We start from the raw sequence: 144,179 nt of genomic DNA on the forward strand, positions 1-144,179 counted from the left end.
TTCATTCTGTCTGCCCTCTGAAGGAGAAGGATAAGAAGCTTGTGGAAGCTTCCTGATGGGAGAGACTGACTGAGGGGGAAACTGGGTCTTGTTATGATGCACTGGGCCATGTTCAGGAAATCTTTAATCCAATTTTCTGTTGGTGGGTGGGGCTGTGTTCCCTCCCTGTTGTTTGACCTGAGGCCAAACTATGGTGCAGGTAATGAAGAAAATGGCACCTCCTTCAAAAGGTCCCATGCATGCACTGCTGCACTCAGTGCCCCCGACCCTGCAGCAGGTCACCACCAACCCATGCCTGCACCAGAGACTCCTGGACACTCACAGGCAAGTCTGGTCAGTCTCTTGGGGAGTCACTGCTCCTTTCTCCTGGGTCCTGGTGCACACAAGTTTTTGTTTGTGCCCTCCAAGGGTTCGTTTCCCCAGTCCTGTGTAAGTTCTGGTGGCTCTCTGGTGGGGTTAATGGCAACCTCGTCCAAGAGGGCTTATGCCACACCCAGGTCTGCTGCACCCAGAGCCTCTACCCCTGCGGCAGGCCACGGCTGACCCATACCTCCGCAGGAGACACTCAAACACAGATCTGGCTCAGTCTCTGTTGGGTCTCTGTGTCCTGGTGCACACAAAGTTCGTTTGAGCCCTCCAAGCATCTCTGGCGGGTATGGGGTTTGATTCCAAATGTGATTTCACCCCTCCTACCATCTTGCTGGTGATTCTCCTTTGCCCTTGGACATGAGGTATCTTATTTTGGTGGGATCCAACATTCTCCTGTCAACGGTTTTTCAGCAGCAAGTTGTAATTTTGGAGTTCTCGCAGGAGAAGATGAGTGCACAGCCTTCTACCCTGCCATCTCTCTCTGCCACACTACAAACCCCTTAGAACACTATATTGTTGTGCCACAGCTACAGAAAGTTGGACAATAGCATCCACATTAACAATATATAACCACTCAGCCCGGCCTCCCAGTTCTGCCGCACATCCAGGCATGTCCACCACGTGCTCCATGCCTAACAAGGACATTTTCATTCATTCTTTGCTAACTAACCAAATGCAAGTGATCTAGGAAAATAAATATTTATTTTCTAAGGGTTAAATAATACTATCGGAAAATTCTTCTCACTCAGATGACTGCAAAGTAGAAAGTTTACTGGAGAAATCCAGTCATACATCTGGTAAAATGTTTTTGGATGCTGGTAGAAAATGGATAATCAGGTGATACAATTCAGCATTCCAGAGACTTCTCTGATAGCCCAGTGGTTAAGAATCTGACTTGTAATGGAGGGCATATGGGTTTGATCCCTGACTGGGGAAATAACATCCCACACACCACGGAGCAACTAAGTCCAAGTGCTGCATCCACTGACCCAACTGCTTGGAGCCTGTGGGCCACAGCTAGAGACTCGGGCGACCCAGGGAAAGACCCCACGTGGAGCAACTAAGACCTGAGGCAGCCACATAAATAAATACTTTTCAAAATTCACCATTCCAGCACCACAGGAGTTTAATAACAAGACAAAGGCTTTAAGTGGTATCTAAGACTAGAGACCTCATCAAGAAAATTAGAGATATCAAGGGAATATTTCATGAAAAGATGGACTTGGTAAAGGACAGAAATGGTATGGACCTAACAGAGCAAAAGATATTAAGAAGAGGTGGCAAGAATACACAGAAGAACTGTACAAAAAAGAGCTTCACAACCCAGATAATCACAATGGTGTGATCGCTCAACTAGAGCCAGACATCCTAGAATGTGAAGTCAAGTGGGCCTTAGAAAGCATCACTACAAACAAAGCTAGTGGAAGTAATGCAATTCCAGTTGAGCTATTTCAAATCCTGTAAGATGATGCTGTGAAAGTGCTGCACTCAATATGCCAGCAAACTTGGAAAACTCAGCAGTGGCCACAGGACTAGAAAAGGTCAGTTTTCAATTCCAATCCCAAAGAAAGGCAATGCCAAAGAATGCTCAAACTACCGCACAGTTGCACTCACCTCACACGCTAGAAAAGTAATGCTCAAAATTCTCCAAGCCAGACTTCAGCAATACATGGACCGTGAACTTCCAGATGTTCAAGCTGGTTTTTAGAAGAGGCAGAGGAACCAGAGATCAAATTGCCAACATCCGATGGATCATAGAAAAAGCAAGAGAGTTCCAGAAAAAAATCTATTTCTGCTTTATTGACTATGCCAAAGCCTTTGACTGTGTGGATCACAATCTGCTAAGTCTGCTAAGTCACTTCAGTCGTGTCCGACTCTGTGCGACCCCATAGATGGCAGCCCACCAGGCTGCCCCGTCCCTGGGATTCTCCAGGCAAGAGTACCGGAGTGGGTTGCCATTTCCTTCTCCAATGCATGAAAGTGAAAAGTGAAAGTGAAGTCGCTCAGTCATGTCCAACTCTTCGTGACCCCATGGACTGCAGCCTACCAGGCTCCTCTGCCCATCGGATTTTCCAGGCAAAAGTATTGGAGTGGGGTGCCATTACCTTCTCCAGTGGATCACAATAAACTGTGGAAAATTCTGAAAAAGATGGGAATACCAGACTACCTGACCTGCCTCTTGAGAAACCTATATGCAAGTCAAGAAGCAGCAGTTAGAACAGGACATGGAACAACAGACTGGTTCCAAATAGGAAAAGGAGTACATCAAGGCTGTATATTGTCATCCTGCTTATTTAACTTATATGCAGAGTACATCATGAGAAACATTGGACTGGAAGAAGCACAAGCTGGAATCAAGATTGCTGGGAGAAATATCAATAACCTCAGATATAGAGATGACACCACCCTTATAGCAGAAAGTGAAGAGGAACTAAAAAGCCTCTTGATGAAAGTGAAAGAGGAGAGTGAAAAAGTTGGCTTAAAGCTCGACATTCAGAAAACAAAGATCATGGCATCCGGTCCCATCACTTCATGGGAAATAGATGGGGAAACAGTGGAAACAGTGTCAGACTTTATTTTGGGGGGCTACAAAATCACTCCAGATGGTGATTGCAGCCATGAAATTAAAAGACGCTTACTCCTTGGAAGGAAAGTTATGACCAACCTAGATAGCATATTCAAAAGCAGAGACATTACTTTGCCAACAAAGGTCCGTCTAGTCAAGGCTATGGTTTTTCCAGTGGTCATGTATGGATGTGAGAGTTGGACTGTGAAGAAGCTGAGTGCTGAAGAATTGATGCTTTTGAACTGTGGTGTTGGAGAAGACTCTTGAGAGTCCCTTGGACTGCAAGGAATCCAACCAGTTCCTCCTAAAGGAGATCAGTCCTGGGTATTCATTGGAAGGAATGATGCTAAAGCTGAAACTCCAGTACTTTGGCCACCTCATGCGAAGAGTTGACTCATTGGAAAAGACTCTGATGCTGGGAGGGATTGGGGGCAGGAGGAGAAGGGGACGACAGAGGATGAGATGGCTTGATGGCATCACTGACTTGTTGGACATGAGTTTGGGTAAACCCTGGGAGTTGGTGATGGACAGGGAGGCCTGGCGTGCTGCGATTTATGGGGTCACAACGATTCAGACACGACTGAGCAACTGAACTGAACTGAAGATGGTTGAATGGCATCATTGATGCGGTGGACATGAACTTGGGCAAAGTTTGGCAGATGCTGAGGAGCAGGGAAGCCTGGCATGCTGCAGTCCAATGGGAGGTGAAGAGCTGGAGACAACTGGGCAACTGAAGAATATCAAGGCATTCTTTTATGCACATTAAACAGGATTCCAGGAGCACATCTCCCCCGACCCACACCACATCATAATCGTGACTTATAGAGGAATATTCCTGCAGACAAGGAGAACACTCAGCTCATACCTGTTCCTTGATCCCGATCCTACCATATCCAGGCAATACCTCCCTCTTATTACCACTTTAGAAAGCCATGTATTTTAAGAAGTTTCTTAAAATAGATCTTTCCATTCTTAAGCTCCAAATTCAGTTTCAATTATGGAATCAAATGTAAATGACCAGCAATTGAGAAAACTAAAAAATTAAAAACCAAAAAAACCCTCCTTGAAACAATAAAAAAATGCTCAATTCCCTGAAAGCCTTTTCCCTGCCACTGTAATCAAAATAATGATTATTATGAAATATAAATTTTCAGGAAAGAGAAGCATTTTTTTTTTCAATTTTTATAATAGTTTTCTAGGTTGGATCCTTCTGAATTCATGTGAACAGAGGGATGGTCGGCTGCTTTTTATTCCTCCCCTTGGTGCTTTGCAAATACTAAAACTGATGGCCAGGATGTTGGTAAGGGGAAAATATTGAAATAACACAAAAAGTAATGTCTGAACTCAGATTTATTCTATCCACTATACTAAAATACTTGGGTAAAACTCACTGTGGCAAAGTATCGATATTACATGATAACATCCACAATAAAAATGATATTTTCTGTTGATGTTGCTGTACAGAAGAGCATAGAAAACACCAAAACTGTGTGGAAAACACCTGCTTCTTCCCAGCTTTTCCTTTTGGCTGAGACCAAATGGATTCCCAGAGAAATGCTATAAGCCCTCCAGAGGCACCAGACACGGAGCTCTTCCATTCTGATTTATGGCTTGTCCAGAAGACCCTTTGGTTGTGCAGAGGACGAATATTAGCTATATGTCAGTCATACTTTACTTGTGAGAGAATTTGGTCACTTATAGCATGTTAATAGAAAGCACACTTAAAAAACATTCAATCAAAAACAACTTGTCAAATACAGAAGACTAGAAAACACAGTGACCCTGCAAAGAGAAGTACTCACTCGGGAAAGAGCTCGCTTTACCCAAACAGTACTCTATGCAGACCACGAGGAAGGGAATCCTAGGACAGAAACACAAAGAGCCTGGATCTCAGAAAGAGGAAGTCAAAAAATATTCTTAACAGCATTTATCTTTCATGGAATAAGAGAAGGGAAGAGAGTAGATGCCAGAGGAGGCAATGTGGTCACTTCTTTTTTTTTTTTTTACCCCGGGTGGGACATGAATGTGGTCACTTCTTGCCTTTTCTGAGCTGAAACCCCAACAACACTTAACATTCAGATGACTTGCCTGCTTTTTACAGCTCTTTTCTCTTAAAAAATTTTTATTTGGGGAAATATTTAAGACATAGAAAAGGAAACAGCAAATAAGTACCTGTGCACCCACCTTTAGTTTAAGAAATAAAATAACACTTTGTTCTTGCTGTTGTTCAGTCACTAAGTCGTGTCTGACTCTTTGTGACTCCATGGAGCATGCCAGGCTTCCCTGTCCTTCACTATCTCCTGGAGTTTGCCCAAGTTCATGTCCACTGAGTTGGTGGTTGATGCTATGCAACCACCTCATCTCAAAAAACACTAATCCAGTATATTTAATGCCCTGGGTTTACTCATTACAAATATATCCCCATGGCTGCAATCACCATCTGCAGTGATTTTGGAGCCCAGAAAAATAAAGTCTGACACTGTTTCCACTGTTTCCCCATCTATTTCCCATGAAGTGATGGGACCAGATGCCATGATCTTTGTTTTCTGAATGTTGAGCTTTAAGCCAACTTTTTCACTCTCCTCTTTCACTTTCATCAAGAGGTTTTTTAGTTCCTCTTCACTTTCTGCCATAAGGGTGGTGTCATCTGCACATCTGAGGTTATTGATATTTCTCCCAGCAATCTTGATTCCAGCTTGTGCTTCTTCCAGCCCAGTGTTTCTCATGATGTACTCTGCATATAAGTTAAATAAACAGGGTGACAATATACAGCCTTGACGTACTCCTTTTCTTATTTGGAACCAGTCTGTTGTTCCATGTCCAGTTCTAACTGTTGCTTCCTGACCTGCATATAGGTTTCTCAAGAGGCAGGTCAGGTGGTCTGGTATTCCCATCTCTTTCAGTATTTTCCGCAGTTTATTATGATCCACACAAGCAAAGGCTTTGGCATAGTCAGTAAAGCAGAAATAGATATTTTTCTGGAACTCTCTTGCTTTTTCCATGATCCAGCAAATGTTGGCAATTTGATCTCTGGTTCCTCTGCCTTTTCTAAAACCAGCTTGAACATCTGGAAGTTCATGGTTCATGTATTACTGAAGTCTGGCTTGGAGAATTTTGAGCATTACTTTACTAGCATGTGAGATGAGTGCAATTGTGCGGTAGTTTGAGCATTCTTTGGCATTGCCTTTCTTTGGGATTGGAATGAAAACTGACCTTTTCCAGTCCTGTGGCCACTGCTGAGTTTTCCAAATGTGCTGGCATATTGAGTGCAGCACTTTCACAGCATCATCTTTCAGGATTTGAAATAGCTCAACTGGAATTCCATCACCTCCACTAGCTTTGTTCCTAATGATGCTTTCCAAGGCCCACTTGACTTCACATTCCAGGATGTCTGGCTCCTAAGTGAGTGATGGGTTTGTCTTTTCCAATCATTTTTGATAGTTTTATTCTGTGTATATGTAACCTTTAACAATTCTTGAATTGTGTTATATGTTTTCAACTTTTATATACTTTTTTAAATTTGCTAACCATTATATATGTTTTAACTTTTTAGCATTTACATAGCTTTATGTATTTAACTTTTACATAATCTTCAATTTTCTAAAGTATCACTATGTTTATACGGTTCTTTCATCAATATACTTGGCTCTAGTTTATTAATCTTCAGTGCTGCATAGTAGTCCTTTGTATGAATACACCACCATGAGTTTACCTGCTTTTCTGTTGATGACTTAGGCTTGCTATTACAAACACTTTTACAAAACATATTTTGCTGTGAGCATCTCTGTCTCCTGGACAAGTTGCCATGGGGTATATTCCTGTGGGTTGTTGAGTTATAAGGCAAGTGATCTGCAACTTTATTAAACATTGTAAAACTGATCTCCAGTGCAGCTCCCCCGATTTACATTCCCCCTGCTTGTGTGGGACCTGCCACTGCTTTACATCCTTGTCATGACATGGTATTGTCAGGTTTTCAAAATTTCTGTCAATGTGATAGGTGTGAACTTACAATCATCTTCTCAAGTGATTATTAGTTATTTCTGTTTCCTCATCAGTGAGGTTCCACGTCACCATGTTTTTTTATGTGTTACCTTTTTATTGTATTGCTTGTCCTTTTCATAGTGATGAGAATGAGTTCTTCTGTATACACTGCATACTAACTCTCTGCTGATTGTACAGGCTGCAGGTATCTTTTTCACTCTTATTGTGATGTCTTTTGATGAACAAAATTTTCATTGTAGTATATGCCATTCATATTTTTTATAATTTGTACTTTACCAGTTTTATTTATTTCATGACAGAAGTCTTAAAGATATTCTTCTTCATTTTCTTCTAAATTTTTTCAGTTTTTTATCTTCATAGTCAAATTTTTAATATATCTTAACTCAATTTCTTTATGAAATAGTATGGCATAGTGATTAAGAGTGTAGAATCTGAAGCTAGACTGCTTGGGCTCACATCTCAGCTCTATCATTTTTTAGCCAGTCACTTAAGCTTTATGCGCCCTAGTTTCTTAATCTGTAAAATGGGTATAAAAAGAACAGTGTCTATTGATAGATAAGTGTGAAGTTGTGACAAGGATAAGCAAAAAACTCTTAGAACCATATGTACTAAATGTGTTTAAGTGATTACTGTTATTACATGAAGTAGGGACCTAATTTTATTTTTGTATGTAGATAGCCAAATTTTCCACTCATTTATATTATTTAGTCCCTGTCTCTCTCACTTTCTAACAATGCCATTTCTGTCACACATCAGCTTTCATACATTATGAGCATTTTTCTAGCTTCTTTATTCTTCCATTGGTCTATTTGTCTATCCTCTAGAAAAATTTCCAGTCTACTTTTTAAATTCCCTTAGTCTAGAAGTCTCTAGTGGAGGTGATGGAATTCCAGTTGATCTATTTCAAATCCTGAAAGATGATGCTGTGAAAGTGCTACACTCAATATGCCAGCACATTTGGAAAACTCAGCAGTGGCCACAGGACTGGAAAAGGTCAGTTTTCATTCCAATCCCAAAGAAAGGCAATGCCAAAGAATGCTCAAACTACCACACAATTGCATTCATCTCACATGCTAATAAAGTAATGCTCAAAATTCTCCAAGCCAGGCTTCAGCAATACATGAACCATGAACTTCCAGATGTTCAAGCTGGTTTTAGAAAAGGCAGAGGAACCAGAGATCAAATTGCCAACATTTACTGGATCATGGAAAAAGCAAGAGAGTTCCAGAAAAACATCTACTTCTGCTTTATTGACTATGCCAAAGCCTTTGACTGTGTGGATCACAATAAACTGTGGAAAATTCTGAAAGAGATGGGAATACCAGACCACCTGACCTGCCTCTTGAGAAACCTATATGCAGGTCAGGAAGCAACAGTTAGAACTGGTCATGGAACAACAGACTGGTTCCAAATAGGAAAAGGTGTATGTCAAGGCTGTATATTGTCATCCTGCTTATTTAACTTCTATGCAGATTACATCATGAGAAATGCTGGGCTGGATGAAGCACAAGCTGGAATCAAGATTGCTGGGAGAAATATCAATAACCTCAGATATGCAGATGACACAACCCTTATGGCAGAAAGTGAAGACTAAAGAGCCTCTTGATGAAAGTGAAAGAGGAGAGTGAAAAAGTTGGCTTAAAGCTCAACATTCAGAAAACGAAGATCATGGCATCCGGTCCCATCACTTCATGGGAAATAGATGGGGAAACAGTGGAAACAGTGTCAGACTTTATTTTTCTGGGCTCCAAAATCACTGCAGATGGTAATTGCAGCCATGAAATTAAAAGACACTTACTCCTTGGAAGGAAAGTTATAACCAACCTAGATAGCATATTCAAAAGCAGAGACATTACTTTGCCGACAAAGGTCCGTCTAGTCAAGGCTATGGTTTTTCCTTTGGTCAAGTATGGATGTGAGAGTTGGACTGTGAAGAAAGCTGAGTGCTGAAGAATTGATGCTTTTGAACTGTGGTGTTGGAGAAGACTCTTGAGAGTCCCTTAGACTGCAAGGAGGTCCAACCAGTCCATTCTAAAGGAGATCAGCCCTGGGATTTCTTTGGAAGGAATGATGCTAAAGCTGAAACTCCAGTACTTTGGCCACCTCATGCAAAGAGATGACTCATTGGAAAAGACTCTGATGCTGGGAAGGATTGGTGGCAGGAGGAGAAGGGGACGACAGAGGATAAGATGGCTGGATGGCATCACTGACTCGATGGACGTGAGTCTGAGTGAACTCCGGGAGCTGGTGATGGACAGGGAGACCTGGCGTGCTGCGATTCATGGGGTTGCAAAGAGTCAGAAATGACTGAGTGACTGAACTGAGCTGAGAAGTCTCTAAAGTTGTTACTCTGGCCTCTTCTTCTTTTATCTACAATCCCACCTCAACAACATTATTTTTTTTCTTTTTTAAATTCATTTACTTTTTAACTGAAGGATAATTGCTTTACAGAGTTGTTGTTTTCTATCAAAATGCAACGTGAGTCAGGCACAGATGTACATATGCCCCCTCCCTCTTGAGCCTTCCTCCCATCTCCCAGCCATCCCACCTCTCTAGGTTGATACAGAGCCCCTGTTTGAGTTCCCTGAGACATATAGCAAATTCCCATTGGTTGTCTATTTTACATATGGTAATATAAGTCTCCATGTCACTCTTTCCATACATCTCACCCTCTCCTCCCCTCTCCCCTTGTCCATAAGTCTGAACAACATTATTTGTAGTTGTTTGATAAATAACTGAAGGACAAGGGCACTCTTTGTTCCCTGGGGCTGCCAAAACAATATACCACAAACTGGGGAACTTAAACTAGTTGTCTGTCATTTATAGAAGCTGGAAATTTAAAATCAAGATGTTGGCAGAGTCATGGTCCCTCAGGGGCCTATAAAGAAATCCTCCCTTTTCTTTCCCTAGCTTCGCATGCTTTGCTGACAATTTTTGGTGTCCCTTGGGTTACAGATTCATTGCCAAATCCTGTCTTCATGTGGCATTTTTCCTGTGTCCCTGTTTTTACATGGAGTTCTTTTTGTAAGGACATCAATCATATTGGATTAAAGATCCCACCTACACCTGTGGGGCCTCATCTTAACTAATTATGTCTGCAACAACTCTTATTTTCAAACCAGGTAACATTCTGAGGGACTGGGAGTTGGGACTTTCTTTTGTGTGGGGGTAGCATTCAACCCATAACAAGAGCACAGCCCAAAATGCTGTTTGAATTCAATCACATCTTTCAATCCTCACCTGAACACTGCAATCCACCTGCTGAGAATTCTTGCCTTTCTCTTTCAGTTACAGTGGTTCAATCCTCCTAGACCCAGTTGTCCTAACTCAGACAAATTTTAAACCAAATAACTGCAAACTTCAAAGAACGATCTATATCAGGAGTTAGCAAAGAATGAAGATTTTAGAATCTTACCCCCAGAGATCCTGATTTAGTGGTTCGAGTTGATCAATGCCAATGCAGATAGTCAAGGGACCACACTTTGGGAAGCACTAAGCCAGACAATAGTGTCATAAGGCACGTTTCTATGGAAGCAGCAATCTGTGGCATAGCCCACCTCATTACTCAACATGCAGGCAGCTGCTTATCAAGCCAAAGGTCTTGGAAAAGGCTGTCTGCAGAGAACTTGAGTTTTCTTGATAAGTTCTCTGGAAAGTTAGATTAATACCACTTCAGAGTTTAAATCCCACTCTTAGAGGATCACAGAATTGAACTGGTTTCATTTTTTAATTAGTAATTCAATTGTGTCTTCAATTTTCACAGGCTGCAAATTCCCTCAAGGTCTAAAGTAGGACACTGCAGGAATCTATTCTACATTAATAAAGCTTGGACCAGAGGTTGCTTTTTTATCCAGAAAAATAAAATTAAAAGACAACAGCTGGTATTTGTTAAAATCCCACTACTTGCCAGCATTTTTCTGGCCACTACTGATACAGCGTTGAACAAAATAGACATAATCCCTGTTATTGCAGAGCTTTTATTCTCATTAATGGGAGATGATTGAGAAGCAAGAAAAATTAGTAAAATTAGTGAAAACTCCAGGATGATAGACATTTTCGACTGTTTCATTTAATACTGCATTCCAAGTGCCTAGAATGGTCGTTGGCACATAGTTGCAGGTCAACAAATGTATGTGTGGGTGCATGCTAAATTGCTTCATTTGTGTTCAACACTTTGCAATCTGATGGATCCTGGCCCACCAGACTCCTCTGACTGTGGGATTCTCCAGGAAACAATACTGGAGTGGGTTACCATGCCTTCCTCCTGGGGATCTTCCTGACTCAGGGATTGAACCCACATCTCTAATGTCTCCTGCACTGGCAGAGGGTTCTTTACCACTAGCACCACCTGCATATGTTGACTACCAAATAGTGATGAGTGCAATGGCAAAATAAGGTAGGAATATGGAATAAAGTGCGGGAGGGGATACAATTTTAAATGAGAGAATCAAGAAAAGGTTCATAGAGAAAAGGGTCTTTGGAGTAAAGATCTGAAGGAAGTGAGGATGCAAGCCATGCATGTACCTGAGAAAGAAAGGGGCCAGAACTCAGCCTGTGCAAGGGCCCTGAGGCGGGAGCAAACTTGGTATATTCAAGGAATAGGGTGGAGACAAGGAAAGGAGGGAGAGAGAGGTAGGATCGTGGAAAGATAAGGGCATTATGGATGGACAGATTGGGAAGAGCCAAATGTACCCCTGTAATGAGCTTAGCATTTTCTCTGAGAAGGGAAAACACCAAGGGTTTAAGCAATGGAGTCATAGAAACTACTCATATTCAACAAGTGTATATTCAGCTGCTGTGTTTTGAATACACTGAAGTGCATAAGCAGGAAGTCATCACAAAAACCCACAAAAAATTAGAGTGTCTTGGAACAGAATGGTAGTAGTAGTACAATAAGAAGAAATAGAATTCTAGGTGTATTTTGAAGACTTGGGCAACAGGATTTGCTGAGGGATGAAATTTCAGGTGTGAGAAAAAGAGAGTAGTTGAAGATGTAGCCGGGCAAATGGGCGACAAAGGGAGACAGAAAGGTTCTGTATATTGATTGTGGCAGTTGTTTCATGATATATTCTTCAGTTGAAATTCATTGAATTGTGCAGTTTAAATGGACAGTCTAATGGGCATAAATTATATTTCAAATTAAAAATTTTTTAAAGAGGATAAAGCTAGGGGTTTTATCTTAAGTGACCAAAATAATGGAGTTGCAATTTACATAAATGAGAAGGACAAAAAGAGAAGGCTATTTTGTTGATGGGGAAATAGCAGGAGCTGAAACTCACGTTGAGCTTGAAATACCTATAAGATATGGAAGCAGAGATGTTAAACAGACAGTCAGATATAAAAATCTGGGGTTCAGGAAATAAGCCAGGCTGGAAATATACATATGGAAATTATAACACATAGATAAAGCCATAAGGCTGTATAAAATTATTACAAGATTGAATATAGATAGAAAATAGATGAGAGCTAAGGACCAATCCCTGAGATGCTCCAGCATTAAGAGATGGTGAAGATGACGAGGAACAGCAAAGATCCTGAGAAGGAGGAGCAGTGATTAAGGAGGACAAGAAGTGGAGTCTGGTACCCAAGAAGGCTAGTGAAGGAAGGTTTCAGAGAGAAAGGAATAATCCTGTGGCAAACACTGCTGATGAAACAGGCTAAATGAAGACTGAGAACTGCTCATTCATGTAGGCAACCTGGAGGTCATTACTAATGGGCTGATAGTGAAGAAAGAGAAAAGAGAAATTAGAGTTAGCCCATATAGTTAATCCATTCATGACGTTTTACTGCAAGAAATGGGAGTGAGTGGTAAGTGAAGGAGAAAGTGCAGTCAAGGGAGAGTTTCCTTAAGATGAGAAAAATTATAGCATGTTTTCTCACTGATGGGAATGACCCAGTAGAGAAAGAAATGTCATTGCCTTAAAGGAGCTAGGGGGAAATTGTTAGAGCATTGTTTCTGAGTAAGTAAGAGACAATGGAATTGAGAGCATCGGCAGAAGTGGTGGCTTGTGTCAGGAGCCCAGAGAGCTCTTTAGTTATAGAAACAAGGAGGAGACTGAAGCACAATAAAGCGAGGTGAGGCCAGGGGAGCTGCTGCTACGTCTTCTCTGATTTGTTCTATTTTCTCAATGAAAGAAGCAGCAATATAATCATTGACAGTGAATGTGAGCGAGAGGGATTACCAGGTGGCTCAGTGGTAAAGAATTTGCCTGCCAGTGCAGGAGACACAGGTTCGATCCCTGGATCAGGAAGATCCCCAGGAGAAGGAAATAGCAACCCACTCCAATATTCTTGCCTGGGAAATCCCTTGGACAGAGGAGCCTGATGGGCTACAGTCCATGGGGTCACAAAGAGTTGGACATGACTTAGCGACTAAGCACACACACACATGAGTGAGAAACTGTTGGAGACTTGACAAGAGAGATCAAACTACGCCAATAGCCAGCTAGTAGGAGAAGGCAATGGCACCTCACTCCAGTCCTCTTGCCTGGAAAATCCCATGGGCAGAGGAGCCTGGTAGGCTGCAGTCCATGAAGTCGCTAAGAGTCAGACACGACTGAGCAACTTCACTTTCACTTTTCACTTTCATGCATTGGAGAAGGAAATGGCAACCCACTCCAGTGTTTTTGCCTGGAGAATCCCAGGGATGGGGGAGCTTGATGGGCTGCTGTCTATGGGATCGCACAGAGTCAGACATGACTGAAGCGACTTAGCAGCAGCAGCAGCAGCAGAGGGACTGGCAAACCCCAGCCCCTTGGCCCACCTCTTTTTATATGGCCTGTGAGTTAAGAATGGCTTTTACATTTTTTCAAAGTAAATGTAAAGGTAACTATAGCCTTTTAGTGAGAACAGGTGCTTGAAGAGCTCAGGATATTTACTCTCAGCTCACAAAGTCTGTAATATCTACTAATGGGCTTTTAGGAAAAAACTGACTGTCCCTTGATGTAGGAGAATGAGAGAGTGAGTGGGTTGAGACTGTACAGCAAGACATGCCAGACGACAGGAAGGCGCTGGGTGGGAGCTTGATAGAATGTCAACACATGGAATCCTCACACAGGCACTGCAAGTGAAATATTAATAACCCAATTTTAGAGATACGCTAATTGGCTTTCAGGGAAGTTCAGTAACTTTCTCAAGGTCACACAAATAGTAAGTGTTGGGATAATGACTTAATTAGCAAATATACAGCTACCTCAAATTCCTGTTTCCTTTCCACTCTGCCATGTCGCATTACAGAAGACTGTGGTCTCTTTCCCTTTACCTAGATTTCTTGCATCTGCAATGGCAAATTGATGCATAAAGGAAGCAGCACGTGCAGCCAATGAGCCACTTCTTAAGCTGGACAGATGTAGGGGTAGACCTCTCCCTGCTCTTGGCTTTGTGACCTTGAACAAACTATGTAGCATGTCCAAGTCTCTGATTTTCTCATCTGTAAAATCGGATTAGTAATAATTGCACCATTTGAAGTTGTTGATCAGTTCAGTTCAGTTCAGTCACTCAGGCATGTCCAACTCTTTGTGACCCCATGGACTGCAGCACACCAGGCTTCCCTGTCCATCACCAACTCCCCAAGGTTATTCAAACTCATGTCCATCGAGTCACTGATGCCATCCAACCATCTAATCCTCTATCTTTCCCTTCTCCTCCCACCTTCAATTTTCCCCAGCATCAGGGTCTTTTCCAATGAATCAGTTCTTCGCATCAGGTGGCCAAAGCATTGCAGTTTCAGCTTCAGCATCAGGCCCTTCAATGAATATTCAGGACCGATTTCCTTTAGGATGGGCTGGCTGGATCTCCTTGCAGTCCAAGGGACTCTCTAAAGTCTACTCCAACACCACAGTTCTAAAGCATCAATTCTTTGGCCCTCAGCTTTCTTTTTTTTTTTTTTAATTATTATTTTTTTTAATTTTATTTTATTTTAAACTTTACATAATTGTATTAGTTTTGCCAAATATCAAAATGAATCCACTTATAGTCCTACTCTCACATCCATACATGACCACTGGAAAAACCACAGCCTTGACTAGACGGACCTCTGTTAGCAAAGTAATATCTCTGCTAGTCAGCCATGTTTTACCTGTAAAAATGATGGTTTCATATATTTCAAACTATTACCTACCATCCAAGGATACTGTGTGGGTTAAAATTGTTTTTGTTGTCGCTTAGTTGCTTAGTCATGTCTGATTCTTTGTGACCCCGTGGACTGTAGCCAGCCAGCCTCCTCTGTCCATGAAATTTCCTAGGCAAGAATACTGGAATGGAAGAATGCCATTTCTTTCTCCAGGGGATCTTCCCAACCCAGGGATCAAACTTGTGCCTCCTGTGTCTCTTGCATTGGCAGGCAGATTCTTCATCACTGAGCCACCTGGGAAGCCACTGGATTTACGTTAATATACGTCTAGCACAAAAGCGACTTAGCGCAGCAGCACAAATAAAATGCCAGCATTTAAAGAGCAGCTCTTCTATGGACAATAATAACAGGAGCATCCTTACACCTAAAAAAGTATTTATTTGGAGAGAAGGAGCTGCAAAATGACTCCAACTATGTTCACCTGGCCCAGAGGCACAGGGGGAAATGAAGGGAGGAAGTCTGCAGGAATCCTAGTTGTGGTCAGTCAGCCTCAAATCACACTAACCCTAAGTCTAAAACCATCTTGATAACATTTGGCTTGGAGGAGCCCTGCAGGCCACTTCATGACCACCTCCTAATACTTGGATGACTCATGGGGTAGTCAGCCATTTGACTGAGACATCTCACTCTGCTGGGCCACAGGGCATAGAAATAGGTATAGTGAGTGGAAGTTACATGGAGACAGTTACAAGACATTGAGCTAAAACATTCTGGTACTTAGAATTATTAAGCATGGAATGAGCTGCAGTGGGAGGTAGAGAGTTCAAGGGGAGACCAGGAAAGCATTAGATCATCTATTGCTAAAGGAACCACATAATGGGCATGTTCATCCCATAATAAACTAAAAGATCTTCAATCTTTGAGATTCTTTCCAACTCTAAAATAGTATTAGTTAATAGCCCATGACTTCTTGCTCCTTGGAAGAAAAGCTATGACAAACCTAGATGTCACTTTGTCAACAAAGGCCCATATACTCAAAGTTATGGTTTTCCAGTAGTCGTGTACATATGTGAGAGCTGGACCATAAAGAAGGCCGAGCCCCAGAGATGCTTTTGAACCGTGGTGCTGGAGAAGACTCTTGAGAGTCCCTTGGACTGTAAGGAGATCCAACCAGTCAATCCTAAAGGAAATCAACCCTGAATACTCTTTGGGAGGACTGATGCTGAAGCTGAAGCTCCAAAACTTTGGCCACCTGATGTGAAGAACTGACTCATCAGAAAAGACCCTGATGCTGGGAAAGATTTAAGGCAGGAGGAGAAGGGGATGACAGAGGATGAGATGGCTGGATGGCATCACTGACTCGATGGACATGAGTTTGAGCAACTTCTGGGAGATAGTAAAGGACAGGAAAGACTGGCGTGCTGCAGCCCATGGGGTCTCATGACTTAGTGACTGAACAACAACAGTGGCCCTGACTTTGGGCTAGTAATGCTGTAAAGCGAGAACAGCTAGTTAAGTATAACAACCCCACATCCAAGGAGCCATGGCTGTGTGGGCGCAGGAGGGCCTAGAGGAGCTATCCCATGATGAAGGTCAGGAAGGGTGGCAGTGAGGAGATACCCCTCATGCAAGGTAAGGAGCAATGGCTGAGCTTTGCTGGAGCAGCCGTGAAGAGATACCCCACGACCAAGGTAAGAGAAACCCAAGTAAGATGGTAGGTGTTACAAGAGGAGGGCATCAGAGGGCAGACACACTGAAACCATACTCACAGAAAACTAGTCAATCTAATCACACTAGGACCACAGCCTTGTCAAACTCAATGAAACTAAGCCATGCCTGTGGGGCAACCCAAGGTGGGCGGGTCATGGTGGAGAGATCTGACAGAATGTGGTCCACTGGAGAAGGGAATGGCAAACCACTTCAGTATTCTTGCCTTGAGAACCCCATGAACAGTATGAAAAGGCAAAATGATAGGATACTGAAAGAGGAACCCCCCAGGTCAGTAGGTGCCCAATATGCTACTGGAGATCAATGGAGAAATAACTCCAGAAAGAATGAAGGGATGGAGCCAAAGCAAAAACAATACCCAGCTGTGGATGTGACTGGTGATAGAAGCAAGGTCCGATGCTGTAAAGAGCAATATTGCATAGGAACCTGGAACATCAGGTCCATGAATCAAGGCAAATTGGAAGTGGTCAAACAAGAGATGGCAAGAGTGAATGTCAACATTCTAGGAATCAGTGAATTGAAATGGACTGGAATGGGTGAATTTAACTCAGATGACCATTATATCTACTACTGCAGGCAGGAATCCCTCAGAAGAAATGGAGTAGCCATCATGGTCAACAAAAGAGTCTGAAATGCAGTACCTGGATGCAATCTCAAAAAGGACAGAATGATCTCTGTTCGTTTCCAAGGCAAACTATTCAATATCACAGTAATCCAAGTCTATGCCCCAACCAGTAACACTGAAGAAGCTGAAGTTGAATGGTTCTATGAAGACCTACAAGACCTTTTAGAACTAACACCCAAAAAAGATGTCCTTTTCATTATAGGGGACTGGAATGCAAAAGTAGGAAGTCAAGAAACACCTGGAGTAACAGGCAAATTTGGTCTTGGAATACAGAATGAAGCAGGGCAAAGACTAATAGAGTTTTGCCAAGAAAATGCACTGGTCATAACAAACACCCTCTTCCAACAACACAAGAGAAGACTCTTTACATGGACATCACCAGATGGTCAACACCGAAATCAGATTGATTATATTCTTTGCAGCCAAAGATGGAGAAGCTCTATACAGTCAACAAAAACAAGACCAGGAGCTGACTGTGGCTCAGACCATGAACTCCTTATTGCCAAATTCAGACTTAAATTGAAGAAAGTAGGGAAAACCACTAGACCATTCAGGTATGACCTAAATCAAATCCTTTATGATTATACAGTGGAAGTGAGAAATAGATTTAAGGAACTAGATCTGATAGATAGAGTGCCTGATGAACTATGGAATGAGGTTCGTGACATTGTACAGGAAACAGGGATCAAGACCATCCCCATGAAAAAGAAATGCAAAAAAGCAAAATGGCTGTCTGGGGAGGCCTTACAAATAGCTGTGAAAAGAAAAGAAGCGAAAAGCAAAGGAGAAAAGGAAAGATATAAACATCTGATTGCAGAGTTCCAAAGAATAGCAAGAAGAGATAAGAAAGCCTTCCTCAGCGATCAATGCAAAGAAATAGAGGAAAACAACGGAATGGGAAAGACTAGAGATCTCTTCAAGAAAATCAGAGATACCAAAGGAACATTTCATGCAAAGATGGGCTCGATAAAGGACAGAAATGGGATGGACCTAACAGAAGCAGAAGATATCAAGAAGAGATGGCAAGAATACACAGAAGAACTGTACAAAAAAGATCTTCATGACCCAGATAATCACGATGGTGTGATCACTGACCTAGAGCCAGACATCCTGGAATGTGAAGTCAAGTGGGCCTTAGAAAGCATCTCTATGAACAAAGCTAGTGGAGGTGATAGAATTCCAGTTGAGCTATTCCAAATCCTGAAAGATGATGCTGTGAAAGTGCTACACTCAATATGCCAGCAAATTTGGAAAACTCAGCAGTGGCCACAGGACTGGAAAAGGTCAGTTTTCATTCCAATCCCAAAGAAAGACAATGCCAAGGAATGCTAAACTACTGCACAATTGCACTCATCTCACATGCTAGTAAAGTAATGCTCAAAATTCTCCAAGCCAGGCTTCAGCAATATGTGAACCGTGAACTTCCTGATGTTCAAGCTGGTTTTAGAAAAGGCAGAGGAACCAGAGATCAAATTGCCAACATCCGCTGGATCATGGAAAAAGCAAGAGAGTTCCAGAAAAACATCTATTCTGCTTTATTGACTATGCCAAAGCCTTTGACTGTGTGGATCACAAGAAACTGTAGAAAATTCTGAAAGAGATGGCAATACCAGACCACCTGACACACAGGAAGCAACAGTTAGAACTAGACATGGAACAACAGACTGATTCCAAATAGGAAAAGGAGTATGTCAAGGCTGTATATTGTCACCCTGTTTATTTAACTTATATGCAGAGTACATCATGAGAAATGCTGGACTGGAAGAAGCACAAGCTGAAATCAAGATTGCCAGGAGAAATATCAATAACCTCAGATATGCATATGACACCACCGTTATGGCAGAAAGTGAAGAGGAACTAAAAAGCCTCTTGATGAAAGTGAAAGAGGAGAGTGAAAAAGTTGGCTTAAAGCTCAACATTCAGAAAATGAAGATCATGGCATCCGGTCCCATCACTTCATGGGAAATAGATGGGGAAACAGTGGAAACAGTGTTAGACTTTATTTTTCTGGGCTCCAAAATCACTGCAGATGGTGACTGCAGCCATGAAATTAAAAGACACTTACTCCTTGGAAGGAAAGTTACGACCAACCTAGAAAGCATATTCAAAAGCAAAGACATTACTTTGCCAACAAAGGTTCATCTAGTCAGGCTATGGTTTTTCCTGTGGTCATGTATGGATGTGAAAGCTGGACTGTGAAGAAGGCTGAGCACCGAAGAATTGATGCTTTTGAACTGTGGTGTTGGAGAAGACTCTTAAGAGTCCCTTGGACTGCAAGGAGATCCAACCAGTCCATTTTTGAAGGAGATCAGCCCTGGGATTTCTTTGGAAGGAATGATGCTAAAGCTGAAACTCCAGTACTTTGGCCACCTCATGTGAAGACTTGACTCATTGGAAAAGACTCTGATGCTGGGAGGGATTAGGGGCAAGAGGAGAAGGGGACGACAGAGGATGAGATGGCTGGATGGCATCACTGACTCAATGGACGTGAGTCTGAGTGAACTCCAGGAGTTGGTGATGGACAGGGAGGCCTGGCGTGCTGCGATTCATGGGGTCGCACAGAGTCAGACACGACTGAGCGACTGATCTGATCTGATCTGATAGTACCTAACGGGGCTTCCCCAGTGGCTCATCGGTAAAGAATCTACCTGCAGTGCAGGAGACCTAGTTCAATCCCTGGGTTGAGAAGTTCCCCTAGAGGAGGGCATGGCAACCCACTCCAGTAATCTTTCCTGGAGAATCCCATGAACAGAGGAGCCTGGTGGGCTACAGTCCATAGAGTCACAGAATCAGACAGGACTGGAGCAACTGAGCATGCAGCACGCATAATGCCCAATACAGAGCAAGCATCTAAGCAATGTTTGACCCTTTCCTCGTGATTCCTCTGTTCCTGAATGCAGGAAGTCTTACGAGGCTGTCTTATCATTCAGCAGTTGTATTCTCTCTCTCCTTTATTTCATTCTGTTTGATTTATCATCTATCTGCTAATTAAGAAACAGACGAAGGAAGAGCTGATTTTAAAGCAACAAGTTTAAGCTCAAATTTTAATCCAAATCCATTGTCATGAAACTGTTATCATATCACAGTCAGTATTTTATATTTAAACTGGCTTTTCCAAGAATAGATCACTGGGATTTATATCACTGTTAGGGAAAGAAATTGTTTTCTGAGAATAGATTGAAAATAAGCAATTGTCATTTGAAAGATATTTAGATCACTCACAGATAGATGGAACAGAATTGCTACCTACTTTAGTCTGATTGATCAGAAAAGCCATCCATGTCAAAGACAATATTTAAGCTGATTTCCAATAGACAAGTCACATGAGTCAACAGTGGAGAGAAAAGAACAGAAGGAGCAGCATGTGTGAACATCTTGAAGTAGGAAAGATTTGGGTGTGTTTGAAAAAGAGTGACTCTGGTGTAGTGATGGCGTAGTGCAACCTAAGTTTGGAGAGATCAGCAGAGACAGATCAGGTAGAGCCACAGGGCCAAGAAGACTTGCAAGGAGGTCGGATTTGTTACAAATAAAATAAAAAGCCACCAGAAGCTTTATGTTCTGGAAGATGATTACTTTTGCCTGTGATGTGGAAATGGATTATAGAGGAGCAAATGTGGAATCAGAGAGACCATCAAGGAGATATCAACATAGTCTATGAAGGATGGGCTGTGACCAAGAATCAAAAAGAGGGAGAAAAGAGAGAGTCTAGACAGGTTGCAGAGTAGAGTCAGTTGAAGTTGCCAGGGCTTTGGATAGGGTTATGGGAAAAGGAAATCAGGACTGATTCACATTTCTGGATTGAGTATGTGCATGCTCAGTCACTTCAGTCATGTCTGACACTTTATGACCCTGTGGACTATAGTCTGCCAGGCTCCTCAGTCCATGGGATTCTCCAGGCAAGAATACTGGAGTGGGTTGCCATGTTCTCCTCCAGGGGATCTTCCCGACACAGGGATTGAACCTGGGCCTCCTGCATTACATGCAGATTCTTTACCATTGAACCACCAGGGAAGCCCCTGGATTAACTAAAGGATAATTGTGCCGTTTATTGGTATAGAACAGACGGAGGGAGGGGTTCACTTATAGAAAAGAAATGAGAAGTTCTATCTTAGATGTATTCATTGGAAGGACTAATGTTGAAACTGAAGCTCCAATACTTTGGCCACCTGACTCAAAGAGCCGACACAATTGGAAAGACCCTGGTGCTCAGAAAGATTGAAGGCAAAAGGAGAAGGGAGAGGCAGAGGATGAGATGGTTAGATTGCATCACTGACTCAATGGACATGAATGTGAGCAAAGTCCAAGAAATATTGAAGGACAGAGGAACCTGACATGCTTTGGTCCATGGGGTCACAGAGCCAGACACAACTTAGCGACGGAACAGCAACAATCTTAGGTGTATATGATTCGAAGTGTCTGTAAGACATACAGAGCCATCAGGTAAGCAGCGTTGCATACGGTGCTCAGAAAAAAAGAAATCATCTAGGTTGGAGATATAAACTTTGGAGTCTTGAGTCATAATGATTTTTAAAGACAGAGAATTAATAGGATCACTCAGGGAGAAAGAGTAAAAGAGGATCCACAGCTTAAACCAGAGGAATGCCAATACTTCAGGGAGGAATAGGAGCCAGCTGAGAAGAAAACTGACTGAGGAAGCCAGTGCATTTGGAAAACTAGAAAACAATAGTGCAATGAGAGCCAAGAGAAGAGAGTGTTTCAAGAAGCAAATGGCCAGCCCCATCACATACCCAAGGGGTGGATAAGAGGACAGAGAAGGAGACATTGCAATCGGCTGTGTGAGGATTGTCAGTGATGCTGAGACAAGAAATTTCAGTACAGTGGTGAGGCAGTGTAGGAGCCATATTGGAATATATTAAAGAAAAGTTCAGGAGGTGGAATCAATACAGTTAACAATCCTTCAGAATTTGGGTTATACAGAATAATGGAAAATGAGTGAAATCAATCTTCAAGGAGCTATGGAACCAAGGTTTGTTTGTTTCTAAGATAAAGATGGAAAATTAGATTATGGTTACAAAACTGATCTGGTAAAGGAACTTCCCTGGTGGGTCCAGTGGCTAAGACTCCATGCTCCCAGTGCAGGGGACCTGGGTCCAGTCCCTGGTCAGGGAACTAAATCCCACATGCTGCAGCTGAAACTTCACATGCCTCCACTAAAAGCTCACATGTCACAGCTAAGACGCAGTGCAGCCAAAGAAATACATATATTTTTTTTTTCCTAAACCTGATCTGGGAAAGATGGAAAATTTCATAAAAGTGGGAAACCAAAGTGAAATGTTTTAGAAGTCAAAGAGCACTGGATCCAGACGATAAAGGCAAGACCTGTAACTGGCCCAGATGAACAAAGTGCCCCCATCATGAAGGGAGGGAAAAGGTGAAGTTAGCGACTCCAGCACTCTTGCCTGGAAAATCCCATGGACGGAGGAGCCTGGTGGGCTGCAGTCCGTGGGGTCACGAAGAGTCAGACACGACTGAGTGACTTCACTTTCACTTTTCATTTTCATGCATTGGAGAAGGAAATGGGGACCCACTCCAGTGTTCTTGCCTGGAGAATCTCAGGGACGGGGGAGCCTGGTGGGCTGCTGCCTGTGGGGCCACACAGAGTCGGACACGACTGAAGCGACTTAGCAGCAGCAGCAGCGCCTTATGAGGGCTGTTGTTGTTAGTCATCAGTCGTGTCTGACTCTTTGCAACCCATGGACTGCAGCACACCAGACTTCCTTGTCCTTCACCATCTCCTGGAGTTTGCTCAAACTCATGCCCATTGAGTAAGTGATGCCATCCAACCATCTCATCCTCTGTCGTCCCCTTCTCCTGTCCTCAGTCTTTCCCAGCATCAGAGTCTTTTCCAATGAGTCAGCTCTTCTCATCAGGTGACCAAAATATTGGAGCTTCAGCTTCAGCATCAGTCCTTCCGATGAATATTCAGGGTTGATTTCCCTTAGGATTGACTGGTTTGATCTCCTTGCAGTCCAAGAGACTCTCAAGAGTCTTGTCCAGCACGCTAATTCGAAAGCATCAGTTCTTTGGTGCTCAGCCTTTTTTTATGGTCCAACTCTCTCATCTATACATGACTACTGGACCACAGAGAATAATCAAACAAATACAGAATGCAGGAAATCGACAGGAAAAATGACTCATCTCTTCAACAAATTAATGGCTTGTTTAAAAACAAAGAGGTGGGAGAGGTGGAAACTGTTAAACAATAATAAAAGCATAAAAGATAAATCAACCAAACTCTATTAAAAAAAAAAAAAACTTGTTTGAGTCCTGATGGAACAAATAGGACAATTAACAAATTTTGAGACAATTGAAAAACTTTCAGCATGTATTGGAATAATATTTCAAATAATAATTTTGTTAGATGTGATAATACTATTGTGGGTATGTTGTTTTAAAGTCTTTATGTGTTAGAAATGAGATGCGTGTATGCATGCTGCCTCTTCAGCTGTGTCCAACTCTTCGAGACCCCCCTACCAACTGTAGCCCAACAGTCTCCTCTGTCCATGGGATTCTCTAGGCAAGAATACTGGAGTGGGTTGCCAAGTCCTCCTCCAGGGGATCTTCCTGACCCAGGAATCAAACCTATGTGTCTTATGTGTCTTGCATTGGCAGGCAGGTTCTTTACCACTAGCGCCACCCGAGAAGCCCCAGAAATGAGGTATTTACTAGTAAAGTTACTGCGGCCCAAGAGTGCAGAATGGTTAAACACAGTTGGCAAAATAATGATAATTATTGCATCTGGGTGATAGCACCATCAAAGTTTATTATACTCTTCTCTCTAATTCCGGATACGCTTGCAATTTTCCATAATAAAATACTTTAAACAAAGTTGAAATGGAAAAGACAATGTGCCGTTAAAATCTGAGCCTTGAGACCTGAAGCTTATAAAGTCCTTTCAGAATCTGAAATCACTTGCAATTTTATAGTACGCAAGAATGATCCAAATACCAATGTGTACTGTTATTCTGCTGAACTGACATTCACCTGTTTGCAGTGTCTTTATAAGAATCCATCATAGCTGGAGACATCCAGTAATCTGCGAAGAGCTCCTTGTCTTTAGCATTTGGCAGACAATAAACAGGTTACAAGTCTCGCTAAATCATCCATCCACTTCCGTCTTTAAGCAGGTGAATGACTATGATGGTGGGATTCAACTTCACAGCCAATTACCCCATCTGACTCAGATTTCTTGAGACAAAACAGGAGAATAAGGAAACATAAATAGTGGCTGTGTGCAGCCAGATGTACAAATATTTATCTAGCTACTCCACCACTGCAGAGAGTTTTAATGATGTAGTCTGACAGCATAAATGGCAGACACCAATATTGTATGTGTGTCTGAGATATGACAATGTAGCAGCCCCTCTGGGGTGCTTACACCATTTAGGAGTTTCATTCCAATGAAATCCAAATGCGAGAAGCATCCAGCTGTGCGGAATACATCAGGCTTTCTCTTCCTCTTTTCCCCTCTCCCGAACACCTTTGGGACCTGGACTCATTCCAAAAGCCCTGCAGTTTCCTCACAATGATCTATGTCCCCACGTGGCCCTGGTTAAACTGTACCTCTGTATCACCACCACCGCCATTTCCATCACCACTCACACACACACACACACACACACACACACACACACACACATACACACACACACAGGAATTCCTCTTTCTAGCACAGGATACAGTAGAAATAGATCTCAACGTGTGGTGCTGAGATTTGCAGCATCACCTGGAAACTCCTGAAATTTGCAAAATTCTTGGACTCCCCCTACCCCAGACCTAGGGAACCAGAAGCTCTGGGCTGGGGGCTAACACCCCAAGTTTTAATAAATCCTCCAGGTGCTTTCTAGGCACGGTGAAGCTTGGGGAAAGTAGAGAAGGGTCATGCCCGTAAAATGAAGGGTAAGCTGGGAGGTTAACACTGAAAGTCTTTTTAATCCTTAAAAATCTCAGGCTGGGAATTCCCTGGTGGGACAGTGGATAAGACTCCACCTGCCAATTCAGGGTATATGGGTTCGGTCCTTGGTCCTGGAAGATTCCACATGCCCTGGGGGCAACTAAGCACGAGGGTGCCTAGAGATCATGCTGTGAGATGAGAAGAAGCCACTGCAATGAGAAGCCCATGCACGGCAGTGACACCCCACTCACTGCAACTTTAGAAAGCCAGAGGACCGCAGTGAAGACTCAGCGCAGCCACAGATAAGTAAATAAATAAATCTAGGGCAGAGTGGGAGAAGGCAATGGCACCCCACTCCAGTACTCTTGCCCGGAGAATCCCATGGATGGAGGAGCCTGGTAGGCTGCAGTCTATGGGGTCGCTAACAGTCGGGCATGACTGAGCAACTTCACTTTCACTTTTCACTTTCATGCATTGGAGAAGGAAATGGCAACCCACTCCAGTGTTCTTGCCTGGAGAATCCCAGGGACGGGAGAGCCTGGTGGGCTGCCGTCTATGGGGTCGCACAGAGTCGGACACGACTGAGGTGACTTAGCAGTAGCAGCAGCAGCAGGGCAGAGTGAGTACAAGACATTCTCATTTTACACAAGAACAAAAATGAATAATTAAGAAATCAAAAGACACATGGTCAATGTGAATTCATTAGAGAAATCACAGAGGTGGGTGAAAACAGGCCAGATAATCCAAAACCAGTGTTAACAAAATAAGTGCTAAATGACTGTTATTGTTTCAGCGTATCTTCCAAACTGAGGTTAGCGTAACAGCAGTTTGTGTTGAATCCATTTGTCAACAAGTGCTAATTGAACACCTGTGATGTCCTTTTCTTCAAAGCACAACCACCAATAGAGACACCCAGAAAGAGAGTCTTTGTGGAATTCCCTGAAGGATGTAGGAATTACATCATAATATGAGTAATGTGTATAAGAGACATTAGAGTAAACTTTAAAGGGATTATTAGAAAGTGAGAAAATTATTGGGGTATTCTCTTCTCTGTCTCTGTCTAGTATATAGAAGAAAGAAAAAAATCTATTATTTTAAAAGGAACAAATATAATGGAAACAGTGTCCAAAGACATCTACTCCACATCTCAGTTCAATGTGAAGTTTTCCTCCTTCTGACTTATTTCACTCTATATATATTGACAAATATATACGGAATCTAGAAAAATGGTACAGATAAGCCTGTTTGCAGGGCAGACATAGACACAGACAGAGAACAGATGGGTGAACACAGTGGGGGAAAGGGAGGGTGGGATGAATTGGGAGATAGGATTGACATATATATACCACCATGTGTGAAATAGCCAGTGGGAACCTGATATACAGCACAGAGTGTTCCGTTCAGTGTTCTGTGATGACCTAGATGGGTGGGATTGGGGTGCGGGGGTTAGGAGGAAATCCCAAGCGGGAACAGGACATATGTATACCGGATACACTTCGTTGTACAGTAGAAACTAACACAACATCATAAAGCAATAATACTCCAATAAAACACTTGTTGTTTAGTTGCTGAGTCATGTTGGACTCTTCTCGACAGCATGGACTACATATAGCCCACCAGGCCCCTCAGTCCAAGAGATTTCCCAGGCAAGAATACTGAAGTGGGTTGCCATTCCCTTCTCCAGGGGATCTTCCAGATTGAACCTGGGTCCTCTGCATTGGAGGCAGATTCTTTACCATCGGAGCCACTAGGGAAGCCCAAAAAACTTTTAATTTTTTTTTTTTTAATGTGAAGTAAATTGTTGCTAAATTCGAACTCAAAACCAGTATGTCTCTTACTGAACTTTGTGTTTATTGGATCCTGCCAAGAAGCCAGTTCATGAAATCCACTTTTTTGGAAAATCTCCAGGGAGAGAATTTCTGAAATGAGGATTCTGAAGTACAAGTATGTGGGTTATGTCTCTAATTTCCCAGAATACATGTGATTTCTCATAATTAAAATGCCCAGGGTTTTTCTTTGATTTTTATTAGGTTATAAAACTGGTGGGGTAATTATTCATGTTAAAAAGAATTATTTTCAGTTTTAAGCTATCACCGTATTCCAAACTCTTTTCCATTTCTCTTCATGGTGGTGAGGCTGTATTTATAAATGTAGAATAAAGTCACCCAGATGATAATATTTCAAATACTCCCTGCCTTCTTTTTAATTAATAAACCCAAAAGCCATCTTTTGCAGAAATGACTGCCTTAAGCTTCAAAAAAGTTTTCAGCTTAAAAGTAGCAAAGTTCAACATTTTATAGTCGGCTGTTTTATTGCAAATTTATGTGGTAGTAGGAAAAATCAGAAAATTGAATCAGGAGATTCAAAAGATGTTAAAGTATGGCAGAAACCAGAACAATATTGTAAAGCAATTATCCTCCAATTAAAATAAATGTAAATATAAATTTTAAAAAAATGCTAAAGGGGTCATTTTCCTCCCTCCATACCACCCTCCTTAAACTTTTACATAATGCAAAAAAAAAAAATCTTATTTTTCCTTTCTAAAATAATTTGCCTAAATTTTACTGAAGGCTTTTATTATCATTATGACATCTAAAGAGTTAGAATTGAATGTATTTCTGTGGAAATAGACAAAGACCAATCAAATGAGAATAATGAAGGGCTATTTATTCAGAACTTGGATAAGAAGTGAGTCGGCCACTGTCCCTGGCATCTTGGCAAAGATGCAAAGGCAGGCAGGGAAGTAGAAAACTTGATGGATCAAAACAGAGAGGCTTCAGGTGTGCTCTGAGAGGAGGCTGTGGGCTCAGGAAAGCTGGAGGAGGGCTAAATCATAGCAGGGCGTCTTCTGTGAGCGGTTAAGGCTACATATTTGGCTTTTTCTGGTTGACCCTCAGTTGGAAGCGGGACAAAAAATTGGGAAGCTATTTTTAATCAAGTTCTGGGCATTTGGGGTCGACTGTTACAAAAATTACTGTGTAGCCAATGCTCCCTAGATTGTTATTAGAAATAGTAGTCTGACCTCTAACAAGTCAGCAGTCTGACATATGACAGGCTGGCTTCCTGGACAGTTTATTGTCAGTAAAGGGGCTGGTTTCCTGGGCAAGTTTGTTGTAGGTTGTGGGTCAGAGTTCTATTTTTATATAGGGCCTGGCCATTGTCTGCTTCTATGTTTAGTTTCTCCTTTCCAAGTCAATTATAATTTAATGAGTAGCTGCAATACTGATGTAGCTCAGGTTCAGAATAGGACACCTACCTCTGTGGAAATTTTGGCCCAGCAATCAGAGGAGGTGTCGTACAATTCCCATGTGTATGAGGACCTATCCAAGTGATAATAATTTGGGATCTTTGGAGAGACAAATCGAAGTGAACCACCCCGGGACAAAGATGGGGCCACAAAGAAAGGTTTGAAAAAATGTCTGGCACAGGCAGATGGTTTCCAGAAAGCAGAGGTAAGACAAATCAGAAAAGCCAGTAAGCTCTAAGACATGAGACAAGATCAGTTCAGTTCAGTTGCTCAGTCGTGTCCAACTCCTTACTGCAGCACGCCAAGCCTCCCTGTCCATCACCAACTCCCGAGGTTTACTCAAACTCATGTTCACTGGGTCGGTGATGCCATCCAACCATCTCATCCTGTCATCCCCTTTTCCTCCTGCCTTCAATCTTCCCCAGCATCAGGGTCTTTTCCAGTGAGTCAGTTCTTCACATCAGGTGGCCTAAGTATTGGAGTTTCAGCCTCAGCATCAGTCCTTCCAATGAATATGCATGACTGGTTTCCTTTAGGATGGACTGGTTGGATCTCCTTGCAGTCCAAGGGACTCTCAAGAGTCTTCTCCAACACCACAGTTCAAAAGCATCAATTCTTTGGGCCTCAGCTTTCTTCATAATCCAGTTCCACATCCATACATGACTACTGGAAAAACCATAGCTTTGACTAGATGGACCTTTGTTGGCAAAGTAACATCTCTGCTTTTTAATATGCTGTCTAGGTTGGTCATAACTTTTCTTCCAAGGAGCAAGTGTCTTTTAATTTCATGGCTGGAAATGTGAGAGGACATGCATCCTAAAGGCTCAGAAACAGAGTCCAAAACCACTCTGCATACCTAACAAAACTCATCCATTGGCAACATGGCCCAGAGTCCTGCCCATCTGGGACGCCTGTCCAATCTGATATTCAGCCTGTGTACACTGGTTTGACCTAGCAATTAGTCAGTTCCCCATTCCATCATGGTGCCAAGACAACTGGTCATTAAGTATGCATTTTAATATTACCCCCACTTCAAAGTGACAGCCAGAATGTAGCCTCAACCAATGGTTACCAAGAATAAACTATTTGGATGTAGTTTTGTAAATATACTGTTTCCTTTCAATCTTGTTCTTTAGTCGCTAAGGCATGTCCAACTCTGCAACCACATGGACAGCAGCATGCCATGCTTCCTTGTCCTTCACTATGTCCCAGAGTTTGCTCAGACTCATGTCCTTTCAATCTAGATGTTGTGTAAATTGTCTCAAGCTTGATCTGAGCTCAGAAGGTATGAGAAGCTAAAAGAAGGAATCAAAGAAAAGTACCCTGATAAGAAGAGGGTACACTTTCCTTATTGAGTGAGGGCCATAGGAAACCTTGAAGTTTGAAATCACACACTCATGTCACCAGGGCAGGTTGAAGGACAACTCCTTGGGATCTGTGGCCATGGAAGGGATTATGTCAATGCTGCAACTGAGGTCATTGCAGAAGCTTCCGAAATGGAAGCCCAGGGACATCCTTGGTGGTCCAGTGGTTAAGACTCCATGTTACCACTGCAGGGGGCACAAGTTCAATCCTTTGTTGGGGAATTAAGATCCTGCATGGAAAAAAAAAGAAAGATGGGAGGCCAAGTCAGAGCAGAGAATGAAGAGGATAAAGAAGAGCATTAATTCTGAGAGTTTCAGCAAGAGAATTGCCAGTCCCCCCTGGATCCCATGGACGGAGGAGCCTGGTAGGCTACAGTCCATGGGGTCACAAAGAGTTAGACATGACTGAGCGACTTCACTTCACTTCATTGATAATGTGCCTCCGTCAGGAAGTCACGGTGACGGACACTGCAGGGGTATTTCTGAGTGTGTGTTCAGAGCAGAGACACTGTCTTCCCACCTCATATGTTAATTTGCCCCTGCATCCTCCCAGGTTAGCATCCACCTTAGGTTAAAAAAAAAAAGAGGGGTGGACATTTAACAAACATTTTTTACCATTTGAATGTTTCATAATAGTTAAGTCCATTGCTATGGCAGTAAATGAACAGATGCTATTTGGGGGAAAATATCCAAAATTCACACATGACATGCCACAAGGATGGTAAACTAGTTACTAAAATAGCCAAATAATGTAAAGGTAGTTTTTAAAATACCTTTTTTTTCAGGTCAATATTTGAAATCCCACAAATTCTATGATTCCTGAAAATAAAACTGTACTGAGTATAATTATGATGTTATTTTTTTCTAGTTACTTCTATTTAATGGATATGCATTACAGACCAAAATAGATTTGCTTATTCTGGGAAAGGGGAATTCCTCCCCTTCTTTTGTGCATTTTTAGTTTCTGCCGTTTAATTTCGAGAAGGATCTGCTGGGGGGGTGGGGTGGGGAGCAGGTTTCCCTAGTAGCTCAGCTGGTAAAAAATCCACCTGCTATGCAGGAAACCCTGATTCAATTCCTGGGTTGGGAAGATCCACTGGAGAAGGGATAGGCTACCCACTCCGGTATTCTTGGGCTTCCCTGGTGGTTCAGATGGTAAAGAATGTGCCTACAATGCGGGAGACCTGAGTTCAATCCTTGGGTTGGGAAGACCCCCTGGAGGAGGGCATGGCAACCCACTCCAGTATTCTTGCCTAGAGAATCTTCATGGACGGAGGAGCCTGGCAGGCTGCAGTCCATGGGGTTGCAAAGAGTCAGACACCAGTGAGCGACTAAGCACAGTATATCTGCTCGGGGACAGTGTTGCAGCTGCTATGTGAACCAGGTCCAATCCCAAGTCCACAAGCCTTTCCAATCAGAACAGCTTTTCTCTCAAGAAAAGACACCATCTCTTGGCAATATGTTCGGGGATGTTTATAGACATTTCAAAATTTCAGTTTCAGAGCCTTGCAACTTAACTCTTTTTTTTTAAAGGCCCAATTTACTTATTTCTTCCTTTTAATTAACTTTTATTGGAGTGTAGTTTCTTTACAATGCTGTGTTAGTTTCAGGCATACAGCAAAGTGAGTCGCTTTTACGTATACATATATCCACTCTTCTTCAGATTTCCTTCCCATTTAGATCCCCACAGATCATGGGGTAAGGTTCCCGGTGCTAAACAGTAAGTTCTCGTTAGCTATTTGTTTTATGCCCAGTATCAATGGTGTATATGTGTCAATCCCAGTCTCCCAAGTGATCCCATACCCCTCTTCCCCCACCTCGGTGTCCATAAGTTTCCTCCCTACATCTTTGTCTCTACTTCTGCTTTGTCAGTAAGTTCATCTATACCACCTTTCTGGATTTCACACATAAGGGATATTATATGATATTTGTTTTTCTCTTTCTAATTTAGTTCACTCTGTATGAGTGTCTCTAGGTCCATGCCTCTGCAAATGGCACTATTTCATTCGTTTTTATGGCTGAGTCATATTCCACTGTAAAAAAATATATATATGAAATGCTTTACAAATTTGCATGTCATCCTTGTGCAGGGGTCATGCTAATCTTCTCTGTATCCTTCCAATTTTAGTATTTGTTGTTGTTGTTTTAGTCGCTAAGTCATGTCCAACTGTTTCAAGACCCCACATACTATATACCACCCCAGGCTCCTCTGTGGGCTTTCCAGGCAAGAATACTGAAGTGGGTTGCCATTTCCTTCTCCAGGGCATTTTCCTGACCCAGGGATCGAACCTGTGTCTCCTGCATTGCAGGTAGATTCTTTACTGCTGAGCCACCTGGGAAGCCCTAATTTTAGTGCAAGTGCTGCCAAAGTGAACAACCAACTTAACTCTTTAAAATATGAATAGAGTAGATGATACAGATCCCTCATCTCGCACACAGTGGGGTGCTGATGATAGTAATTCTGTTGTCTCAGAATCGTTGACTGAGACCTGGAGCAGAAGGCAGAGACACACCAGGGACCTCCCACTCTAAAGACAGCTGCCAACAGCTGGAGGCGTGAGCCCCTGCAGAACATTTTAATAGACCGGAGTCAACAAGCTGTACTGATCTCAACCATTCCCCTGCCCTAAGCAAGCACAAGACCACGAAGAGGAGAGGGAGGAGAGACTGCCTGTCATGAGTCATCAGTGAAAAGGTGAGAGCCTCAGTACTTTCCATGGAGGAATAAAAAAGGGGAATACTCACAGATATTGGGGTGTCAGAAACAAGAGGGGGTGGGCATCTTGATCCCCAGGGGACACAGGCCGATGGGGCAGTCATGCTGAGCTGCTCAATCTCAGAGCCTCTCTGAGCAGGGGAGAGGAGGACTCAGAGGGCAGAGAGAGAGAGACTAGAAGTGGGAAAACCAGCCCTCCTGCTACCTGGCGTTTCCAGGAAACCTGAGTCTGCAGTGACTCATGGTTGACTGCAGAAGATAGCTGGGCTAAAGCCATGCTTACTGTACTCCAAACAAGAGGTCCATGCACAGGGTGGGTGTCCCCAGTGATGGAAAAAGAATGGCAGGGTGTATCACTGGTAGTGAAAGCTGCAGTGGGATTCAAAGAACTTGAGCTAGTTAGTCTCCCTTGGTAGGAAACTTGATGGAAACAAGAGATGGAGCTCTGGGTTCATATTAAGAGGTACGTAAAGAACTCACACGTGCACCCCAAGAAGGAAGCAGCATGGGATGTCCACCCTCAGGGGGTATCTGTACTTGGTCCATCTCAACCTAAGAAGGAATAGCCAATGGAATTATCTGGAGGTCCAGTGGTTAGGACTCCATGCTTCCACTGCAGGGGACATGGGTTTGATGCTCGGTCAGGGAACTAAGATCCCACATGCCGTGGCGCAGCCATAGATAAATAAACACATGTTTAAAACAGGAAGCAATAGCCAAGGGATGGCCAATGCACACCGGGAATGACAGATCCATCCCTTTCCATCTCCCCTCTGTAATCAAGAAGAAAAGTGCCCCAAGAAATGAGAGATAAGGAGTAAAAAAGCAGGCCAAGCCTTCTTCTTCCTCTAAGACCCCTTGGAAAAGCATGGCCAGGGTCAGGAGGAGGAGAGGAGACAGATGGATCTAAAATAGATATTTTAAACTTGACCCGCCATTTTAAAATATTCATAAGTAAATAAAAAATGCATGGAACTCTGTATGAGGCAGCATTTTCCTCCTCAAATGAATAAACATTTGCAGGTAGTAAATTGCAAGAAGAGCTCTCCAGCCGAGAGGGATGTAGCCCTGAGGTCAGGGAATCACAATGATGAAGCAGGAGCATGGCAGAAGTGACCCCTGCACAGGATTTCAATTCCAGGCCACTGTTTTCTTAGACTTCAGGAGAACTAAAGGTAAGCAGCAAAGTTTAAAGTATTTCATCAAAACTTCAATGAAAGATTTGAAATATGTGAGCAACTGGGTCATAAAAACAAAAAAAAAAAAGAGAGGAACTGATCCCCAGCAGGCTCGCCATCACCTCTGGGATTTTGCAGAGGTGAGGAGATCACTTTAGAAGGTACCCTGAGGCCAGGCTCCCCGACTAGAAGGGCAAGAAGTAGGTACTTGCTTTGGCTTAGAAAAGGCTGGGGAGAAAAAAAGCAGCCTGAAGAATAGATAAAGAAGACTTTGCAAAAGCAGAGAAAACTCCCTACCCTAGTGAATACACTAGAGCAGTGACTTTCACACTCCTAGTACCAAAATCCATGATAAGAATAACACACAGTGTGACCAGGACCCTGGCCACCTGGACATGCATCACTAAGATTCGTGAAACAGGATTTACTCGCTATGTGCAATGAAGGGACTCTGGTCTTTTACATTCTGTTCTCTTTTTTTTAAATGCTGGTCACAGCTCATATAAATTGATTTCCAGATCCTAGTAGCCTACCAGTGGCAGTATGAACAACTCTCATTAGGGCCAGATGACTCTTAAGAGGGAATTTGGGTCACACACCATGGACACCGTTTGTTTCTTCTCTCCCAAATATGATTCCCATGTCCACAGCCCCCTCTAATGTCATCAGATTGGAATCATGTATTCCTTTTAAAAATGCTTATTTTTAATTATTTGGCTGTGCCAGGTCTTAGCTGTGGCATGGGGCACGTGGGATCTAATTCCCTGACCAGGGATCGAACCTGGGCCCCCTGCACTGGGAGCATGGAGTGGTAACTGCTGAAACACCAGGAAAATCCCTGGAATCACTTACTCCTGATAACCTGCTTTCCAGATGAGTTCAAGGTTACATCTCTCTACTGGTTCTCTTATCTAACTATCTTCCATGCCTTTCTAGCTCTCCCCCTTGTAGACATGGATTAGACTACCCAAAATTGAAAGTGAAAATGAAAGTCACTCAGTCGTGTCCAACTCTTTGCAACCCCATGAACTATACAGTCCATGGAATTCTCTAGGCCAGAATACTGGAGTGGGTAGCCTTTCCCTTCTCCAGGAGATGTTCCATAGCCAGCGTTCAAACCCAGGTCTCTCACACTGCAGGCGGATTCTTTATGAGCTGAGCCACAAGGGAAGCCCACCCAATATTATCTCCACTAATTAAACACTTTCCAATCCCTTGGTGGGTTAGTCACTACATCGTGTCCGACTCTTTGCTATCCCATGGACTGTAGCCCACCAGGCTCCTCTGACCATGGGATTTTTTTCTGGCAAGAATACTGGAGTAGGTTGCCATTTCCTTTTCCAGGGTATCTTCCCGACCCACAAATCGAACCCAGGTCCCCTGCATTGAAGGTGGATTCCTGCACTGCAGGTGGTTTCTTTACCGACAGAGCTACAAGGGAAGCCAATCCCTTAAATATCCAGTATGTACAAGTCATCCACAGGACCTTCTTCATAAGCATGTCTGAATAATAACAGTAACAAGTAACATTTATAGATGCCAGGGTGTGTCAACCACTGTCCTCAGCTTTATCAATCTATATCTCTGTACTGGTCATCTTTGTAGTCATCCCATAAATAAGGAAAGACAGACCCGGGAAGGATAAGTAAGGACACATAGCTGTTAAGTATATACTTTGAATACAAGGGATCTTGGAAAATTAGCAGGTCATAGAAAAGCATGACACAAAGAATAAGTTTGATCTTCTGATGGGGGGAAGAGGGTCATGAGACAAGGAACATCAGTGGGTCTTATGCAGAGCCTCTTCCAGGTTTTACGCTCATGGCTCATGGCATAGAATAACCCTTCTGTACCAAAGGGTTCCAACCAAGAGACTTCTTGCTCTCTCAAAAAGACACACATTTGTTTCAGTTTCAGTCAAAATTTCTACTTTGTAAAGTCAAATCTTGCAATAATTTTATCCCCACAAAACAGAGAAGCGAGATACACATCCTGATAGCATTTGGATGTGTTAACCATCTTTTCCTACCATTTTCACTTGTTTGAAGAATTGTAGATCCTGCGTTACTTGGAATATTGCCTAGAAAAGTCTTTCTCAAGGGAAAGTTCCTCAGAGTGACTGTGCTCATAGGTCCTCAGTTTTCTAGTTCAATGTGACAGCAGAATCTAGGGGCATACAAATCATGTTTAACAACGCTAGATCCTTCACTTAGGATGATATTCCTTTCCACTCCTCCAGGGGGCACCATTTACATAGAATTCAATACAAATGGCACCCGCGGGGATTAGGCAGAGTGGTACTCCTGAAAAATCGTTCTGCTTGAAACCTCTTCAGATATCAGACACCTGGAAAAATAAAATAAATTAATCAAATGAGTTAATTGAATTAATGTTCATAAGGTTGCTCGCTTCCCTTGTAGCTCAGTCGGTAAAGAATCTGCCTGCAATGCAGAAGACCCAGGTTCGATTCCTGGGTCTGGAAGATCCCGTGGAGAAGGAAATGGCAAACCACTCTAGTATTCTTGCCTGGAAAAACCCATGGACAGAGGAGCCTGGTAGGCTACAGTCCATGAGTCCGCAAGAGTCAGACATGACTTAGTGACTAAAGAACCACCAAGGTTGCTTAGTGTCCAGAGAATAGGTAGGAAAGGTAGAAACAGATCATTTCATCACTTATTCCTTTCAGAGGGAAACTGTCTGTTCTGTTATTAATAATTAATGCCTCTCTTCCAACTGTTAGGTAGTTAGAATAGGGGAAAAAAGTCCAGAATGGTGGTGGCTAAAAGACAAAGAAGGGAAAAGCCCGCCAAAATAGAACAAAGGAAGGTCTGAGGACCAGAGTGAGGACCTCAGGTAGAACAAACAGCATTTCTGACTGGCCCAGTTTACACAGGGCAGGCCCAGGGGGAGAAAAAGACACATAAAAAGAGGAGCCAAAATTGGGCCGGGGGTTTCCCTTCTCTTCACATCTTTTAGGTCAGCCCACTTTCACACCTCCAGGATGTGTTTTCCTTTGCTTTCCAAATAAACTGAGCTGGAACATGGAGCTGTAACACTGGTCCATCCGAGGGCTGTAACACTGGTCCGTCCATCGCTTTGAATTTTTGTTGCAACAAGACAGAACCGATGAAATTACAAATTCCCCCATATTCTCTCTAGAATGTGTTAGTTTCCCTATTGGTCAGGACTTATTCTCAACCATTCTTTCTAAGGTGATTTTGCAGGTATCTGATTTCATTCCCATTATGCTGATTGTCACATAAAATTCTCTGAGTTCTCTGAGTTCCTGAATGTAGTGCCGGTTCTCATAGTATGGTCCCTGGGTGTCAGCAGCAGCACCACTTGGGAACTTGTCAGAAGTGCAAATACTTGGGCCCTAACCCAGACATCAGTGTGTTTTCTAGTCTTACAGATGATTCTGACGCATGCTAAACTTTGAGAACTATTGCCTTAACATATAATTTCCAATTCCACTGACACCAGAAACACCCATGAGGTTTTTTAAACTACATTGCTGTTGTCATTCAGTCACTAAGTCAGGTCTGACTCTTTGCAACCCCAAGGACTGCAGCACGCCCCTGTCCTTTACCATCTCCTGAAGTCAGCTCAAACTCATGTCCATTGAGTTGGTGATGCCATCCAACCATCTCATCCTCTGTTGTCCCCTTCTCCTCCTGCCCTCAATCTTTCCCAGCATCAGGGTCTTTTCCAGTGAGTCAGCTCTTTGCATCAGGTGGCCAAAGTATTGGAGCTTCAGTTTCAGCATCAGTCCCCCAAGTGAATATTCAGGGTTGATTTCCTTTAGAATTGACTGGTTTGATCTCCTTGAGTCTAAGAGATTCTTTCAGACACCACAATTCGAAAACATCAGTTCCTCAGTGCTCGACCTTCTTTATAGTCCAACTCTCATATCCATGCATGACTACTGGAAAAACCATAGCTTTGACTATACAGGCCTTTGTCAGCAAAGTGATGTCTCTGCTTTTTGTTACACTGTCTATAGGTGCCCTGGATTCTCTCCGGGCCACTGGGAGAGTAAAAATAACTTTGGAATCAAAAAGATCTGGGTGGAAATTTTAGTTTTATCACTCACCAGTGTGTTCCTGGATAAGGCTGCATTTTCTCACCTCTGAAGTGATGATAGTAGGACCTGCCTCCTAGGAATGTGTTGGAGGTAAAATGTAGCAAATGCCTCATACAGAGATTGACAGTGAATCCTCTTCCTTGGCCTCCATCACAGCTGGAATCTCATTTGCCCAGCCTGTGAGGGTGCAGGTCTCATCTTACTCAGAATCACAAAACAAGAGTTGCCAGAAGCTGTTTCCAAAGTTTCACAAAATAGCCTAACATTTTCACAGCAGTTATTGGGGGTTTTGCCATGAATCAGTGGGAACAATACGGCCCTGAGATCCCACGAGCTATTTCAAACTCTAGATTGATGAGTACAGGAGTTCCTAGGAAGTGATATTTACCAACTGAGAGCATTATAATTGTTAAAGTAGCTGTTATGAACCAGATCATATTCCTGCTGACAACAGGGAGGCAAAGAATTTCAATGGTTGCCTAGAAAATTGAGTAAAAGTTCCCCAAGTCACCTGCCACACACAGGTTTGTTTTTCCTTAATTATCTGGGTAATTGCTTTGCGTACTCTATCTGCCTTTACCAAGAGACACCTGGGCAGAAGAGTGAGCAGTTTGAGTGTTTACGGGGCTGCCTGCTGAGTGCAGCTTCAGGCTGCCCATCTTGGTGTGGTGACTTCTCCATTGTCAGTGGGACACGCCTATCAACTCCTCCCGCCCCCCGCACCAGAACTAATGAGGCCTTTCTAATTAATCTGGGTCCCTGCTCTGGCAGAATTACATGGTTTGTCCTTTTTTTAATGTACATGAAATTATCTGCCTAAAATCAAATCATTTCATTGGAAAACATAATACTCAGATCAATTTGATAATATACATACAAATTTGCGAAGGAGTCAAGACAGAAACAATCAGGTCTCATCAAGGCAGCAGTCGTTTTCTTAAATGTCATTTTTTACAAATCTGTACAAATCAAACCAACACTCATCAAACACTGTCTCTGAATGAGAGTACAGAGCTCACTAGATAGTTATCACTGGATTTCCTGAATGTAAGATAAAAGGTAAACATTAGAAGCCAAAGTTGAGATTGGAGCTGGTGAGAGAGTTAGCAAATACACCACTTATGGTGAAGAAAAGACATTTTTCAGAGGCACCAAAACATCCTTCTTGGCCTGAACATGGTAGGCCAAGTGAAGCACAAGTCAAAGTTTCACTCAAAGACACAGGACTTGAATTGCAGATGCCGAGTGACACAGATCAGCTGTCCCTCCCGGATGACACAGGAGGTTTAGTCTTGCTTATGCTACTTCTCTGTGTTTGTGAAAAGGCCCATTGTATGAGTCAGGATAGGCCAGGCTATGCTGCCGTAACAAATAACCCCAAGTCTCAATAAGTTATTGCTACAAATGTTTACCTATTGCCTGCTTTGTTGGTCAGGATTTTCCAGAAAAACAGAACAAATTGTAGATAGATAATGAGAAATTGGCTCATGCGATTATGGAGTCTAAGACATCCCCAAAATCTGCAACCTGGAGACCTAGGAAAACTGGTTGTGTAGTTCAGTCCCAGTCCGAAAGCTTGAGAACCAGGGGAGCTCATGGTAGAAATCCCAGCTCAAGCACAGAAGATAAAATGAGATGTCCCAGCTCAAGAGCTGAAACAGAGAAAATCAAGAATTCTTCCTCCTCTGGTTCTGTTCATGCTCTCAACAGGTTGGATCATACCCACCTACACGGAGGAGGTAAATTTACTGAGTCCCATCATTCGAATGCTAATATCATGTGGAAACCCTCTCACAGGCACATCTGGGAAAAATGTTTAGTTGATATCTGGGCACCCTGTGATCCACTCAAGCTGACATGTAAAATTAACCATCACACCAATGTAACATGTCAAACAAAAGTTGGCTGTGGCTTTGACCCACTCACCTTCACTCAGTGAACCTCAGTAAGGAGGACGAGCAACATTCCAGGACCAGTTGGGACAGACTGAGGGAAGGGAGACATGGGAGAAATATGCACTGATTCTTAGTGCTTCTGCCTGGAAGTGATGCATGATCCTTGCGCACATACCTCACTGGCTGCAGCAAGTCAAATGCGCTCTCCTGAGTTCAGCATGGTGGGAAAGTAAAATCCTTCCACAGCAAAAGATGGAGGGGAAAATGAGGTATTAGGCAAACAGAAAAAGATGTTTCTCACTCTAACATACTAACGGAATTCTGATGGGGTCCCCAAATAAATGCTCCTTCTAGACCATACTCCATAGACTTCCCCTCAGTGCCCCACTGCACTTCTTACCACTACTCCATGCAAGCCAGGCTTCTGCTGTACTCGAGGAGAGTTGCAAGCCCCTCCTTCAGTCCCTAAAAGTGCAGCAAATGCCTGGATGAGCATTTAAGACAATTTATTGAAGGCTTGATTATATTCTTTGCAGCCAAATATGGAGAAGCTCTATACAGTCAGCAAAAACAAGACCAGGAGCTGACTGTGGCTCAGACCATGAACTCCTTATTGCCAAATTCAGACCTAAATTGAAGAAAGTAGGGAAAACCACTAAATCATTCAGGTATGACCTAAATCAAATCCCTTATGATTATACAGTGGAAGTGAGAAATAAATTCAAGGAATCTGATAGATAGAGTGCCTGATGAACTATGGATGGAGGTTTGTGACATTGTACAGGAGACAGGGATGAAGACCATCCCCATGGAAAAGAAATGCAAAAAAAGCAAAATGGCTGTCTGGGGAGGCCTTACAAATAGCTGTGAAAAGAAGAGGAGTGAAAAGCAAAGGAGAAAAGGAAAGATATAAGCATCTGAATGCAGAGTTCCAAAGAATAGCAAGAAGAGATAAGAAAGCCTTCCTCAGCGATCAATGCAAAGAAATAGAGGAAAACAACAGAATGGGAAGAACTAGAGATCTCTTCAAGAAATTAGAGATACCAAGGGAACATTTCATGCAAAGATGGGCTCAATAAAGGACAGAAATGGGATGGACCTAACAGAAGCAGAAGATATTAAGAATAGGTGGCAAGAAGAACTGTACAAAAAAGATCCTCATGACCAAGATAATCACGATGGTGTGATCACTGACCTAGAGCCAGATATCCTGGAATGTGAAGTCAAGTGGGCCTTAGAACCCTCTTACACTATTGGTGGGAATGCAAACTAGTACAGCCACTATGGAGAACAGTGTGGAGATTGCTTAAAAAACTGGAAATAGAACTGCCTTATGATCCAGCAATCCCACTGCTGGGCATACACACTGAGGAAACCAGAAGGGAACAAGACACGTGTACCCCAATGTTCATCACAGCACTGTTTATAATAGCCAGGACATGGAAGCAACCTAGATGCCCATCAGCAGATGAATGGATAAGAAAGCTGTGGTACATATACACAATGGAGTATTACTCAGCCATTAAAAAGAATACATTTGAATCAGTTCTAATGAGGTGGATGAAACTGGAACCTATTATAGAGAGTGAAGTAAGCCAGAAAGAAAAACACCAATACAGTATACTAACACATATATATGGAATTTAGAAAGATGGTAACAATAACCCTGTGTACGAGACAGCAAAAGAGACACTGATGTATAGATCAGTCTTATGGACTCTGTGGGAGAGGGAGAGGGTGGGGAGATTTGGGAGAATGGCATTGAAACATGTATAATATCATGTATGAAACGAGTTGGCAGTCCAGGTTCGATGCACGATACTGGATGCTTGGGGCTGGTGCACTGGGACGACCCAGAGGGAGGGTATGTGGAGGGAGGAGGGAGGAGGGTTCAGGGTGGGGAGCATGGGTATACCTGTGGTGGATTCATTTTGATGTTTGGCAAAACTAATACAATATTGTAAAGTTTAAAAATAAAATTAAAAAAAGAAAAAAAAGAAAATCAAAATAGTCAGTCAAAAAAAAAAAAACAAAAAAAGAAAGCACCACTATGAACAAAGCTAGTGGAGGTGATGGAATTCCAGTGGAGCTATTTCAAATCCTGAAAGATGATGCTGTGAAAGTGCTGCACTCAATATGCCAGCAAATTTGGAAAACTCAGCAGTGGCCACAGGACTGGAAAAGGTCAGTTTTCATTCCAATCCCAAAGAAAGGCAATGCCAAAGAATGCTCAAACTACTGCACAGTTGCACTCATCTCACACGCTAGTAAAGTAATGCTCAAAATTCTCTAAGCCACGCTTCAGCAATATGTGAACTATGAACTTCCAGATGTTCAAGCTGGTTTTAGAAAAGGCAGAGGAACCAGAAATCAAATTGCCAACATCCGCTGGATCATGGAAAAAGCAAGAGAGTTCCAGAAAAACATCTATTTCTGCTTTCTTAACTATGCCAAAGCCTTTGACTGTGTGGATCACAATAAACTGTGAAAAATTCTGAAAGAGGTGGGAATACCAGACCACCTGACCTGCCTCGAGAAACCTATATTCAGGTCAGGAAGCAACAGTTAGAACTGGACATGGAACAGCAGACTGGTTCCAAATAGGAAAAGGAGTATGTCAAGGCTGTATATTATCACTCTGCTTATTTAACTTATATGCAGAGTACATCATGAGAAACGCTGGACTGGAAGAAGCACAAGCTGGAATCAAGATTGCTGGGAGAAATATCAGTAACCTCAGATATGCATATGACACCACCCTTATAGCAGAAAGTGAAGAGGAACTAAAATGCCTCTTGATGAAAGTGAAAGAGGAGAGTGAAAAAGTTGGCTTAAAGCTCAACATTCAGAAAATTAAGATCACGGCATCTGGTCCTATCACTTCATGAGAAATAGATGGGGAAACAGTATCAGACTTTATTTTTCTGGGCTTCAAAATCACTGCAGATGGTGATTCCAGCCATGAAATTAAAAGACACTTACTCCTTGGAAGGAAAGTTATAACCAACCTAGATAGCATATTCAAAAGCAGAGACATTACTTTGCCAACAAAGGTCCGTCTAGTCAAGGCTATGGTTTTTCCAGCAGTTATGTATGGATGTGAGAGTTGGACTGTGAAGAAAGCTGAGCACTGAAGAATTGATGCTTTTGAACTGTGGTGCTGGAGAAGACTCTTGAGAGTCCCTTGGACTGCAAGGAGATCCAACCAGTCCATGCTAAAGGAAATCAGTCCTGGGTGTTCTTTGGAAGGACTGATGCTAAAGCTGAAACTCCAATACTTTGGCCACCTCTTGTGAAGAGTTGACTCATTGGAAAAGACTCTGATGCTGGGAGGGATTGGGGGCAGGAGGAGAAGGGGACGACAGAGGATGAGATGGCTGGATGGCATCACTGACTCGATGGACATGAGTTTGGGTGTACTCCAGGAGTTGGTGATGGACAGGGAGGCCTGGCGTGCTGCGATTCATGGGGTCGCAAAGAGTCAGACATGACTGAGCGACTGAACTGAACTGAAAGATAACAAGGACATTATAAAGGAGAAAAACGAAAGAAAACAATAATCCTGGATAGGAAATATACACTGGTCCTTGAATTGAGTCCCTCAGCCATATGCCCTCCACTAGTTTTCCTTCTCTGTGGGCTCCCCAAGCCCACCTGTCACCTTGAGCTCTCAGTCCCCAGGGAATAGTCCTGACCCCGCTTTTTCTCACTGAAAGACATCATTCATCATATCCTCACTCAAACCCCACCATAACCCCACAGAGATTCGATTCTGCTCACAAAATTCAGCTCTGATGATTTTATTCAGAGTTGTTTAGCATCTACAGTTTCAATTTGTTGATTCTAAGATAGAATTTTGACTTTTGCATGAACAATGAGCCCATAGAAGAGTAATTTTACTCAAAGATGATGAGTATCTTCTACCTGGGTAAGAGGAAATTACAGCTAGATTCATAATACAATTTGTGTCCATTGTACTCCAAAAGATAATGACACTGTGTGTGTGTGTGTGTTGTGCTTATTGTGGACATAGATATGCATGTGTAAAGCGAGTACTTCTTTTACATTTTAAAGTCGCTCAGTCGTGTCCAACTCTTTGAGACCCCATGGACTATACAGTCCGTGGAATTCTCCAGGCCAGAATACTGGAGTGGGTAGCCATTCCCTTCTCCAGGGGATGTCCCCAACCCAGAGATCAAACCCAGGTCTTCCGCATTGCAGGGGGATTCTTTACCAACTGAGCCACCAGGGAAGCCAAAAATCTCACACTCGTAATTTGTTTCCTCCTGCCGCTTAACAGAGAGATAAAAAATGTCTGACAGTTGCAGCCTATTTCCTCTGTTTGGACGCCCCTAGCTTTCCTGCCTGTTACCCTCTCATTCTCCCCTTTTCTTTTAGGAGAATTATGTTGCCTAGGGAAAGGGGCATTGTTCTCATTCTGTAACTGCTTCTGAGCTGAGAAGGGGCATCTTCCCTAAACTGGTGATGCAACATGTTCTCATAACCCTCATATTGAGGATCTCTGATCCAGGGGCCCCAAGTAGTAGTTCGAGGAAGCTGCTGAAGTCGCAAGAGTGTGAGCAACCATTTGTAACTTAAAAGCCTTCATGCAGCTAGAAACAAATCCAGTTACACAGTTACAGATGCAGGGAGCAAACAGCAAAAGCAGAACAATCAGCAAAGTTAGAAGTCACATTATGTCCACAGTTAAGGTACAGAGTGTTGCACCAGTCCATTTTAGGATTGTTAGATGTCATCAGATTAAGAAGAGGCATCACATATGATTGTTGTTGTCGAAGGTATTCACAGACTTGGAGGAAGTCCTTTCCTTGAAGTGGAGACGCCCACCATAGGGAAGCCCTCCGATGAAAAGGGAAGCACTCTGCAGACCCAGCAGTTAGACTGATTGTGGAAGGCAGCATAGGAATGAGCCCAGGACAGGAAGGCATTGTCTTGAGGATCAAACGGCAGACTCAAGACTTTTGGAGTCAGCAGAAGCAGGCTCACATAGATTATCAGGCCTGTCCAGATCAAATTCAAAGGAAGTTGTGATGCTCATTGTCCTCGTAGGAGTCCACATGGTATGAAGAAGCACTGTGGGGAGAGCCAACCTGTCTTGGGTCCTTTGGATGCCCCGCAGTCTGCAACCCTCCACTCGGTGCTCTGATGTCAATGGGGTGCCAGAGACCCACAGGCAGGGTCTTTCCCAGCCCCCATGCATTAGCTCCAGAGTACTTCCTGGGTGTTCATATATACATAGTTTGAATATTCATGTAAATAATATTTTATGTTTTGCATTTTCACTTAGGTCATAAACATGTTTCAATATTTTATATAATTCTCTTAATTAACATGGTTAAAAACTACACAATATTCCATCCTGATACAATATAATATTCCATCTATACAATATTCCATCTTGAAAAACTGACATAATTTAATAAAGCATTCTCTTAATTTAGATAGTTTGCTTTAGTTTGCTTTATTTAGTATTATGAATGAGCTTGTCATAAACTGCTTCATGCTTATGAATGTTTGCTTCTGTGAGATTATTTTACTGAGGTAAATTTCCAGGCATAAATTCAATATTTCACATAACTGCCTTAATTAACATGGTTAAAAACTATAACATTCCTGACTTAATAATATAAATATTATTACTTTGTCCTAGTTTTATATGCCTTCCTCAATTTACATTGATTATGAATAATTTTACTGCAGTATTAGATAATATCTTTATTTGAAACTTGTGTTAGCTCAGTTTAATTTGATCAACTAATAAACTCAATGAAATACACATAGTTTACTTCTAATATGAAGAAATTTAAAAAAAAAAGAAGAAGAAGAAATGTTAACCCCTCCAGAATTAGCCTATAAATATTTGCACTGGGATAAAGGAAGCTTCTTTTTATATAAAGGCCTTCTGATATACACAAATTATATGTGTATGATAACCTTTTGATTGCAAGTAACAGAAATCAAACTTACACGAATTTATGCAAGAATCAGAAACCAACACAATACTGTAAAGCAATTATCCTCCAATTAAAAATAAATTTTAAAATTAAAAAAAAGAATTAGAATATTATTAAAACTCTCTTCCATCTCCTTCTGTCTAGACCTTGCTTCATCTTCTCCTACTGGAGACAGATGTCTGCACCTGGAGCCATTCCCAACAGTTCTACTCCCAAAGAGAAAACGAGCTGTTTGTTGCATATTGAAAGACTGCTTCCAATTCTTCATCCCTCAATGCAGCCACATATTAGCCACGACCTGATTGCAGGCAGTATATCTGTCTGCCCTGGCTTTGGGCTGGTGCACGTGACTTGCTTTGGCCAATAACAAATGGGTGGAGATGACAGCGTGCCACTTCTGAGATGACATCTCTGATACTTTGTATGTTCTTGCTTGCTCTTTTGTGGAACATTCCCCACTAGTCTGCTGGAAGTTAAAGAGACACATGCAACAGATGTGGAAACCTGAAATGTGAACTAGAGATACCCCAGCTGCATGTACTTTTATTTTTTGAGTTATATTTTAAATATTACAGTAATCCATTTTTTTTAAACTAACATAAAAAGTGAGCTAATTACTAGTTAATACAGTAAATAATAAATACCTGTAGACCACCAGGCTCCTCTATCCATGGAATTTTCAAGGCAACAATACTGGAGTGGACTGCCATTTCCTTCCCCAGGGGATCTCCCTGACCAAGGGATTGAACCTGAATCTCTCGAGTCTCCTGCATTGACAAAAGGGTTCTTTACCAGCTGAGCCACCAGGGGAAGCCCCAAATAATAAAACTATATGTAATTGGAATCTCCATTATGGCCAGCAATTCTAAAGAAAGAAAAAGGAAAAGAAGAAACAAAATGCAATACTTACCAAAAGTCAGAAACAGCAATGTTTCTTTAGATTAAAAAAAAATCTTAAAATGTGTATTTGGTAATAAACATATTGTAAAATCCAAGTGAAAAAGAAGTAGTCTTTTAAAACATCATTTACCATAACTGAGGAAAAATAGGAACTGTTTTCACAGGGAAGTAAAGAGTATTGTCTCTCAAGTCACAGGTTAAAAGGCTGCCTTTAACGTCTTTTTGTTGCCATCTGGCCACCAGCATCAGCTCCCAGCAAAGGTTCAGAGTAAACTATTTGGTGCCAAATGCAGGTGACCAACTGAGCGGCTGAACACACATAACTGTGCAGGTGAGCTAACCTAGTGGAAGAAGATGCAGAAGGAACCAGCTAGAAAAGCGAGGCAAAGGAGACAGAAATAGTACCAGGATTAAACAGAACAAGGGCTGAGATTCACGGCCAGAGAGAGCACAGAGGAGAGCTGCACACGCACCCTGGTTCCCAGGGCCCAGGAGCGACCACAGCGGCGATCTTCGGTGAGCAAGGCAGACCACAGCAGAGCAGAGAACCCTGGAACACCAGACAGCTGTTTCTGAAGAAATCCAACCAAAAGCGAAGCAGGATCAACAAGAGCAGGATCCAGAGGAATGAAGTTCGCAGGAGGGGAGGCAATGCCAGCTTCTGTCTAGGGAAATTACACACAGGGCTTGACACCCAAGCATCTAAGAGAACCAAGCCGAAACAGGCTGGGTAAGCAGCCTCGCCTCCTTGCGAAGGGCATTCCGGGGAGTGATCGCTTTCAGTTATGAAGCAGACAAAAATTATTTCCAAATGCCATTATTTCCAAAGATAGTTCTATTGATATGCTTCCCCATGCCTCTCCCGAGATCCATGATGAACTGCAAACGGCCTGCAGAAATAGAGTACAGAGTAGAAATAGCTGGGATGGGCAAGAGCAAAGCAGAGACTGAAAACTGGGCACCCTTCAGGACTGTTCCACTAAAGACTTTAAAGATCATGTAACATCTTTATCAAATGACATAGTCATTTGAACTGGAGGAAAAAAATCTGTAACTGGGAGGAGTGGTTCTTTTCATACAGGAAGGTTTTTCCTGTAGTTGATTAACTTCAACGCTGGGCAGTAGAAAATAGGTTAATATGGGGAGAGTTAAAAGGTAAACTTTCCTCTCTCGAATCATTTTCAGACATTTGAGAATGTATACCTTTTTTCTTAACTTCCTCTTGGAAGGGTTTAAGGATGATAAGAGACTGAAAGGGGAATTTGTATTAGAAAAGGAGGAGATTTATGACAGAAAGCACCTCTCTTTTCTTGGTTGGGCTCAAAATACCTTGAAATAACTTTGTAGTTCCCATAAACCTGTCCATGCCGTCTTTAATCCAAAGAGAGACCAGTTAGGTGTCACCTGAGAAGCTTCCATGGTAAAAGAATCCACCTGCAGGGGATGAAGTTTCAATCTTAGGGTCTTGAAGATCCTCTGGAGGAGGAAATGTCAACCCACTCCAGTATTCTTACCTAGAAAATCCCACGGACAGAGGGGCCTAGTGGGATACTGTCCACAGGATCTCAAAGAGTCAGACATGACTTAGCGACTGACAATTTCACTTCACTTTAACATCTCTATAGGGCGTCCCTGGTGGCTCAGAGGTAAAGAATCTGCCTACAGATGCAGGAGACAAGATGTAGGCTCAATCCCATCAAGAAGATCCCCTGGAGAAGGAAATGGCAACCTACTCCAGTATTCTTGCCTGGGGAATCCTATGGACAGAAGCACCTGGTGGGATACTGTCCGTGGGGTCACGAAGAGTCAGACATAACTTAGCGATTAAACAACAATAACATCTTTACAACTATGGACATATGTTGATCCAACTTTTGATATCTGCAGCAGGAAATCAGGCTAAATGCGAAAGGTCTCCTCCCTTGTCTTTTATCTTTTTAAGTATTTATGAGCACTTGCCAAGAATTAACCAGAACAATGGTTGTATCAGTCAGGGTTCTCCAGAGAAAGAGAGATAGACTAAAAGAATAAGTGTGTGTGTGCACATGTACATCCACACACACTGGGACCCGTTCCTACAGATAGGGTGGGATCCATGTCACCCACAGCACCTGGTCTGTGAGTGGGAGAGGGGATGCTTCTGGGGGAGGGGGGTGCTTCTGCGCTGGCTGGAGACAGGTACCTTACAGGCTAGAGAGACAACCAGTAGAAGACCACCCCTGCCAGATGGCAAGAAAGTGTCAGGGCCTTTTCCCCATGAATTCATTTTCCTCCTGTAAAGTAGGGAGCTCACATAATTACAGGGAGAAGAAATTAAAATAATTTGAAAACCATTCATCCCATCTACAAAATACTCAGTCTCATCTATACAGTTATTTATGGTTTTCGAAAGTACTTTGTGGGTCAGTACTTTGACTTGCATAACAGCAGCTCTAGGGGGCCACCTGGAGCTCTAGAGGCTTCCCAGATGGCTCAGTGGTAAAGAATCTGCCTGCCAAAGCAGGAGACATGGGGGAGGCAGGTTCCATCCCCAGGCCCCAGACAAGGGGCCTGGTGGGCTACAGTTCATGGGGTCGCCAAAGAGTCAGACACGACTTAGCAACTAAACAACAACGGGGGCACCATCTAGTGGGTAATAGGACCCCCGCTGGACACCTGACGTGAACCAGGCTTCTGTGCCACCGCTCAGGGTGTGTCCCTCTTGTGCTTACTGAACAGGAAACTCCCAGCCTACATGTCTGCTGGGAGGGAGATTCTCGGAGGTTCCATGAGAGGGTGCTCAGAGGCTGAGTGAGAGCAGAGGAGGAGGTGCAGAAAGAGAAGAAGAGGTTCAAGGCAAGAAAAGGAAAGCTCAGAACAAAGTGCCCACTGCCAACAGCACGAGTGGAATTCGTTTTCCCAACTGGGTGACGAACAAACAGAAATGGATTGTCTCGCATATCTAGAAGCTAAAAGTCCATGATCAAGGTGATGGCAGGGTTAGTTCCTTCTGAGGAGTGTGAGGAAGAGTCCACCCTTTCTAGCTTCTGCTTGCAGGCAATCTTTGGTGCTCCTTGGCTTGTAGGCACATCAGTCATCTCTGTCTTCATCTTTACATGGCGCTCTCCCTGCATGTGAGTCTGTCTCCTCCAGAGGTCCTCGTTGCGTAAGCACATCAGTCATGCTGGATTAGGATGCATTCTGCACTGCTGTGTGCTTGTGTGCCTGGTCGTAGCCAATCTTTACGACCCCAGAGACTGTAGCCCACCAGGCTTCTCTGTCCATAGGATTATCCAGTCAAGAAGACTGCACTGGGTTACCATTTCCTCCTCCAGGGGATCTCCTCGACTCAGGGATCAAACTTGTGTCTCCTGTGTCTCCTGCATTGCAGGCAGGTTCTTTACCAAGCAGCCATTGAGGAGGTTCAGTTCAGATCAGTTCAGCTCAGTCGTTCAGTTGTGTCTGACTCTTTGCAACCCCATGAACCACAGCACACCAGGCCTCCCTGTCCATCACCAACTCCCGGAGTTTACCCAAACTCATGTCCATTGAGTCGGTGATGCCATCCAACCATCTCACCCTCTGTCATTCCCTTCTCCTTCTACCTTCAATCTTTCCCAGCATCAGGGTCTTTTCCAATGAATCAGCTCTTCGCATCAGGTGGCCAAAGTATTGGAGTTTCAGTTTCAGCATCAGTCCTTCCAATGAACACTCAGGACTGATCTCCTTTAGGATGGACTGGTAGGATCTCCTTGCAGTCCAAGAGACTCTCAAGAGTCTTCTCCAACACCACAGTTCAAAAGCATCAGTTCTTTGGCACTCAGCTTTCTTTATAGTACAACTCACATACATACATGACCACTGGAAAAACCATAGCCTTGACTAGATGGACCTTTGCTCAGATGCATCCTAAAGGCTTCATTTTAACTTGATTACTTCTGTAAAGACTTCAGCTCCAAATCAGGTCACTTTTTGAGGTACTGGGGTTTAGGTCTTCAACATCTGAATTTTTGAGGAAACATGTTTCAATCCGTAACAGATACTAGGTGTTTAGAGCTGAGCCCACCGACCACAGGTGAATATTGAGCATTTGAAATGTGGCTAGATGGAACAGAGATGAGCTGTGAATGTAAAAAAGACACAAGAGTTCAAATACGCAGAGTGAAAAAAAAAAAATGTAGGATACCTCCATAATCTTTATACTGATTACCTGCTAAATACTTTTGACATATTGGGTTAAATACACTATAACACAGAATGAAGATTAATTTCCTCTCTTTATTTTTACATTTTTCAATCTATGCGGCATCAAGAAAATTTAAAATTGCACATGCACTTTGCACGTGTGGCTTGCCTTAGATTTCTATTGCACAGCACTATTCTAGAACCTGAAATTCACCAGGTCCCTGACACCTGGACACTTAGTGAGAAGATATTCTGAGTTTCTCATACAGTTCTCTGACAATGAAGGCAAAATTAAGCATTTGATTCACTTAAAATGTGACATGAAGTAGATGGTAAACATTAAACATTATACCTGTGCAACCTACTCTAAATGTGAAATAAGGCTTTGTCTAATCTAAGTGACAAAGGCTGTATATTGTCACCCTGCTTATTTAACTTATATGCAGAGTTGCTATTGCTAAGTTGCTTCAGTCGTGTCCGACTCTGTGCGACCCCATAGACGGCAGCCCACCAGGCTCCCCTGTCCCTGGGATTCTCCAGGCAAGAACACTGGAGTGGGTTGCCATTTCCTTCTCCAATGCATGAAAGTGAAAAGTGAAAGTGAAGTCGCTCAGTCGTGTCCAACCCTCAGCGACCCCATGGACTGCAGCCTTCCAGGCTCCTCCATCCATGGGATTTTCCAGGCAAGAGTACTGGAGTGGGGTGCCATTGCCTTCTCCGTATATGCAGAGTACATCATGCAAAATGCCAGGTTGGATGAAGCATAAGCTGGAATTAAGAATGCTGGGAAAAACAGCAATAACCTCAGATATGCAGATAGCACCACCCTTATGGCGAAGAAAAGCTAAGAAAGGGAAGAGGAACTAAAGAGCCTTTTGATGAAAGTGAAAGAGGAGAGTAAAAAACCTGGCTTAAAACTCAATATTCAAAAAACTAAGATCATGGCATCCAATCCCATCACTTCATGGCAGATAGATGGGGAAACAGTGGAAACAGTGACGCACTTTATTTTCTGGGCTCCAGAATCACTGCAGATGGTGACTGCAGCCATGAAATTAAAAGATGCTTGCTCCTCGGAAGAAAAGCTATGACAAGCTTAGCATACTAAAAAGCAGAGACATCACTTTGCCAACAAAGGTTCATATAGTCAAAGCGATGGTTTCTCCAGTGGTCATGTATGGATGTGAGAGTTGGACCATAAAGAAGGCTGAGCATCGAAGAATTGATGCTTTCGAACTGTGTTGTTGGAGAAGACTCTTGAGAGGCCTTTGGACGGCAAGGAGATCAAACCAATCAATCCTGAACATTCACTGGAAGGGCTGATGCTGAAACTGAAGCTCCAGTCCTTTGGCCACCTGACGCAAAAAGCTGACTCATTGGAAAAGACTCTGATGCTGGGGAAGATTGAAGGCAAGAGGAGAAGGGGGTGAAAGAGGATCAGATGTTTGGATGGCATCATCCTGGACATGACTTTGAGCAAGTTCTGGGAGATGGTAAAGGACAGGAAAGCCTGGCATGCTGCAGTCCATGGGGTCGCAAAGAGTCAGACACAACTGAGAGACTCAACAACAAAAGTGACAGAAGATACATTTGATCAATAAGGATCACACCTTATTTTTATTACTAAGAACTTAATTTGGAACAGGCCACCCAATACCATCTTATAATAGTGGTTCCTGTTTAAGGTAATCACTTTTTCATTTACCTCGTATGAGAAAAATGAGGCTACCTAGCAAGGGTGCCTTTTATTAATGATTACCTCAGAATGGTACCAGTCATTATAAAAGACGGTTTTCCAAGTGAGTTTTTGCATGTGCTCCTTGCCGATAAATCATGGGTTCCTTAGTGGAGTCACATCAATGCAGATGGATTTTGCTTTATGAAATGCACTGGGTTGTAAATACTCTGACCTTGTTTATAAAGGGAACCGGTTAGTTCACTTAATAAAGACATTAATTTGCCATGCAGCTTGGACTGATTACTCATTAGCTGCTCTCTCCTGACCAGCAGCTCTGACTTAACAAACGCGGTTGCTCTAATCGTAGGCAGTGGTGTGCTGCCACCTACGGCTGGAAAATAAAAAGGATCCTGTGTGGAGTCCTGCCAAAGCCACAGTATTGAAAAGAGTTAGAGTGGGGGGAAAAAAAAGGTTAGAACAAAATGCGTTAAAAAATATACAACTTCAAGAGGGAGGGGCCATATGTGTACCTATGACAGATTCATGTTGATGTATGGCAGAAACTAAGGCAATACTGTGAAGCAATTACCCTTCAATTAAAAATAAATGTATTTTTTGGACCTTTCTCATGGACCTTTCCCATGTTAAAATCATTGTAAAACATTGACTTCCAGCAAAAGAAAGCCTCGATGAAGCAGGTCATATAATATCACAACTGCAAAGCCTTAACCCAATTATTCTTGGTGGGGCTGGTGCAATTCTGATACATCAAACAGTGTGCGGTCTACTATAATCACTTCCCAAGTAGGACACTGTTTCTGTTTCCCAGAACTCACCTTGGGATCTCCACAAACACGACTTCAAAAGTGGATCGTATGTTAAAGGCAGAAATGTAAAGCTTTGGTGCAAATCTTCCTCCTTGACCCAAGCCTTACGTATCAACCACGCACTAGACCTCTCCACACGGAAGCACACGCTGTGCCTTGCACACTGCCCAGTCATCACTGAAGCCTTCCTCAAACCCGCTTTCATCTTTCTGAACAGCCTCACTGACTAGCAACCACTTCTACTCATCATTCAAGAAGGAAATCTGGGAATAGTCCACGATTCTTCTGTCCTTTTTTACCAATCCTCCTTCCCACCTAACAGCAGTCTCCCTTTTCCTACCTGTTTCATGCATCTGGCTCCTGCTCACTTGCCTTCCAGCACTTTCTTAGTAGAGCCCACCATGATCCCTCCTCTGACTATAGCCCTGGTCTCTTATTCATCTCCCTACCTGTTTTATGCATCTGGCTCCTGCTTACTTGCCAACCCAGACTTTCTTAGTCCAGCCCACCATCATCCCTTGTCTGACTATAGCCATGGTCTCTTATCCATCTCCTCCATTCCATTCTTTCTCTCCACAATCAGCTCTCCTCACAATGGCCAAAGCAAACTTCCTAAAACACAGGACTGATCATATCACGTCTTTCAGAAGTTTCCTGTCGTCTTTAAGATAAATTCCAGGTCCATCACGTACTTATCACAGCCTGGACTCTTCTCAGCCCTCTCCTGGCTCATTGCCCGCCCCTCCTCCAATCTGGAATCCTCATCACAGGGACCACACACACAGCATTCAGTCATGCTAGACACACATTTCAGGTCTACAAACAAACCAGGTGCTCTCTCGCCCCTCAGCTTTCCCAGGCGTGGTCATCTAGGCTCAGAACACTCCTCTCCAGCCCCCTTAAAACAGTTTCCTGTTCACCTTCCAGAACTTCACTGGTTGGCTCCTTGCAATCCCTCCTCAGTGTCTGTGTGTGCATGGATGCTCAGTCATGTCTGACACTTTGTGACACCTATAGACTGTAGCCCGCCAAGCTCCTCTGTCCATGGGATTCTCCAGGCAAGAATACCGGAATGGGTTGTCATTTCCTTCTCCAGGGGATCTTCCAGGCCCAGGGATCAAACCGCATCTCTTACATGTCTCCTGCATTGGCAGGTGGGTTCTTTATCACTAGCACCACGTGGGATCCCCAGTTTCTGTACCTGAGGGTAAATCTCAGGAAGGCAGCTGGAGTCTAGAGTCCAGATATTCTAGCATTCATTCCAGTTATCTATTGCTATGTAACCACCCCCTAAACTTTGTGACATAACTATAATTTTTCTTTGTGTTCATGGAATCTGTGCCTGCCCAGTTGCTTCAGTCGAGTCTGACTCTTTGTGACCCCATGGACTGTAGCCCACCAGGTCCCTCTGTCCATGGGATTTTCCAGGCAAGAATACTGGAGTGGGTTGCCATGCCCTTCTCTAGGGGATCTTCCCAACTGAGGAATCGAACCCTCTTATGATTCCTGCATTGGCAGGCAGGTTCTTTACCACTAGTGCCACCTGGGAAATCCTATGGAATCTGTGAGTCATGGACAAAGATGGTTTGTCTCTGTTCCATGGTATCTGAGATCTCAGTTGGGGAGACTCAAACAGCTGGATATGGCTTGAATGACTGGGGATTAGGGTCATCTGGAGGCTTCTTTACTGTGGCTCTGAGCCTGGATCCAGCCAGTACCATCAATGGACATGCCTAACATAGGGTCTTTCTGTGTGACCTGGGCCTCCTCACAGCCTGAGGGCCTTGAATATCTGGGCTTGTTCATGGTGACCAAGGGTTCCAAAAACAAGTATTCTGGTATATTAAAAAAAAAAAAGAAATTAGGAGCTGCATGTCCTTTTGAGAGCTAGGTTCCAGAAGTCTCATAGAATGAGTTCTATTGGACTTCCCTGGTAGCTCAGATGGTAAAGAATGCACCCACAATGCAGGAGACCAGGATTCGATCCCTGGGTTGGGAAGATCCCCTGCAAAAGGAAATGGCAACCCACTCCAGTATTCTTGCCTGGAGAATTCCATGGACAGAGGAGCCTGGCGGGGCTACACAGTTCATGGGGTCACAAAGGGCACGACTGAGCAACTGACACGAACTACTGGTGAATGCACCCACAAGTCTACCCAGGTTCAAGAAGAGGGGCCATGACACAGATCCCATTTGTCAATGGAGGAGTGTCAGAGAATCTGTGGGCAGCCCGAGTCCCTGCTGGATGGTGGAGGCTAGAAGAGCAAGCAAGAACAGATCATTTAAGAGTGACTCCCAGAAACCAGCTCCATGAAGGGTAGATGGAGAGAAAAGTCAGACCGCAAGACTTCAATCAGGGAACAGAGAAGAAAATCTGCACGCTTTACTAGCAAATGCCTCTGTGCAATGATATATCCCGGACGTGGAAATAAAAACTAAATCTTTTAGTTAAATATTGTACATACCTGGTGCATTAAATGGGCCAGATTTAGAAAAGACAGTCCTGTAACGTCTGCTCTTCTTCCACCACTTGTGATACTCTGCGACGTCTCTTCCCTACCCCCTGGTGGCAGCTCGGGCAAATCTCAAAACTGTACCATCGTTTTTGACTCAAAGAATAGTTTTATTTTCAGGTGTTCAAAAACCCGGAACAGAATCTATTCAAAATGTACATTGTGTTTCAAAAATGGCATAGCTTCACACCAAAATCCAGCAGTCTGGCTTCTTTTGAAAACCTGGGGACTTCCTGACAGTCCAGTGGTTGAGACCACCTTCCAGCACATGAAGTGTGAGCTGAATCTCTGGTCGGGGAGCTGAGACCCCACGTGCCTTGCGGCCAAAAGAACAAAGCATAAAAAGGAAGCCACACGGTAATGAATTCAGTAAAGAGTTTCAAAATGATTTACATCAAAAAAAAGAAAGAAAAGAAAACCTGAAGATCTGGTAACAGCTGACCTGCCCTGCAACAAACGGCAGGCGCAGAGGAGCGCTTGCCCCTTTCGGACAAGGGGAATGCCACAGCCCTGCTCGTCCGGTTCTGTGAATTGCCTCCCGGCTCTGGGACTCGCCCCAGAATGGACACATGGCGTCTTCTTTACTCCCTGGCTCCCGTTCCTCCTCCTTGGCCCCTGTTTTTAGTTTTCTCTATACTGTTGATCTGTTTCATCCAGGGAGGCAACCAGACAGCAGCTTTCCCCTGGGGGTGGGGGGGATGCATCTCTATGGTCCCCTCAGGGATCTCCCACAGGAACATGGGTGAGGCACCTTCCACGTGACATCTGACGATTACTGCTCCATCTGACACTCGCCTTCACTGTACAAACGTCTTGTCCCTTATGAGGGACGACATTTCTTTCTTTTTTTTGAAGGGGACAACAGAGGATGAGATGGCTGGATGGCCTCACCAATTCAATGGACATGAGTTTGAGTAAACTCCGGGAGTTGGTGATGGACAGGGAGGCTTGGCGTGCTGCAGTCCATGGGGTCACAAAGAGTTGGACACGACTGAGCGACTGAATGAAGGATGAAGGCACGTCCTTACAGGGCTTCAGCCTACTTACCTGCCATGGCACACACTTGGCAGCAAGGCGGGCCCCGCTGTGGTAACAGGGCAGGCTGCTCTGCTCTCTCTGCCCAGCCCATCCTCTCCTGCAGCTCAGCCGGCCTCCCCATCATTAGACCTCTCCACTGAGGACATGGGGCCTCTCCCATCACACAGATGGCCGGCTCCCCACTGCAAATTATTAAGAGCACACATCAGGTTTTTATGTTCTGTGCACAGGTCAGAAAAGAACTTCCAGACACAAGACAGAATGAAAGGAGAACAGAGTTTATTAGACCAGGAGACACTGTGAGCAGGCCAGCTTTTCCAGTGGTGAGGGAGTGCGTGTGCTAAGTCACTTCGGTTGTGTCTGACCCTTTGTGATCCCATGAACTCCTCCATCCATGAGATTTCCCAGGCAAGGATACTGGAGTGGGTTGTCATGCCTTTCTCCAGAGGATCTTTCAGACCCAGGGATCGAACCCACATTTCATGTTTCTTGCATTTGGCACATGGGTTCTTCATCAGTAGCGCCACCTGGAAGCCCATGACAAATATGGATCACCTGCCTGTTTTGGTAGCCAGGGAACAAAGGAATGGAGTAGGAAGCTTGTGAGTCATTTGCTCATTGGGTGGGATACGTGTCATTTCCTTATACAGGGAAGGAGGAGAACATGCTTTCTAACATGGGACAGGAAGGGGACGAGCCAGGTGCCGGGGACCGCTCAAAAATTCCGCAACGGTTCCAACATGGCAGGAAGGGTGACGAGGATCTGGTACTTTATGTTCCTGTGTCTACGGCCCCTTGAGCTCATCTCATACTTTTGGCCTCTGGGCACCACAAGGTTCCTTAAGAACCCTTTCTTACTTGCCTCGGAGAGCAACCCAGGGGGAAACACACCAGTATCTCGGGTCAGACGCATCCAGCCGGGAGCAAGTGTTGGCCTCCCCTTCCAGAGACACCCCATCTGGGTGAGGTTCTCCTGGTAGGCCCCCTTTCACTGAACTGGGAGGATCAGAAACTCCCCTTCCGTGCCCCACAGCAGCCTCCATTCTGATGAATTCACCTGAAAGAATCTAGTCTCTCAATGGACCTTGAGGCTTCTCTTATCTAGACTGGAAACCAGAGATTGGCCAAAATTCTCATCCGGCCTCTGCTAGTAAACCCTGGAGGTACTTCCCAAGCGATTCTATGGTAAAGAATCTGCTTACCAATGCAGGAGATGCAGAAGATGCAGGTTCGATGCCTGCGTCGGGATGATCCCCTGGAGGAGGAAATGGCTACCCACTCCAGTATTCTTGCCCGGGAACTTCATGGACAGAGGAGCCTGATGGGCTACAGTCCACAGAGTCGCAAGGTGTCAGACACAACTGAGCACACACATGCGAGCAGTAAGCCCTGTACAAATGCGTCTATGCTGACATCTCTCTTTAATATGTGGGATCAATGTCTCCCACTGTCCTCAGCTATGAGGCTTGAGCTGAAATTCTAAGACAACAATGTCCCATGACACTCCTGTTACATATGAGACTGCATTTTCCTTGATGTATCAACGTTAGACTCTATATTTAGCAGTATGCAATAGAACTTTCTACAGGGATAGAAATGGTCCGTGTCTACACTGTGCAAAGTGGCAGCCAGCAGCAACATGTGGCTGTTGAGAACTTGAAATGTCACTAGTGAGGCTGAGAAATTGAATTTTTATTACTACTTCATTTGAATTCACATAAGTTTAAACAGCTTATTGTGGCTAGCAGGTACTGTATTAGAGGGCACCACTCTATGTAATAATAAGACTAAAATTTATTATATGCTAGCTATGTACTAATTGGGCTTCCCTGGTGACTCAGACAGTAAAGAATCCACTTGCAAGGTGGGAGACCTGGGTTCAAGCCCTGGGTTGGGAAGATTCCCTGGAGGAGGGAACAGCTACCCACTCCAGAATTCTTGCCTGGAGAATTCCTTGGACAGAGAAGCCTGGTGGGCTACAGTCCATGGGGTGGCAAAGAGTCGGACACAACTGAGAAACTTTCATTTTATGTACTAACTGGTTTTCTAAAAGGAATTATTCCAAACATTGTTTTATTTGATTCTTACTATAGCCATGCAAGATTGATCTCTTCTCCATTTTTTACTTCATAACTTAAGTCAAAAAATAATCTTCAAAGTATAACCAACTAAAGCTCATTTAACTTCCCTCAGTTCTTTATTCAAATAGCATCTTAGATGACTTTCCTTTGCCAGCTTGTACAAAGCTCCCACTCTGCTCCTCTGCTTCTGTGCTTATTTTTCTCAAGGCCTTTTTCACCTTCTAATATACTCAATGCTTTATATTTCTGCTTCTGGTCCCTTTGTCTGGACTAGAATGTAAACTTGGTGAGGATACAGATTTTCATCTCTCTCTCTCATGGGTCCCTGGAGCCAAAACAGTGTTTGGTGGTTCCTCCTGGAGCTTACTAGGATTTTGTTGAATGAATGAATGAGCTGCCTTCTAGAAGAGACAGTCCTGCTTCACGAAATCCCCACTGTTCTGCTGAGCCCTTGTCGGAGTTTGCAAGTGAGATGGTCCAAAGCCATCCTCGGAGACTGAGAGAGGAGAGAGCTGCATGTGGGCTCCCCAGGGCAATCGGGGGAAGAAGGGAAGAGGCAAGAGTCGGTGAGCTGTTATGAGGCCGAGACCCCACATGAAGCTGGGCAGGCTGTGAAAATCCCCCAGGGGAGGGGGAGACCTCAAGATGGAGCTATCACAGTGTTCACACTGAAGCTGTCTATATTAAGCTGAAATAAATATATTCCCCCAAATTGCAATAAAGCCTACTCTACCCATTCAGCTCTAGTGCCAGAGGCAGTTCTTTACTGAAGTATAGTTGATGTACAATATTATATTTTATAGGTATATAATAGAGTGACACAATTTTAAAGGTTATTCTCTATTTACAGTTATTATAAAATACTGGCCATACTTCCTCTGCTGTACAATATATCCTTGTAGTTTATTTTAATATATAATAGTTTGTACCTCTTAATCCCGTACCCAGGGAGTATTTTGTTTGCTTACTTAACTTACCTGCTTACTTATTCATTTGGGTGAAATTAAAGGAAGCTATTGACTTTAATGACTTTATCAACAATGTCTAAAATATAGCACAAGAAACAATAAGGTGAACTATTTGGATGGAAGAAACTGCCTAAGACAGCAAGGAGATCAAACCAGTCAATCTTAAAGGAAATCAACCTTGAATATTCATTGGAAGGACTGATGCTGAAGCTGAAGCTGCAATACTCTGGCCAGCTGATGCAAAGAACTGACTCATCAGAAAAGACCCTGATGCTGGGAAAGACTGAGGGCAGGAGGAGAAGGGGACAACAGAGGATGAGATGGTTGGATGGCGTCACCGACTCGATGGACGTGAGTTTGAGCAAGCTCCAGGAGTTGCTGATGGACCAGGAAGCCTGGTGTGCTGTGGTCCATAGGGTCACAAAACATGGGATGCGACTGAGCAGCTGAAATGAACTGAACTGAAGTACCTAATTCAGAGTCACCATGAGACTCTAAGCCAATCGCACCACAAATATCCACGTTCACTCTCCAGAAATCCACCCTTCCTTCCCAATTTAAGGACAGTATTCACTCACTATGTGTCAAATAGCTGACTAGGACTTTAAAAGAATATGAATGAAAGTTTGAGTCAATCTGACTTCGGTCTCAAGGGCCAGAAGACCCAGTATGGCATATGTACAGATAAAGAAGCTACAGGAGAAATCAAGTGGACTCTCCTACAGCTGTTCAGTAATGAAGTGTCAGAACCTGGCTTAAAAACTCAGTGTCTTCACTCCAGGCCCACGTTCCTTCAGTCCCCATCGTCTTCTTTCTGAAAAGATCTGGACTTTTGCCTGAGTCATTACTTAAATCTGTGCAATTCCTTTAGTCCTTAAGTGCATACTTCCTTTTTAGCCTATTTAAAACACATTTGCAGCTGTCAGGTCTGCCAGACCCTAGCAAACACAAGGCCCGTCTACGAAGTGCTTTGACTAGCCAAATTCCCCTACTTTATCTTAGCAGCTTGAACTCTTTTAATTTATACACGCTCCACTCCTCATTCTTGTCAGTTTCAAACTCCATTTTTGATTCCACACCAAGCTGCCCTCTCAGGTTATACTAATTTATCTGGTGGGCCAAAACAGGGCTGTCTGAGCAGATACCCAAATTTCTAGGCATGGTACGAAGGATTTCTTGGCAGACTAAATTTACCACAACAGACACCTCAAATATCAGATGTTGAGCACAGTAGATGAGGTCTTCTAAAAAAAAAAAGCAAATAAAAATCTCAAAGAAGCCTGAAACACAATGTTAAAAAAAAATTCTTTTTTTTTTTTTTTTTAAAGAAAAATTTATTTCAAAGGTACTGGTAGTGGTCCTGTTCATTTAAGGTTGTTATCGTTTAAATCAAAGCAAACCAAACAGAAGTTTAGTGATTTCACAAAAGATAATTCTTTGAAATTAATAGTCCAAAGCAAAAAGACTCAAAGTTTCTGAGGTGGATCAAAGAGGTATTATTTTAGAAAGATTAAATTACAGTGAATATTTCCATATTTAATCGTGCTCTGGGTATTATTTGCAAGACTTGCCTCGAAAGAGATTAATATCACACCAGAAACCTGCCTAACAAGACAGTATCTAGAAAATTATTTAGGTCCAGTCTCCAGAAAGAAGGAAGTTAACTGTTTAGGAAACAGTGGCTTTCCAGACAGTGAGTATATGGAAGCTAAAAGGGGAGAAGGGAAACAGTGTCTGCTGAAAAGACCAAGAACAAGTGAAGTCGTTCAGTCGTGTCTGACTCTGTGCGACCCCATAGACGGCAGCCCACCAAGCTCCCCTGTCCCTGGGATTCTCCAGGCAAGAACACTGGAGTGGGTTGCTATTTCCTTCTCCAATGCATGCAAGTGAAAAGTGAAAGTGAAGTCGCTCAGTCGTGTCCGACCCTCAGAGACCCGATGGACTGCAGCCTTCCAGGCTCCTCCGTCCATGGGATTTTCCAGGCAAGAGTACTGGAGTGGGGTGCCACTGCCTTCTCTGTTACTGTCTGAGTTCTTTCTAAATGAAAAGAGGATATGTGACAATCAGTTTTTAAAATCCTTTCCATTCTCTTTTCACTTACACTTCTAGAACAGTGACTTCCCTGGTGGTCCAGTGGTTGAGACCCCACCTCCCAGTGCAGGGGCCGTGGGTTCAGTCCCTGATGGGGAAACTAAGCCCCTGGACCAAAACTAGAGAAGGCCCTGCCCACCACGAAAAGACCCAGTGCAGCCAGAATAAAAAGTAAATTAAAAATGAAAATAAACGTCCAAAACCTAGAACAGTGTAGATAACAGAGGTGAAGGGGAGAAAAAGAAGTGCTTGGGCTTAAGCACAAGGTAATACTTTGTTTTTAACCCTGAACCTACAGCTGCCTCTAGAAGCAGAGGAGGAAGTGGGGAGGCTGGAAACGTGAGTTCATGACCTTCACTGAGGCCTGCTTCTCTCTATACCTTGCTATTTCTCTTCTTGTAAGCTCTCCATAAGGTCACAAACACTCCGACACGACTGAGTACACACCCAGTAATAGTGTAAGCTTTCCAAAGTCACCAGAGTCACTGCCTCCAGATAATTCCTTCCCACATTTCCCCTTTAATCTCCTACGCTCTGGTTTCTGGGAGATCATCCGTTAACCTCTTTACCCCTTCCATCTCTGGAGAGCTGGGAGTTGATTCATGAATTTGGAAAAAATAACTGGCTGTTCTCCACTTGGGCATGGACCTTCTTCCTCTTGGGATACGCATGCAGCACCTCTTGCGCTCAGCCCCACTGCACAACCATGCAGATGAAGCAGAGGCAGGGCGGGCGGTGTGCTGCTGCTTAGAGGACAATCTCTCAGAATCTCTCTTCGTGGAAACCAGGAGCAGGGAAACGTTCATTTCCTCCAACAGGGAACAAACTGATGACACAAACGTGCCTCATCCCGGAGTTCACACCCAGATCTCTCTCTAAGCTACATCTTCAACTACAGTTTATTGTTTCCTTTTGGTTTTCCACCCACCATTCCTTCATTTTATTTCGCTACTTGCTCATCACCCAGGAAGGGACTATGAAATCCTCCCCAGATACCAAATATTTGGTGGGGGCGTGGCAGGGGGGTGGGCAGAGGGCAGTGTTTAGAGATACTGAGAAACCACAATCAGAATAGAATTGGGTGGTGAGGACCCATGTGATCTGGAACCTCACGGCACCATGGCGCACAGTGGGGGCCAGGGGATCTAACTTTGGTGTTGCCTGGGGGCTTGCACTGGGCCCAGTGGGTTTTCACAGTAGCTAGCGCAAGTGGCTTGGGTAAGAGCTTTTAAACCAGACTGTGAGCCTTTTGAATTTGGACGGTCATTGTGGCTTATATTTTACTTGTAAAATATGACTTTCTGTGGGGTTCTAACTGCCTCTGTGAGCTTTTGAAAAGGCTCAGTGGGCATCTTTAAGCCATAGGTGCCAGGACCTCAGCAGAGGTGTGGGTCACCCTTCACAGGATCAACAGCACTCCTTTGGAGACTCAAAAGTGGTAATGGCTCCATGCCAAGACTCTAAAGTGACTCAGAGTTAATCATGACACACACAACAGTAGCACATATTTGTGCCACTTGGTTTGAAATTGAGCCAATATCCAACCATTAGCACAGCTACATGCCCAGAACACATACCCAGTGTGCCCAAAGGCTGTGGCAGATGACGAGTACCCCGGAGAGTTTCCTCGTCAGTGCCCACTTGCCAGATTCTACTGCCTACGGACCTAAATTCAGCTGACAGAAATACCCCTGCCCACAGAAAAAGCAAGGGAATTCCAGAAAAATATCTGCTTCTGCTTCACTGGCTATGCTAAAGCCTCTGACTGTGTGGATCACAATAAACCCGTGGGAAATTCTTAAAAGAGATAGGAATACCAGACCACCCTACCTGGCTCCTAAGACACAGGTATGCAGGTCAATAAGCAACAGGTAGAACCAGGCATGAAATAATGGACTGGTTCAAAATTGGGAAAGAAGTACGTCAAGGCTGTCACCGTGTTTAACTTATATGCAGAGCACATAATGCAAAATGCCAGACTGGATGAGTCACAAGCTGGAATCAAGATTGCCAGGAGAAATAGCAACAAGTTCAGACATGCAGATGATACCACTCAAGTGCAGAAAGCAAAGAGGAACTAAAGAGCCTCTTGATGAAAGTGAAAGAGAAAGTGAAAAAGCTCTCTTAAAACTCAACATTCAAAAAAGTGAATTATCATGGTATCTGGTCCCATCGCTTCATGGCAAACAGAAAGGGGAAAAGTAGAAAAAGTGACAGATTTTATTTTCTTGGGCTCCAAAATCACTGCAGATGGTGACTGCATTAAAAGACACTTACTTCTTGGAAGGAAAGCTATGACAAACCTAGACAACATATTAAAAACTAGAGACATTACCTTGCCAAAATAGGTCAGTATAGTCAAAGCTATTGTTTTCCCAGTGATTATATATGGATGTGAGAGTTGGACCATAAAGGCTGAGTGCCAAGGAATTGATGCTTCTGAACTGTGGTGTTGGAGAAGACTCTTGAGACTCCTTTGGACTGCAAGGAGATCCAACCAGTCCATCCTAAAGGAAATCAGTCCTGAATATTCATTGGAAGGTCTGCCGCTGAAGCTGAAGCTCCAGTACTCTGGCCACCTGATGCAAAGAGCCGACTCATCAGAAAAGACCCTGATGCTGGGAAAGATTGAAGGCGGGAGAAGAAGGGGGCAACAGAAGATGAGATGGTTAGACAACATCACTGACTTGATGGACATGAGTTTGAGCAAGCTCCGGGAGATGGTGAAGGATAGGGAAGACTGGCGTGCTGCAGTCTACGGGGTTGAAAAGAGTTAGACACGACTTAACAACTGCAAAACAGCAAAAGGACCTTAGAAAATGTGTGCAACATGGAATAAATGAACTTGCAGCAGCACGATTGTAGGGGCCCTGCGCAACACCAAGAGCACAACAGCCTTGCGAGCACAGCCCAGCAGCATGAGCCCTCAGCCTGGGCAGGCAACCTCAAGGCACGACTTCCAGAAAGGACTTCACAGGGCTGTTAGAACTGGGAAATATGTGCACTGCTTTCCTGCTTTTTTCAAGGCAGCTGGGTCCCAATGCATTACAGTGTGCTGGTAAGGTTCTAGCTTTTAACTGGCAGTGCCAGGCCAGTGTCACTGACCCTACGCTTGCCACCCAATTCCAGTCTGTATGCAGGACCAAGGATCCAAGGCTGGTCCCTCAATAATCCAAAGTGGCTTGTCTTTAGGTGCCTCTGGATTGCTTACATCCATGTAAAGGAGAAAACATCCTTGGGAAGGCAACTTTCTTAGCTCTAAACATTGCTTTGCAAGGGGCAGCCTACTCATCTCTGAGGCTCCAATCTGAATATGCCTGTTCACATAGGGATGTGGCCTCCAAGCCCCTAGGGGGAGCTCTCACTCAATCCATCCTGGGTGCCAGAAACCCCTTGGAAGCATAAGAGCACATGAAGGTATTATGCAATGGTGAAGTCTCTCCCCCAGAAACAGTCAATGTCTAAGGTCAAAACTAAGCCTCCACCTACCACGCAACATTACACGCAGAGGAGACTCACAAAATAACTAGACCAGCAGACCTTGATCTGGATTGCTGGTAACTCTGAGCAGCTGCCCAAAGCATGATTACAAAGGCCTGGTTAGAAGTTGAATGTAACATGGTTGATTTGATCCTGCAGATAAATTTTTCAAAACTGAGGACTGAAAGAGATACCCCTTAACCCTACAGTTCTAGCCGAAGACTAAAATTAAATCAGAAACAAGGTTAAAACCTGTGCTTCTTTAAATACCTGGTGATTGCTGAGAACCTTCTTTTCAGGCATGATAATCAACTAATGAAAAAGACCCCTTCATACAGATGCCAGAGCCATACTGTTTACTGACCAAAAGACCAAAACTAGTAAATTCGTATGAGGTGAGAAAATGGAAATGGAATGTACAAATCTAGTCCATCAGAAGCAGTTTTCGAGACTTTTATTGAACTGTCATTTTATTACCAACATTTAACATTCCTAGTTTTGCTACATTTGGGTAAGCACAATAGGAAGAAAATGTAAATTAAATACTATGAAAGTTCACCTTTAATGAAACATGATCTTGATAGGATATTGATATATAAATTTAGTGGTTTTATTGCATTGTTAGAAAATTATATTATGAAAGATACAAAAAAAATCAATAGCTGTTATTATTTCTGTTTATTTTACAATCAGTATGCCATCTTTTGCCATTATGGCTTTAAATTTTCATTCTGCCCAACAGGTTTCAAAGAATAGTTTATTACATGCTTTAATAAAACAGTTAAAATATTTACAAATTCAAAATAGATGTTTCATAACTGAAAAAAAAGTTCACCTGAGAATTCATTATAACATTGCCATTAATTTTTTTTTCTCCAAGTTGTTAATGTGGCTGAGTGTCCACATGCAACCTGTATCGTCTACTGTGTCAAATATATTTGATTCCTTAAATTAGTTAAGCATTAAGCTATAGTAAATTATAAGATGTACAGATGTAGTACTTAGATCTATATCCATGTTTGTTCTGAATATAGCAACTTAACAAATTATTTGCTACAGCTGCAGGATTCAAATAATGAGAAACACTTTAAGGTATGGTTATTTTACTGAGTTAGACCTAACAGCTTTTAAAAATCCTCAAGCAGTGAGAAGGCTAACTCATAAAATAAGGAACCATAATCGTGTAAATACACCATATACAAACTGAAAATCACCTTTGCAAAGTTCTGCATGAAGGAAAAGATATACACTGTATACACATAATCCTGTCATTTGTCTTCGGCAGCATCAAAAAAAAATCAATTTAAAACAAATTTTCTTAGAAAAAACGTCTTTAGAAGTTAATGTTAAAATAGGCATAAATGTGTAATGCTATGCAATATATAAAAAACTTCCCCACTTTATGGCCAAAAGACAAAGATAAAAAAATTTTTATCTCTCTGTTCCTCTGGATTACAACTTGAAAATCATGTAGGTATGAGGTAGTGTAGTTACTTGTATTACATGCTGGTTATTAAAAGTAATGCTCTATTTTATGAAATAATACACTTGGCCAATAATTAGAATATCATTAAAATAAACCTTAATGCTAAACTGTTTATATGTAGCGAGAAATTTAATCCAAGTGCCTTAAAAACTGTATTTAAACTCTGGAGACAGCTAGGTTTCATCATAAAATAGGAAGGAATCTTTCAAAGCAGTTATTTACAGTAGCAATTAAAGTACGAGACTGACATTTGCACATACACAGACTGGTGCGAAAAATAGCCGAGTGCACACTGAGGTAGGAAATGAAGGAGTCCGTCGGCTTGGGTAAGATTTTACACACTGTAAACCAGAAAAGGTTTTATATTATTTTATATTTTGAATTTAAAATTACAAGTATCAAAGAAATAGCTAGATGGAAGAATACACACACACACACACGCATACACCATTGATCACTGTTTTGTAGTATGGGATTCATTACCATAGAATTATATTCTCCCTGACAAATTCTTAGGTGTACTTATAAAAGCCTCTAGAAAATAAACAAGTCCAACTAGTTTTTTCCTACAACAGCTAAGCTGATAATAGAAATAACATACAAACCACTGAAAAGATAGTGGCAATAGCTCCCGCAACACCGGCCCCCATGAAAAAGGGTAACATTAGACGAATTACTCTGAAATGGGAAGCCTGGTCCCCACGTCGCCTCACAGGCCTACTGGCTTCAGACCCATTCCTACACGTTAACTACACAAGCCCTCTGCCAGACTCAAGATGCACTCTACACAAGTCAGGTGTCTAACCTCAGTGAAATGAAGTACTTTCCAATCCAAACTCTAAAAATTACTTTCTGTACCCTTTCAAACTGGATTCTGCAAACGTTTCTCTGAATGCAAATATTCAATGTTGCTTTCATCACTGACAGGTCCACAGCTTTCTATAACAGCAGAATGCCTAAGAACCATTGCATAATGGCATGGGATAAGGGTTCAGATTATTAGAAAACTATCTTAAAACAGGATTGAATAAACACAAAGACTGATTTTAAAATGCCCAAGTCCAAAATGATGGGTGTGCCCTTATGCGCTAGATTTGGGGAGGAGAGCAAGACTAAATCTGGCTTCCAAATTCACACAATGGTACAAAATTATGTTTTTAGCCTATCTCACAAACCTACATGGTTGTTGTGGACACATTTTGATCTATCGTAATGCTTTTTACAAAGAAACCACAGACCTTCAGAGACAGGATGGGAAATGAACTGCCACTCCTGATAAATGCAGGCCATCTTTCCCTGCGACAGCGGGTTCCCTTGTATGAGTGGCCTCTGGCGGGCAGGCCCCCAGCCTTGTCCCGGGTGAGCACTCCAGGATTCCAGGGAGGCTAAGACAAGGCTGCCATCACAGGAGCTCACGCCACTGTGTCCTGAGTTTTATTTCTCCTTCAAAAGGACGAGAATGTGAGCAAACAGAAAGATCATGCTGGACCCAGATGTAGAAGAGATGAAGAGGAAAAGAGGGAAATGACACTTATCTACTGCTGATGCAGCCACGACTCTTAAAGTCGACACTGAGGAGGATCAGGAGCCTCTGCCAGAGGCCAGCCTCCTGCCCGGGGTTCCTAACTGTTTCCAACGTAGCCGAGAATCACAGCTACAGGCCAACCAGTTTCCACTTTCAGCGAGAGCTGAAAGAGCAACACGCCAGGGTTCAGGCAAGATGGTCTCTATGTGTTCCCACTTCAGGCCTACAGCACTGTGCCCGAGGTGGTGACACCTCACTTTTCAGTAGCATGGAACTCTGTCAGCATTACTTGGAAGAACATTTTCTTTTAAACCAGTATGTTGTAAGAAGGCCGGATGATTAATCTTTTGCAGGCTACTTCTTTAGAGCAGGAAGTGTCTGCAGAGGTTTCAACCTGTTTAACTGTTGTCTGATTCGCTACAGTTTTTCACTTTCTTGTTTACTTTGAACACTGGGAAGAATCATTACTAATAGCTGTTATTCTTTAAAACTGAGCAGTTTTCAGTACCCTTGCTGGAAAATCCCATGGACAGAGGAGCCTGGTATATGCTACAGTCCACGGGGTCACAAAAAGTCAGACATGACTGAGCGACTTCACTTTCTTTCTTTCTTTCAAAGCCTTACTGCATTTCCATGTGGGAGTTTTCAGCATCCAGGTAGCAGATCATTTCTGCCCCTCCTGTGGAAATGAAGGAAAAGTCAAGGCTGATATCAAAGGAATTCCCTTAACAGCAAAGTACGAGGGAAGACAAACCATACTGTCAAGAGACAGGTGGCCTTATCAGGCTTTTAAGACAATGTCAAGATGTCAGTAGGAAATAGCCGGAGGTGCGTTTACTCATCAGTAGTACACTTGTCGGTCATCTGTTGACAGAAGTCTGAGATGCCCCCGCTCTGGCGGCAGGGCTCCCTCGTCTCTGAGAGGGTGCTGGTGGCCGTCTGGGACTCCTGGCCCCGCACACCGCCCGCCTCGCCGCCCTTGGTGCTGGGGTAACATAGGCTGGGCTCCCCGGCAGGCAGTCCCGCCGCAGGCCTTTCAGACAGACTCAGGATCGAGGGTAACGCGAGCTCACTATCAGGAGTGCTCTTGCCTTTCTCGGAAATTAACAGGGAGAGCGGGCAGTCGGAGGCTGAGTACTTGGCAAGGATCTGTATCTGTTCTTGACTCAGAGCCGCTTCTTTACAGACTTGCTGGCAGAGCCCGGTCAGGTTCTGCTTGGTCTCGCCCAACGTGGACAAAATGTGATCCCTCTCCTTCAACAAGCTCTCCTTTTCGTTTTGCTGTAGGCGAGAAAGAGAGTACGGTGAGCTGTGTTGATGAGCTCGTCAACATGGCTAGGGTGTGCATTCATTCATATCCACGGCACCTCCTCATCATGTAAGGTCATGGGGAATTTTTCCTGCCAATGCCATTCAAAAATATACTCAATCCTGAGGCTCATAAGCCCTCATCCCTAACAGGCCTACACATATCTTGGAGTTCAGAAGTACTCAGATTCTAGAGACAAAGTATACATGCACACATAATTCCTCCAGCAGCATCTGAAGCAGCACCCCACTCTCAGGCACCTTCCCATTTCTAAATAAGACACAGGAAAGCATCAATAGACAAAGGAGGATACATAACAACTGGGTACCCTGATCTAGCCTTGTGTCAGTTTTTTGGCCAAAATAGTTGCAACAGACTTGCACAGTTTTCAGAGTTTTTTGGATCTGTGGACTGCAGATAAACCCCTGCAGACTCTGGGGATGAAATACAACCTCCACAAAAGCACAAGTGAAGTGATCGTAACTCCAAAGATTCTAGTCACGACTGGACACTAGCTATGCCAGACACTGTGCTAGATGTTTCCAAACGTACCATTTCAACTACGTAATCCTCACGATGACTGCTGATTTCAGGACTATCAAACACATTTTACAGATGGGGTTCAGATTATAACATGCCCAGAGTCAGAAAGCTAGTACGTGAGTGATTGACATGTGAAGAATGGAGGGGGAGGGGAATTGTGTTTATTAATTACTATTATTGCTATTTAGTTGCTAAATCGTGTCCAACTCTTTTGCGACCCTGTGGGCTTTCCACAGGACTTACTAGACACACTGGAGTGGGTTGCTATTTCCTTGTCCAGGGGATCTTCCTGACTCAGGAACTGAACCCAAGGCTCCTGCCACATCTCTTACACTGCAGGTGGGTTCTTTACCACTGAGCCACCATGGTTTCCCAGGTGGCGCTAGTGGTCAAGAATCCGCCTGACAATGCAGGAGACATCAACAGACTCGGGTTCAATCCTTGGGTCAGGAAATCCCTTGGAGGAGGAAATGGCAACCCGCTCCAGTATTCTTGCCTGGAAAATCCCATGGGCAGAGGAGCCTGGTGGGCTACAATCTGTGCAGACACAGAGAGTCAGACACGACTGAGCACAATTATTACCCCTATTGGTACTGTTATTATTTTCATGTTAAATGATTATCCCTGTAAGAAAGCCTACCATGAAGTTTTGGTCAGGTTTTCCCATTCCCAGCCACCATGTCCGCCATCACTGGTCACTGCGGACAGCGTGTCTTTTTTCCTATCATTGTGCCACCTCATCCTTCCGATTCTACCACTGCACTGCGCCTAATCTAGTATGAGCTAGAAAACCAAATCATCAAGCTGGTTATAACGTAAGAGAAAATAAGTGTTGACAGAGGGTCAAAGATTTCTCTTGTGAAATCTATGATAAATCTCCTGGCTTCTGCTCTTTGGCAACTTCAGGGGAGCCAGAGCTGTTAAATGTTGCCAGTTAACATTTAGACAGGTTGCTTCACAGTAGCCATCTGCAATGGCCAACCTTTAAATAGATGCTCTTTCGGGACTAAAATAGTTAAAAGGTTAAAAAAGAAACCTGCTTTACACAAAAGTACTGCTGTGGTTTTATATTAAAGTTTTCCTAAAAAAATAAATAAATAAATAAAGTTTTCCTACAAAACTGCGGGTGACTCCAACTATGGGTAGTCAGGTTTTAAATATTTCAGGGCCATCTAAGACTTTGAAAAACGTTGCACTGAATAAGAAACACTAAATTTTTCTATTGCAAGGTACATACTTCTATTTACTGAAAGTGAAAGTGAAGTCGCTTAGTCGTGTCCGACTCTTTGCGACCCCAAGGACTATAGCCTACCAGGCTCCTCAGTCCATGGGATATTCCAGGCAAGAGTACTGGAGTGGGTTGCCATTTCCTTCTCCAGGGGATCCTTCTGACCCAGGGATCAAACCCCAGTCTCCTGCATTGTAGAAAGATGCTTTACCATCTGAGCCACCAGGAAAGCCCCTGTTTACTGAAGCATGATGTATATCCTGAATGAACACATATTTCACACACACACAGAAGGAGCAACTCTCCAGCAGCAAGCATGCATTCTGGAGTCTAATACCTGCTATAAGAGACTAGGGATTTTTACAGAAAGGGGTGGCTCCCCATCTCTAAACAAGAGGCGGCTTCCCAGGTGGCTCAGAATCCCAGGTAAAGAGAAGGCTTTACCCAGGTGGTAAAGAATCCGCCTGTCAGCGCAGGAGACACAGGAGACTTGGGTTTGATCCCTGGGTCGGGAAGAGCCCCGGGAGGACAGCATGGCAACCCACTCCAGTCTTCTTGCCTGGAGAGTCTCATGGACAGAGGAGCTTGGTGGGCCACAGTTCACAGGGTGGCAAAGAGTCAACCATGGCTGAGCACGCACACAGATGCAAGGCAAACCTATGAGACACTGCTGTAAATGGCACAGGCACACCAACGGGGTCGTGTCAACAGCACGCACCAGCTGGCTGAGGAGGCTGGCTCTCCCCGGCAAGCCCGGGAAAACACTGACATCAAGAAGACCAACGACTATTATGAGTTCTAAGAAATTAAACTAGAAAAAGATTAATCCATGAGTCCACTGTGATACTAAAAGGATGTGGTCAGACGGAGGAAAAAGAGGAGGGAAGGAAAGTTCTTTTTAAAGAGGAATACCAATAAATGTAAGTGGAATAACAAAATTGGAAAAATCCCGATTTTGCAGTCCCCGTTGTAAAGGCCATCATCACATGCTTAAAACCAAAGGACAAAGGAGTGTTGGGGAACCAGATATTCACAAAGTGCCTAATTAACAGTCCACAGAAAACAATCACAAAGGCAAAAAAAAAAAAATTTGGAGATGATCTGCCCCCGTGCACTCAAGTGGAACAACATCCTGAGATGGTGTCTCCCCAGGTGACCCAGTATGAATGTTTAATCTCGATCTATGAACACACACTTTCACAGTTTACATGAAATACAAACAGTGAAGGAAGGAGTTACATAAAACCAAGGGGAAATGATCAGACAAACATTAAAAGTATGACATTTCACGAGAACACTGGCCTAGACTCTTAAAAAACTTATTATCGTTAAAAAATAGAAGGGGGGCAGTACTGGGCATATACCCTGAGGGAACCATAACTGAAAAGGATACAGGTACCCCAATGTTCATCACAGCACTATTTACAATAGCTAGGACATGGAAGTAACCTAGATGTCCATCCACAGATGAATGGATAAAAGAAGTTGTGGAATGGAACACAATGGACTACTACTCACCATAAAAAGGAGTGCATTTGACTCAGTTCTTATATATATACATATATATATATACACACACACACACACAATGGAATATTACTCACCATAAAAAGGAATGCATTTGACTCAGTTCTTACATATATATATATACACACACACACACACACACACACACACACACACACAATAGAATATTACTCAGCCATACTGACATGTCCTGGAGGAGGAAACGGCGGCCCACTCCAGCATTCTTGCCTGGAGAATCCCCACAGAGGAGCCTGGCGGGCTCTAGTCCATGGGGTCGAAAAGAGTCAGACACAACTGAGGGAGCAGCGATTGACATGTACTCACTGCTATACTTAAAACTAACACAACACTGTTAATCAACTAGACTCTCCTAGAAAACAAAGATTTTTTTAAATTAAAAAAAATGGAGGGAGAAGGGGGAAGATTTGTTCTAGACTGAGAGACTAAAGACAAAACTAAAAACATGTGAGAATTGGCTCCTACTTTGCAAAGAAAAAATGTATATAAAGTATGCCTAGGGACAATAAGGGTAATTTGAATAGGAACTACATATGTTACTTAAGATTTATTAATTTTCTCAGGTATGACAAAGATATTGGTAAATACATTTGATAAAGATATCAAAAAATGTCATTTTAGAAGATTCATATTTAAGCATTTAGGGGTGAAATGTCATAATGTGGTAGGTTTCAAATGATTCAGAAAACAAAACAAGAGCCATAAAGACGGACAGGGAGTATAGCGAGAAGATCACCCAACTGTAGTTACAAAGAATCCAAGACTGGCTAACGGACAGAGGGACAAAGACCCACAGACCAACCAAGCAGAGCAGGGGACACAGACCTGGCCAGAGAGACAGAGACCAGGACCCACAGGAAGAGGCAGAAAGCAAAGATGGCAAAATGTCAGTGACTTGTGAATCCACCGCAAGTATGTGGTTGTCTACCGCACTGTTCGTTTAACTTTCCTGCAAGCTTAGAATGGGGAGGAGGAAGATGATTCTCAAGAACAAATGAAAACACATTAAGCGGGCTCCCTATGAGACTCCAAGCATTTTATTGGCAAGGGCTATGTCTCACTGATCTTTGATTCCCCTGGTACCCAGTACATTTAATATGAATGAAAAGCAGATACTCGCAGAAAACATAACTACTAATTTTTACTGAGCCCTGAACATGTGTGGGGCAGGACAAAGAGCCTTCCATCTCTAGCTGAATCTCATCCTCGCACCAGACCTGAGGGAGATACTACTCTTACCTCCTTGTTATTGATAAGGGGATTGGGTTTTGGAGAGGCAACGACCTCTCCAAAGCCATCAAGGGGCCAGACAGAGTTTTCAGCTGTTTGACTCCAAAGCCTCCATCTGACGTCTGTGTTCTAGTGCAGCGGGTTCTAGAAACTTAGTGTGCATAATAAAGACTCACACTGGAAACTTGCAGAATGCATGTTCCTGGGCCCCTCCCACAGGTCTGGGATGGGGCTCCAGAGGGAGCATTTTGAAGGCGGACTCCTGGGTAACTCTGATGCCAATTGTACACAGGTCACATTTCAAGACACGCTGCTCAAGGGCCTCACAGAGTGGCAGCGGGAAGGCCCCGGAGGGCCCACAGCAGGGTGTGGAGATGGCAGTGCCCATGTGACTAGAGCAGTAGTTAGACTGTGACCAGAAAAGGGTTGTTTTTAATACAATAATCTTCACGACCAAATTCACAATAGTAAAGACAGACTGGGCTTCCCTGCTGGCTCAGAATGCCTTCAATGCGGAGAGCTCTGGGTTCGATCCCTGGGTTGGGAAGATCCACTGGAGTAGGGAAAGGCTACTAGCCACTCCAGTATTCTTGCCTGGAGACAAGCCACAGGAGTGCATACAGTCGGACATGACTGAGCGACTAACACATCCCCTTCACAAAGACAGGTGAGGTCATTTGACTCCTACACCATCATCCTGGACGAGGGCAGTGAAACGAAACAATGTGTGATCATGTCAACCCCAAGTTCCAGAACTTTGTGAATGCTGTGATTTCTGATCACTTATAAGATGATATCAATCAATATCTGATTTCTTCTAAGAGAAATTACACTTTAGCAACTTATTATTTTTCTTTAAAAAGCAAAGTTTACTTCAAGGTTACCTTTGTTTGAGACCACAGTGGTATCAGAGACACATATTGTCTAACTTCTGATTTCATCTTACAGAAAAGAATAAACATAGACCTTGAGAAGAATCCTATAAAGATGACAGCTTTGTAAGTCAAACACGTTAACAAGGTGAATGACTGTTGAACTTTGCTCAAGATCTTCTATTTATTGGCAAAAGGAAAGTCATGATTTTTGTTTGTAAATTATAGATATTCAATTCTTACAGTAAAAGCAATACTGAATTAATACCTAACCTTTAACATACTATCAAATTTTAAATTAAGATTAAAAGTCAATACCATCAATTTATCGACCAAATAAATATCCACCTTTTTTTTTCTTCAAAGGTTACTGACAGATTCCAACAGGACATTCAAATTAACATCTCCCTTTGGCTTTCCCAGCATATAAAGACCACCTGAAGCATGCTTAAAAGACATTTACTCCTTGGAAGAAAAGCTACAAACCTAGACAGCGTATTAAAAAGCAGAGACATTACTTTGCTGACAAAGGTCCGTCTAGTCAAAGCTACAGTTTTTCCAGTGGTCATGTATGGATGTGAGAGTTGGACGATAAAGAAAGCTGAGTGCCAAAGAATTGATGCTTTTGAACTGTGGTGTTGGAGAAGACTCTTAAGAGTCCCTTGGACTGCAAGGAGATCAAACCAGTCAATCCTAAAGGAAATCAACCCTGATTATTCACTGGAAGGACTGATACTGAAGCTGAAGCTCTAATACTCTGGCCACCTGACATGAAGAACTGACTCACTGGAAAAGACCCTGATGCTGGGAAAAGACTGAAGGGGGAGGAGAAGGGACGACAGAGGATGAGATGGCTGGATGGCATCACCGAGTCCAAGTACGTTGAGTTGGAGCAAGCTCCGGGTGTTGGTAATGGACAGGGAGGCCTGGAGTGCTGCAGTCCATGAGTCAGACAAAGAGCCAGACGTGACTGAGCGACTGAACTGAGCAGAAGCATGCTTCACACATGGTTTTCATCTCACTGACCCACCTTAAAAATACTATTTTCAAATCATTATTCGTTTTGTAATCAAAATACTTTTTTTCACATGCTGATCCATCCACAGTCTATTAGGCTATTACTCTTAGAAGCAACTACAAAAGTTTCCTAAGAACCATGGGAAAACCAAATATTCCCTTCTACTGAAAATTAACCAAGAGTTATTCCACCAATGACATGAAAGGAATCTTTCTATAATGAGAGGCAATATAAACAGTGAGGTCCAAACCCGGAGTCTACAGAGTAGGCAGAGACATTATGAAAGGAACAATCAAGGGAGAGAAAACTGAAAATTGATAAATAATAGTACAGCAATAAGAAGAAGAAAGTAATATTTATTGAGTACTATGTGCCAGGCATTTTTCTAAAGACTTGGATGTATTAGCTCATTTAATCTTCATAAACTGGAGAAGGAAATGCAACCCACTCCAGTATTCTTGCCTGGAAAATCCCACAGATGGAGGAGCCTGGCAGGCTACAGTCCATGGGGTTGCAAAGAGTCAGACACGACTGAGACACTTCACTTCACTGCACTTCCAGTGTTTTTGCCTAGGGAATCCTATGGACAGAGAAGCCTGGCAGGCTACATACAGTCCATGGGGGTCACAAAAGAGCTGGACACGACTTAGAGACTAAACAACAATAACCTTCATAAATGAATACTCAGTTCTGTAAAGTAAGAAATGGTATTATCCCATCTTACAGAGGAGAAAACTGACGGACAAAGATATGACATAGCCTACCCAGAGTTACACGGGCTTCCCTGATAACTCAGACAGAAAGAATCTACCTGCAATGCAGGAGCTGCAGGAGATGTGGGTTCGACCCCTGGGTGGGGAAGATCCCCTGGAGCAGGGCATGGCAACCCACTCCGGTATTCTTGCCTAGAGCACGCCATGGAGAGAGGAACCTGGTGGGCTACATTTTAGGGCGTCGAAAAGAGTCAGACACAACTTAGTGACACCGTGCACACACAGAAAACAGAACATTCAATGACCATTTTTACCGCATCTAGACACTCTCTCTGCTCTCGTCTCTAACCAGGGTTTTAGCTCTAGCTGGCCTGCACTATTATCTTTCTTCACACAACGCTTCCTTCTGTTAGTACCAACCACTACCGTACAAAGAAAACATTGGTGAAAATTAATCCATTTTTTAGTTAATTTGTGTTTTGATGTCAGAATAAAAAATAAGATGTAACAAAGTAGGATCTCATTAGGTATTAAAATTTTCTATTTATATTAGCATATGAATTTTTCCCTTAGATGAAAGATTCAAGTTGGCTGGTTCACTTTGCTATCAACCAAAACAAGTTACTGGTTCATTAAAACCAACAACTGAAACATATTTACAGACACCAAGCACTACACAAAGAGATTAAAGTGTTTTATCATTTCTTTCATTTTTATTCAACCACCAGAATTAGATAGTGAAATTATCTTTAATCTATAAATCACTTTTTACAAAGACACATAGAAATAGTTCAACTTACATATGACAGTATCCCACTATATACACAAAATACTTGCTTAGGTAAAATTATGAAAATCCTCATTGTTTTTCATCTCCTTATTTTTCTGAAAATGTCACATAGTTTATTTTTTTAATATTAATTGGCAAATTTTAAAATAATTGAACATTATATCTGACTTAGGAATTGAAACAGCTATTTCCTTATAAAAAAGAAAGACAGAATGAACTGTTGGAATTAGAATAGGAAGAAACTTCTAGACTCACCAGCTTCTCAATTTCTGATTCAAGATTCTGTATACAGTCAAGCTTCCTCTTGCGACAGCGCTGTGCAGCAATTCTGTTTTTACTTCTTCTCCGAATATCATGGATGCAATCCAGCTGTTCTGGAGTCAGTTTGTGCATTTTCAACAAAGATTGAAAATCATTTCGAGAGAGTGAAATTATTCGTTGTGCATTAAATGGCAATTTTACCTAGAAGGTGAAACAAACATTAGCAATTATTGCTGCATTTTTTGGTTTTACTTAAATCTAGGAAGAGGAAAATATGCATCTATGTTTTCCAGGGAACTTTATTTAGACTTAAAAAAAAACCCTCTATCATCTCCAATCTCTATACATTCTTTTTTTTTCCTTCATTATTTCTGTTCTATTTTCGAGAGGGTTTAGAAGAGAAATTGAGAAGCAGATTTTTTTCGCAAATCAAACATCATAAACACAAATATTAATGTACTTACGGTGAAAAAACAGAATTTAAATTATTTTACTAGGGCATGTCAATACCCCATAGAGATCTTTAAGGCATTTTCTAAAGTGTTTTAAATGTATTTTTACACAAACCAAAAAAATTCTGTTTTGTTCTTTGACTTCTATTACTGTGTAGCACCGACTTAATATTGTGTATAACACCACCAATAATTTCTAAAGCATTTCTGAAAATTTTTCTGTCAGAAAAATGGCAGTTTCACATAACTCATTTTACTTGCCAATGCAGAAATGGTTAGAAAAACCTTATGAATATTTTACAGTCATTTTCAACATATTTAAATTTCAAATAATAATAATAAGATAATCTTTAAAAAATAATACTGTGGGAAAGTTTAATTATCAAAAAGAAATGAAACATTTGTCAGTTTCTACTTAAGTCTTTCAAGCTTACAGAAATTAGTTACATAAAATATTCTAAAATTTCTTAAATGTTTCATTTAAAGACTTTGTCATAGTTTCAAGCACTGCATTTACAAATGTCATACAAAAATCAATATATATAACTTCATGCTTACATATTACTTCTTAAATAATGAAACACTTCCTTCCAAAGCCAAGGGGGAAAAAAAAACCTCTTCATTGTTTCAAACTATTTTATACCTGTTTTAACAGGTATAAAACCAAAGAGTATGATAAAGAACTAACGAACCTTTATTATTACTGGAACTATAGTCAAGTTTTACAAAAAAGCATCTATCAAATACCAACATTTATACACAAAGTTCACAGATCAAGATTAGTGTGATTAATAACAAACTGGATACATGTAGTTCATACTAAATTATTAAGACATTCTTTAAATTAATAGATGAAATGACTAAGAAAAAATTTTATAGCTATGAGAAACTAGTATAAAGAAAACTCTGGACCGGAAGCCACATTCCTGCAACTGGTCATTGCTAAGTCATTGCTAAGTGACTAAGTCCCACGTCTAGACGTCCTTGTGGCAGTGAATAAGACTGAATATATGCTGTATTTAACCAGGAGTTAATCATCAAATGATTAGAGAATCATTATTCTTTTTCCTCTCGGGACCTGGCACTTGATTTAAACAGTTACATGGCCAGTGTGGGAATCCACTCCCTGCTTAACAGAACAAAATACACCTACTTGAAATAAAGGAACACAGCAGTCCTTCCAACTTCATCACCCACTCCTGGTATGTATCATACCGTGGTATAATTAACTGAGTATGGGTTTCCTCCTCCATCCCTGAGCCAGATCACATTCCCAACAGGAGCAGACACAGTCAGCCCAGTTAACGGTGGTCAATGACTTGAGCACACACTCCTTTTCTGCTCACCTCACACTCTTGTTCTCTGGCTGAACAGGGCTCACTGTCCCCTTCGGTATCCGTCTCCGAGTCGTCTCCCAAGCTGATCACACAAGCGTAGGGACAAGGCTCCTGCTGGGGCTCTGAAGCATAGTCATCAGTTCCGATTTCCAGGCTGCTGGAACAGCCCTCAGGACTCAGAGTGCTTATAAAAGGGCAACTGACAGAACTCAAGGTCGTGAAAGTCCTCTGGCCCGGTTCAGGGCTCTCGCTGATCCTGATGCCTAACCAGGGACACTCAGACCGCTTCTGGGGGTAGTTCTGCTCTGGGCCGTCTTTGGCCACGGCAGGTGACAACTGCATTTGGCAGGGAGCGTCCGTGTTGCAGATGTCACTCCAGAAGCCCTTTGCAAGGTGCTCTGCCACCTCTCGCTCCACGCTGCTCAGATCACTTGCAGCAAGGCCACTCTCCTTCCTGGGGCCGGAGTCTGATTTCACATCTGGACTCTCACCGAAAGCCTTCTCTTCTCGCACATCGGAACCCGACGAAGGCTTTTCCGTTAACACTGTCGTGTTCTGCGTGCCAGCAAAATTCAAGTCACCGTACTGGTCGTACGTGTGTAAGACAGACAGAGAGTAGAACCTGTGGGGGTCTGCAGAATTGGGGGGGCAGGGAGTTGTTTCTGTTTTTCCAGATGAGCCCTGGGAAGCGAGATCTTTCTTCTTGGCTTCTTCATGTTCCATCGCTGACTTTCTTTCTTCACATTTTAAAATCACCTGCAAGTCTGCACAGTCCTGGATTCCTCCTAGACACTCATTTTCCGACGGCTCGTGAGGCTGAACAGAAGCAGCCTGAATGTCTTTGACGCTGGACTCCACAGTTCGGACTCTGTCAGTTCCAAACGCTTTCTGGAATTTTCGGTATTTGGGGCATAAAGACGGCAGAGCCAGGGCAGCATCCTTTTCTAAGCACATGGATTCACATGTTTGGCTGGCACTGTCCTGCAGAGGAGGAGTCGCTTTTGCACTGCCTTGATACCTACGCAGTTTACAGTGAGGGGTTTGGACATTTTTGTTGTCCAGAAATTCCTCCACCTCATCAATTTCTAAATCCTTCTGGTCCAAAAGAGAAAACTTAAAATCTGGTTTCTGGCAAGGCGAGGAGAAGCATTTTTTTCTGGGGCATTCCTGCTGGTCTGCAGTGGAGTCCAGAAACTTGTATTTGAGAAACTGAAAGCAGGATTCCTCAATATCAGGTACACCTAAAAATTCCACACACTTGTACACCTCATCCACATTGTCCTTACTGAGTATCAGTTTAGCAGTGTAGGCAAACTGAATTAAAGGTTCAAATCCTTTAACTGTCACCTGTTAATATACAAAACAAAAACAAACACATCACATAAAAAGCTGTCTAGCAGATAAGGACGAGAGAAGTAGCAGGGTGGCAAGATGAAAACCTCTTAGTGATACTTATAAAACAGGGATTTTAATTTGGTGAGAAAAAAATATTCCTCTCAGAAATGTAAAGCTAAGGGAATCTAGCAAAGCTTGCTTCTCACATCCTGTTCACTGGGACCACACCCTCCACTTTATAGATATCCACTCATGATGATCCGTGGAGTATGATTTACTCATATGAGATAAAGATATAAACATTACCACAACTTTCTGCATTAGTGGAAAGAAGGCATCTATGGAATAAAGCAACATGGATAAACGTTCAACACCCTGTTTCGAGTGCTGGGGTCTGCTGCCATCCTAGATCTGCGTGGTTACCATATTCCAAACAACTCCTCAACCGTGATAAACTACTAAAGTGGAATATTCAATGCTGGAGAACAGTATAGCTAAAGCAATGAAAGTATTCCTAACCATGGTGGACAGTAAATGGCTACCTATCAATTATCTTAGAGTTTCTAATAAAATTTTTAAAGATTCAGATTTACAAAGTGATCTACGTGAAGACCTAAAACTTGTGCCTAGTACAGTCAAAGAATTCAAGGACTCTAGCTAATAAAACCTTTAAGCTCAAAATTGTACATTTACACTGAACCTGCCTCTGCAGAGAGAGGGAGAGATGACCCCTACTGAGGGCATGGAAAGCTTCATTCTAGACTCAAAATACAAAAATTAATTTTAAAACACTGAATTCCAACAAGAGTGATCAAGATGTAATTTTTCTGTGATCCTCTTAAACACCTGCTAAACTGGGCATACTTAAGTAGCTTTTAAATAGCTGAAAAAATAAAATAAAAATAGCAACATCAAATACTGGTGAAGATGTGGAGAAACGGGAAAATTCACACATTGCTGGTAGGAAAGTAAAATGGTGCAGCTGCTCTGCAAACCAGTTTGGCAGTTTCTTATAAACATGCAACCACCATATGTCCCAGCAACTGCACTCCTATTCTTTTATGCCAGAAAAATGAAAACTCATCTTGCACAAGCGCTCACTGCAATGTTATTTGTAACAGCCCAAAATTGGAATTAGCCTGATTTCCTTCAATAGGTGTACAGCTAAATAAAAACCGGTACACCCACAGTATGGAAAGGTCAGCAATAAAAAAGAATACACTGAGGATGCCTAAGACTTGGGTAAATCTTAGAGAAATTATGGGAAGAGGAAAAAGGCCAATCCCAAAAGGTCACCTACTGAATGATTCCATTTATGTGACATTTTTCAGATGACAAAACTTTAAGAAAGGAGGACAGATTAGTGGTTGTCAGGGATTAGGAATGGAGGGAGGGGTGAGGGAGTACGGACGGAAACCAGGAAGGGAGTGAGTGGGATTATAAAAGGGCAACACAAGGGATTCTCGGGTGGGTGCTGAAACTGTTCAGTTTCCTTACCGTGGCAATGGATACACGAACCCATCCAGAAAATGAAACTGTAGAGAATTTCACAGCATACTCAATTTAGTGCAAGTAAAACCAGGAAAGCCTGAGACGGGTGAATTGCATTACTGTCAAAATCCTGGTTGTGATACACAATTTCGCAAAAACACTCTACCATTGGAAGAAACTGAGCAGAGTGCAGCAAAGGGGCTCTCTGCCTTATGTCTTACAGCTGCATGTGAATTTACAATGATCTCAATAAATGTTTCAACTGGGAATTTTTAAATAAAATAATCAAGAGGCTTTAAAGACAGCTACACAAGGATCTTTTCAATCTGTCATTATGATGAGACACTTCAAATATCTGAAAATGTGTATCTTATATTCAAATTAGAATGAATGAATGCATACATACACACGTGCATGCAGATACCTTTCCTTCCATATACAGGAATCAAATTTTTTTCTGCTTGGAAAGTCTTTTTAAGTAATTTGAAACTACAGATCATAATGAGGATATCTCGATTAGGATATGTGTTGCTACTTGTTAAAGAACAACGGCTGACCAATAGCTGGCCCTTCTTGCCACTGCCTTAGTATTATATTATTTGCTCCAACTTCTGCCACAGAACTGACAACCTGTAGCTACCATTTCATGGATTTATGTATGCATGGCCAGCAATAAGCTGAACTGTAGACTCAGTGTCATCACAGAACAGCCCACACAAACCTGTTGTACACAGACAGGTTCTACATACTTTGTCCAAATTCCTTTTAACAACTTCTAATGTGTGCTGGAGAAGACTCTTGAGAGTGCCTTGGACTGCAAGAAGAGCAAACCTGTCCATCCTAAAGGAAATCAGTCCTGAATATTCATTGGAAGGACTGATGTTGAAGCTTAAACTCTAGTACTTTGGCTACCTGATGTGAAGAACTGACTTATTGGAAAAGACTCTGATGCTGGGAAAGACTGAAGGCAGGAGGAGAAGGGGATGACAGAGGATGAGATGGCTGGATGGCATCACCAACTCAATGGACATTTGAGTTTAAGCAAACTCTGGGAGACAGTGAAGGACCCGGAAGCCTGGCCTGCTGCAGTCCATGGGGTCACAAATTGTCAGATACAACTTAACAATGAACAAAATGTGTGTCCCAATGCACAAGGCTCAGCACTCTTCTAGTTGTAGTCACTAATGAAGCCAAACAAACTGTTAAAACGGCCAGTGTACCCAGCACTCCTGCCTAAGAGTCGTCTCTTAGAGGTAGGATGGTAACAAGAACCTAAGTGTCTAGGTGTGTGAGCTCCATAATAGGCTTGGGGGGAAAGGTGTGTAAGAACAAGGCTCTATAAATATGACACAAAATCATCTTTCTTCTACCCAAGCACCGTCTCAATCTCAAGAAAGAAGAAAGGGAGAGAACCCTTCTGAAGTACCTAACAGCCACGTGTGGACAAAATGAGGAGGCTGGAATGCATAATCTTTTAGGTTTCCTCCAAATTCTAAAACATCCGGCTTGAAAAACGAATAGATCTGGCAACTCGGACTCATAGTTAAAACAATAAAACTGAGCAGCACAGGGAGGCTGTCCCCAGTAATTCCCTTTCAGCCCCGTCCATGAGGGCAGGTCGGTCATAGCCAAATTCAGGCTTGGGAGGACCCTAATCCCTGTCACAGATGTCCATCACAGGAAAAGGTCCAAAGGGGGAGTCCCGCCCAGGTGTGCGACCTCTCTGAATGCCCGTATCCACTGGTGAGGCATTTCATTAAAACGTAACAGAGGGTCGAGCTATTCAACAGCCCAACAGATACTAACATCCAAAGTTATCATTTCAGAGACTTCCCTGGCAGTCCAGGGGTTAAGTAAGACTCTGCACTTCCACTGCCGGCGACAGAGGTTCGATCTCTGGTGGGGGAATTATGATTCCGCCTGCCTTGAGGTGCGGCCAAAAAAAAAAAGTAAACCAGTTGACAGAGAAAATGCCAGGATGTCTACAAAGCAAGTTAAATGTGCGGCTGCAGAAGCACGGGCAAGGGATGACGGGGAAGACGGGGTTTTGCCCTAACGGGATCAACCAGGGGAGACTTAGTTGGTTGCATGAACGCGGGGCGAGCTCTCCCACCTCTGCGGGCAGCGTGATGCGCGGCTCAGGGCCGGCCGCGCCGGCGAGCCGGGCGTGGAAGTAGGCACTGCAGGCGGCCAGCACAGCGCGGTGCGCGCGGAAGGGCCGGCCCTCCACCAGCACCGTCACGTCGCACAGCTCGTCCTTCCGCCGCTGCTCGTCCAGGCAGCGCAGCACGTGCGCGCCGTGCACCGACGACTCGTAGGCGAACACTGCGTTCTCACCCAGCCACATTCTGCGTCCGGGGCGGCGTCGGGAGGGTCCGAGAGAGCATGCTTCTGACGGTCGTCAACCCTGCTGAGACACAGGCTGCGGTCACTCATGGAACGGCTTGGGAAAGAGGTCTGTCCTGGCGGCCCCAGCAGGTACCCATCAACACGTGGCTGCTGTTTAATCGCTCAGTCGAGTCCGACTCTCTGCGACCTCATGGACTGGGGCCCTCCAGGCTCCCCCGTCCATGGGGTTTTCCAGGCAAGAGTACTGGAGTGGGATTTGCCTATGTTACACATAATAAATCTTTTAAAAGAAAAAAGGCTCCTGAGAGCCTGGAAGCATTTATTCACTTCACTTCATTTAATAGAGATTTTTGATAAGCAATTTTTATAATAATAGGAAACATATTCTTGGGGTGAAGGCGGGGAAGACCTTTTGAAGCAAGGATTTTATGGCTCTGAAATGAGGCATTTAATACAAAGAAAACAGCTCCAATGAGCAAACCGGGAAGGCTGAGAAGTTTCTGGGGGGCATCCCAATCTGTTGCTTTAAGACATTAATGGGTGCGTGTAGGTCACCAGAGGTCCCACTCTGGGCTGGGCTAAATGGTGGAACAGGCAGACAGCACTTCACATGCTCTGCGTCCCCCATTTCCCAACACTTGACGGCAGGCAGGAGGGCGTGGCGCTCCAGAACAAGGGATGCGTTCTACAAAAGGCAAAGCTCCTCCCAACACGAAGAGGAGCAGGATTTCCTTGATTTAAAGACTCAGGTCTGCCAGGCCAAGTCTTAGTAATTAATCTTTTTACATAACAAGTCTTACTTAACACTATAAAATGTAGATAACAAATAGGACTACTCCATCATTAACAACACGGTTCACCACACAGAGGAACTCTTGGTTTTCTCAAAATGCTAAAACAAAAGGGAAGATTATCAAAAATGTATGTTTTTAAAAACACATACTAACATATGAGCATGCGTGCCTGCTAAATTGCTTCAGTCATGTCCATCTCCTTGCGACCCTATGGACTGTAACTCACCAGACTTCTCTGTCCACGGGATTCTCCAGGCAAGAATACTGGAGTGGGTTGCCATGCCCTTTTCCAGGGGATCTTCCCAACCCAGGGATTGAACCCACGTCTCTTACGTCTCCTGCATTGGCAGGCGGGTTCTTTCCCACTAGTGCCACCTGGGAGGCCCATACTAATACAGAGTAGCCTCCAAACAGCTTTTGAGCATATATATACCCAACACACACACGAACAACTACGGGCCTCCCTGGTGGCTCAGTTGGTAAAGCATCTGCCTGCAGTGCAGGAGACCTGGGTTCCATCTCTGGGTCAGGAAGGTCCCCTGGAGAAGGGAATGGCAACCCACTCCAGTATTCTTGCCTGGAGAATTCCATAGACAGAGGAGCCTGGTGGGCTATAGTCCATTGGGTTGCAAAAAGTGGGACAGGACTGAGCAACTGAACTGACCCAGCCCCACCCCCCCCCAAAAAAAGGACAGTTTAGTTGCTACATTGTGTCTGACTATCTGACCCAGGCACTGGAGCCCACCTGGCTCTTCTGTCCATGCAATTTCCCAGGCAAGAATACTGGATTGGGCTGCAATTTCCTGCTCCAAGGGACCTTCCTGACCCAGGTACCACAAGCTCCTCTTCTGAACCTTACTCATGTCCCAAAACATGAAGGTCCTCAAATGTTACATGACTGAATAAACATTACTGTTTTCACAGTTGCTATAGGCCAAACAAAAATGAAAGGAGAAATAAAAACTACTAAATCCAGACAGACTAGGCCCAAAGTTGTGTCCCAGTCTCTGCGATCCTATGGACTGTAGCCCGTCAGGCTCCTCTGTCCATGGGATTCTCCAAGCAAGAATACTGGAGTAGGTTGCCATTTCTTCCTCCAGGGGATCTTCCCAACCCAGGGATCAAACCAGCGTCTCTTACATCTCCTGCATTGGCAGGCGGGTTCTTTACCACCAGCGCCACCTGGGAAGCTCCAATCATAGGTGAATTCCACCTCGAAGACACGATGTCTCAGTAACCACACAAGACATGCATCTATGAGTTCTATTCTACTTATGTGTTCATTTTTAAGGTGCTCATTATAGCTGAAATATTAAGTTCCTCAGAAACAGTCAATGAAAATAAAATCTCTCACTATGTGGTTAAACTTTTCCCAAGGTCAAGGATCACAACCTATCATTTATTTACTGATTCAGCATACCGCATGAAATCATGGCAATTCAAAAACCACGTCCAAGGACTAACTCGACTTTCGGGTTGTGCCCACGTTGAAAGGGTAGTAAATGCCCTTTCGCAACTGGTCTTGGTATTTCAGTTATCAATATAAGGAACTGTTAAGAGTAGTGGGAGGAGCTATCATTCAATGAAACTGTGTATCTGGTGTGTGTGGTACTGCAGGGACCACTGCCTTCCACTTTATCCAAGACTGTCCACCTCCCCAGCCAAGCCGGATTCAACAGTGACCGTGCGCCTTGCAGTGGTCCTGGACAAGTCCCCAGCCTTCTTATTCTGTCCTATCATCTGCCCTGATGATGATATAAAACTACATAAATCCTACCCTCATATTCTGTGAGGCCACCATGGAAAACTGGGGAAATTCCTCAAAATAATGAAGACCAGAACTACTGTATAATCCAACCATTCCACTTCAGGGTATTAATCCAAAGAATATGAAAACACCAACTATAAAACATACACACCCTCATGTTCAATGAAGCATTATTTATCATAGCCAAGATGTGAAAATAACATAAATGCCTATCAACGGATGAATGGATAAAGATATGATGTACATTTACACTACTCAGCCATAAAAAAATGAAATCTTCCAATTTTGACAGTATAACGTTAAGTGAAATAAGTCAGATGGAGAAAGATAACTATTGTGTGATCCTCACTCATATATGGAGTCTAAAGAAAACAAACAAAACAAAATAAAATTCATATACACAGAGACTAGACTGCTGGTTACTAGAGGGGAATGGGCTTCCCTGGTGGCTCAGACGGTAAAGAATCAGCCTGCAGCGCAGGAGACCCGGGTTCAATCCCTGGGGTCAGGAAGATCCTCTGGAGAAGGAAATGGCAACTCATTCCTGTATTCTTGCCTGGAGAATTCCATGAACAGAGGAGCCAGGCGGGCTGCAGGGCATGCGGTCACAAAGAATCAAACGCCACTGAGCAACTAACACTTTCACTTTTACTTACTAGAAGGGAACAGGGTTCAGGATGAGTAAAATAGATGAAAGGCGTCAACTGTATGTATGGTGATGAACGGTAACATTTGGTGGTTATTACTTTGTAATGTATACAGATGTGGAATTGTAATGGTGAACACCTGAAGGTTATATATATATAATTGGTATATAATGTTTATATACCAATTTTACCTGAATTAAAAAAAAAAAAAAAAACTATACTGAAAGACACTGACAAACACAGAATAAACGGAGAGGGACTTTGACCTAAAACAAGCGAGGCCCAATCCCCACAGAGCTGCTGTCAGCCCACATGTAATCCAACCATTACATGTTGCTCCAACTAGTCTGTTCACTACTCGCCTCAAGAGAGAGTTTATTTTTGGCTCAGTCCCCTTGTTCAGGCAGTTCTGGCTGACAGGCTACCTCATAAATTCATGCCCAGCTTACAGCTTTGGGCCGTATGCCAACACCAAGTTCCAACAGCTGCAGCTGAGAGAAGCTAGAAAATCAGGGAGTCAAACAGCCACCTGGGATGATGCCTCTTAAAAGGGTCAGGTCTCCCTTTAAGTGGACTGACCTGACTCCTCCCAGAAACCTGGGCCTCGTCCCTGAGACCTCCCACGCTCGGCCCTGGGGTCCAGTCTCCTCCCAAGCCCTGGTGCCTCTGTCCCTTGCAGCTAAGACCCACCTGTGTCCATCTGTCCTGCCACAACTCCAGTCCAAGCCACACTGGCTCTTGCCTAGACAAATGCTGTTTATCCTCTTGCAAGGCCTCACAAGCTCACACATGTACAAATATAATTATGTAAAATAAAAAGTGACACAAATGTTCACAGAGCAATATTTTATCCTTACTAGTGCAACATAGTCTAATTTCTACTCTATTAGAAAAAAAAATCCAGTTGTGATCCACTCAAATTTTAAGAACCAATAATGGACCATGACCTCACACACTGAAAACATAAGACCACTGGCTATCAGAACAGGGTCTAGAATCATACAGCACCTGGGTTCAGATCTCAGCCCTGCCCCTTACTGGCTATGTGGCCCTGGCAACCTGCTTAGCCTTGCTGGGTTGGGTCTCGGTTTCAAACAAGATTAACAACAGCACCTAGTGAGGGTTGTTGTGAGGTTTACATGAAGACGATTAGGGTAAAGGGTTGAGCACACAGCGTCTGGCCCAAAGCCAACAAATTTTAAATATTAGCAGCTGTTAACGATGATAATAATAAAAATAACAAAAGCCTCAGTCCCCCGAATCCCCTCATGATCCCCTCCAATTTATTCCCCTCCATCAAAGTTATAGCTCCCTTGCTAAAAACCCCACAATGTCTTCCAAATTCCTTATGATCAATTCTAAATCCTTAGCATGTCCTCCAGACCTACATGGTCGGGTTGCCCATTAATCCAGCCTTGCCTCAAAGCCTTCGTCTCCCTCTCTCGCTGTTCTCCAGCCTGACCATCCTTCCTTCCCACTCCACAGGCACCAAGCTCCTTCCAGCCTCAGGACCTCTGCACATGCTGTCCCCACCCCCTGGACTTCTACTCTTCAGCTGGCCAACTCCTCACCTGTTAGGTCTCAGCTTCAATGTCAACACCTTGCCTGACCTGTTCTCTGTCACAGCTCAAGCTTGTAACAGAGTACCTGGCCCAATGCAGGTACCTGCTTCTGAATGAATGACGGCATTTTTAGTATAAACCCAAAATGCAGATCGTCTAACTTCATCTTCCAGACACAGCACAGTCAGCCACTCCAACACACAGAGGAACAATGCGCTGAGCCAAGTACTCAGAGAAAAGTCCTTGGATAGCTTTTCCAGAGTCAGAAATACAATTACCCGGACCCTGGCCTCACTAGCGTGGAGCCCTACATAAAGTTATTCTGAAATTCAAATTCAACTTTCCTCATTCTGAAAACCATCTAGGTGGTCAGTAATCTATTTTTACCAAGTGACATTAACTAAGGAATGACTAAATTAGCCAAGAATGGCACACTCAGTCACCTTCTGACATTTTTCAAACATAAACAGTAAGCTATAACATCCCCACAGAGTCTTCCGGGCCTAAATTTCTGTGAATTTATTAACTCCAAATTTAGATTCCTATCTTATACCTGCATTTTTCTATGTTCTTAGAAATAGAAACCATTGTTATAATTCAAAACAAAGGTTCACTGACCTGAGCAAATTGCTGATTCATTCTGTAATGCTGATAAAGGATGAACAGGCATTTTAAAGCTTCCTGCATCTCAATTTGGAAATAACTTCTGCTCTCTGCTCAGTACACAATTTAAATTTTAAGTCACCTCTTGATATTTTGCTTTCCAAGTCATTTTTTTAATGAAACAAATTCCTGTGGCTTTACCATATTTTAATAACTTTAAGGTAATTTATCTAAAAAAAGTATACAAACTGTTAAAATCCTGAGGTGAATACTCCATCATGGAACCAGATCTTTAATGCTTCAGAACAGAAATTCAGAATGAAGATGGAGTCCCCTGTGCACAGAAGAGCTGGACTTTATTCACTTCAGTGAGAAGTCTCACAACTTGGTTGTCTAAGTCTCAGTGTAGAAGGGCATGGGAAGTAACCTAACACCAAGGACTCATAAGAGAGAAGGACCATCATCCACACATCCTTCATCTTTCACTTGAGGATGACAAATGTTCTTTCTACAAGTGCCTACCTGTGCCATACAGCAGACTGGTGCCATGAAAACACACACACAAAAGACAGTCCATACATTAAAGAAGAATATAGCCTGGAAATGTTTGAAAATGATACCTTGGAGTGAAAGATATGACAATGATCACTATAATCAACTTACACAGGAATGTGGGCAGTTCCTAAAGGTATCTGCAGTAAGACTTCAAATAAAAACTACTTTCTGGACAATTCTCATTTAACCATAATGTTCAATTAATTGGAAGGGGAATATAGAAGAAGAAGGCAGCAAAGGATGAGACGCTTAAATAGCACCACTGACTCAAAGTCATGAATTTGAGGAAACTCTGGGAGACAGTGAAGGACGGAGGAGCCTGGCATGCTGCAGTCCTTGGCGTCACAGAGTCAGACATGCCTTAGAGACTCAAGGACAACAACAAAGGAAGAAAGAACATAGGAAATCCAAGTTCCAGAACCAAAAGAAGAGCAGCAGATTCTTCTGTTATATCCTCTTACTACAGCAAATGTAAGAAACAATGAAGCCTCTGATGTGTGTAACATATGTGGCAGCTATTCGATTGTTAATGGGACTGTTATATCTCGATGGAGTATAACTGCGTTTTGAAAACAAGAACTAGCAACTAGAATTGGCTCATACCAATAGGGCGTATTTACTGAATTATGTATTGTCTACCATGCACTTGTCACTATTTTATTTACCAACTTAGAGGCAGGATTTACATTGAATGAACTCAATGAGTTTTAAATTTAAAATACAGAATTCAGTGAGTTTTGATACTTGTATGTGTGGATGAAACCACCACCACCATCAGGATAAATTTCCATCCTTCTCAAAATTCCATATGCCTTTTTGAGGTCTCTCCTTCCCTGGTCCCCTGGTCCCAGGTAACCAATGATTTGCTTTACATCACTGTCGATCGGTGTGCATTTTCCAAGATTTTTGTGTAAACAGAATAACACATACTATTTACGTAAACAGAATGTACTCTGGCCTTCGGTTTCTTTCACTCAGTTTAATGACAATCAGGATGCATACATTCGATGTTTGGGTTCTTTATTGCTGAATAGTATTCCATTATATGTACACACCACCATATGTTTATCCATTTAACTGTGGATGCACTATTGTAATAAAGACGTGTGCTTGTGTGCTAAGTCACGTCCGTCGTGGCTGACTCTTTGCCACCCCACGGACGGTAGCCTACCAGACTCCTCTGTCCATGGGACTCTCCAGGCAAGAATACTGGAGTGGGTTGTCCTACTCTCCTCCCTGGGATCTTCCCGACCCAGGGATCGAACCTGTGTCTCATACATCTACCTGCACTGGCCAGCAAGTTCTTTACCACTAGCGCCACCTGGGAAGCCCGTAATAAAGATGTACTGTTTCCAGTTTGGGGGTTGCTCTAATAAAGCTTCAGGGAACATCTTCACAGACGTATACTTTATTTCTCTTGGGTAACTAAAGACCTATGAGTGGAGAAGCTGAGTGATATGGTGCTGCTGCTGCTGAGTCGCTTCAGTCATGTCTGACTCTGCATGACCCCATAGATGGCAGCCCACCAGGCTCCCCCATCCCTGGGATTCTCCAGGCAAGAACACTGGAGTGGGTTGCCATTTCCTTCTCCAGTGCATGAAAGTGAAAAGTGAAAGTGAAGTTGCTCAGTCGTATCTGACTCAGCAACCCCATGGACTGCAGCCCACCAGGCTCCTCCATCCATGGGATTCTCCAGGCAAGAGTACTGGAGTGGGTCGCCATTGCCTTCTCCTGAGTGATATGGTGAGTTTCTGTTTAACTTCTTAGAAACTGCTAAACACTGTTCCAAAGTAATTGTATCCTTTTCTTGCTACCAGCAGTGTGTGGGAGAACTCCAGGTGCTCCACATTCTCACCAACCTTGGTCATGTCAGTCTTTTTAATCTTAGCTATCCTAACATATACAGTGGTACAGCAGGAGACGGTGAAGGACAGGGAAGCCTGGCCTGCTGCAGCCCATGGGGCTGCAAAGAGTCGAACACGACTGGACAATTCAACAGCAGCGCTGTGGCTTTAGTTTGCATTTCTTGATGGCTAATCATGTTGAGCATCTCTATATACGCTTGTTAGCCATCTGTATATCTTCTTCTGTGAAATGTCTGTCCAATTATTCTGTCCATTTTTAACTGGACTATCTTCTTCTCGAGTTGAAAGGGCCAGCAGAATTTTGATCAAGATAGCAGTGAATCTAAACAACAATTTTGGGAGAACTGCCATCTAACAAACCGAGTCTCCTGAGGCATGAACATGGCATATCTCCCCATTTACTTAGGTCTTCCTTAATTCTCTCAGCACTATTCTCAAGTTTCTTAGGAAAGAGATCTTGTACTCTTTTGTTAAACTTATTCTTAAGTTTTTTTTTTTTTTATAGTTACTATAAACGGACTTGTTAAACTTCACTTTCTGGTTCTCTTCGATAGTATAGACATAAAATTGATGTTTTTAAATATTAACCTTGAATTCTCCACAACCGTACTTCATTTATTAGATCTGTTTCTTTGTAGATTCCTTAGTATTTTCTATGTACACAGTCATGTCATCTGCATAGAGATAGTTTTACTTCTTTCCATCTTCACACTTTTTCGCCCTTACTGCAATGATTTGGTAGTGAGAGTAGTGAGAAAGGGCATCCTTGCCTTATTCCCCTGTAATGAAAGCGTTCAGTATTTCATCATGAAATATGACATTAACTATGGGTGTTCTAAGATAGGCAACTGATGGGCAGAAAGGGAGGTGCAGTAGTTACTATGCCAGTTAACTTAGGACTCCTGTAAGATACTCAAAGGGAAAATGAAAAGAAAAAGCAGAGTGAAAACTTCCAACAGTTCCCCCTGAGGAGTAAAATTCCCAAATTCACTCAGCCTCTTCCAAGGGGCTTCGTTCCTACACCGCTTTCGAAGTATTTGCCCCAGACATCTATAAGACTGCACCATCAGGGACTAGAGATCAGTCATCAGAGGGCACACCTAAGACTGACTCTCTCAGAACCTTGCAAATATGGTCGCTGTCTGCTCTAGAGATCACCAGAGGCGGACAGCACGGAACAGTGTTCTAAAACTGGAGGACAACCCTGCCAGTGGGCAAATTACATACCTCTAACAATTCCTTTTTTTGGAGGGAGGGGGAGAAGGGACAAGGATAGTACGTCACGTTGTTGTTCTTCAGTCGCTTAGTCCTGTCCGACTGCTGGGAGGATCAAATGAAATAATATACCTAATGCCCTTAGGAGCGCCTGACACATACCAGTGTTCCCTAATTGTCAGTGATTATTTGAATTTGATGTTAGAAATGTTTTTGTAAACATAAAATATCCTGAATAGCCAAAGCAACCTCGAAAAAGAAAAACAGAGCTGGAGCAGTCAGGCTCCCGGACTTCAGACTACACTACAAAGCTACAGTATTCAATGCAGTGCAGTACAGGCACAAAAAAAGAAATATAGATCAATGGAACAGGAGCGAAAACACAGAAATAAACCATGCACCTATGGTCAATTAACCTATGACAAAGCAGACAGAAGAAAAGAGTCTCTTCAGTATCTATGACAAAGCAGACAGAAGAAAGAGTCTCTTCAGTAAGTGGTGCTAGGGAAACTGAACAGCTCAATGTAAAATTAACTTAGAACATTCTCTAACACCATACACAAAAATAAATGCACAACGGATTAAAGACCTAAATTTAAGAATGGATACTATAAAACTCTGAGGAAAACACAAGCAGAACACCCTTTGACAAAAATTAGAGCATATCTTTTTTAATTCATCTCCCAGAGTAACGGAAATAAAAAAAAATAATAATAAGACCTAATGAAAGTTAAAAGCTTTTGCACTGCAAAGGAAACATTAAACAAAATGAAAAGACAATCTACGAATGGGAAAAAACATTGCAAATGATGCAACCAACACGGGATTAGTCTCCAAAACACACAAACAGTTCATACAGTTTAATATCAAAAACACGAACAACCCAATCAAAAAAACAGGCAGAAGACCTAACAGACATTTCTCCAAAGAAGACAAACAGATGGCCAAGAGGCACATGAAAAGATGCTCAACATCACAAATGATTAAAGAGAAATGCAAATCAAAACTATAATAGGTATCACCTCACACTAGTCAGAAGGGCCATCATCAAAAAAATCTACAAATAATAAATGCTGAAGAAAGTGTGGAGAAAAAGGAACCCTCCTTCAGTGTTGGTGGGAATGTAAATTCATATAGTCACTGTGGAGAACAGTATGGGGGTTCCTTAAAAAACTAAAAACAGAGCTATCATACAATCCGACAATCTTTTTCCCAGAGAAAACCATAATTTAGAGAGATATATGCAGCCCAACGTTCACTGCAGCACAACTTTCAATAACCAAGACACTGAAGCAACCTAAATATCCATCGACAGATAAACGGATAAAGATGTGGTCTATGTATGTGTATACACACATATACACACACACACACAATGGAATATTACTCAGCCTTAAAAAGTGAATGAAATAATACCATTTACAACAACAAGTATGAACCTAAATAGTATCATACTAAGTAAGCCAGACAAATGTCATATGATATCACTTATATGTGGAATTTTAAAATAAAGATACACATAAATTTACATTAAAATAGAAACAGACCCATAGACATATAAAACATGCATGCTTACAAAAGGGGAAAGGAGGGGCAGGGAGAGGGATCACTTAGGAGTTTGAGATTAACATATACACATTACTACACAGAAAACCAACCAGGATATACTATATAGCACAGGGTACTGTACTCAAAATTCTCAAATAATCTATAAAAAAAAATTTAATAATCTGAATGTGTGTGTATCTGAATCACTTTGCTACACACCTGAAACTAACACAACATTGTAAATCAACTATATTTCAATAAAAAAATAAATGTTTTTGAGTGGCATCGAGTGACCTTGAAACTGTAAGGAGAGAAACGTAATAGCATGTTACTTAGCTTTCCAGTGCTCAATATTGACACAGGTATAATAACATGAACACTGCTAACTGGTTTTCATTTTTCAGAATAATGGGAGACTTAATCATGGTTATTAAATGAAATGTAATTATTAACCTTGACAAATAAAGGGGACAGGGTGAGAGATAGAATCAGACAGAACCCAAAGGAAAAGCAGTATTTCTTTATGACGTATACTGAGTCAAAAGATACTGCCTTAAATACTGTTATCTGCAAACAGATAACATCTTAGGTTCATAAATATAATGAGGGCATAAACAAAAAACAGAGGTAACCACCAAAGAACATTAAATAGCAGAAACGGGTAAAGACGAATATTATCTCTGAAGCCAAATTAGGTGTGCGATAGACGAGACTGCTTTACGATAAATCTATTGTTTTTAAATCAAAAACATGTAATACTTTGTAAAAACATGAACCTAAAAGATGTTTAAACAGACAATAAACAAAATAAAAAAACAGTGAAACTCAGTTAAAGTCTAAACTGCTGATAACTTAGCTGTAAGGCTTATTGCAACTTTTTAAAGATTCCTCAAACAGAAAAGGAATTTGATAAAGAGAAAAATCTATCTTTAACCAAAATCTTAGATTACTTTGACAAAACTAGGCGATAGTCAGGGAAGAAAAATATAATAAGATTTCTTCTTGTTTGGGAACAATGTTATACATACTGTTTAATATTACATATTGACAAAGATATTAATTCAAATAGATTCTTTAAAAATTTAAGGGTATCCTTCAGGGAAACAAGCTGTTAAACTGCCTAACTGACTCACTGGAAGAAACCCTGATGCTGGGAAAGATTGAAGACAGGAGAAGAAGGGGACGACAGAGGATGAGATGGTTGGATGGCATCACTGACTCGACAGACATGAGTTTGAGCGAGCTCTGGGAGTCGGTGATGGACAGGGAAGCCTGGCGTCCTGCAGTCCATGGGTCGCAAAGAGTCGGACACGACTGAGCGACTGAACTGAGAGCACTGATTCTCTGAAAGCTGTTTTATTTCTGCCAAGAAAACCACTCACATAACAAAATTTGGCAGCTGCTTTTGATAACACTGATGATCTAAACCACGAGCTGCTTCTTTAAGGAGACCAATAAAATTGACAACCTTCTGTAGTCTCACCAAGGAAAATTATGAGAAAAAGAAAAATACACATTTCCATTGTTATACAAAAATACTGCAGTGGCTCTTAAAATTTCTTGACCCTCCACACATCCTTCGAACCACAGTAAAATTTACTGCTCTCCTTTATAGTGCTGCTGTGCTGTGGTCATTTGTGTCCGACTCGTTGCAACTCCACGGACTAGAGCACCCCAGGCTGCTCTGTCTATGGTATTTCTCTGGTAAGCATATGCGAGTGGGTTGTCATTTACTTCTCCAGGGGATCTTCCCAACCCAGAGATCAAACCTGCGTCTCTTGCATCTCCTGCATTAGCAGGTGGAGTCTTTACCACTGCACCACCTGGGGAGCAGGCCTTTATGGTAAAACTCAAAAAAAAAAAACACAACTATTTATATTCCCACTGTCTCCCAACTCTTCCCTCTCTCTCTTCATTTGAGCCCACTAAAATCAAGCCTTCTCCCCTCCACTCCCTGGGAATTACTCTGTGAGGATCAGCGGCCTTCACATCGCCAAATGGGAAATATTGAGTCTTCTCAGATAGCATCTTAGCAACACTGACCAGGTTGATCATTCCCTCCCTGAAATCCTTTCTTCACTTTGCTTCCTGAATACCACGGCCTTCTGATTTACTGCCTCACAAACACCCCCTTGTCAACCTGGTGGATTCCCCCTCTCCTCCAGGGCTCTAAGTGCTGGGGAACCAGGACTTGGTCCTCCCATCGCTCCTTCTCTTTGTAACACTCCCTACGAGAATTCATCCAGACCCACAGAGCAGACATGATCACTGATGGACTTGGTGTATACTCTGATATTTACATTTCGTCTAATCTCACCTATTCTCGAACTCTGTACTCACGTACCCAACCGCATGCTCAAATTACTACCTGTATGTGTCTAGCAGACATCTCACATTGAACATGTCCACAAACCTTGGTTCCTCGACCTCCAGCTAGGATATACATCAAAATATTAACAATGGTTACATTTAGGTAATTTTTCCTTGTTTCTGCCTTCAAATTCTTAACTATAAACACATATTACTTTAGAATCAGAAAAATGTTCAAACAGACAACAAACTATAAACAAAAATATGTGCCTTCAGAAAAAAAAGGCAGTTCCATTTCAGTTGTCTTTAGGGCTCCCAAGGAATGTCAGTTATTTTTTCCCCCTTTATAATGGATATTTTCTCCAGTCATCAGTAGATACTGATTTATCACTGACCGGAAAATTCATGGGTAACTCTAAAACACTGTTTTAAATCAGGCTCCATTGATATCTCCACAGTAATTACAAAATAATTAAATTTCATAGAAATTTTAAAAGATGCTTTGATGTGGGAAAAGACCTTGTTACAGGAAAATAAGAAGAAAAGATCCATCAAGTCCAGTCTAGCTCTGTGAATACAGGCAAATGTGCGTCCTTGTGACTTAAGCGGGGAGTCCCTGCCCTCTGTGCGTCCCAAAGGTCTTTGAAAAAGATAAAGTATTACACACAAAATACAAAGAATTATGAAATGCATAAGAAAATCAATTTTAGCACCACCAGCAGCATGATATTGGAAAGAACAAGTAGTGGGATATAATTAAGGTAATGCAGGTATCTCCAACAGTGTTATCTCTAAGATCTTAACCTCACCCTACAGGTTCCCCATAAGGAAAACAACACCAACACTTACGTCAAGGACTGAATGGTTGGCTGCTTTTAACAGCACAGTGCCTGGCATAAGACTTATCATTATTATTCCCAACTTTATGCAAGTGACCAAAAGAAAACTACATTTTCCAAGGTTCTACAAACCCAAAAAGTTAAGCTACAAAACACAGAGATTCCGGAACCTCTAAAAATGAAAGAATGAGTAAGCCTACTAGTGATCTCAACAAGATAAAAACAAAGTATTAAGATTACACAAGTCTGCTCAAGAGAATGGATAATCTCATAGACCCAAAGAATTCCCAACTAAAAGATGACATTCATCCAATACAACACACTTCCGTTACAGATGAGGAAACTGAAGTCCCGAGACGGTAGTATCTTAAGGTTAAAAAGGTCTTCTTCAATGTAATTGAAATATTACATTTCAATTCATATTACATGATCTAAACAGTGATGCTGTGTTGAGGACAAGGGTAAAAGTGAGAAGGAAGAATACAAAGAATAGAGGGAAATGCCTCAAGGGTCCTCTGCGTGTAATGAGAACGTTAGACAAAGATTAAAAGGACATTTAGGGAGTAGACATTTCCCCTTATTATGCAATATTTGGTTTATTAATTTCTGATCAACACTTCTTGAATTACATAGATCATTAAAAATCTCATAGATCATTAAAAAGAATCTGACACTAAACTAGGCTGAACTTAAACCAAAGTCAAGTTATACCCAATGAAATATCCATAGAAATTTAAAAGAAGGACACAGTGCTAGAGATATTTCACCAAAAGTTACTTTCAATACAGAATAATAAGTGTTCCTGTCCTACACTCATAATGAAATATTCACGGCATTTGTTTTCAAGCTGTAAAAATTATAGCCGTGATTTACATTATTTCTAATTGCCTAGAGGAAGTGAAAACCTTAAAACTAGACCTCGGTCAGAATGACCTTCTGTAGGTCTAAGACTTGACAAATATAGTATGCAAAGCAACTGAAAACACAAGCAAACCACGGAAAAGGGGCCCTTGAAATTCCCAACCACTCCAGAAACACCTTCTCATCCCGACTCCTAATAAACCTGAGTCAAAAAAAAAAACAGATTAAGAGAAAAAAACATTAAGTAACAATGTTAATTATATAAGGCAACAGTTACAGTAGGTCTTCCCTGGTGGCTCAGTCCATAAAGAATCTGCCTGCAATGCAGGAGACCCAGGTTCAATCACTGGGTAGGGAAGATCCTTTGGAGAAGGGAATGGCTACCCACTCTTGCTTGGAAAATTCCATGGACAGAGGAGCCTGGCAGGCTACAGTTCACAGGGTCACAAGAGTCCGACACAACTTAGCAACTAACACCACCAACCACCACTGCAGCTGCAGTAGAGCAATTACAATATGAATCACAGATACGAAACTTTCTAATTTTAGTAGAGGTACTAAATTGAAACGCTTTATTTAAAGATAACTTAATCCACTAATCCCTGGTAGGCAGTACAGTGCTAGGTATCTCAATAAACATAGCTACAACTAAAATTTTAAAATCTGTTTCTCATTATTGATGTTAACTTGGAAGTCAAAATTACCATCTCTAAAATGGAAAACATCAAGCTGTAGGCTTTCCATCTAGCCTTTAAAGAGCTAGTTTCCAACATATAATCCCAAGATTTAGTCAGCTAAGTAATATTAATTTGAGGCCTATTTTTAAAAAAGCTAAAATATTCCTCAGTTCAAATATTATTTGAGGAACAACTGACTAGGCAAATACTATTGTTTTTCATCTGAGATGGAAAGTGTTTCGGCAGTACTGTCTTTCTAAATTCTACCCAAAAAAGTAATACCATTTCAGAAGCCTCCCCTAACCATCTATCACAGCTATTCATTATTCTCGATTAGGAAAAAAAAAACCTATTAATAGTTACTCTCTATTTGATGAATTCACAACACTAAGTGTTTCTTTACTTATGCTGCTTGTTTGCCCTTCCTATGGGGAGGGCTGTGCTGTGCGCTGTGCTTAGTTGCTCAGTCGTGTCTCTTTGCGACCCCATAGACTGTAGCCCACCAGGCTCCTCTGTCCATGCGGATTCTCCAGGCAAGAGTACTGGAGTGGGCTGCCATTTCCTTCTCCAGGGGATCTTCCTAACCCAGGATCAAACCCAGGTCTCTCACATTGCAGACGGATTCTTTACCATCTGAGCCACCAGGGAAGCCCAAACAAAGCACCAAAAACGGGACTGAGAAGAAGGAAACCAAGTCCTCTGAACATATATCAGAGTGCTGGGAGCAGTTCAGAGTGTAACAGAAACACTGCAAAACTGAAGGGGAATTATTTTTGAAGTTTGAAAGGTATGGCAAACAAGCTAACCACAGGACAGCTTTCCCTCCGACAGGAATGAGTGTGTAAAGAGGGACTGACGGATCTGTTTGTAACCAGATTCAAGGACGTGGGTTCCAAAGGGTCCTGGCCGATTCAGGCAATGAACCAACTACCCAAGCTGGACTAGCCTCACCACTCACGACAGCCACAGACATCACAGGTGGGCGTGCCCTACAGAGGCCGAGAGAGAGTGGTTCCTCTTGGGTTAGATACAATCAGAAGCTACAAGACACACTTATGTATTCTCCTTTCCCTGCAAGCAGGAGGAGGATCACAGAGAACTGTAGAACTGTTCAGAGGACCGAAAGAAATATATTCCTTCTACACCTAATTTTTGGGGTAGAATGGGCAAATTTTCACAACTTTAAAAGTTAAACATTTAAAAATAAAACATTTATGTGATCTGATGGTAAAAATAATACTTGATCATAGTAGGAAATAAGAGGGGAAAAAAATCACCTAAAACCCCAAATCCAAAGACAACCACATATTCTCTCTCTACTCAGAAGTATGTGTCTACAGAGTAGCAATGACATTTATATGCTGCTGCTGCTAAGTCACTTCAGTCGTGTCCGACTCTGTGCGACCCCACAGACGGCAGCCCACCAGGCTCCGCCGTCCCTGGGATTCTCCAGGCAAGGACACTGGAGTGGGTTGCCATTTCCTTCTCCAATGCATAAGAGTGAAAAGTGAAAGTGAAGTCGCTCAGTCGTGTCCAACCCTCAGTGACCCCCTGGACTGCAGCCCACCAGGCTCCTCCATCCATAAGATTTTCCAGGCAAGAGTACCGGAGTGGGGTGCCACTGCCTTCTCTATATGCTACCACGTGTAATACAGATAGCTAGTGGGAAGCTGCCGTGTAACACAGGGAGCTCAGCTCGGTGCACTGTGGCCACCTAGAAGGGTGGACTGGTGGGGCTTGGGGGAGAGGGGAGGCTTAAGAGGTAAAGGATATATGTGTACATACAGCTGATTCACTTTGCTGTCCAGCAGAAATACACTCCAATTGTAAAGCAAATATACTCCAATAAAAAAAAAAAAAAGTACCTGTCTGCCTGTAGTGTTGGTATAAGTAGCAGGCAAGCACGACCCTGCGGGCCATCCAGCTATCATTCGCCCCCCTCGTTTTCTAACCAAATCCTGACTGTGCCTACAAGTCTACTCCACCTGAGGGCGTGCGTTTCTGGGGGTAACAAACCCTAGTCCCAACCTAAGACGAATCACAATCCGTTTCAGCCAGTCACTGTGGTCCCCTTCCCTTGACACTGACTTGTTTAGACATAAATTTATGCAATGCTGACTCAACAGAGGAGAGGCTGGGGTGGCATCTACTATGAGGTCTTTGGGAAAGGCTTTTATCACTGATAGAGAGACATCACAGGAAAAAAAAAAGGCTTCTTCCAAGAAACTTAGTCATACTTACGTGTACACTTGAACTTGTGGCAGTCATCTTGCAACCTTAAGAGGAACTAGCCGTGGGCAAAATAAACATATATCCTGCATTTTCAACTTTTTCTCACTGACCTTACTTTTAAAAACATACACACACAGACACATCTTTCTGACCCAACCTCCCCCTACTAAAACCGCTCTCTCTTCTCTACTCTTCTCAAAAAAGCTATCAAAACAAGCTGTTTCCTCCCCTAAACTATGCACTCATCATTGACATTCCTAGGCTTTTTAAATTTCCCAAAACTTATGCTTCTTCTACCCTACATTTTTAAGGCACATTTGACATGTTGCTATTTTGGCAATGAACACACGCTACAGTAATGGTTTGCCCTGCAAATTATAATCTCTGAAAACACTGCCAATATCTAGAAAAGTTCCTGGCATATAAAGCACAAATATGTGTTTCATAAATGAAATGGAAATCCAATGCCTAACAGACAGGCATATCCCGAATGTTGAAATGAGTGTAGCAACCCTACAATCTACAAGCACCAGAATATGCCTTTGTGTGTGTTAAGCTGGGAAGAACAACAAATGCACAGGAAAACAAGAGAGCAAAGTGCCTTGAAACCTGAAGACACAATTCTTCTTTACTCTCCAGGAATCAGAGGGCTGGTCAGAGTTAACTCAGTAGCAGAGGGGAGGGCGTTTCCACACCCTGAGATACCATTGGTATCTCAGAACCAATGGCGGGAAGGCGTGCCAGGATCTGGGTGACTCTGCCACTGGTCAGCTCTGCTGCCAACCTGCGCCAGGGAGGAAGCCCTGCTGCCAACCTACAGGCAGACAGGTACTTTTTTTTTTTGGAGTATATTTGCTTTACAATTGGAGTGTATTTCTGCTGGACAGCAAAGTGAATCAGCTGTATGTACACATATATCCTTTACCTCTTAAGCCTCCCCTCTCCCCCAAGCCCCACCAGTCCACCCTTCTAGGTGGCCACAGTGCACCGAGCTGAGCTCCCTGTGTTACACGGCAGCTTCCCACTAGCTATCTGTATTACACGTGGTAGCATATAGAGAAGGCAGTGGCACCCCACTCCGGTACTCTTGCCTGGAAAATCTTATGGATGGAGGAGCCTGGTGGGCTGCAGTCCATGGGGTCACTGAGGGTTGGACACGACTGAGCGACTTCACTTTCACTTTTCACTCTTATGCATTGGAGAAGGAAATGGCAACCCACTCCAGTGTCCTTGCCTGGAGAATCCCAGGGACGGCGGAGCCTGGTGGGCTGCCGTCTATGGGGTCACACAGAGTCGGATACGACTGAAGTGATTTAGCAGCAGCAGCAGCAGAGGAGAGTCCTGGGCCATGCTGGGAACACTCCTCAGAAAAACAGTAAATAAAGAGACACTAGATATTTTTCAGTAGTCATGTATGGATGTGAGAGCTGGACCATAAAGAAGGCTGAGCACCGAAGAATTGATGCTTTTGAACTGTGATATTGGAGAAGACTCTTGAGAGTCCCTTGGACTGCAAGGAGATCAAATCACTCAATCCTAAAGGAAATCAATCCTGAATATTCATTGGAGGGACTGATGCTAAAGCTGAAATTCCAATACTTTGGCCACCTGATGCGAACAGCCAACTCATTGGAAAAGACCCTGATGCTGGGCAAGACTGAAGGCAAAAGAAGAAGGGGACGACAGAGGATGAGATGGTTGAATGGCATCACCTACTCAATGGACACGAGCAAGCTCCAGGAGATGGTAAAGGACAGGGAAGCCTGATGTGCTCTAGTCCATGGCGTCACAAAGAGCTGGACACAACTGAGACTGAACAACAAGATACTTTGAAAATGAAAAGTGTCTTGGACCAAGATCTGACAACCACAGTTTATAATACAGTTCAGTGCAAAATGCTAATGAAATCAGTGATGAAATTACTGATCAAATGAAATTACTGATCTTACCAAACCCCACTTACTCCAAAAAGACAACCTAATCATTGAAACCTAATCAATTCATTGAAAGACTAATAAATCTTTTATAGCTGCCCATTTTATAGCAAACTCTCTGAAGGACAAGTACGTCTCCTCACTGATTTAACTACATTCCAAAAGACGCTGGCACATTTTAGAGGAGAATAAGGTATTAAGGATATGAAGATAGCAGCAAGTAGGAAGTGAAGTGGATGGGTCATATCATTCCAACAGGGTCCTAGGAGGTCACCTCCTTAGGCAAAAACATCTCCCTTGTGAATCCTAGAGGCTGACCAGTCAATAAAGAGAGAGATCAGTGTGTGTGTTGGGGAAGAGGAAGGGAGAAGGCAAGACATTCTCTATACACATACCATGGTTAGTCTATAACCTTAGAGGTGGGATACTGCCAACGTCCAGGCAACAAACAAATGGAAAAAATGACCCCATCATATAAAGTGCTTTTTAATGTAATTTGACTTTAATGGGGGATGGGGAAATGGAGTGCAGCTGACCACGATGACTAAGATCCAATCTAAGAAATGACAAAGTAAAAATGACTTTACCAGATAGTACCTGGGGGACTGTTATTTCCTTACAAAAATATCCTTTGATTACTAAGTTTCCTAAGCCATTAAGAAAATGACTTGCTGCTAAGTCGCTTCAGTCGTGTCCAACTCTGTGCGACCCCATAGACGGCAGCCCACCAGGCTCCCCCGTCCCTGGGATTCTCCAGGCAAGAACACTGGAGTGGGTTGCCGTTTCCTTCTCCAATGCATGAAAGTGAAAAGTGAAAGTGAAGTCGCTCAGTCGTGTCTGACTCTTAGGACCCCATGGACTGCAGCCTACCAGGCTCCTCCGTCCATGGGATTTGCCAGGCAAGAGTACTGGAGTGGGGTGCCATTGCCTTCTCCGAAGAAAATGACTTATGTTTATTTTTTAAAAGGCCATGACTTGCACAGAGCTTCAGCTGCATGGAGGTAACATTCTCTAAACAGTGTCAGTACTGAGAAAGGAGCCAGCAGCCCGCTGACTCCATGGCATGCCCGCTGTGCTTCTAGGACAGTCATTAACAACCAAGATCCTGGCAGCCGCTCTGTCTTTGTTCCTTACATTTGCTTGGGGACAATTTTTATGATGCTATTAATATTCTCTAAACTGGCCCTGATCCTCAATAACACAAAGGATCGGTTCTAGAGGAGTGATCATATTAAAGGAGAATAGTAGCCAGACAACCCAAATTATATTTTGCCCAATCTAATCCTAAGTCAATTACAAGGACAAAGAAGTCACAAGATAAATTTTCTTTCTATCTTAGGAGATGAACTAAAAGAATGATTTAAATCCAGCTGCTTCCTCAATCCTCACACCCATGAGGGAAACAGAAAGCAGAATTCTCAATGATCAAGAGTTTTAATTTGGTACACATTTCAAGTAACTTAAGAGTTTAGCAAACACTTTTTTCTTTCACTCTTTCGAAAATTCCCAATTTCCAAAGCACAGAACTAAAATGAATCCACATTATACCACCAATGCAGCATCTGACAGTTTACTGAACACACACAGCCAAACCACATTAAATGTTCCATGGAGACCAAATAGAAGACATATATCATTATCAGTAAGAAACTGACACATTCTAGTCAAAAGGATGCTCAAAACCTTTGACATGACCTTTCTGAACTACTAATAGATGCAAGAAGCTATGTGCTAAATACATCCACTGTTCATCATGGATACCTCTCTATATTAATACAGGGACGTCATTTTTTAAAAAGTACACCACCTAGATGTAACTAACTGGCAGGTAAATTTACATTGCAAATGTTCACGACATACAAGCTGTAAAGGAGAATCAATATTAATAAATCAGTTCTGTCTTGATGTTAATAAGCAGGAAGAGACCGGACAGGTTACTAACCTGCCAGACCACAGCGTCCTCAACCATAAGGGGAGGAATAAATAGATTAGATGCAGGATGGCAGGTGTTTTCATTTATTAAAAAGCCAATTCCAATTAACTGTAATAACAGCCTCTAGAGCATTTGGCTGAGACTGTTTAATCGGCTGATCCCTTTAATAAAAAACCATGTCCTGTGCTCCTTGCCCTCAGAAGTGGTCTCTGTTTGAGATGCTGCTAGCGATTTGTCAGGATGTTCACTTGAGCTGTTTTCCCAGTAACAGCCACGCGTGGCACACCCACGGGCTTCTCTTCAATCTCTCCTCTGATCAATGGTTGAAAGCAGCTCAAGGAGGCGACAAGACAGGACTGTAACCAAGTATTTCAATGAACTAAAGAACAGACGATCACAACCAACCATATTGATGTTTAATGTGGAGCCAGCACTGTTCTAACCACTTAACACATATTAATGTACTTAATCTGCAACCACCTCTATGACGCAGATTATATTATCATCATTCCATTTTACAGATGAGAAAAGGAGACACGACTAAATGAAGTAACCTGTCTGAGGCTTCATGGCAGGTAAGTAACAGAGCAAGAACTTGACCTTCAGCAGTCTGGCTTTAGGTGACTCACTGTCAGTAACTCTGCTTACTGCTTCTCTGTCAACTGTACAGTGATCAGACCCACCACTTCAGTTCTGTCAATACTATGGCAGCCAGAAGCCCAGGTTTCACGGTGGGTGTACGGCTCTATTTTATCTGCAGTCATGAAACGTTTGCTTTCTCCAAGGGGCCTGGATCCAGGCAATTAGTGCTCAAACTACCCATACCTTGGGCTTGGGCAGATTACCTTATTTGGCATATTTTTTTTAATTAAAATAGTTTCATAAGTCATCCATTCCACCACATAAAATACACCATTTAGTAGTGCATGCGTGTACTAAGTCATGTCCAACTCTTTGTGACCCACGGACTGTACAGCTCTTCTGTTCATGCAGATTCTCTAGGCAAGAATACTGGAGCGGGTTGCGATTCCCCTCTCCAGGAAATCTTCCCAATCCAGGGATCAAACCTGCGTCTCTTATGTCTCCTATGTAGAAGCCTCAGGAAATCGAGTTTAGGGTTAGGACGATTCTCCCATTAACAGAACATTGGTCAGAAAGCTGGGAGGAAGAGATAATTCCTTAAACCTAAGTCTTGGAGAGGATAAGCATTGTGATGAGAATCTCTGACAACTGGCCATTTTAAGGGGTTTTGTGACCATTATTCTCAACATCATTTCTCACAGTACAGGAGTGCAAAAGGCATATGGCCTACAAGATTTTAACTGAATGGTAAATACTCACCATCCCCCAGCATGCCTAGAAGGCTGATTTTCTGAGTAAATCACATTCTCCTAAGGGGAGAAATGCCACTTTCCAAGTGATCTGCTCAATATGTAGTCTTCTTAATCCTTGTTAAAGGGGCCCCTTGTAAACTTGGCCCCCTAAAAATGCAGACTTTGAGGTGTAACAGCACAGAGTAATTGTTCAAAGAATATGTTACATACAAATTATACTGCAGTGTGCAGATTCTTTTCCGGTGGTCCCATTATACTCTTTCACTTATTACTACACTTCAGATCCTATCCATGAAACAAACCAACCTCCTGACTTGTCTCCAAATTCAACATACATGGTATCATAGGTAATGGGCAACTCTGCATTTTTTGTTCTTTCCATTCTCAACATCAACAGTGTAATGATGAAATAAATGTACCCTCAAGCTTCTAAATCTTTAATATACAGGATTTTAAAAAAAACCACATGTGAAATAATTTATATTAATTAAGAACATCTGAAAGAATGATAGCTTTTAAGAGGAAATCACAAGTTTAAAAAAAAAAAAATAAACCCTAGTTGTTGTTGAAAGAGTACTATTGGCAGTGGTTAACAAACTATGTTCCCAACGGTGGGGTTGCAGGGGAGGGGAGGGGGGGCATGCAAAAAATCTACGTTATAAAACATGCATGTACTACTGTTAGTCTGTACCTTGAAGATTAATGTCTTTCTTATTTTATAGAAGTGATGTTTTAAAAAAACCAAGGGCTTATTGTTTTCTTCCAAATGAATCATCTGGCACCCACCTTAGAAGCCCAAATCCCTAAAAAATTCATGATTTCTAATCTCTTCTAGTTGCAAACGTAAAGGACCATTTTCCACTACAAAATATCTTAAATAAAAGCCCATCAAAAAGAAAAAAGATTCATTCTTGTGACCACAGATAAGGGCCAGCTGCTCCCAGTTCACATTCCCCATCCCTAAACTTTGTAGACAACAGGGACTGTATGCTTGGGTCTCGGGCGTTTTTTAAAGCAAGAAGTAATGATCCAACTTGGAAAGACACCAGCGTCATCACTCCTCAGACAATAAGACAGACAGCCATATGGTTTGCCTTCCATCAGTCAGCACTTTCTAGACTTGACCCAAAGAGACCTGTTAATTCCACCCACGTTCTCCTCTCCGCCACCGGAAACTACTACTGTGTGCCTGAAAAGCCACGGTCCATGAAAAACCAAGAGGCAGGCTCCTTCGGTGTTCTCCTAAATATGAAGGACAGATTAAGCGCGTTTTCTGAGATGTATACACCACACAACAGCAAAACCACAGGGAAACAAAAAAAACCCTGAGTGCAGTAAGAGAAATGAATATTTCTGTTACAGTACTGTTGGGAGGTGACTCCTAGCTGCACATTTCTTCCTCTGTTTTAGCTCTCACTGGCACAAACTTCTTAGGCAGTAGGTCACGAGGCTGCTCTGTGTTTAAACACCACCTCAGCGTTAGTTGGCCGCTTCCTAAGAGTGCTGGCACCTCACCCACTGATTACCTGCATCCACTCACACACAACCCCAGCTTCAGGCCTCTGAGGCAACCCTTCTGGAGTGCTCCTTGGCCTTTTATAGTGGAGGCATGTGATGAGCGTACCGGCACCAGCTGTTCCTAATTACCTCTCCGGCTGGGGCGAATGACTCAGCAGCCCAACTTTCTTTTTAAGGAGTCATTTACCTTGCGAGCCAACCAACAAACGGAACAATGGTAAAGCACTTGACACGGCTATAGGTTAAACAACAACAATCACGCACGATGCCAGGCTATCACTTAAACCAAGGCGGTCCTACAGCAGGCTGACACCAGGTGTCTCCCCCACCCCCACCCCGCCCCGTCCCCAGGCTTCCCTAGTGGTTCAGACGGTAAAGAATCTGCCTGTAAAGTGGGAGACCCAGGTCCGATCCCTGGGTGAGGAAGATTCCCCTGGAGAAGGGAATGGCAACCCACTCCAGTATTCTTGCCTGGAGAATTCCACGGACAGAGGAGTCTGGCGGGCTACAGACCACGGGGTACAAGAGAGTTAGACACGACTGAACGACTAACATCTTTCTTTACTCCAAAGGCTGAAATAGGGAGCCTTTTCCAGTCCAGGCAGCCCTTGCACCACTACCCAAGACCAGGAAGAAGCCAGCCGGCCTCTTCCCACTTCTCTGCTTGACCATGTGAAGCGCTCAACCGCGCTCCGTCACTCGCACGCCCGGGTGTTTCCACCCCCTTTACCATTCGGAACTGCAGCCGGAAAGGCAAACCCCTCCTGGCTACAAGGAGTGTCAAAACACAGGAACCCAAGATCTAGCCCTCCACACCCGATACTGACAGAATTCTCGCCCAAAAGACAAGGCGTCCCTACAAAACAGCCTTTGTTCCTCCGAGAGTGACCTCGCAGCTTGTTTCCCCCCGCCCCCGCCCCCACGCAATTTCTTCCACAATGACTACTACGCTCTACCTCGGAATCAGCCCGAACCCAACGCTCACTTTGCACAAAAGCCTTTCTGCACGATTCTACTCAATGACACAAAACTGCCGCGCAAAGACGCGCGAGCGACGGCACTCGCCTGAAACACGCACAAAGCTGGCGTCTCTACGAGCAACTCCCACTCTCACCCGACTGTGGGAGCCTTTGATTACAGCGTGCTGAGCAAAACTCCCAACAAAGAGGGTGGGGGGTGGGGTGGGTGGGGAGGGGATCCTGGGATCCCCTGGGGGCTCCCCCCAAACCAGTCTTGGCGAAACCCAGCCAGCTCCTCAAGGTGGTGGTTGTGCTCCAGCCACCGACTCGGCCTTTCTGAGTCCGCGATCACACGCGCCACCTACACCCCCCGGCTCTCCCCCTGGGCAGACGGGAGGCCGACAGCTCGCGGGCCGCAGCGGCCGAGGGTGGGCGGGAGAACAATACGAAGCCAGGCCGGCCGTGCGGGCGCTGCTGAGGTGTCACAGCCGGGCACACCGCGCGCGGCATCAGGGCGGGGGTGAGGTGCGCCCGGGAGGCGGCGGTGGGCCCCCCCCCCCAGCCCCGCGGCGCCGGGTAAAGTACAGAGCCGGCCCGTAAACAGCGGCGCTGGCGGCGGCGCGCGGGGCCGCTCGCCCCTTCCGGCGGACGCGGCCCCTTCCAGGAACCCGAGCCCGAGCCGCCCCGCGCGGGCCCTGCTCCGAGGCCCCCCGCGCCCGCCGCCCAGACCCAGTGAGCCGCCGCCCCTAGTCCTCCCCTCCGCCGCCACCCCTGGATCCGCCCGAAGACCGCCGACGGCCCCGACCGCGCGCCACCGCCGCGCCGAACGCTCCCGGCGAACGGCGCCCGGGACGGGAGAGCCACTCACCACAGCCGAGGCGCGGCGCGGCCCGACTGACGGCGGCGAGCGAGCCAGACGGGCCGCGCGGGCAGCGATCAGGTGACTCACTCCCTCCCGGCGGCCAGCCTCCCCCTCCGCGCCCCACCCCTCCCTTCGCTCCTAAGCCGCGGCTGCCACCGCCCCGCCCCTTCCCGGTCCCGCAGCCCCGCCCACCCATTTCACGAGGCCCCGCCCCGTAGGCCAACCTCAAGAGGCCCCGCCCCTCCCGCTCCTGCGCGCCTAAACCCCGCCCTCCCGAAAAGCCCGCCCTATACGCCGGCCGGGAATCCCGACTCTGCGGATGCCTGCAGCTCGCTCCCTGCTGCCAGAAGCCCACCCGACGGGAATGCAGGGAGGGACCGTACGCGGGTACCGGGCAGGGCAGGGTAGTCTAGCAGGGGATGGTGTCTTTGCAACCTCCGCGGACGGCGCCCCTTTGCAGGCACAGCCCGCTGTCTGAACGAAAAAAAAAAAAAAAACACCTGAGGACCATCATCTCCTCCTTTCCTGCTTCAAGAGGAAAGGAAAAGCCTGATGGCCTGCTCGCTCGGAGTGTTGCCTGGACACCCGGAGTCGAGTGCCAGCGGACACCAGGAGGGGAAGACGAGCGCCGGCCCACGTCCCTCTCCCCAGACCAGACCCCATCAGAGGTAGCTTCTGGCAGCACGCTCCTCTGCCTTCTCCTGGGTGTGGCAGGGGGCCCAGGTTCGCAGGTATTTGAGCTTTCTGATAAAGACGCATCAAATGCACCCAGGATTTTGTAGAAAGCATCTGGCAGCCCTGGTGTCTGACAGTGAAAACAACAGCGTCGGCTAGCAGGTGTCCCCTTTACGCCGTGGCTGCCAGGAAACTTGGAAACGGGTTCAGTGTCCTAGTGGTGTCAGCCAGCTCATCTCGGTCCCAGGTCAGACATCCATCTCTTCTGCTGTTTATTCTGGTGTTTATCCAGTTGTTGGCTTTAAAATTAAGTTCCCAGTCTACTTAAGCATCTCTGCAGTTCAAAGCACTAACTGTGGGCAGAGACGCCCACCTGGCAAAAAGCCTACACTTACCAATCTAACGGGAGACCCGAGTGTCCCTTTCACTGTGCCGATCGGTTGGAGGCCGGATCTTGGGATTTTGCGAACGGCTTTTGATTGTTGAAACACAAGTCACTGATGGTTGGACAGCATCAGCGCCAGGCGGAGAAGGCAATGGCACCCCACTCCAGTACTCTTGCTTGGAAAATCCCATGGATGGAGGAGCCTGGTGGGCTACAGTCCATGCGGTCGCTGAGAGTCGGACACGACTGAGCGACTTCACTTTCACTTTTCACTCTTATGCACTGGAGAAGGAAATGGCAACCCACTCCAGTGTTTTTGCAGCACCAGGAGGTGAAGGCTCATTCTGGGGTAGGAAGGAAGACAACTCTGCACCTCCCAGTGCAAAAAAGGCTGCCAAGTTAACAAAAGTCAGGTATTGTCACTTTCGTGACTACATTTGTACTCACAGACTGAGACTGAGGGACATTTGAGTTATATCCAAAATACACGAGAAAATGACGAGTGAAATTGTGCAGAGTCCAAGGGGCGAAGTGATTGACTGTAACCTAGAATTTGGACAGGAGGTGACATTTACATTGAAGAATAGGCCCCCATAAGCTAAGGAGGGAAGACTGTATGCAACAGTCTAAAGGGAGAAGGCAGATGGCATTTCAGGCTGCCTGAGTTTGTGCATGCATGTGTGCTAAGTCCCTGACTCTTTGCCACCCTATGGACTGTAGCCCGCCAGGCTCCTCCATCCATGGGATTCTCCAGGCAGGAATACTGGAGTGGGTTGCCATCCTCTTCTCCAGGGGATCTTCCTAATCCAGGAACCAAACCTGCATCTTTTATGTCTCCTGCATTGGCAGGTGGGTTCTCTACTACTAGCGCCATCTGGGAAACCCTTGTGTTTATTTAATATTGAAATGGTAAGTAAGGTGAAAGGAATGTAGTCTCTGACTTGGGATGTTCACAACTTCTGATTTAAAAAAGGCAAAAATAATTTAAAAATAAACTATTAGTATAAGGATATATTGTACAACACAGCCATATTTATTTTATGATGACAATAAATGAAGTATAACTTTAAAAATTCTAAGTCACTATATTATACACCTGTAACATATAACATATAATATTGTACATCAGCTATACTTCAGTTTTTTAAAAGGCAGTAATAGAGAAAGAAAGAAGACAATATTGGAGCAGAAGAACTTAATGTGACAGGGGCCAAATTGGTGAAAGAGGTGCTACTGGAATACCAGATTTAATGACAACCTAATTGGTTCAGTGTAGGGTCTGAGTAGGGAAAAATTCCTGTGGCTCCAAAAACCAGTTGGGGATTAAAAATGGCAAAAACTCTGTTGTCACTCTCTCCATCAAGAGGGGAATTTGTTTTCCAACCATTTGAATCTGGACTGATGCTATAACTGCAGAGCCAGGAGAACACTGCAGAAATGATGCTCTGTTAATTCTGGGTTTAGTCTTTGGATTGGCATCTCCCACTTCCTCTTTCTTGGGACCCTCCCTCTCAGACAAGTCACCATGCTGTGACAAGCTCAGCATGGGACTTGTGTACCCTCTCTAGTCAACTGCCCCCAGCAGAACAACCAGGCAATTTGTTGTTTTTCAGTTGCTCAGTCGTGTTTGACTCTTTGTGACCCCATGGACTGCAGCACACCAGGCTTCCCTGTCCTTCACCGTCTCCTGGAGTTTTCTGAAACTCATCACTCATGAGTCAGTGATGTTATCTAACCATCTCCTCCTCCGTTGCCCCCTTCTCCTCCTGCCCTCAGTCTTTCCCAGGCAGGCTACCGTCCATGTCTCTCAACCAGCCAATATTTGGTATCAAATGTGTCATGAGTGAGTCATCTTTGATGTTCTGTTCTAGTCAAGTTTAAACACGACTCCAACCCCAGCCAAAAACAAAACTAAAAAACTCCTAATAGAGTGCAATGAATTCATAAAAACTAAGATAATAAAATGATTGCTGTCTTAAGCCACTAAGTCTTGGAGTGGTTTGGTTAAGGAAATTGTCTGGTAATGGAGTAGAGCATGAAAATGTACTTAAATTTGTGAGAAAACTCACAAGGTGAGTGGTCAAGGCTGAGAGGAAAGTTCAAATAAATAAAACAGGAAATATGTAGAAGAGACTCATTTTAAACCTGTGTCAGTCTCCTTGATCTGAGATGACCCTTGAGATTCTCCTCAATTACAAATTAATTGTGCCCCAAAATTCCTTCAGTCTGCTGTGTTGATAGAATTAAGTAGAGAAATCCTTATTCTCTCAGAAATTAATGCTAAAAATTGTTCTTCACAAATATATACTGTACATATATTGTTGTTGTTCAGTCACTAAGACGTGTCCAACTCTTGACACTCAGGATGCCCTCTGCCTCTATCAAGTGAAGAAAGTGAAAGTGGCTCAGTTGTGTCCGACCCTTTGCGACCCCATGGACTGTAGCCCACCAGGTTCCTCTGTCCATGGGATTTCCCAGGCAAGAATACTGGAGTGGGTTGCAGTTTCCTACTCCAGGATATCTTGCCGACCCAGGAATCAAACCCTTGTCGCCTGCACTGGCAGGCAGATTCTTTACCAGAGCTACCAGGGAAGCCCAGCCTTTACCTGGAGCTACTGCCAAAGCAACATGATGCCAGGGCTGGTGCTAACCCTCCACCTTGGCTTGCCTCAGGGTGCTGCTGCTGCTGCTAAGTCGCATCAGTCCTGTCCAACTCTGTGCTACCCCACAGACAGCAACCCACCAGGCGCCCCCGTCCCTGGGATTCTCCAGGCAAGAACACTGGAGTGGGTTGCCATTTCCTTCTCCAATGCATGAAAGTGAAAAGTGAAAGTGAAGTCACTCAGTCATGTCCGACTCTTAGCGGCCCCATGGACTGCAGCCCACCAGGCTCCTCCACCCATGGGATTTCCCAGGCAAGAGTGCTGGAGTGGGGTGCCATCGCCTTCTCTGAGCCTCAGGGCACACTGCTGTCCATTTCCTGTCTGTTTCCTGCCAGTCCCCAGCTTTATTCACCAGGTCCAGTCTTGGGGATAACCAGAGTGAATATATTAAACACATATGAAGAAAGAATGTAACTATCAAAAAGAGGAACTCATCAAAATCTGAAGCCGAGAAGAGGGGAGCCAGAGACGCAAACACGGGCAACACATGCTGGCACTGGGGTGTGAGGGTGAGGGCGCGGTAACAGGTATCTCCTGATTTTCAAAAGTTCGCTTTATACCACTTTGATTTTTACAGAACACCTGCATGAGTACTTAGTTTTACTAACAAAAAGAAATCTGAAGAGGGTTTTTATTTTTATGGAAAAAAGTGAAAATAGCATTCAGCTTTTGTTTCTGGGAGAGAGGCATGGCAACCCACTCCAGTATTCTTGCCTGGAGAATGCCATGTACAGAGGAGCCTGGCAGGCTGCAGTCCATGGGGTCTCGAAGACTGAGTGACTAACACTTGGTTTTGCAGTGAGCCTTCGTAGAGGAAGGGCTGCCCTGGTGCCTCAGACAGTAAAGACTCTGCCTGCCATGCAGGATTTCCGGGTTCGATCCCTGGGTCCGGAAGATCCCCTGGAGAAGGGAATGGCTACCCACTCCAGTGTTCTTGCCTGGAGAATTCCACGGACAGGAACCTGGCAGACTGTATAGTCCATGAGGTCGCAAAGAGTCAGACACGACTGAGCGACTAACACTTCTATTTTATAGAGGCAGCGCACATCCTGCTCGCCAAGAGTGGCGCCACCCAGCTCATCCCCTGAGAACTGCACTCAGCATCTCAGTGTTAAGTTGCCACAGCTCTGAATTGTATCCGAGCATCTGTGTTTTATCTCAATTTATTTTGAGCATTCATTAGCAATATATATCCTAAGGTAATTATGTCTTAACTTTATGCCATTTCAGCTTATGAAAGCTTTCATAGGAACACTCTACTTTCTCTCAGAAGGTGAGGAAAACTGTATTTTATTCCCAGGTACTGTTACATACAGGTTGCAGGGAGGATGGGAGCTGAGGGCTACCGTGTCTTAGTTCCACTAGATTAGCCACCAAGGTCACCCCATTTACATCGCCATTTGATTTCATTCTAATGATTTGCTTCACATATACATCTGCCTACGGGGAAAGATTATTTCATTAGTGAGCATCAACAGTTGGTATGTTTGCTGGCAATATTCTCATCATAAACTAATAAATCATCTTTCTGGTTGTCTTCCTGCCTCTACAGCTTCGAGTGAGTGAGTATTCAAAAGACAGAGTCACTGAGAGGAGTAGAGTTCAAGTATTCTGACTACAAGTATAGAATAGTACTGAGTGTGACAAGGTAAAGCCCAGGGTGACCTGTCCTAGGTCCCCTACTTCACAGGAACTCTCTTTGTATTCATCGCTAGTGAATTTTAGATCAGGGGCACTATGCCACCCATTCACTTCTCTTTCCCTAGATCCCTGTTTGGCAGGCACGGCTAGTTGTCTACTCAGTATCCATCGCCCCTTCTTCTTTCTATACTGATTGAAAATGAAGTCGCTCAGTCTTGTCCGACTCTTTGCAACCCCATGGGCTGTAACCTACCAGGATCCTCCATCCATGGGATTCTCCAGGCAAGAATACTGGAGTGGGTTGCCATTTCCTTCTCCAGGGGATCTTCCCAACCCAGGAATCGAACCCACATCTCCCTCATTGCAGGCAGACACTTTACCCTCTGAGCCACCAGGGAATTCTGATTGAATGTGTGCTTAAAAACACTTTGAAAACACCGCTCCAGACTCCCATAGCCATGTGACCTAGGTCTTGGTCAACCAGATATAAGTGTGTATACACTCAGTAGCAGTTCCAGGAAAGCACTTACTTTTCTGATAACAGAAGACCAAATCAGCCAACGTGCAGTTTTGCCTTGTGCCCTCCCTGCCTTGCGTGACTGGAAGTAGGGCTCTTTTCTTTCATCCCTGAAGATGAGAACCACACTCTAAGGATAGCAGACCAGGAAGCTAATAAAAAGCTCAAGTCAGCTGCTCATGACCAGTCCTGGTTGTGGGGTTCACTCTTCTTATCATACCAGAAAAAAAACAAAAACAAAAACCCTATTCAGTCAGGCTTGTAGAGTTGAGTGTCAATTCAATGAAGCCAAAGGCAGCCTTAACGGATAACTTTTATTTCCAGGCTTTGCCAGGTCCCCCATATTATTCTGTTTGAAGCACACCCTGAGAACCCTGAAGTCACATATCCTAAGTTATGTGGGAATGAATAAGTTGTTATGATCATATGCAAACTATACATATGACCCCTAACTAGCAAAAAAACAGCAGTGAAGAGTAGTATGATTGTGTTGAGAGTACTAAAAGGACAAAAAATTGATTTCATTATGAAATTGCAGAGTATCATTATTGATTTCTGGATTGCCATATCCTCTTAGGTATAACTAGGTCACAAATAAGAAAAGAGAGATGCAGTTAAGTCAGTAAAAGTTCTCTGATAAAATTCCAGGAAATGGCTCTTCTAAAACGTGGGATGGTTGCCAAAAAGGGGTAAGAAGGAAGTTAAAATTGTTCAGAACAATGGATTTTAGCTCCTCAAAAACATTGGGAAGCATAAGGAATTGTATGGAGTTATCTTCATAATTGAAACTCTTCCTCTTTTAATATGCATTTTATAACTGAACCATCAAAGTCTGCATTGCAGTTAGATTACACGAATTGAAAGAAGCATATCAACTTATAGCAGCCAAAATAAAGAAATTCACATCTATGCCATGAAGCTGTAAGAATTGGGAGATGTTGAATCCATTTAGTCAAACAAAATGTCTTTTCACACTAATAATTTGAGAATTTTTTCCTAAGTAAAAGGAGACTTTAGAATTAATATTAAGTTTAGAGTTCTAAAAGCATCCATTTAAACTGATGAGAACATTAAAAAAAATTGCCTCCTGGCTAAATAAGATTTCCAGAAGAAACTCTATTGGGATATGTTTTATATCCCTTAGGATAAATGAGGAAAGGAAACCTAGGGCATATCTCTAATTAACTACATGTGCCCCATGGGTTTCCCAAAACAAGCTCTAATATAGTTTAATTCTTTATCCTTAGCAATGAGAAGTCAAGCATAAAGCCATGTGCAAGCACCACATGATGTGCAATAGAAAGGAAGCAAAAATAAACATAGACTTTTTTTTTTTATCATCTTTAATAGGCAAAATCCATACTTCTGTTACCAGATCCAGAGAGATCAAGTTTTGCCCTTTGTACTTCTCTATTTGGGGTCTGAAATCCCTTGGAAATTAATTTGGGGAGGATAAAGGTTTTGCACATTCAGAAGTTCTCTGTTAAAATAAAAATTGCTTCAAAGGACAAGTACATCAAGCTGCCTTCAAGGACAACCACAATTAACTCTAGAAAGAATAAACTTATAAAAATACTCATGGTGTATAGGGTTGAAATGCATTTTGATAGGAAAGTAGGAGTAAGTAGAAGAAAATTGGAAGCTATACCTGGGAGCCATGCCACTTAAAGAACTGTGATGCAGTCAGGAAAAGCAATTGAGGGGCAGTGAATGCAAAATAGTAGGATACTGACAGAGACCAATTCAGAATTATGGCCAGGAGCTGGCACAGCTTTGGAGAACTAATGTTTCCTATTCAGTAAATAGGTAGTGAACAGAGTTTTGCCAAGAGAATGCACTGGTCATAGCAAACACCCTCTGCCGATAACACAGGAGGTGATTCTACACATGGACATCACCAGATGGTCAATACCAAAATCAGATTGATTATATTCTTTGCAGCCAAAGATGGAGAAGCTGTATAGCAGTCAGCAAAAACAAGACAGGGAGCTGACTATGGCTCAGATCATGAACTCCTTATTGCAAAATTTAGACTTAAATTGAAGAAAGTAGGGAAAAACCATTAGACCATTCAGGTATGACCTAAATCAAATCCCTTATGATTACACAGTGGAAGTGACAAATAGATTCAAAGGATTGGATCTGATAGACAGAGTGCTGGAAGAACTATGGATGGAGGTTCATGACATTCTACAGGAGGCAGTGACCAAGACCACCCCAAAGAAAAAGAAATGCAAAAAGGCAAAATGGTTGTCTGAGGAGGCCTTACAAATAGCTAAGAAAAGAAGAGAAGTGAAAGGCAAAGGAGAAAAGGAAAGATATACCTGTTTGAATGCAGAGTTCCAAAGAATAGCAAGGACATGTAAGAAAGCCTTCCTCAGTGATCAACGCAAAGAAATAGAGGGGAACAATAGAATAGGAAAGACTAGAGATCTCTTCAAGAAAATTAGAGATACCAAGGGAACATTTTATGCAAAGAGGAGCACAATAAAGGACAGAAATGGTATAGACCTGCAGAAGATATTAAGAAGAGATGGCAAGAATACACAGAACTACACAAAAAAGATCTTCACAACCCACATAACCACGATAGTGATGTGATCACTCACCTAGAGCCAGACATCCTGGAATGTGAAGTCAAGTGGAACTTAGGAAGCGTTACTATGAACACAGCTAGTGCAGGTGGTGGAATTCCAGTTGAGCTATTTCAAATCCTAAAGGATGATGCTGTGAAAGTGCTGCACTCAATATGCCACCAAATATGGAAAACTCAGCAGTGGCCACAGGACTGGAAAAGGTCAGTTTTCATTCCAATCCCAAAGACAGGCAATGCCAAAGAACGCTCAAACTACTGCACAGTTGCACTCATCTCACACACTAGCAAAGTAATGCTCAAAATTCTCCAAGCTGGTTTCAACAGTATGTGAACCTGTGAACTCCCAGATGTTCAAACTGCATTTAGAAAAGGCAGAGGAACCAGAGATCAAATTGCCAACATCCACTGGACCATCAAAAAAGCAAGAGAGTTCCAGAAAAACATCTACTTCTGCTTTATTAACTGTGCCAAACTTTGACTTTGTGGATCACAGCAAACTGGAAAATTCTTCAAGAGATGGGAATACCAGACCACCTGACCTGCCTCCTGAGAAATGTGTATGCAGGTCAGGAAGCACCAGTTAGAACCGGACACAGAACAACAGACTGGTTCCAACTGGGTAAAAGAGTACATCAGGGCTGTATATTGTCACCTTGCTTGTTTAACTTACATGCTGAGTACATTATGCAAAATGCAGGGCTGGATGAAGCACAAGATGGAATCAAGGTTGCTGGGAGAAATATCAATAACTTCAGATATGCAGATGACACCACCCTTATGGCAGAACGTGAAGAGCATCTTGATGAAAGTGAAAGAGGAGAGTGAAAAAGTTGGATTAAAACTCAACATTCAGAAAACTAAGATCAAGGCATCTGGTCCCATCACTTCATGACAAATAGATGGGGAACAGTGGAAACAGTGCCAGACTTTATTTTGGGGGGCTCCAAAATCACTGCAGATGGTGCCTGCAGCCATGAAATTAAAAGAGACTTGCTCCTTGAAAGAAAAGCTATGACCAACCTAGATAGCATATTAAAAAGCAGAGACATTACTTTGCCAACAAAGGTCTGTCTAGTCAAAGCTATGGTTTTTCCAGTAGTCCTGTATGGATGTGAGAGTTGGACCATAAAGAAAGCTGAGTGCTGAAGAACTGGTGTTTTTGAACTGTGGTGTTGGAGAAGACTCTTGAGAGTCTCTTGGACTGCAGGGAGATCAAACCAGTCCATCCTAAAGGAAATAAGTCCTGAATATTCATTGGAAGGACTGATAATGAAGCTGAAACTCCAGGACTGTGGCCATCTGATGGGAAGAGCTGACTACTTGGAAACAACCCTGATGCTAGGAAAGATTGAAGGCAGGAGAAGAAGGGGATGACAGAGGATGAGATGGTTGGATGGCATCACTGACTCAATGGACATGAGTGAACAAGCTCCGGGATTTGGTGATGGACAGGGAAGCCTGGCATGTGTCCAGACATGAGTCAGACATGACTGAGCAACTGAACTGAACATGAATCCTTGTTTCAAGGTCTACTTCTGGGAAACCTGACCTAGGACCTAAGTGAAGAAGCTTTCTGTCTTATTCTGTAATGAATGCTTGGTAATTAGGGCAAGCTCCAAGTTTAAATCTTGCCTTACTACTTAGCTGTGCTGACTTCTATGTGCCTGCTTGCCATCTTTGAACGTTTTCAGTTTTAGTACTATTTTCTTCCTTCTTAACACTATCAGAACTTAGATTTTGAGTTGCCTAGTTAGAGGAACACACCAATGGTTTTTGAATGCTAGGAAACAGTACACTGATATGTTACTGCATTTAATCTTCATGACAATCCCACAGGATCTGTTTGCCCACCCCTATTTCATGATGAGGAATTTGAAGGTCAGAGAAGTAATTTATTTCCAGTATTACCCTGAATGAATATTTAAATACAAAGAAACTTATATAGAATGTAGAGTTTTTTATAAAAAGATAAAACTCTATTATGCATAGCTACCACATTAAGGATATTTGAATGGAAATTCCCCAAAGTAGACTGTAATCAAAAGTTGACTTCCCTTTCAAGGATCTCCCTCCCAGTCTCACCTCCGCACTTCCCGACACCTCTATACACTCAGCAGCTAAATAATGACTGTTGAATGGATAAGTATATGAATGAATCAACAAAGAACAAGGAGGTCACATATACTAAAGCTTTTACTGAACTGTAAAATTCAACTGATGGCCTTCTTGCTGCTGTAGCAAAAAACTTCATTTGTTAATTTAAAAAATATATCTAGGAGAGAGCAAGATGGTGGAGGAGGACATGGAGTACATCTCTCTCCATGGATACATCAGGAATATACCTTCAGACACAGAAGTGAATGAACACCAGCTGAGAGCGGACAGGAGTACCTGACGAGTGGAAGAGAATATACAGACCAATGCAAAACTCAGTAGGACTAAGGAACTAGAAGGAAAAACAGGAGTGTTAGAAGGACTGGACCTACCCTTGGCAGGTGGGGGAACTGAACCAGGGGTCCGATCCCCACATGGGAGCAATTGTCTGAGTCAGAAGAGAAACATTTAAGGCTGAGAGTGAAAGAGCTGATCCGTGGCAGCCTAAATGGGATGAGAATCAGTCCTTCCACAGCCATGCATATCCAGGACAGAGTCGCGGATCCCCTGGAAGGTGTAGCAGCTGGGAGCTGGAGTTTAGGGATTGTGGAGCAATCCTACTTCCTGTGGAGTGAGGGCTGCTGTTGACTGCGGAGAGATGGATTGAAGGGATGTGAGGGAGGAGATTGTGGTGGGAAATGCCTGTGGAAGAAAGCCGGGCCGCCATGGAAGCAAGGCGATACTGCTGAGTCACCGTAGCGGGTGGAATCATCACCATAGCCACTCTCTCCCCACACGCCAGCATTGGTAGCTGAACAATAGAGAGGCTGCCCCGACAAATGCCTGATGCACTGAAGTACAGAGTAGGACCCCACCCAGGGTGCTCCCTTAAGTGCTTGATGCACCCATCTACAGAGTAGGACCCCAGGCAGGGGGGCCCCTTTGTGTGCCTGACATGCCGAAAAACAGAGACGGACCCCAGACAAGGAAACTCTCCTGAACCGGCAGAGCTACAGAGAAAGACTGGCCAAAGAGGGCTTCTGATCGACAGCAACAAGAGGCTTGAAAAAAGACTCTGATGGCGCCATAACTCTTGTGGTGGAGGCAGTCCATGTCCTGTGCACTTGGCACCGCCAGGGTCCCCAAAAGCCAAGCAGCTGCACCACTTTCACACTCAGCTCTCACTGGGGCAGAGCTGCTACAGGCAAAAAAATGTCTTGCATCTATGCGTGCAGGGTTGCTTCAGTCGTATCCGACTGGCTCTTTGCACCCCTGTGGCCTGTAGCCTGCCAGACTGCTCTGTCAGGGAGAGGGGTTCTCCAGGCAAGAATGCTGGAGCATATTGGCTGATACTGCTCGCCATAACCTTCAAGAGCACTATATTTCCTGCTGCCCTAGCTGCAAACTCCCCTGAGTACCTGGTGCTGCCAGAACCCTTGTGACCCAAGCAGCTGCACCACCTCCACACCTGGCCCTCATAGGGGCAAAGCCAAGTCCTCCAGGGCAGCTGCAGGAGCAAACCTCAGTGGAGGACCCACATGCAGAGGTGGAAATAAAACCACAATTGAAACCCAGGGGCGCTGTGACTAAGGAAGAAGACCCAAAACCCTCCCACCAGTTGTATAAGCTGCAGAATAAATCCACATGATCAACGAGGCAGACTCTGTGTCTATGGAATATATAAAAGGTCATTGAGAGCTCCCACAAAAGAAAACACAGTAGTTCAGATAGCAGTGGACATTGGAGGCAAGAACACAGAGGAGTAGGACCAGATTAGAATCTGAGCAGCCCACACAACAGGCCCAGAGATCAGCACAGTGTTGGAGGGCATCCTAGGGAGGTGAGGTGGACTGTGACTCCCAGTGAGGGAAAGGACTCTGACAGCAGCGACTCAAGAAAAACATTTATTATTCTTATGTTTTGATTGTTCTATAGATTCTTTTGGATTTTTTTCTTTTCTTTTTTTTCCTTTTCCCCCCACCCTCTGTTGTAGTTATCAATTTTATTGGCACTTTAAAAATAATTAAGCTTTTGAGCTTTTTTTTCCTTTTCTTTTTTTTTGTCTCAGTCATATTTTTTTATTGTTGTTATAAACTTCTGCCTCTACATTGGACTTCTGCAGTTCTGTGGAGTTTGCCTTTTTTTTCTTTTCTCTTTTTTTAATTTTAATTTTTTTTACTCTATTATTATTTTTTATACATTTATTCCTTTGTATGCCTTTCCTTCTGTTCTTTCCCCCTTGCAGTTAATCTTTAATATATATAAATCTTCTTCATCTACCGCTATTTAACTTTACGTATCTATTCTTTCTTTTCTTTCCTCTCAATGTATTTGTTAGTTCTGTTTTCATTGCTTTATTCCCCAATTGGCACCTTGCTTTAATTTTGTTTTCCAGTTTGTGCTTTAGTTAGTTTTATACTGGTAGATATACTTTTTGGTTTCCTTTGCTCACTGGGCCAATCTATTGTGCTCTATTTTTGTTGGGCTGTTTTGATTTAGCTTGTGGGTATATAGGTGTATGTATATAGCTAGTCACACTTTTTATTGTTGTTATAAACCTCTGCATCTACATTGGGCTTTTGCTATTCTGTGAAGCTTTCCTTTTTTCTTTCACTTTTTTCTTCTTTTCTCTTTTTCATAATTTTAACTTTTAATTGTTTTAAACCTTTTATATTTTTTCTATATTTATTCCTTTGTTTGCCTTTCCTACTGTTCTTTTCCCCTTGCAGTTAATCTTTAATGTACAAAAATCTTCTTCATCTACCTCTATTTAACTTTACATATCTATTCTTACTTTCTTTTCTTTCTTTCATTTCCTCTCAGCAGATTTGTTAGTTTTGCTTTCATTGCTTTATTCCCCACTTGGCACCTTGCTTTAGTTTTGTTTTCCAGTTTGTGCTTTAGTTAGTTTTGTTCTTAACTTGTAAATATAATTTTTGATTTCCTTTGTTTGCTGGGTGAATCTATTGTATGTTATTTTTGTTGGACTGTTTTGACTTTACTCATGGGTGTATATGTATATGTGTATATTCCATTATTTTAATTATTATTTGCCTGAAAAACAAAACCCATATATATGTTGTCTACAAGAAACCCACTTCAGACCTCAAGACACATATAAACTGAAAGTGAGAGGATGGACAAATATATTCCATGCAAATGGGAAGCAAAAGAAAGCTGGAGTAGCAATCTTCATATCAGACAAAATAGACTTTAAAGAAGATTACAAAAGATAAGGAAGGACACTACATAATGATCAAGGGATCAATCTAAGAGGAAGGCATAACGATTGTGAATATCTATGCCCCCAACATAGGAGCACCTCAATACATAAGACAAACACTAACAGACATAAAAGGAGAAATTGACAGTAACACAATAATAGTAAGAGACTTTAACACCCCACGCACACCAATGGACAGATCATCAAAACAGAAAATTAATAAAGGAACACAAGTCTTAAATTATGCATTAGATGAGATGGATCTCATTGATATCTTCAGGACATTCCATCCAAATGCAGAAGAATACACCTTCTTCTCAAGTGCACATGGAACATTCTCCAGGATAGACCACATCTTGGGTCACAAATCAAACCTCAACAAATTTAAGAAAATTGAAACCGTATCAAGCATCTTCTCTGACCACAATGCTATGAGACTAGATATCAATTACAAGAAAAAAAAAAACTATGACAAAACACAAACACGTGGAGTTTAAAAAACACATTTCAAAATAACCAATAGGTTAGTGTAGAAATCAAAAGGGAAATAAAAAAATCTCTAGAAACAAATGACAATGAAAGCACAACTCAAAACCTATGGGATGCAGCAAAAGCAGTTCTAAGAGGGAAGTTTATAGCGATTCAATCCTACCTCAAGAAACAAGAAAACAACCTAACTTTACACTGTATATTGTCACCCTGCTTATTTAACTTATATGCAGAATACATCATGAGAAATGCTGGGCTGGAAGAAGCACAAGCTGGAATCAAGATTGCCGGGAGAAATATCAATCACCTCAGATATGCAGATGACACCATCCTTATGGCAGAAAGTGAAGAGAAACTCAAAAGCCTCTTGATGAAAGTGAAAGAGGGGAGTGAAAAAGTTGGCTTAAAGCTCAACATTCAGAAAACAAAGATCATGGCATGGCATCCGGTCCCATCACTTCATGGGAAATAGATGGGGAAACAGTGGAAATAGTGTCAGACTTTATTTTTTGGGCTCCAAAATCACTGCAGATGGTGACTGCAGCCATGAAATTAAAAGACGCTTACTCCTTGGAAGGAAAGTTATGACCAACCTAGGTAGCATATTCAAAAGTAGAGACATTACTTTGCCAACAAAGGTTCGTCTAGTCAAGGCTATGGTTTTTCCTGTGGTCATGTATGGATGTGAGAGTTGGACTGTGAAGAAGGCTGAGTGCCGAAGAATTGATGCTCTTGAACTGTGGTGTTGGAGAAGACTCTTGAGAGTCCCTTGGACTGCAAGGAGATCCAACCAGTCCATTCTGAAGGAGATCAGCCCTAGGATTTCTTTGGAAGGAATGATGCTAAAGCTGAAACTGCAGTACTTTGGCCACCTCATGCGAAGACTTGACTCATTGGAAAAGACTCTGATGCTGGGAGGGATTGGGGGCAAGAGGAGGAGGGGACGACAGAGGATGAGATGGCTGGATGGCATCACTGACTCGATGGACGTGAGTCTCAGTGAACTCCGGGAGTTGGTGATGGACAGGGAGGCCTGGCGTGCTGCGATTCATGGAGTCGCAAAGAGTCGGACATGACTGAGCGACTGATCTGATCTGATGGTGGTTTCATTCCTAGTTTTGTAAGGAATCTCCATACTGCCTTCCATAGTGACTGTATCAATTTACACTCCCACCAACAGTGCAACAGCATTCCCTTTCCTCCACACCCTCTCCAGCATTTATTGTTTGTAGACTTTTTGATGATGGCCATTCTGACTGGTGTGAGGTGATGCCTCATTGTAGTTTTGATTTGCATTTCTCTAATAATAAGTGATATTGAGCATCTTTTCATGTGTTTGTTAGCCATCTGTATGTCTTCTTTGGAGAAATGTCTGTTTAGGTTTTTTCCCCACTTTTTGATTGGGTTGTTTGTTTGTCTGGTATTGAGTTCTATGAGCTGCTTGTATATTTTGGAAATCAATCCTTTGTCAGTTTTTAATTTGCTATTATTTTCTCCCCTTCTGAGGGTTGTCTTTTCACCTTGCTTATAGTTTCCTTGCTGTGTAAAAACTTTTAAATTTAATCAAGCCCCACTTGTTTACTTTTATTTTTATTTCCGTTACCCTAGGAGGTGGGTCATAGAGGATCTTGCTTTGATTTATGTCATTGAGTGTTCTGCCTATGTTTTCCTCTAAGTTTTATAGTTTCAGGTATTACATTTAGGTTTTTAATCCATTTTGAGCTTGTCTTTGTGTATGGTGTTAGGAGGTGTTCTACTTTCATTCTTTTACATGTAGCTATCCAGGTTTCCCAGCACCATTTATTGAAGAGGCTGTCTTTGCCCCATTGTATATCCTTGCCTCCTATGTCAAAAGTAAGGTACCCATAGGTGCATGGGTTTATTTCTGGGCTTTCTGTCTTGTTCCATTGGTCTATATTTCTGATTTTGTGTCAGTACCATACTGTCTTGATGACTGTACTTTGTAATATAATCTCAAGTCAGGAAGGTTGATTCCACCAGCTCCATTCTTCTTTCTCAAGACTGCTTTGGCTATTTGGGGTCTTTTGTGTTTCCATATGAAGTGTGAAACATTTTGTTCTAGTTCTGTGAAAAATGCCATTGGTAATTTGATAGGGATCGCATTGAATCTGTAGATTGCATTTGCTAGTATAGTCATTTTCACAATATTGCTTCTTCCTACCCAGGAACATTGAATATCTCTCCATCTGTTTATGTCATTTTTTATTTCTTTCATCAGTGTCTTATAATTTTATGTGTACAGTTCTTTTGTCTCCTTAGGTAAGTTTATTCCTAGATATTTAATTTTTTTGTTTCAGTGATGAATGGGATTGATTCCTTAATTTCTCTTTCTGGTTTTTCATTGTTAGTATATAGAAATGCAAGTGATTTCTGTGTATTGATTTTGTATCTTGCAACTTTGCTAAATTCACTGATTAGCTCTAATAATTTTATGATACTATCTTTAGGGTTCTCTATGTACAGTATCATGTCATCTGAAAACAGTGAGAGCTTTACTTCTTCTTTTCCAATCTGGATGCCTTTTATTTCTTTTTCTTCTCTAATTGCTGTACCTAGGACTTCCAGAATTATGCTGAATAACAGTGGTGAAAGTGGACACCCTTGTCTTGTCCATGGTCTTAGGGGGAATGCTTTCAGTTTTTCACCACTGAGAATAATTGTGTTGTAGGCTTATCATATATAGCCTTTACTATGTTGAGGTAGATTCCTTCTATGTCCATATTTTGAAGTTTTAATTATAAGTGGGTGCTGAATTTTGTCAAAGGCTTTTTCTGCATCTATTGAGATTATCTTATGGTTTTTATCTTTCAATTTGTTAACATGGTGTGTAACATTGATTTATTTGCTTGTATTGAAGAATTCTTGAATGCCTGGAATAAACCCAACTTGATAATGATGTATGAGCTTTTTGATGTGTTGCTGAAATCTGTTTGCTAAAATTTTGTTGAGGATTTTTGCATCTATGGTTACCAGTGATATTGGCCTGATTTGTGTGTTGCCTTTCTCTGGTTTTGGTATAAGGGTGATGTTGGCCTCGTAAAATGAGTTTGGAAGTGTTCCTTCCCCTGCAATTTTTTGCAACAGTTTTAGAAGGATAGGCATTAGCACTTCTCTAAATGTTTGATAGAATTCTCCAGTGAAGCCATTTGGTCCTAGACGTTTGATTTTTGGGAGATTTTTGGTCACAGCTTTAATTTCAGTGCTTGTAGTTGGGTTATTCTAGAAATAATTTCTATTTTTTCCTGGTTCAGTCTTGGAAGATTGAACTTTTCTAAGGATCTGTCCATTTCTTCCAGGTTATCCATTTTATTGCCATATCACTTCAGTCACTCAGTCGTGTCCGACTCTTTGCGATAGCATGAATTGCAGCACACAAGGCCTCCCTGTCTATCACCAACTCCTGGAGTTCACTCAGACTCACGTCCATTGAGTCGGTGATGCTATCCAGCCAACTCATCCTCTGTCGTCCCCTTCTCCTCCTGCCCCCAATCCCTCCCAGCATCAGAGTCTTTTCCAATGAGTCAAGTCTTCGCATGAGGTGGCCAAAGTACTGGAAGTACTGCTTTAGCATCATTCCTTCCAATGAACACCCAGGACTGATTTCCTTTAGAATGGACTGGTTGGATCTCCTTGCAGTCCAAGGGACTCTCAAGAGTCTTCTCCAACACCACAGTTCAAAAGCATCAATTCTTCAGCGCTCAGCTTTCTTCACAGTCCAATTCTCACATCCATACATGACCACAGGAAAAACCATAGCCTTGACTAGACCAATCTTTGTTGGCAAAGTAATGTCTTTGCTTTTTAATATGCTATCCAGGTTGGTCATAACTTTCCTTCCAAGGAGTAAGCGTCTTTTAATTTCATCGCTGCAGTCACCATGTGCAGTGATTTTGGAGCCCAAAAGAAAAAAAGTCTGACACTGTTTCCACTGTTTCCCCATCTATTTCCCATGAAGTGATGGGACCGGATGCCATGATCTTCGTTTTCTGAATGTTGAGCTTTAAGCCAACTTTTTCACTCCCCTCTTTCACTTTCATCAAGAGGCTTTTGAGTTTCTCTTCACTTTCTGCCATAAGGATGGTGTCATCTGCATATCTGAGGTGATTGATATTTCTCCCGGCAATCTTGATTCCAGCTTGTGCTTCTTCCAGCCCAGCATTTCTCATGATGTATTCTGCATATAAGTTAAATAAGCAGGGTGACAATATACAGCCTTGACGAACTCCTTTTCCTATTTGGAACCAGTCTGTTATTCCATGTCCAGTTCTAACTGTTGCTTCCTGACCTACGTACAAATTTCTCAAGAGGCAGGTCAGGTGGTCTGGTACTCCCATCTCTTTCAGAATTTTCCACAGTTTATTGTGATCCACACAGTCAAAGGCTTTGGCATAGTCAAGAAAGCAGAAATAGATGTTTTTCTGGAACTCTCTTGCTTTTTCCATGATCCAGCAGATGTTGGCAATTGGATCTCTGGTTCCTCTGCCTTTTCTAAAACCAGCTTGAACATCAGGAAGTTCACGGTTCACGTATTGCTGAAGCCTGGCTTGGAGAATTTTGAGCGTTACTTTACTAGCGTGTGAGATGAGTGCAATTGTGCGGTAGTTTGAGCATTCTTTGGCATTTCCTTTCTTTGGGATTGGAATGAAAACTGACCTTTTCCAGTCCTGTGGCCACTGCTGAGTTTTCCAAATTTGCTGGCATATTGAGTGCAGCACTTTCACAGCATCATCTTTCAGGATTTGGAATAGCTCAACTGGAATTCATCACCATATGACCCAGCAATCCCACTCCTAGGCATAAACCCTGAGGAAACCAAAGTTGAAAAAGACACATATATCCCATTGTTCATTGCAGCACTTTTTACAATAGCTAGAACATGGAAGCAACCTAGATGTCCATCGACAGATGAGTGGATAAAAAAGTTGTGGTACATATACATAATGGAATATTACTCAGCCATAAAAAGGAATGTACTTGAGTCAGTTCTGATGAGGTGGATGAACCTAGAACCTATTATACAGAGTGAAGTGAGTCAGAAAAAGAAAGATAAATATCATATTCTAACGCACATATACAGAATCCAGAAAAATGGTACCGAAGAATTTATTTACAGGGCAGCAATGGAGAAACAGACATAGAGAATAGACTTATGGCCATGGGGAGAGGGGAGGAGAAGGTGAGATGTATGGAAAAGTGTAACATGGAAACTTACATTACCATATGCAAAATAGATAGCCAACAGGAATTTGCTGCATGGCTCAGGAAACTCAAACAGGGGCTCTGTATCAACCTAGAGGGGTGGGATGGGAAGGGAGATGGGAGGAAGGTTCAAAAGGGAGGAGATATATGTATTGCTTGCTTGCTTGCTAAGTCGAGTCAGTCGTGTCAGACTCTGTGTGACCCCATAGACGGCAGCCCACGGGGCTCCCCTATCCCTGGGATTCTCCAGGCAAGAACACTGGAGTGGGTTGCCATTTCCTTCTCCAATGCAGGAAAGTGAAAAGTGAAAAGTGAAGATGCTCAGTCGTATCCGACTCTTAGCAACCCCATGGACTGCAGCCCACCAGTCCATGGGATTTTCCAGACAAGAGTACTAGAGTGGGTTGCCATTGCCTTCTCCAGATATATGTATACCTATGGCTGATTCATGTTGAGGTTTGACAGAAAACAATAAAATTCTGTAAAGCAATTATCCTTTAATAAAATTTTTTTAAATATATATATTTGTCTGCTATCAAAGAAAAGCATAATTGGGGTATTCAATCACATAATAATTATCTTATTTTAAGATAATTTTCCTCCCATGGGAATTTTCTATTTTATCAATTATGTGTCTGCTGTATTTTTTAGAAAACAAGCTTTGGTTAGCTTTAAGTGGAAATCAATTATGTTAACATATGTGTGTATGTCTTTAGATAAAAATAGTAAAGATGAAGAAATAAATGTGCCTGTTTTCCCAAGTGTAAACCCTTTCAACTCTTTGAGACAGTAGAAGAGAAACACGCTGAGAAATAAAATTCTTCAATTACAAAAAAAAATTATTTTAAGTTGAGAAGGTACAAAGGTATAGGAAGCAGACCCCACTGAACAGTCTACTAAAGGATGGCAATTAAAACTTTCCAGGAGAGAGAGAAAAGGGAATGGATGGAGACTGGTCTACTAAGTATAACTAGCAAGAAGAAAAATCAGAAAAAGATGTATTTTGAGGGGAGGGGAATCTCAGTGTTAAAATATGGAGGGAAATTAATGAATGAAGTCAAAGGAACCATTGGAGGAATGGAGAGAAACTTCTAAGGAGAACAGTAGAGACCATTTCCTGAGATTTGGGGTCAGGAAAAACTCTCTGCAAGTTGTGATTAGAATAATTACCAGGATAAATCAAACACGAACTCAAGTGAGTCCATACAGGCCCTCCAAAAAGCAGACTCCAAGATGAGATTAAACATGCAGATATTCAATCAGGAGGAATGCCTATGAGAAAAGGAGCAAGGAGAGATCCAGAAGAGACTTGTTCATTTGCTCAGTCATGTCTGACTCTTTTCATCCCCATGGACTGCAGCATTCCAGGGTTCCCTGTCCTTCATCATTTCCCAGAGCTTGCTTAAACTCATGTCCATTGAGTTGGTGATGCCATCCAACCATCTCATCTTCTGTTGTCCCCTTCTCCTCCTCCCTTCAATCTTTCCCAGCATGAGGGTCCTTTCCAATGAGTCAGTTCTTCACATCAGGTGGCCGAAGTATTGAACCTTCAGCTGCAGCATCAGTCCTTCCAATAAATGTTCAGGGTTGATTTCCTTTAGGATTGATTGGTTTGATCTCCTTGCTGTCCAAGACTCTCTTACAAGTCTTTTCCAGCACCACAGTTTGAAGGCATCAATTCTTTGGAGCTCAGCCTTTTCATTGTCCAGCTCTCACATCCGTACGTTACTACTGGAAAGAATCCCCATGCAATGTGGGAGACCTGGGTTCAATCCCTGGGTTAGATAGATCCCCTGGAGAAGGGAAAGGCTACCCACTCCATTATTCTGGTCTGGAGAATTCCATGGACTGTATAGGCCATGGGGTCACAGAGTTGGACACGACTGAGTGACTTTCACTTTAACTTCTGTGAGTTTCCATTGTGTAGTGGTCATCATGCTTGCCTAACTTGTGAGAAGTCCTTGGTTTGAAACCAAGTGGAAACAAGTGCTACTATTTAGGGCTTCCCTGTTGGCTCAGACAGTAAAGAATCTGCCTGCAATGCGGGAGACCAGGGTTCAATCCCTGGGTGGGGAAGATCCCCTGGAGGAGGAAATGCAACCCACTCCAGTACTCTTGCCTAGAAAATTCCATGGATGGAGGAATCTGGTAGGCTATAGTCCATGGGGTCTCAAAGAGTCAGACACAACTGTGCAACTTCACTTTCACTTTCTTTTGACTAAATGGACCTTTGTGGGCAAAGTAATATCTCTGCTTTTTAATATGCTGTTTAGGTTGGTCCTAACTTTTCTTCCAAGGAGCAAGGGTCTTTTAATTTCATGGCTGCAGTCACCATCCCCAGTGATTTTGGAGCCCAAGAAAATAAAGTCTGTCACTGTTTCCTTTGTTTCCCCATTATTTGCCATTAAGTGATGGAACCAGATGCCATGATCTTCATTTTTTGAATGTTAAGTTTTAAGCCAGCGTTTCATTCTCCCCTTTAACCTTCATCAAGAGGCTCTTTAGTTCTTCACTTTCTGCCATAAGGGTGGTGTCATCTGCATATCTGAAGTTATTGACATTTCTCCTGGCAATCTTGATTCCAGCTTCTGCTTCATCCAGCCCAGCATTTCACTTGATATATTCTGCATAGAAGTTAAATAAGCAGGGTGACAATATACAGTCTTGACGTACTCCTTTCCCAGTTTGGAACCAATCTGTTCCATGTCCTGCTCTAACTGTTGCTTCTTGACCTGCATACAGATTTCTCAAGAGACAAGTCAGGTGGCCTGGTATTCCCATCACTTTAAGAATTTTCCACGTTTGTTGTGATCCATACAGTCAAAGGCTTTAGCATCATCAGTGAAGCAGAAGTAGATGTTTTTATGGAATTCTCTTGCTTTTTCAATGATCTAACAGATGTTGGCAATTTGATCTCTGGTTCCTCTGCCTTTCCTAAATCCAGTTTGTACATCTTGAAATTCTCAGTTCACTCACTGCTGAAACCTAGCTTGAAGGATTTTGAGCATTATTTTGCTAGCATGTGTGGTAGCTTGAACATTCTTTGATATTGCCCTTCTTGGGGATTGAAATGAAAACTGACCTTTTCCATTCCTATGGCCACTGCTGAGTTTTTCAAATTTGGTGACATATTGAGTGCAGCACTTGAACAGTATTATCTTTTGGGATTTGAAATAGCTCAGCTGGAATTCCATCACCTTCACTAGCCTTGTTTGAAGTGATGCTTCCTAAGGTCCACTTGACTTCATGCTCCAGGATGTCTGGCTCTAGGTGAGTGGTCCACACCATTGTGGTTATCTGAGTCATTAAGATCTTTTTTGCATAGTTTTTCTGTGTATTCTTGCCAGCTCTTCTTAATATCTTCTGCTTCTGTTAGGTCCATACCTTTTCTGTCCTTTATTGTGTCTATCTTAGCATGAAGTATTCCCTTCAGTCAGTTTAGTCGCTCAGTCGTGTTGACTCTTTGCAACCAATGTTACCTTGGTATCTCTAATTTTCTTGAAGAGATCTCAGTCTTCCCCATTCTAATGTTTTCCTCTACTTCTTTGCATTGTTCACTTAAAAAGGCTTTATTATCTCTCCTTGCTATTCTTTGGAACTCTGCATTCAGGTGGGTGTATCTTTCCTTTTCTCCTTTGCCTTTCACCTCAATCCAAACTATAAGGAGGGAAAACAGCCCCATCTATCAGCACAAAATTGGATTAAATACTTAATCCAATGGCCTTACTGAGCAAGTGGGCTTGCTGCAGTCCATGGGGTGGCAAAGAGTCTGACACAACTGAGCGACTGACCTAAACTGAATTGAGTGTGGCCTTGCCAACGAAAACAAGACCCAGTTTCCCCACAGCCATTCCCTCCCATCAGGAAGCTTGCACAGACCTCTTTTCCTCAACCACCTGAGGGCAGACAGAACGAAAACTGCAATCACAGAAAACTAACCAAACTGATTGTGATGGATCACACCCTTGCCTAACTCAATTAACTATAAGCCATGCTTTGTAAGGCCACCCAAGATGGACAGGTCATGGTGGAGAGTTCTGACAAAATATGGTCCACTGGAGAAGGCAATGGCAAACAACTTCAGCATTTTGCTGAACCACTCTTTTGCAACCAGCATTTTGCAACCACTCTTCCCTTGAGAACCCCATGAACAGAAGAGACTAGCAGAGTCATAACTCTTCAAAAGTCTGACCTTGAGCAAAGGAGAGCAGGAGAGAAAATCGCATGGAAGTGTTCTAGAAATGTGGTACAGTCTAATGAGGGTTCAATGAAGCCATCAGGATATCCCTGAATTGACACTGGTAGGAGTCTGGTGGTTTCATAAATAGGTTTACCTTAGTATTTCTACACTCTATCACTGGCAGGAGCAGCCCATGGGAAGGATGGTCTTGAACAAAGGTATCTTCGCATTTCAAAGCTTCACAGATGAGGCCCTTGAGCCATTGCAGATAATGCTGTGCAGTTCAAGGTCTAAGAAGTACATTCTCATGGCCACTTTCAGATCAGATCAGATCAGTTGCTCAGTTGTGTCCGACTCTTTTCGACCCCATGAATTGCAGCATGCCAGGCCTCCCTGTCCATCACCAACTCCCGGAGTTCACTCAGACTCACATCCATCGAGTCAGTGATGCCATCCAGCCATCTCAGCCTCTGTTGTCCCCTTCTCCTCCTGCCCCCAATCTCTCCCAGCATCAGAGTCTTTTCCAATGAGTCAACTCTTCACATGAGGTAGCCAAAGTATTGCAGTTTCAGCTTTAGCATCATTCCTTCCAAAGAAATCCAGGGCTGATCTCCTTCAGAATGGACTGGTTGGATCTCCTTGCAGTTCAAGGGACTCTCAAGAGTCTTCTCCAACACCACAGTTCAAAAGCATCAATTCTTTGGCACTCAGCCTTCTTCACAGTCCAACTCTCACATCCATACATGACCACAGGAAAAACCATAGCCTTGACTAGACAAACCTTTGTTGGCAAAGTAATGTCTCTGCTTTTGAATATGCTATCTAGGGTGGTCATAACTTTCCTTCCAAGGAGTAAGTGTCTTTTAATTTCATGGCTGCAGTCACCATCTGCTGTGATTTTGGAGCCCAGAAAAATAAAGTCTGACAGTTTCCACTGTTTCCCCATCTCTTTCCCATGAAGTGATGGGACCGGATACCATGATCTTATTTTTCTGAATGTTGAGCTTTAAGCCAACTTTTTCACTCTCCACTTTCACTTTCATCAAGAGGCTTTTGAGTTCCTCTTCACTTTCTGCCATAAGGGTGGTGTCATCTGCATATCTGAGGTTATTGATATTCCTCCCGGCAATCTTGATTCCAGCTTGTGCTTCTTCCAGCCCAGCATTTCTCATGATGTATTCTGCATATAAGTTAAATAAACAGGGTGACAATATATAGCCTTGATGAACTCCTTTTCCTATTTGGAACCAGTCTGTTGTTCCATGTCCAGTTCTAACTGTTACTTCCTGACCTGCATACAGATTTCTTAAGAGGCAGATCAGGTGGTCTGGTATTCCCATCTCTTTCAGAATTTTCCACAGTTTATTGTGATCCACACAGTCAAAGGCTTTGGCATAGTTAAGAAAGCAGAAATAGATGCTTTTCTGGAACTCTCTTGCTTTTTCCATGATCCAGCAGATGTTAGCAATTTGGTCTCTGGTTCCTCTGCCTTTTCTAAAACCAGCTTGAACATCAGGAAGTTCACGGTTCACATATTGCTGAAGCCTGGCTTGAAGAATTTTGAGCATTACTTTACTAGCATGTGAGATGAGTGCAATTGTGTGGTAGTTTGAGCATTCTTTGGCATTGCCTTTCTTTGGGATTGGAATGAAAACTGACCTTTTCCAGTCCTGTGGCCACTGCTGAGTTTTCCAAATTTGCTGGCATATTGAGTGCAGCACTTTCACAGCATCATCTTTCAGGATTTGGAATAGCTCAACTGGAATTCTATCACCTCCACTAGCTTTGTTTGTAGTGATGCTTTCTAAGGCCCACTTGACTTCACATTCCAGGATGTCTGGCTCTAGGTCAGTGATCACACCATCGTGATTATCTTGGTCATGAAGATCTCTTTTGTACAGTTCTTCTGTGTATTCTTGCCATCTCTTCTTAATATCTTCTGCTTCTGTTAGGTCCATACCGTTTCTGTCCTTTATTGAGCCCATCTTTGCATGAAATGTTCCTTTGGTATCTCTGATTTTCTTGAAGAGATCTCTTTACTGAGTTTCAAAAAAATATTATAAAGTTATAATATTTAATTATAACTTTATAACTTAATTTAATTTAAGTTTAATTAATTATAACTTTATAACTTAATTTAAATTAAGTTTAATTAATTATAACTTAAATTTATAACTTATAATAACTGAATATTATAAAGTAACATCCCTTTTATTTTCAGCATTTCACAAAAAAATAATACAACTAGTCACCTTTTATTGAGCACTTGTGTGTACAGTTTGCTAAACACCTCATATATTTTTTTCTCTTATATTCCTCAGAGCAACTCCATGAGGTTAAATGCCTCCCCCAATAATACAAAATTAGTAAGGCATAATGCCAGGATTCAGCACAGGCATTTCAACTCCTGATCACCACTTTGCAACTTCTAATTATAATACCAACTTTGGTATTAGGTAACACTGTCTTGAGAATTAAGGGAAATAATTCCTGTTAAAGCCCTCAACCCGGTGCTTGCCCAGGTATTAAGAGACCAAAGCATGTTACTGTTATTGGATCATTGAGGCAGGACTTAGATCCAACCCTGACTGAAGCCAGCATCTGCACTCTTAGCTACTCCATCAGTGTAAATTCAGTATTTCAATCAGATAGTATTGGGAGCACCTGAAAAGGCACTGAAAACAAAAAAGGAAGCATAGAACTCAACATACTTTCAAAAAGTAGTATCAGTCACACAGATAGAATTCAATGATACGAGATACTAGAAATGTAAGGTACACCTCCTCTGGTTCCCCAGGGAAGAAAGTCACATAGGTGTGGCCTGTTTACTGCTTATTCTTAAATAGAAATATGTAAAGCTTATGAGACTGCCAATGGGAAAAGGATGAGACAAGTTACTCTCTACATTCTTTCAAAGGAAAGCAGAAAGGAAACAAAAACATTTGCAAAAGAAGGCATCTGGATTTCTGCTTATGACTGAGTTGGAGTAATAGAGACAAGAATTACCCTCCCACCAGAAACAACCATGAAACCTGAGAACAGTATGAAACCATGGCTTTTAGACGTTGGATTCTGACAACATAGGACAGTGCTCGCTGAGAAAGGAGAAACACACAAGATGAGGCCTAGACTACTACCTAGAAAGCATCAGCGTAGGTGGAGCCTCATGGTCAACATGAGTTGTGGATAAGGAGCTGGAGGGAGGTAGGCTGGAGAAACCAAGGCAGCTGTAACTCATAGCGCAGAATGCTGAAGGCAGGGAGCTATACAGAGAGAGAACTCCAGTGATCTACATAGAGTCACCATCAAGTCCTCAGCTTAGTAATGGTTGGGGCATGCCTGAGAGGAAAATGCTGGAGGATGGGGGAAAGCCACCCACAAGGAGCAAAAGGAACAAATAGTGAACCTCATGCAGGACTGAGAATAGTTCAATTTTCTACAGGCCGGAGGAGAAAATCTCATAATTCATGGGGCCTTGAGTAGAGCACTCAGGAAGTTATTGCCTCAGTAAGTAAGTAAGTAAGTGTTAGTTGCTCAGTTGTGCCCGACTCTCTGTGACCCCATAGGCTGCAGCCCACCAGGCTCCTCTGTCCATGAGATTTTCCAGGCAAGGATATTAGAATGGGTTGCCATTTCCTTCTCCAGGGCATCTTCCCAACCCAAGGATCTCCTGCACTGCAGCCAGATTCTTTACCAACTGAGCTAATAGGGAAGCCAAAGACTGCTCTTGTCTCACTTAACAAATCTTGAAAGCAAGACTTGAAAAGACCAGACGAACTGAATACATGTATATAACCAACAACTAAATTAATATATCAAATTTTTCCAGGACCCCAGATGAATCCTTGTTGTCACCTCCCAATAATTACCTCTTTCTTAAACTAACACCATAAATTTTGCCTGTTTTTTGAATCGCATATAGGCGAGAATGTATGGTATACAATCTTGTATCTGGCTTCTTTATCTGTATGCTATTTTGCAAAATTTGTCCCTGTAATTAGAAATAGCTGTAATGTATGTATTTCATTCTTCAGTTCAGTTCAATCACTCAATCATGTCTGACTCTTTGCGACCCCATGGACTGCAGCATGCCAGGCCTCCCTGTCCATCACCAACTCCCGGAGTTCACTCAAACTCATGTCCACTGAGTCGGTGATGTCATCCAACAATCTCATCCTCTGTTATGCCCTTCTCCTCTGCCTTCAATCTTTCCCAGCATCAGGGTCTTTTCAAATGAGTCAGTTCTTCGCATCAAGTGGCCAAAGTATTGGAGTTTCAGCTTCAGCATCAGGCCTTCTGATGAATATTCAGGACTGATTTCCTTGAGAATGGACTGGTTTGATCTCCTTGCAGTCCAAGGGACTCTCAAGAGTCTTCTCCAACCCCACAGTTCAAAAGCATCAATTCTTCGGCACTCAGCTTTCTTTATAGTCCAACTCACATCCATACATGACTACTGGTAAAACTATAGCTTTGACTAGATGGACCTTTGTTGGCAAAGTAATGTCTCTGCTTTTTAATATGCTGGCTAGGTTGGTCAAAGCTTTTCTTCCAAGGAGCAAGGGTCTTTTAATTTCATGGCTGCAGTCACCATCTGCAGTGATTTTGGAGCCCCCAAAAATAAAGTCTGTCACTGTTTCCATTGTTTCCCCATCTATTTGCCATGTATTAATTTTACTCTTGGTGGGCATGGGGGTTGTTTCTACTTTGGGGCTATTATGAGTAAAGTTACCATGAACAACTGTAAAGTTTTCTGGTGAATGAATAAACACATTTGTATTGAGTGTACAACTAAGAGTAGAACTGCTAGGTCAAAGGGAATACAAATGTTCAGTGTTAGTAGATACTGCCTAACAATTTTCCAAAGTGGTTGTTTAATGCACATTCCTACTAGTGATGCATAAGAGTTTCAATTGCTTCACATCCATCGAAACACTTGGCATTGTCCATTTTTTAAGTTTTGCCCATTCTGGTAGTCTTGTAATAATATTTCTTTGTGATTTTAAGTTGCATTTTCATGATGTTAATCCCATTTCATAAATATATTTACCACTTCAAAGTCCTATTATAAAGTTTCATTTTAGTCTTTTGTTATTTTCTATTGAATTGTGTGGATTTTTCTTAAGGAGTCCTAAGAAGATTTTTTTTCAAGTGTGTTATTCTGGGCATATGTCTTTGTCTGTTTTTTTTTGTTTTGTTTTTTTCCTTCATCCTGTGGCTTGCCTTTCAATCTCTTAATTGAGTTTGGTTTTGGTCAAACAACTTTAAGAAGGTAAAATTTATGCATGGCACAGATTTTAAGTGTGCAGTCCTATGATTTTTGACAATGTATGCACATGTGTAATACCAACAGTCTAGAACATTTCCAGCATGTCAAAAAAGTCCTGCATGCTCTTTTACCTTACCCTCCTCTTCCAGGCAACACTGATAAGATTTCTGTTACCACAGCTTAATTTTGTCTGATCTTAAGCCTTATGTAAAGGAATAAGAAAGTAGATTCAACGATGTTATTGTGTGTGAGTAACTCATTCAATTTATTGCTGAGTGTACATTTGTATTTCTGAAACACAATTTGTTTATCTGTTCACCTGTTGAAAGACCTTTGGGTTGCTTCAGTTTTGGACTGTTGTAGATAGTGAAGTGAAAATTGCTCAGTCATGTCCGACTCTTTGCGATCCCATGGACTGCAGCCTGCCAGGTTCCTCTGTCCATGGAATTCTCCAGGCCAGTATACTGGAGTGGGTAGCCGTTCCCTTCTCAAGGGGATCTTCCCAACCCAGGGACTGAACCCAGGTCTCTCGCATTGCAGGCGGATTCTTTGCCATCTGAGCCACCAGGGAGGCTGTAGATAAAGCTCCTATAAATATTCCTGTACATGTTTTTTGGTTTTTTTGTAGATATATATTTTTAGCTCCCTTATTCTCTAGAAATGGAATTGCTGGGGATAGGATAGGTGTATCTGAAACTTTATAAGAAATTGCCAAACTTGCCAAACATTTTCAAAGTTTTGCAACATTTTATACTTCCATCAGCAATGTATGAACCTTTCATTTGCCACATATACCCTCCAATACTTAATACTGTCAATCTATTAAACAGAGAGAACATTTGATTCCAGTCTTGTCTGTGGTTTGCCTTTTAATTTGTTTTTAATTGGTGTATTACTCTGAAGTCTAATCTATCAGTTTTTCTTTTTATGATTAGTGTTTTTTGATTCTCATCTTGGAAATCTATGCCAACCGCAAAATCATGAAGTTGTTTTCTCCTTTATCTCTTCTGGAAGTTTTATCATCTTAGCTTTTACATTGGGATCTATTTTCCATCTTAAATAGATTTTTGTGGATGGCATGAGGTAGAGATCAAGGTTAATTTTTTCCCTGTGTGTGTGTTAGTCACTCAGTTGTGTCCAGCTCTTTGCAACCCCTTGGACTGTAACCCATGGGGGCTCCTCTGCCCATGGAATTCTCCAGGCAAGAATACTGGCGTGGGCTGCCATTCCTTTCTCCAGGGAATCTTCCTGACCCAGGGATCGAATCTCAGTCTCCTGCATTGCAGGCAGATTCTTTATTGTCTGAGCCACCAGGGAAACCCTTTTCCCCCATACAGATATCCAAATTTTCCACACCAATTATTGAAATTATTTCCCCCATTGATTTGGCTTGGCATTTTGTCAAGAATTGATTACCATATAACAATGGAACAATTTCTAGGTTATTCTCTCCTTCAGTTCTTTAGGTCTATCCTTACACTGATATTATACTATTTCAATAATGGTAGCATTATTTTATTTTACTTTTTAATTTAATTTTATTTATTTTAATTGGAGGCTAATTACTTTACAATATTGTATTGGTTTTGCCATACATCAACATGAATCTGCCACAGGTGTACATGTGTTCCCCATCCTGAACCCCCTCCCACCTCCCTCCCCGTATCGTCCCTCTGGGTCATCCCAGCACACCAGCCCCAAGCATTCTGTATCCTGCATCAAACCTGGACTGGCAATTTGTTTCTTATATGATATTATACATGTTTCAATGCCATTCTCCCAAATCATCCCACCCTCTCCCTCTCCCACAAAGTCCAAAAGACTGTTCTATACATTTGTGTCTCTTTTGCTGTCTCGCATACAGGGTTATCATTACCATCTTTCAAAATTCCATATATATGCATTAATATACTGTACTGGTGTTTTTCTTTCTGGCTTACTTCACTTTGTATAATAAGCTCCAGTTTCATCCACCTCATTAGAACTGATTCAAATGTACTCTTTTTAATGGCTGAGAATCAATATAGTGAAAATGAGTATACTACCCAAAGCAATCTATAGATTCAATGCAATCCCTATCAAGCTACCAATGGTATTTTTCACAGAGCTAGAACAAATAATTTCACAATTTGTATGGAAATACAAAAAAACCTCAAATAGCCAAAGCAATCTTGAGAAAGAAGAATGGAACTGGAGGTATCAACCTGCCTGACTTCAGGCTCTACTACAAAGCCACAGTCATCAAGACAGTATGGTACTGGCACAAAGACAGAAATATAGATCAGTGGAACAAAATAGAAAGCCCAGAGATAAATCCACGCACCTATGGACACCTTATCTTTGACAATTATGGTAGCTTTAAAGTGCACTTTAAAATCAGGTATGTAAACTCTCCAATGCTTTTCTTCTTTTTCAGAACTGTTTGGCTATGCTTGGTCCTTTACAGTACATAAGAATTTTAGAATGTAAAAGAAGAGTGTTTAAAGCATTCTGAATTTTTATTCTGAATAGGAGAAGGCAATGGCACCCCACTCCAGTACTCTCGCCTGGAAAATCCCATGGGCGGAGGAGCCTGGTAGGCTGCAGTCCATGGGGTCGCTAAGAGTCGGACATGACTGAGTGACTTCACTTTCATTTTTCACTTTCATGCACTGGAGAAGGAAATGGCAACCCACTCCAGTGTTCTTGCCTGGAGAATCCCAGGGACGCGGGAGCCAGGGAGCTGCCATCTATGGGGTCGCACAGAGTCAGACACGACTGAAGCGATGCAGCAGCAGCAGCAGCATCTATAGATCATCTGGGGATAAGTGATAGCTTAATCTTGAATCTTGCAATACATGAACATGACATATTTCATATTTACTTAAATATATTTCAGTATTTCTCTGCAATGGTTTGTAGTTTACAATATACCAGTTCGATAAAGCAAGAAAAATAAACAAAAGGAATGAAAAATGGATAGACTTAAAATGTTATGTTAACAGTTAACATGCTTTTTATGTAGAGAAGACCTTCCCTGGTGGCTCAGATAGTAAAGAGTTTCCCTGCAATGCAAGACACCCAAGTTCGATCCCTGAGTCAGGAAGAAGATCCCCTGGAAAAGGAAATGGCAACCCACTCCAGTATTCTTGCCTGGAAAATCCCATGGACAGAGAGGAGCCTGGCAGGCTACAGTCCGTGGGGTCACACAGAGTTGGGCACGACTAAGCAATTTCACTTTCTTTTTATATTGAGAAAGGTAAGAAAAAAAATTTAGCTTACCAAAATTAATGAATAAATTTAGGACTTCCCTGGTGGCTCAGTGATAAAGAATCTGCCTGCCAATGCTGGAGACACAGGTTCAATCCCTGGTCCAGGAGGATCTCACGTGCCATGGAGCAACTAAGCCCATGTGCCACAACAGTTGAGCCTGTGTTCTAGAGCCTGGGAGCCACAACTACTGAAGCCCTCGCGCTCTACAGCCCATGCTCCGCAACAGGAGAAGCCACTGCAATGAGAAGCCCACACACCGCAACTAGAGAGCAGCCTCCACTCATCACAACTAGAAAAAACCTGAGCAGCGACGAAGACACAGCACAGCCAAAAATAAATACATAAATAAATAAATTTTGTAATAAATTTAGTGAGGTCACAGAATACAGGATTAATAGCTAAAAATCAAATGTCTCATACACATTTTGTCAAATTTATTCTTCCTGTGTTATGATATTTGATGGTATTATAAATGGTATTATTTTTTATTTTATTTTTCAGTTTATTGCTACTATAGAGACAATCAGCTCTGTGCTTTTACACCTACTATTGGTGGTGGTGGTGGTGTAGTTGCTAAGTTGTGTTCGGCTCTTGCGACCCCATGGACTATATAGCCTGCCAGGCTCCTCTGTCCATGGGATTCTCCAGGAAAGAATACTTGAGTGGGTTGCCATTTCCTCCTCCAGGGATCTTTCTGACCCAGAAATCAACTCAGGCCTCCTGCATTGCAGGCAGATTCACCTACTATTATCTCACCCTAAATAGCATTACCCTCAAGGCAGTCCTTTATCTCTTCTTTGCTGACTCAGTTCAGTTCAGTTCAGTTGCTCAGTCATGTCCGACTCTTTGCGACCCCATGGACTGCAGCACGCCAGGCTTCCCTATCCACTGCTGATTAATAATCTTTAAGAAATTTACTCTTTACCATGCTAAAACAAAACTTGAACTTTCACAGTATATGAAAACATAGCATTGTAAAGATAATTTTTAAAATGTAAAC

At 42.8% G+C, this 144,179-nt stretch overlaps 1 protein-coding gene and 1 non-coding gene across 6 annotated transcripts; both read right to left on the bottom strand.

Moving 5' to 3' along the window:
* Positions 1-31,932: 31,932 nt before the first annotated feature.
* LOC139185272 (U6 spliceosomal RNA) lies at positions 31,933-32,040 on the bottom strand. Its single transcript, XR_011568880.1, has one exon. It is a non-coding gene; the product is annotated as a U6 spliceosomal RNA (small nuclear RNA).
* Positions 32,041-43,341: 11,301 nt separating this feature from the next.
* On the bottom strand, positions 43,342-111,091 carry BACH1 (BTB domain and CNC homolog 1). 5 transcript variants are annotated; one of them, XM_070785942.1, is made up of 5 exons: positions 110,982-111,091; positions 84,724-85,017; positions 79,794-81,131; positions 77,990-78,196; positions 43,342-50,735 (listed from the first exon to the last, which is right to left on the bottom strand). In XM_070785942.1, the coding sequence occupies exons 2-5, from the start codon at positions 84,955-84,957 to the stop codon at positions 50,640-50,642; spliced, it is 1,875 nt and encodes a 624-aa protein (XP_070642043.1). In that variant the 5' UTR covers positions 84,958-85,017; positions 110,982-111,091; the 3' UTR covers positions 43,342-50,639. The 5 variants fall into 5 exon arrangements, with proteins under 5 accessions (XP_070642043.1, XP_070642039.1, XP_070642024.1 ...); XM_070785938.1 differs by lacking the exon at positions 43,342-50,735 and adding an exon at positions 56,207-57,382; XM_070785923.1 differs by lacking the exon at positions 43,342-50,735 and adding an exon at positions 65,915-69,767.
* Between the last annotated feature and the right edge of the window lie 33,088 nt (positions 111,092-144,179).

This window comes from Bos indicus, chromosome 1 (assembly GCF_029378745.1).
Source record: "Bos indicus isolate NIAB-ARS_2022 breed Sahiwal x Tharparkar chromosome 1, NIAB-ARS_B.indTharparkar_mat_pri_1.0, whole genome shotgun sequence".
Taxonomy (NCBI): Eukaryota; Metazoa; Chordata; class Mammalia; order Artiodactyla; family Bovidae; genus Bos; species Bos indicus.

Coding starts and splice junctions, on each gene's coding strand:
- BACH1 (XM_070785923.1), bottom strand. CDS start 84,957: ATGTGGCTGGGTGAGAACGCAGTGTTCGCCTACGAGTCGTCGGTGCAC. Junction 81,132..84,723: donor GCATCACGCTGCCCGCAGAG/GTGGGAGAGCTC, acceptor GTATATTAACAG/GTGACAGTTAAAGGATTTGA. Junction 69,768..77,989: donor AATCAGAAATTGAGAAGCTG/GTGAGTCTAGAA, acceptor TCTCGCCTACAG/CAAAACGAAAAGGAGAGCTT.